The 126,834-nt window shown below is 37.4% G+C and overlaps 6 protein-coding genes and 2 long non-coding RNA genes across 11 annotated transcripts; 6 read left to right on the top strand and 2 right to left on the bottom strand.

The window, feature by feature from the left end:
- The first annotated feature begins 284 nt into the window (after positions 1-284).
- sap130a (Sin3A-associated protein a) lies at positions 285-21,377 on the top strand. The gene is made up of 21 exons (XM_073870151.1): positions 285-333; positions 994-1,108; positions 1,206-1,462; positions 3,059-3,223; positions 3,321-3,444; positions 4,897-5,018; positions 7,852-7,973; positions 8,058-8,199; positions 8,503-8,593; positions 8,696-8,800; positions 11,314-11,455; positions 12,058-12,176; positions 12,263-12,547; positions 12,937-13,114; positions 13,313-13,411; positions 13,514-13,869; positions 14,791-15,038; positions 15,182-15,308; positions 16,459-16,562; positions 16,729-16,842; positions 20,369-21,377. Exons 2-21 carry the CDS (start codon positions 1,012-1,014, stop codon positions 20,525-20,527), a joined length of 3,156 nt encoding a protein of 1,051 aa, XP_073726252.1. The 5' UTR covers positions 285-333; positions 994-1,011; the 3' UTR covers positions 20,528-21,377.
- A 4,497-nt stretch (positions 21,378-25,874) lies between these two features.
- On the top strand, positions 25,875-49,209 carry myo7ba (myosin VIIBa). The gene is made up of 48 exons (XM_073870152.1): positions 25,875-26,006; positions 26,463-26,504; positions 26,619-26,720; positions 26,805-26,951; positions 27,996-28,180; positions 28,567-28,688; positions 28,791-28,933; positions 29,057-29,170; positions 30,592-30,745; positions 31,070-31,146; positions 31,229-31,348; positions 31,428-31,570; positions 31,788-31,998; positions 32,162-32,297; positions 32,383-32,546; positions 33,813-33,950; positions 34,033-34,191; positions 34,515-34,604; positions 34,685-34,779; positions 34,858-34,942; positions 35,225-35,443; positions 35,531-35,740; positions 35,825-36,034; positions 36,151-36,318; positions 37,116-37,409; positions 37,499-37,656; positions 37,740-37,866; positions 37,946-38,065; positions 38,145-38,318; positions 38,434-38,661; positions 38,961-39,128; positions 39,217-39,330; positions 39,416-39,546; positions 39,649-39,803; positions 39,901-40,082; positions 40,190-40,308; positions 40,435-40,589; positions 40,902-41,055; positions 43,160-43,315; positions 44,038-44,143; positions 45,932-46,045; positions 46,394-46,481; positions 46,582-46,688; positions 46,779-46,964; positions 47,095-47,211; positions 47,297-47,380; positions 47,542-47,661; positions 47,926-49,209. Exons 2-48 carry the CDS (start codon positions 26,487-26,489, stop codon positions 48,016-48,018), a joined length of 6,660 nt encoding a protein of 2,219 aa, XP_073726253.1. The 5' UTR covers positions 25,875-26,006; positions 26,463-26,486; the 3' UTR covers positions 48,019-49,209.
- Positions 49,210-50,348: 1,139 nt separating this feature from the next.
- gpr17 (G protein-coupled receptor 17) lies at positions 50,349-56,327 on the top strand. Its single transcript, XM_055213982.2, has 2 exons — positions 50,349-51,143; positions 53,517-56,327. The coding sequence occupies exon 2, from the start codon at positions 53,525-53,527 to the stop codon at positions 54,542-54,544; it is 1,020 nt and encodes a 339-aa protein (XP_055069957.2). The 5' UTR covers positions 50,349-51,143; positions 53,517-53,524; the 3' UTR covers positions 54,545-56,327.
- A 6,037-nt stretch (positions 56,328-62,364) lies between these two features.
- inpp5d (inositol polyphosphate-5-phosphatase D) lies at positions 62,365-87,657 on the top strand. The gene is made up of 27 exons (XM_073870153.1): positions 62,365-62,691; positions 63,522-63,585; positions 66,112-66,247; positions 67,589-67,749; positions 69,634-69,782; positions 69,893-69,983; positions 70,107-70,184; positions 70,291-70,368; positions 70,786-70,909; positions 70,995-71,101; positions 71,421-71,523; positions 75,344-75,544; positions 75,658-75,771; positions 75,869-75,965; positions 76,070-76,208; positions 81,459-81,567; positions 82,608-82,696; positions 82,842-82,923; positions 83,272-83,361; positions 83,624-83,734; positions 84,340-84,419; positions 84,534-84,621; positions 85,058-85,204; positions 85,321-85,378; positions 85,530-85,748; positions 85,825-86,264; positions 86,663-87,657. The coding sequence occupies exons 1-27, from the start codon at positions 62,552-62,554 to the stop codon at positions 86,710-86,712; spliced, it is 3,345 nt and encodes a 1,114-aa protein (XP_073726254.1). The 5' UTR covers positions 62,365-62,551; the 3' UTR covers positions 86,713-87,657.
- On the bottom strand, positions 69,634-75,393 carry LOC129450586 (uncharacterized). Its single transcript, XR_012370704.1, has 3 exons — positions 75,253-75,393; positions 69,910-69,963; positions 69,634-69,774 (listed from the first exon to the last, which is right to left on the bottom strand). It is a non-coding gene; the product is annotated as an uncharacterized lncRNA (long non-coding RNA).
- A 682-nt stretch (positions 87,658-88,339) lies between the features above and the next one.
- Positions 88,340-91,436, top strand: smx5. Of its 2 annotated transcripts, XM_055213458.2 has the most exons (8): positions 88,340-88,431; positions 88,937-89,004; positions 89,116-89,146; positions 89,250-89,309; positions 89,417-90,714; positions 90,982-91,035; positions 91,124-91,180; positions 91,259-91,436. In XM_055213458.2, the coding sequence occupies exons 1-5, from the start codon at positions 88,429-88,431 to the stop codon at positions 89,540-89,542; spliced, it is 288 nt and encodes a 95-aa protein (XP_055069433.1). In that variant the 5' UTR covers positions 88,340-88,428; the 3' UTR covers positions 89,543-90,714; positions 90,982-91,035; positions 91,124-91,180; positions 91,259-91,436. The 2 variants fall into 2 exon arrangements, with proteins under 2 accessions (XP_055069433.1, XP_055069434.2); XM_055213459.2 differs by lacking the exons at positions 88,340-88,431; positions 88,937-89,004; positions 89,116-89,146; positions 89,250-89,309 and having other exon boundaries at positions 90,706-90,843.
- A 1,465-nt stretch (positions 91,437-92,901) lies between these two features.
- bcl6aa (BCL6A transcription repressor a) lies at positions 92,902-100,178 on the bottom strand. Of its 3 annotated transcripts, none has more exons than XM_055213453.2 (9): positions 100,022-100,178; positions 97,244-97,415; positions 96,892-97,113; positions 95,826-96,794; positions 95,334-95,515; positions 95,083-95,250; positions 94,870-95,000; positions 94,647-94,784; positions 92,902-94,323 (listed from the first exon to the last, which is right to left on the bottom strand). In XM_055213453.2, the coding sequence occupies exons 1-9, from the start codon at positions 100,050-100,052 to the stop codon at positions 94,180-94,182; spliced, it is 2,157 nt and encodes a 718-aa protein (XP_055069428.2). In that variant the 5' UTR covers positions 100,053-100,178; the 3' UTR covers positions 92,902-94,179. The 3 variants fall into 3 exon arrangements, with proteins under 3 accessions (XP_055069428.2, XP_055069427.2, XP_055069429.2); XM_055213452.2 differs by having other exon boundaries at positions 95,334-95,518; XM_055213454.2 differs by lacking the exon at positions 100,022-100,178 and adding an exon at positions 97,708-99,376 and having other exon boundaries at positions 95,334-95,518.
- Positions 100,050-104,343, top strand: LOC129450585 (uncharacterized). The gene is made up of 4 exons (XR_012370705.1): positions 100,050-102,832; positions 102,931-103,050; positions 103,142-103,215; positions 103,449-104,343. It is a non-coding gene; the product is annotated as an uncharacterized lncRNA (long non-coding RNA).
- The last annotated feature ends 22,491 nt before the right edge of the window (positions 104,344-126,834 follow it).

The raw sequence follows: 126,834 nt of genomic DNA on the forward strand, positions 1-126,834 counted from the left end.
AAATTATACAAATGCATTATTATTATTATTATAATTTTTTTAATCAAAAAAGTTAAACTAGTAACGGTATGCATACTAATATTACATTATTTGTCTTAATAGGCTCACCTTCATACAGTCAGTGTAAAGCACGTTTTCGGATTTGAAGTATCTTTAACGCAAGAAATTATCGACTATGTAGTTACCGTGGTACATTTTGTATATGTTGCTACAACAATGCAACTTCTTGTCCTTTCAACTAAATCGGCTTTTATTTTGAAATCTCTGGGTCCGCTCTTCCATTTTGTTTTTTGTTGCGGTGTTCACACTATGGAGTGGAAATAGCTGCAGAAACACGGTAGTATTATCAATGTTTGTTACATTGTTATATATTTAAATTTTATTTGTAGTACATTTTCATAACACTGTCACGCAGTAACACTGATATTTCATGTACGCAATATTCGCTTTAAAGACAAATTTGCATTAATTTTAATCATTGAGCACTAGGAAATAACGCCTGACTAACCCGCTCTTTTCATCTAATAACATAAACTCTATTATGATGTCCTTTTGACTTGCTGTATGATTTTAACCTTTGTGTAAGGCGTAAACCTGATCTAATCAGACGATGAGGCTTTTTGCTTGATACAGAGAAGTAAATAGTAAAGCACTCGAACTGACACAAGTAGCGCTACGCTTTCTTCATCATACAGTTTTCGGTTTAACGTTACCTTTAAACAACCCCTTTTATATTTTCCTTGGTTAGATTAGGTAGAGCAGACTTAAATGAAAATGTTATATTTGCTGTATTCTTCATCGATCGAGAGTTTAGTAACACTTTTTGTTTATTTTGACGCGTGCCTTGTTTGCGAAAAATAAATGTGGTCTTTGCCTATATGGCACCTTTATATAATAATTAAGGTTGAAACCTAATAGGGACCTACAATGTCCTGTCCCTTTCTTACATTTTAAGGCAGTGAAATAATAAGCATGTTCAACTTAATTTTCTCCCACGGTTATAGACAGAAGATGAGTTCTCAGCAGTTTCCCAGAGCTGCGTTGCCTCCCTCTTTGTCTGGACAGAGTCAAACATCTACTGGCACTTCTGGTCTAGGGATGCAAGCAGGTACATTTTTTGCCTAAAACCAGTCCAGTTTAGCCCCATCTAAAGCATGCCATCACTGGAGGGATCACAAAATGTGATAAATTCTTTGTTATAATAGGTGGTGATGAAAGCAGTCGTGAAGTAGATCACTCTCAAGATACTCCTGGCAGTAGCGCTGGTGCAGCAGGACCGTTTCGTGATGATAAGCAGGAGACTGTGGTGGTTAGACCGTATCCACAGATCCAAACCCTCAGCCAGCCCCCTGCTCTGCCCCAACATGTGCCTATTCAACCCAACCCTCCTATCACTGTGTCTGCCCCTTCAGTTCACCTGCCACAGGGACAGCAGCCAGGCATCAGTGATGGCTCACTGAAGGTAATCCCATTTTACTTTCTTATTCACAAGTTAAAGAGCTGAGACAACTCATAGCATACAACCTGCAGTCAATGGACAGTCAATTCCTTATCCAGTTTTTGCGTTTAGTACAGTATGACACGACGGCCACACATATCCGCAAACACACAAAGCATCATATTTGACGCACTGTGTGCTATTCTTATAAATTACGCCATTGCAAACGGGACATCTAAAACCTTGTTTATCAGAATCGCCTTTGTTCATTACACCCACAGTCGCGTGTCTGTCCAGACACGTGTCATTCCTTTTTGCTTCTTTTAAACAACACAACGCAACAGATTAATTGCGTCTGTAAACAAACACAAAGTATTGATAAATTGACCACGCTAATCCCTTACTAAATTTACCATGATTTATTATAGTATTTGTAGCTAAACCACAGTTACCACAAATTTACCATTGTCTCATTACAGAAACCAGATTAATCATGATATTTCTATGAAACATATGGTAATACAAATTGCATTTAGCCAAGAACATGGTTCCTATACTTTTTCTGTAGTAAAACAGAAAATGTAGTTTCTTGTAGTTCCCTCTAGTGTTGGGCGATATGCCCCATTGCGAGATTGTCATATTTATTTATTTATTTATTTGTTAATTTTTTACTGATTTATGACAAGCCATATATCTGACTCGTCAATACATGACCCTTTACATAGCGGTGATCCATGATCACCATCCCTCCCCTCGTAGGGCTTGCAAAATTTCAAAATCCCTGGTACCCCTTCGGGCAGGTACTCTTAAATTTTTGGTAGCCCGAAATGAATATAAGTAGCCCGAATAAAAAATACATTGTTTAATGTAGAATATTGATAAATCCTGGATTTCCATTAGGGATGCTCCGATCGATCGGTATCGGCCGATAATGGCATTAAATGACTCCATCAGTGCTCGCTAAATCTGCCGATCTCATGAACTAATCTTTCTGTTTACTTTTGTCATCATAGGGATCCTGAATGCGGCTGCAATTGGAGAATTTTTTTTACGTAGCGCAAGCATTTTTACAACCTGTTGCTCGTGCGATGTGCAGATTTGGATTTCTCTCTCTGCCTTTACAGAGAGATTTGCATTTTCTATGAGGACGCGCTCCGGTCAACAGCGCAACGCGTCTTTCGCATCCCCATCAAACAGCGTATACAACAATTATTAAGGAGGGACATTTGCATCATCATGCCAAAAGTTTATTATTTGCATGCGTTTTAAAGTTTTGACTGCTTAAACTTTCTTTTTCCTCACAGCTGCTCTTGTCTGCGTATACCCACCGCGCACGCACACAGCAGCCTGTCATCAGTGCACGTGAACAGACCAATCTCTCTAATGTCTTAAAGCTACAGTAACATAATTCATCTCTTAATAAAACCACTCTCTGCTCTTATACACCAGTTTGAAACAACATGATAGTGAGTAAATGATGACAAGTTTTTATTTTGGGGTGAACTATCCCTTTAATATTTAACGTATAAGACTTAAGCGGGGTTTTCACAGACTGGGTCACATTTTTCAGTCTTTATTCTTAACCCAAAGACTATTCCACATTTCTGTTTTTTTCTCCAGGCTGCTTTGAAGTCACCTATGCCCAGTCGTCTGATAGCACCTGCTCCTGCAGTTACCCAAGGCCATATTCCTGTCCCTGCCAAGGTGTCTGGACACATTACCGTTCCACTGGAAAGCAGCATCACTTCAGCTTCTATACCAGTGGCAACCATCAGTGGTCAACAGGTAGAGCACTTATTCAACAGCTGAACTACTTGAAACTTTACTTAAGATATACCACACCGTGTGTTTCATAACAAAATCAAAATGATTGTTTCTCCAGGGGCAGAGTAATTTGCATCACCTAATGCCGACTAACGTGCAGATCATAAGGAGCAGTGCACCTGCACTACAGATTGGTTCTCCTGCTCCTCCTCCTCACACTTTCCCCTCCCACCTACCTAGAGGTTAGTGCATTTCATTCACACATAATTACTGTTGACATCACTAGGGCTGTCGCCTTCGGATTGAGAAACGGCCACTCTCTCTCTCTTGGTCACTCAAAGTTGCGAAAAAGTGTCAATCTGCGCTACCGGTATACCACCAGAACGCGTTTTCAGCGCAGCTGGAAACATTATAACCCCAAAAAGGTTTCTCACTTGTTTTTTCACGGATGGAAGTGCTATAATAAACACTCAGATAGGCGCCAATCCCGTGGGTACTCCGGCCGAGCACCCATCGAAATGGCCAAGCACATATGCACAGTTGCTTCACATTTACTTCACATCGCATCTAAAACCACACGGAAACGTAACCGTGCCGCTTTCCTCATCTTCAAAGCACATGGGTGCTTCAGAGCGTCTTTCGTTGCTAAGTAACCTAAGCATTGCTTGACGCTGTGACGAGCACCCACCAGTGGAAAAAGAATTTGGTGTCTATGAACACACACATTTGTTAAGAAATATATATCTTATACTCGTTTACATTTTTATATTTCAAAATATATGTTTGCATTATATATTAGACGTATATGCCTCAATGTGCAAGTACGCATGAATTTATATAAATTCATAACTTTAAATTCCTAGATAGTATAGTGTAATATTATAAAGTATATTTTATATATAAATTCATAACTTTATATTTAAACTTATACATTACATTTTTAAACTGTTTAATTTAGTAGTAATATACAACTTGCCGAGATGATGCTGCCCTCTGTGGTTTACATGCTGCTGACCACCCGCTGATCACCTGGAACTCACATATCCAAAAGAATTTTAATATAGACGCTATCTTTACTAACTGACCACATATTTGAAGTATATCTATCTATATTCTCGCCTAAACAGCTTTTAAAACAAAATTTTATACCACAGAAAGAGCAATATATAAGAGTGGGTTTTAAGCTCCATTGCCGTTGAGGCGAAATGCATTATGGGAAACTTGGCTGGCATAAGTCCACAAAGTCACCTCCTGATGCATCTTCAATAAAATTGGATCAAGAACACATCTGGGGATGTTATGTGAACTTGGTTTGATGTGAACTTGGCTTGGATTTGGAACAAAACTTGGGCCACGACTGATGACGTTTTACAAGAATACAAGTACAGACAAGAATGCATTTTGAGAAACGGCCAGTCACGCATGCAGTGCGCGTATGATAGGGTGCGTCAGTAATAATGTTTTGTGGGGAAACAAAGTGCTCGGGCTGTAATTAAATGGACTAATCGAAGCCTAATAATTTGCCTCAATGATTTTTTTTGTATTCAAATTACTCGAGTTACTTGAGGAATCGTTACAGCCCTAGAAATTATATAATTGCATCACTTTGTGTGTGTTTGAGTACATGCACATGCATAAGGTATATACGGCATACTGTAACAATCTGACAACTGTCTTTGTTTTTATGTGTTTAGGTGCAGTCGCTGCAGCTGTCATATCCACTAAAGGCCCTACTGTTCTCAGACCAGCCGGAGGAGGAAACACGGGCGCTGGCCAACCTACAGCTGTGCAGCACATTATACATCAGTCTATTCAGGTGCAGATACTAATCACCTAGTTACACGCAACAGGTCGGCTTCTGGGTCCAGACACAGTCACTTGACTCAGTTTAGAAATGTGGAGATTCTGTAACATACGCCCCAACATTAAATTGCACATTAAATGAATTACAATATTGTTACAATGCTAAAAACAAAGTTGTGACTGTTGAGTTAGCGTTACATGCTAGTTAATGCTGTATGCTAGCTTTTAGGCTGAAGTTCTACTATTGACGTTACACTTACATTTTTGCAAATCCATATTGAAAATACACAAACTTACCACTCAGAAATGTCCATTTACAATCTCTGAATAATTGATTATTCCTCAAAATCTGTATCTTCTTCTGATACAGGCTCAAACATATAAGGTCTGCTGTTTGCACACAGACAGAGCTACTGAAATGAGCCGCTCTGAGAAACAGCCAATCAGTGCAGAGCTCAACATTATATTTCATGACCCGTTCAAATAAGGTAGTAATAGACCATTTCATTCTGGAGACAAATCCTAGGGTTGTAAATGGACATGTAAAACCATATCTGGATTATTAAACTTAATGGAGTCACATACAGTGGTGTGAAAAAGTGTTGGCCCCCTTCCTGAATTTTTGTTTTTGCATGTTTGTCACACTTTAAAGTTTAGATCATGAAACAAATTATATTAATTAAAGATAACACAAGTAAACACAACATGCAGTTTTTAAATGAAGGTTTTTATTATGAAGGTAAAACAAAATCCTAACCCACATGGCCCTGTGTGAAAAACTGCTTGCCCCCCCACCTAGGTTTAGTTTCTCTAGCCACACCCAGGCCTGATTACTGCCACACCTGTTTGCAATCAGGAAATCAATTAAAGGGACATTCCACTTTTTTGAAAATATGCTCATTTTCCAGCTCCCCTAGAGTTAAACATTTGATTCTTACCATTTTGGAATCCATTATCATCGCGCAAAAAAAAAAAACTAAAGAGTTTGGATATTTTTCCTATTTAAAACTTGACTATTCTGTAGTTACATCGTGTACTAAGACGGACGTAAAATTTAAAGCTTAAAATATCGTAACTCTTAGGTAGTGCTGCACAATTAATCGCATCGCAATCGCGATGTCAGCCTGTGCGATTATATGACAGCAAAATGTTGCAATTATATTAAATAAATAAATGTGTGGACTTGTTAACACAAACTTTCTGATAAAAGTTTGATGATTTTCCTTGCTGTTTAAAAAAAGAAAGAAAAACGAACAAAAAAGGCAGTGCACGTGTGGCATGCACGTGTGTGGTGTGCGTCGTCACTTATACCAGAGCGAAGATGGATGCAGAGGAGGTTGACAGTGACCTGGTAGCTAAAAAAAATTGTTTCACTCATCAAATGTTTCACTCTAGGGGAGCTGGAAAATGAGCATATTTTCAAAAAAAAGTGGAATATCCCTTTAAATAGGACCTGCCTGACTAAGTGAAGTAGACCAAAAGATCCTCAAAAGCTACACATCATGTTGAGGTCCAAAGAAATTCTGGAACAAATGAGAGAAAATAAATGACATTCATCAGTATGGAAAAAGTTATAAAGCTATTTCTAAAGTTTGGGACTCCAGCGCAGGCCTCACTTGCCACAGTTAAGGTCTGTGTTAATGACTTCACTATAGGAAAGAGACTGAGCAAAAATGGTCTGCATGGCAGAGTTCCAAGACAAAATCCGCTGCTGAGCAAAAAGAACATAAAGAACTGCTTCAGGACCTGGAAGATTTGCTCTGATAAATAGAACCATGAATGCTGTCTACCAAAAATCCTGAAGGACAATGTCCGGCCATCTGTTAGTGACCTCAAGCTGAAGCGAACTTGGGTTCTGCAGCAGGACAATGATCCAAAACACACCACCACGTCCACCTCTGAATGGCTGAAGATAAACGAAATGAAGACTTTGGAGTGGCCTAGTCAAAGTCCTGACCTCAATCCTTTTGAGATGCTGTGGCATGACCTTAAAAAGGTGGATCATGTTCAAACCCTCCAATGTGGCAAAATTACAACAATTCTGCAAAGATCAGTGGGCCAAAAGTCCTCCACAGCGTTTTAACCAACTCATTGCAAGTTATTGCAAATGCTTGATTGCAGTTGTTGCTGTTAAAGGAACACTTCACCCATTTGCATTAAGCTTTGTATAGTTAGAACCCCAGTCATGTTTTTGAATGGTCGTGCATCATTTACTCAGTTTCCGCTGAGACAGGAGAAATACAGCTTTTAGTGTTGCACTTCCTTCTTTCAATGATGTAAAAATCATCATTTTGCATCATTGAAAGCAGGCAGTCCAATATCTTTGTTCAGGGGATGAGACTACAAACACCCCTTTTCTCGGTCAAATAGGCACCAAATTTGAAATGTATGTTACATTTCCACTACAAATATGACGCACTTTCAATAAAGATTAATGTTTCTACGGGTGAAATGCTCCTTTAATGGTGGCCCAACCAGTTATTAGGTTTAGGGGGCAAGCGCTTTTTTTGCACAGGGCCATGTGGATTTGGATTTAGTTTTCCCTTCATAATAAAGATCTTCATTTAAAAAGTGTGTGTTGTGTTTACTTGTGTTATCTTTGATTAATATTTTAATTAGTTTGATCTGAAACATTAAAGTGTGACAAACATGCAAAAACATAAAAATCAGGAAGGGAGCCAACACTTTTTCCCACTGTATCTTCTGTGTAGATATCAGAGAACAATGTAACATTTTATTAATGCATTCTTTGGCACCTTTAGGAAAACACAAAGTGAAGCTGTTCAGCCCATAGTTTAATTTAAAACAGGCTTCTTGATGTTTACCTGCTCCAAATGTGTTCACAGTCTCGACCCTTGGTGACCACATCTACGACTGTTTTACCCACCATGGTGGCTCCTATCACAGCTGCCAGAACCCAGTCTCCGGTCATCAGTACCCCTGTGACACACACGGCAGAGATTCATGGGTAAATGATTGTATCTGTTTGCCAAGTTTGTATGTCATGATAGGGTTGTGTGGTGTTGCTTTTCTAACTGTCTTGCATTTTTAGGCGACCGGTAACTATTCACCCTCCAACCACCATTAACATCCAGCGTCCACCAGCCCCACGGGACACTGCTGCTCGCATCACGCTACCGTCCCACCCAGCTATTGGAGCACAGAAGGCCCAGTCCTCTCATCCAGTCGCACAAGTCAGTGACATAACACACCTGTTGTTTAACTTATCTATAGAATTTGTTTTGTTTATTTAGATTTCTTTGTGTCCTGGCAGAATTTTTACATTGATGTGTTTATTTCGTTGATGCTTTCATGCAAAGTGAATTTATAGGTTAGAGGTAGACATTTTACGAGTTTGTTTTTCCTTGGAAATGTGACCCTTAAAAACCAGATGAAATATATATATATGAAATTGGGGGGTACTTTCTGGAACTTAATGGGACAAATATCTTTCATTTATAAATTGAGTGTTTTCTCAATTGAGTTTTGTTCCACAGAAGCCGATCTTCAACACTGTGACCCCTGTTGCTGCTGCTACAGTAGCTCCTATCTTAGCTACTAACACTGCTCCATCAGCCACCACTACAGGTATCTTATTTAAGCTTATTTTTCCCCCCTAGGTTTCTGGCAGAGATGAGCTGATTTCATATTGTTTATAACATTACCTTAACATTGTCTGCCCTCAAACAGGCTCTGCATCACACACCCAAATGACCAGTAGCACCATTGTCACCATGACAATGGCCTCTCACTCGTCTCATGCTACAGCAGTGACCACCTCTGCTATACCCGTTGGTGAGCCTAACCTTTTCTATAGATGTATTTATCATGAGAGACCAAAGGAGGAGCTTTTATAAGAAGTGGCAGTTGTTAAAAACAAAGACTTTCTGGAATGGTTGATTCTGATTAACCAGTGACTGACATTTCAAGGTTTGTTATTCCCAGATAACCACAACAAACTAATAAAACAGCTTCATCTGGGTACTGTGAGTCATTTTGACTGATGCAATTTCATAGTTATAAAAATAATGTACATGTGTATAATTAATAACATGCATAATTTTTTATTTACAAATTAATTAACCAAAAGCATGTTTGTCTGAACTTTAAAGAAAAACACGACCGTTTTTTTTTTAATTATGTTTTTACCTCAGCCTAGATAAATCAATACATGCCCATCCTCCCTCAACGCGCGCAGTTTCAATCCCTGCACAGCGCTTCTTAACCTCTCGACGCGCACTAGCTCGGGGGCGGAAAGACGTCAGTTTTTTTACAATATCTATATACCCTACTGTATACAAACACGAATAATATTAACATTACTATACAGTAGGGTGACCACACGCGCCACTCCTCCCGGACGCATCCCGCCCAGGACCCCGTGTTCGTCCCCCGGAAGTCGCACCCGTCGACCGCATACGTCATAGAGGATTATTATTATTATCACAGAAAAGCAACCGTTACATTTTAAGGTAAGAATGAAACTACGATTGTATATCTTATGTTTTTAACTGAATGGCGTATGCGGTCAACAAATATGACTTCCAGAAGTCCAGATGACAACATGCTAAATATAAACGTGACTCCTTACCTTTGTGTTGGTATAACGATCGCGAATTGAATCCAGTCTGTTTCAGATGTGGGAATAACCAGTAAAAACTCTCCAATAAAATACATCCAATGACCATTTTTGTCCACAAATGCGTATAATCCGTGAAATATAGATATATTGTCCATTTGTTTACATCAGATTTCACATAACCATCTAGTAATAGAATATAATATACAATCTGAGGACTATTTACATCGTAACACTTGTGTATGAGATTACACTCGCGTTCAAAACTGCGGTCAAACTTTATTTCTAAAAGTAGGCGGGAGTATAATACATATATATAAATATCCAAATAGCGCGGTCAAATATCGCAATGTCATCTGACTCGCTCATTCCTCCAATGACTTCATGGAAAATATTAATAGACAGAACATGTAGCCAATTAGATAACGAATCCCACGATCTTTGTGTGACGTTTTATTTCCTGGTGTGGAAACGGCATTTTATACGCTTACATAAGGATAAATAAGAACAAACGTGTATGCATGTAAACAAAAGACTTTTATTTTGGGGCTAACTGGCACTTAGAAAAGGCACTAGTCTTACAAAAATGTTTGTAATCATTTTTGGGCCTATTGACTTCAAACGTGAAATATAACTTCTTTAGACTTGTGGCTTTGGCATCATTGCATTTCTAGGTTTCACACACACATTTATCATTAAGATTTTTAGTATTAAAAAGATGTTATGCAAAAAAAGAAATTTATTACAATGTACTTCATCCTCTCTAACTTTTTTAATTTTAATCTTAGAATAATTTTAAAACCTGGAAAATGAAGCTCAAAGTGTCTTCTATCTAATGATACCATTAGATACAGTTAGCCAATTAAGGCTACTAGGCATAGTAGAAACTTTTAGGCAGGTGTGCTGAGGCAAGTTGGAGCTAAACTCTGCAGTACACCGGCCCTCCAGGACCGAAGTTGCCCATCCCTACTCTAAATGGTTTAGTTAAAACAGCCCTTTTAGTGAAAGTAGGTCTTTTCATGGTTTGGGCCAGAGTGGGGGTGATTTTCAAGAGGTTAAAATGTGTTAGCATTTAGCCTAGCCCCATTCATTCCTATGGCTCCAAACAAAAGTTTTATTTTGTGCCTCGTGTAACTACTCATTTAAAAGTCTTTAAATATGGAAAACATGGAAGTGTTTGGTGGCTTCTAAATTCATCCCTGTTTGGAGCCATAGGAATGATTGGGGCTAGGCTAAATGCTAACACATTCACGAGGCGCTGTACAAAGATTAAAAGTGCACGCATTGAAAAAAGATAGGTAGGTATTAATTCATCTAAGTTGAGGTAAGAACATAGTAAAATATTAAAAAACAGTTATGTTTTCCTTTAAGCTTGTTTAAATGCATCTTGTCTTAAAAAATTCCTTGCACAAGGTTTGCATTTCTCACAAATATGTCAACAACATATATTAAACATATTTTTTGTAACATTTATTTTTTCATGTGATAAGAAGCTGTGTAATAAGCAGGATAACCTACAACCAGCTGGTTTTATCACAGAATAAATACAAAGAGGGTGATTAGGGAGATCTTGTACCAAAGGGATTTATTAATAATGTAAGGGATATTAACCAGCTGAGTGCCACCTCTCATGTCGGAGTATTCATTAAAATTCCTTTTTTATAGTCATACCCATCTTACAAAGTTAAAATTAACTTAATCTCATAACATTCATACTTTCTCTTTTCAGCTAAAGTTGTTCCACAGCCAATTGCCCACACGTCTCCACGTATGCAGCAAGAATATCCTGGAGAGAGGACTAACCTGATTCCCATCTCAGGTCATCGCTCCTCTCCAAACCCAGTCACTATGGAGGCCCGCAGCGATAACAGGTAAAACGACAACAGAAACTTTAGATTTGATGGTTAAGATCTAGAATCACATGTGAGATTTTAGGACAGCCTGGAAGGCTAATTCACTGTAGTTTCCTTGGGTGTTCAGAATAGAGCCTGACTGATTTATCGATTCACCAGTTTTATTGGCCGTTGTATATGTCGCCAATAATATTTTTTTCTACAGAACACATACCGCATATATACGTGCTTGTACATTGTGCAATTACTTCGTCTGTCCAGCAGAGCGTGCTCAATTGTTTACTGCTGGCCATCCAGGTCACTATAGTGACACAAGCCATTACCAAAAGAGGTCTCAATTTCAGGCATTGGCAGAAAATTACTATATAGAGTAGTGTCTGTGAATAATAAACTACTAAAATACTATTTAATTACAAATCCTTATGTCCTGCATGTTCATTTGATTACCATAAAAAACAGAATTTGTAAAATCATATTTAGAGGCATTCTAATAAGAGGCTTTTTCATTTTGTGCTGTGATATAAATTAGAGTTTACAGGGTTTTGAAGTCCAGTTTTGAATTAATATGTAGCGCATAATTTAAAACTAATAATTTGTTCATTTCTTATGTTCTTCTTTAGACCATCTGTGCCAGTACAGTTTCAGTACTTCTTACCCACATACCCCACATCATCATATCCTCTGACCCACACCTACACCCCCATCACTAGCTCTGTCTCTACCATCCGCCCCTACCCAGGTAAACACAACACACACCCTATAAGAAACCAGCTGTTTCAGAACAGTTCTTATACATGTGATACTGACTCTGTTGATGTCCCTCAGTCACGGCTCAGGCTCAAAGCTCAGCTCTTCCAGGTCAAGCTGGTGTGGGTGTGGCTACCACTGTACACTTGAACCCCATGCAGTTGATGGCAGTGGATCGCATTGGCCTGCAGTCTGCCCAGATCAGCACACAGAACATCCAGCCAGCCTCTATGACCGCTCAGGGCATCCAGCCTGCACCAATAGGAGTACAGGGACTGCATGCCACTGCACCAATCAACACGCAGAGCGTACAGCAGGCTCCAGTTGCCACACAGCAGCCACAGTCAGAAACAAAGCCGTCAGGTGTAGTAAGGGCAGGGTCATGCGTAGTTGAAAAATTAAGTGTTTTTATGTTTGTTTTAATTTGCAGTTTAAGGTAGCTAATGGCCATTGTTACCACAATCTAATCAGAAACATGATGATAACAATGTGTGAATTTCCTCAGAAATGATCAAATAATGGAAATAAATGTAGTTGCCATAATGGTTTTCTGTATGTTATGGAGGGCTACATCCAAAAAAAACCTGTCACAAGATTTTTTTTATAAAATAGCATTTTAAATATTTATTTTTATTTTTAGCCCATATTATCCAATTAAAATCAGCAAATCATTTGAAAATATAAATGTTTTTTTATTAGGTTATTTGTCTTGATTTTTCTTTTAGTTTTTTTTTAAATTTGTGTGTTTACAGGTGTAGTTCTGGCTGATAGCACTGCTTTTGTCACCAATCCGGTCGGGAGCACTTTCAGTGGAACTCAGCCTGTCACTACGGTGGGCCAGACACACCCTCAGGGGGCGGGCACTGGTCCACCGACCCTTCTCTCCTCCCCCCGACCCAGCATCCTTCGCAAAAAACCTGTGACTGAAGGGTGAGTTTATACCTTACAGTAAACATTGCGTTGCTATTTTGCTTTGACAGTTATTAGATAGCTACTACTAAGGGGATGGACTAGTCATCCTATATGTCAAGTCTTAGGAAGTAACCGTCTTTTGTATTATTATGTTAATGGAAAGAAATACAGAAGTGGATGAAATAGTATGAGACCAGTTTTGGGATGTATTTCTAGGGCGGTGCGTAAAAATCTGATCCCAGCACAGCCAAGCGAGCCTAACACTGGCCGGATGGATAGTGGGATGCGGCTATCAGGATCCCCTCGCCCAGCAGGGTAAGCCCTGCCCAAAGATCCTTTAATAATTTAGGGAATATAGGACGACAAATAGTGTGCTTTACAGATTTTATTTTCTAAATCTTCTGTTTCATTTATTAGGATGAAGCCCAAATCCGACGTTCATGTTACTATGGCGCCCCCAGTCATGGCTGCTGTGGAAGCTCTTTCCAGTCACGGAGGAGAGCAGCAGACTCTTTCCACTCCTGTCCATCATCATTCCCAGGCCATTCCCACTCTTCTAGCCCCACCAGCACCCACACCCCCCTCTCAACCCACAGCAGTTCTCTCTGCCCTGCCTGCAGCTATGGCCGTCACTCCCCCTGTTTCTGCCACCATGGCCAATGCCGTGGCATCTCCCACCCAGCCGGCAGCCAGCAGCACTGCAGCTCTGAGCTCCACCCTTACGGAAGTTAAAGTCAAACAGGAAATGGAGCCAATAGACACCTCACAGCCAGGTACAAGTGCTTCTCCAAGTAGCTGCCCCGTTCACAAACCTGTAAGCTATAGAGTACTATAGATGATTATTATAGCGTTATTGCAATTTCACTTTGGGTTTTTAGGTGTTGTAACTTAAGACATCAGAGTTCATTGGCTGTTGTCCATCCATTAAAGGGACATTCCCCTTTTTTTAAAAATATACTCATTTTCCAGCTCCCCTAGAGTTAAATATTTGATTTTTACCGTTTTGGAATCCATTCAGCCGATCACCGGGTCTGGCAGTACCATTTTTAGCATAGCTTAGCATAATCCATTGAATCTGATTAGACCATTAGCATCGCGCTCTGCAGGAGGCGCATTGATATTACCCAGCGTCTGAAATAGTCCCCTTGGTAACATTCAATAGCAGAGGATTATTTTTTGGGCACTGGGTAATATCATTGCGCCTCCTGCAGACATGATACGGCAGCAAAGTCCTTGATTATTATTATTACGCCAGAATGAGAGTATAGTTCCTAGCCATATCGGCCTAGAAAACTTTTAATTTTCCGTCATTCTTAGTACACGATGTAACTACAAATCTAGTCAAGTTTTAAATAGGTAAAATATCGAAACTCTTTGGTTATTTTTGAGCGCAATGCCAATACTCCAATCAGATTCAATGGACCGCGCCAAGCCACGCCAAAAGTGGCACCGCCAGACCCGGAGATTGGCTGAATGGATTTCAAACCGGTAAAAATCAAATGTTTAATTGCAGGGGGGCTGGAAAACTAACACACCTTCAAAAAAAGTGGAGTGTCCCTGTAAAAAAAGAATTCAATACTGATCAAATGTTTTCTTTTTAATGGCTTTGATTGGATTCATTGAATCAGATTTTAGAGAGTAGTCTAGTACCCCATGTATTTATGAGTTCAAACTTTGAATTCTTTTGTTTATAGGGGCCTTGGCTCCTTCCTCGACAGGTCCAGCTTCAGCACTCTCCTCCCAGGCCTCCTCTTTGTCTGCCCAACCTGGAGACCTCCTGCCCGGTGCTTCCCCAAGGAAGAAACCCCGCAAACAGCAGCACGTCATCTCCACTGAGGAGACGGAGATGATGGAGACCAACAGCACAGATGAGGAGAGAGCCAGCAGCAGGGCTTCAGGAAACAGACCAGACAGACACGAGTCTCCACCTAGGGAATATGTTGATGAGTTTAACAACCTGAATAGTCTTTCTTTTATTTCTAGAGCTTTTGAGGGGTGTTTTGTTCTCCTCTGACCAAATCTTTTGACTATTTTTGTAAATAATAAGTGGTGTGGATTTGAAAGAAGATTAATTGTATTGATGCAGATGAGGAGGGTGTTCGTTACGTCCCAGTCCGTCCTAGACCTCCACTTACTCTTCTGCGGCAATACCGTAACCCGTGGAAAGCTGCCTATCACCACTTTCAGAGATACAGCGACATCAGAGTCAAAGGTAGGTGTCTTTTAAACATCCTGTCAGCTTTCTCTATTTGTTCTTTGAATTATTTTTGTTATTAATGAATACTGAATGAGAATATTGTTTCCAGCAGAATATTTTTTTATTTTTTTTACCAAAACAAGTTCATGTAGAGTTTTTAAGAAAGTTATGTTTTGTGGTAAAGTAGGTGAGTCAGATTTTATTCAATATCTGCACATAAGAGTCTTGGACTACCTTGGCCAACGGGTGTAGATGTTTTCTTGCTGTGGTACACATGTATTTTCACATTTGTTTATTGGTCAGTGATAAAATGGTTTGGCAAGATGACAAATTAAAAATGTTTTAAAAGCATGCATCAGATATATTTCAATGCAAATAGTGTATTTATGTTTATTTTATGCAAAAAAAATTACATTTGCACCATTTTTATGAAAGTTAAGACTGAATGGACCTGAAAATGTCAAATGGCCGCAAATTGCACCAAAGAATGAGAAATACGAAATATTTTATCCACCTTGATGGCATGTAAGCTTAATCATAAAAAATCATTTTAAAAATCACACAATTTTAATGCGTTTTTGTAACATTTGTATAGACATATGCTGAAAACAGCTCTGTTTTCTAAATAATTTTTGACAAATGATGTAAAAATGTATGTAAAATAAAATTATATTACACTTAACTTATGATTATATTTTATTTACTACATTTTTTATGAATATATTTATATTTTCATTTAAAAAATACTGGTAACACCACATTGACATTTTTGCAATTATCCCCCAGATAATCTTTCAAAATGAAATAAAACCAGAAATTTTAGACTTGTTCCTCAAAAAATAAAAGGAATGTATGCAGGTAATCTGCAAATTTATTTTGAAATTTTAACCCTTTTACATTTAATTGAACCATACAGACACAAAATAATTAACGTCACGTCATTGACCCTTATACTGCAAACTTAAAAGGGGTAACTATAATGTATTTTAAGTGCACGCACTAAGATGATAGAGGTATGTATCAACTCTTCTTAGTTAAGGTAATAACATTGTTTAATATGACAAAACGATGGAGTATCTCTTTAAAACAAACTAGAAACTCTGGATTATATTGTATGCATGTAACATGAGTTTAAATCATGATCTTGCTACTGTCTTCTTTGCAGAAGAGAAGAAAGGAAGCCTTCAGGACATGGCCAATCAGAGGGGAGTTGCATGTCGTGCTCAGGGCTGGAAAGTGCACCTGTGTGCTGCACAGCTGCTGCAGCTGGTGAGTTCTGCAGCTGGTGTTGTCCTTTTGGCATGTCTCTACTGTGCGACTTAAACCAGTTGCACAGTATTATGTAAAAGATCTTGTCGTATCAGACAGGTTTTGATGGAGTTAATGCTGCATACCATGTATAGGTGATGGTATCTCTTCTCTTGATTGCTCACAGACTAACTTAGAGCATGACGTGTACAGTCGGCTGACCACCTTGCAGGAGGGGCTTATTCCAAAGAAGAGAGCTGGAGCTGATGATGACCTGCACCGCATCAATGAGCTCATACAGGTTAATGTCTCAGCATTCTCAAAACTACAGTGTACTGTGCAGAGCGATCGGTTTTTGACATTAAATGACCTTGAGAGAGATTTAAAAGCATATTAGGAGCAGTCTGATTTTCAATCGCTCTCATGTTTTTTTAATGTCATAAGCCAATCAATAGCCGTAGCGTGCATGATTTCACGATGAACTTCATCGCACATACAGTACTGTGCAGAAGGTCACCACCACCAGACTTGTTTTTGAAGTTTAAATGTCTAATCATATTTATTTTCCAATCTATTTTATTAAGATACAAACCGAAAATACAGGAAATATGTACAAAAAATAAATAATAATAATTTTCAAGAATACATGTCTTCTTTAGGCATTGTCTGTGTTTAGCGTGACTTCTCTTGGCACTAAACACATCTTGAGTGTTTTTGAGCAGAACGAAGTAAAAAGTAAAAAAAAATATATTTCAAATTAGAAATTAGGATTTTTATTTTATTTATGTTTAAGAGATCCTACAGTTTCTTGCTGTTGCTCAAGTGGAATGGGAATTTACCCTAAAAACTTGACACATCAGTTTACATTTTTATACAGTTTTAATACTATATACACATTTCCTGTATTTTCTGTATGTATTCTATTAAAGAGACTGAGAAACAATTTTATATGATTACTATAACATTGCAAAAACAACAAATCTAATTCTGGCATGGTGGCCTAAGACTTTTGCACAGTAGCGTATCTACCAGTTTTCTTTAAAAAAAATTACAATTTTAATGCTGTAAGCGTACTCCGGTACAGATCATAAAGTGTAATGTGAATGCAGACAATCATTTTTGGGTACGGTTAGCTGGACTCCAGACTGTGCCAAAAATATTAATATGCAAGCACTTAAAAAAAGATAATAATTTGGTTACTGTTTTTTTCGTCATGAGCCAGTGGCTCCTTGGTTGATTTTTTTTGTCTTGAGGCCTGGTTCGGTATGCTTAATGTGAGTGCGCACTAATAGACATCCTTAGTTATTTACATGTTATGCATTTGGCACTTTATCTAAAGTTCATTCAAGGTACATTTTATCAGTACATTTATTGTGTGTCCCCATGACCTTTGTGCTGCTAATGCAATTCTCTACCATTGGAGATACAGGAACAAATTTGCCCTTTCTAAATTACAGTAACTAAAGTCTTCCTGTATAGTTGTTAAAGAAAGCTACTTAATGCCTAGTTAGGGTTAAAGCATTTTTTGCCAGTTGGAACATATCTCATAAACGAAACCTGAACCTAATGTGATGGGTAATACGGGGTTCCCACTGGTCCTTGAAATCCTTGAAAGTTTGTGAATCTGGAGGGGGGGATTTAGGGCCCTGGGAAGTTTTGAAAATATACATACATAGATACAGGTCATTGAAAGTGCTTGAATCGATTTTATGCAACAAGTTTTCTGAAAAAAATAAATCCATATAATTCCCTGTGTATTGTAGGATAATCTCATAAAATTGTAGACTTTTTAAGCACACGTGCTAAACTGTTCACTTCAAATGCTTATATCTTCTGTATGCGAATGTTGATTCATAACAAAATGCTTTTTGGCATAGTTGTGTTTGACACATGAAAACATCTCGGGTTACGTATGTAACTGGTGTTCCCTGAGAAGGGAACGAGACGCTGCGTCTCCCTTGCCATACTTTCTGCATCCCTTTAACGCCGTCTTTGGCAATATTTCAGATAGCGATATACTTCCTGGCTCCTGCGTCACCCTGTCTTTGTCGTTAAGCATAACCATTGGTTGAATTTGATATACACATTCAGACGCACTTACCCCTGGAGGCGCCCCCAAAGTGTCACTGCAGTGACGCAGCGCGAGTTCCCTAGAAAGGGAACTGTAACAGTGTATCTTAAAAGGTAACACGAAGTAATCTTGCTCTCACTTGAAATGGGTCTCCACGTTTAGTCCTTGAATTTGAGGGTATTAGACCTGGAAAGTCCTTGAATGGTCCTTGAATTTGAAGTTAACTAAGATGTGGGAACCCTGATAATATGACTTTACTTAGGGTGCTTTCTCACCTGCCTTATTTAGTTTGGTAGAATTGTACCAGAGTTTGATAGCTTATTTGGTGCGGTTCATTTGGGCAGGTGAGAATACAACAATCGAACTTGGGTGGGCCCCAAAAGTGTACCAAACAAGGGGGCCGAGATCTCCTTGAAGAGGTGGTCTCGGTATGCTTTCAAACAAACTCTTCGTTTGTGGTGAACCAGGGGCAACCTTCCGATCTTTCTGATGAAGTCAATACAGAAGTGATTAAACTGCAATTCATCGACTGGCGCTAGAGGCTGGCACCAAAAGGGAGTCAAGTCCCATTGACCCCCATGTAAAAAACAACAACTTGACAGTAGAAAATAATGTTTACAGCCTTGTACAAAAATAGTTTTCATTCTGTATAGCTAATTTTGCCCTTCATGAAAACTGTGAAGGGCGTGCCCTTTTTTGTCCGCAAATTCATTTAAACTCACCCGTTGAAATTTTATTAAACCTTAAAGTTCTGCACAATTAAGGGCGTGGGCGCTGGAGTGACGGTTGAACAGCCACTGCTGTCACTAGAGTCAAGCTAGGGGGACGTGGTTTCAGCAACCAGCCACCTCAGCTTCAGCCATGTCCCACCTCTTTACCCATTTTCGGATACGGGCGAGTGATGCGCAGTAACGTGCGGGCAGGATGGAGATGGCAGGCAACGCCTACTTTAAGCTTCAGAAAGCTATGGGTGACGTCACTGACACTACATCCATCTTTTTTACAGTCTATGGTGGTAAGAACGCGATAGAGACAGAGCGCGGTTATGCAAACAATCCAACCGTCTCCATTGACTTTGTATTTTGAGAGGCCGCCTCCTTGTCATTTCTGGCTTATAATAAAAAACAGAATAATGCATAAAACCTGCTGTGTGTCAAGGTGTACAGCTAAAAACCCAGAAATAAGTTTTTATAAGCTGTCAAGCTGTAAAACTCAGCCTTTAAGGAGAAAAAAGTGGATCGCTGACTACGTTTCCTTTAGTGGACGCAGTTCCACTAACAGGAGTACTATAAAAAGTTGCCTGTTTCCACTTTTGTGTCTTTAAACGCTCGTTTTTTGGGGTCGACAGCTTATAAAAACTTATTTCTGGGTTTTTTTGGGGGGCTTGTTAGCTGTACACATTGTCACACAGCAGCTTAAATTTGGGCTTACTTCAATTTTTTGTTATAGCCAGAAATGACAAGGAGGCAGCCTCTCGCAATACAAAGTCAATGGAGACGGATGGATTGTTCCCCCCCAGTGGGCGTGGTTTTTAGGTTATGACGCGCAGCGCTCTGTCTCTAACCGACCTCGAACTGACATAACTGCAAAAAGTGCTGCACATTTTTTAACTAATCGAGCTGCTGTAGTTAGCTGCGCTGTAAAATAGCTACAATGTATAATTTTTGCCTTTTGGTCTGGACCAAATGAACTGAACTACAGATGTGAAAGTACCCTCACAGACTTGTTCTTGACCATTTTACCTTTCTTTGTCCAGGGTAACATGCAGCGCTGCAAGCTTGTAATGGATCAGGTGAATGAAGCTCGGGACACCATGATGAAAGTGCTGGACCACAAGGAGAGAGTCCTCAAACTGCTAAACAAGAACGGAACTCCCAAGAAGAGCTCCAAGTTAAAGCGCAAGGAACGGGCATAGACGCTATATGGTCTTATTCTTTTCTCTTCAGCCGAGTCAAATACTCGAATGCTCTTCATAAGGACCTGTCATGGTTAATCAGGTTGCTTTGCACAATCATCTACTTTCTTTTACAGTCTCAATAACACAGAGTGACAGTCGTAAACCATTAAAGCATTTTTACAACAGCCGCTGCTTACTGTGGACTATAGACTGTCCAGTGGATTTAATGCAGCAGGGTTAATTGATGTTTTTTGTATTTCCCCAAAAAGAAATGACTACATTTTTAAAGAACATGGTTGCATTTTTGTTTAGTTATAGAGGCAAATAATTTGTTGTAGTGAGAAGATTGGAAAGGTCAACTTTTTTGATAGATGTTACTCTTGTATTTAATTTGATACATACTGCACACGTACCCAGGAAAGAGTGTGAGCTTTCCATGTTTTGGTGCCTTGTAAGATGGGTGAAACTGTGGGATGGAAAAATATCCCAGATTAGTCAACAAATTTAGTCCGCTATGAAAATACATGGTAGCAGCCTAGATGGTGACAGTCCAGTTATTAACCAGTTGTTTATTCAACTCAACATTCAAGCGTTAAAGAATGACTGATGATAGTACTGAGCGGTGAAATGTGTACTTAAAAGTCAGTATAATTATGTAATAAGAAAGTGTTTATTGTTGTTTAAAAACATTATTGTTAATGGATGTGGTTTTCACTAGAGTCTTTTGTGCTGTTTTACAGACTGTAAGTGAATGTTGTTCTAAGTTTGAATAATAATCTGGCTTTTTTTGTACATTTTTGTTACTTTGTTCAATTTTGTTTGTACACTATTATGTGATATTACAGTAAAACTGGATACATTTACAAAGCATCTTGTTTAGTGCATAGATTTTGTAATGGGTGGGCTCTTACACCCCGCGCAATGCAACGCCATGTGCGACAAAATAATTTTTTGCAGCCTGATCTCACAAGAATTTTTAAATAAATAATAATAATATAATAATAATAATTATAAATATTATTATTTATTTATTTATAATAATATAAATAAATAATAAACAAAAGTAAATTGTACAAAAACTAGGACTGTCAAAAGATTAATCGCCATTAATCGCATCCAAAATAAAAGTTTGTGTTTGCATAACATATGTATGTGTACGGCGTATAATTATTATTTATATATAAAAACAAACCCAATTATGTATATATTTAAGAGAAATTGGTTATATTTATATATAAAATATTTATATTCGTATATATTATAAATTATATAAATGTATATAAAGTATTTAAATGCAAACATTTCTAAAATATATACCTGAATGCATGTATTTATATATACATAATATTTACACACAGTACACACGTTATGTAAACACAAACTTTTATTTTGGATGCAATTAATCGCGATTAATCTTTTGACAGCCCTAACAAAGACATACAATTATATCATAAAAATAAACAATAACTAAACCCTAACTTCACAGGCAAAAGCAAATCGTAGAAAAATGTATAAATTAATAGGAATTAGCCACCTCTAAAAAAACCTTTTTGCTAGTTTTAGCTCGATGTAGTTCATTTTCACGTTCAGCACTATATAGCAAATGCACTTGCACCCATCTGTTTGCCAATGGGCGTGCTAGTCTGAAAACTGTGTTTTCAGGCACATCGCTGGCACATTGCTATTTTAAGGCACCTGAAAATGGTAGCGCCATTGACCAACTAAAACCTGGTCTAAAGTTTTTTTATTTATATTTAAAGGCGGGGTGCATGATTTTTGAAAAATGCTTTGGAAAAGGGAGTCGAGGCGAGTACCAAAAGACACTTGTAGCCAATCAGCAGTAAGGGTCATGTCTGGGTTGCGTATGTGTGGGGCTGGGTCTATCAAAAGAAGGTCCAGACTCTATTGCGTTAGGGGCGTGTCTGTTTAGGTGATTTCAAATGTCAACATTGGCTTTCAGAGATCGTGCACCCTGCCTTTAAAGTCGTCATGAAACGGAAGTATCGATTGCCTAATTTTTCTTGTGGCGACATATATCCAAATATACGGCTTCTGAAATCAAATAAGGCAGGGCTATATTAGAATTTGTCCATCGTGATTGGATTGTTTGAAGTTGGGTCGTGTTGCTAATTGCTAATCGTTGCAATCTTTTTCCGGGCCCTGCCCACCTGCCATACCATATGACCAGAAGTAAAGAGAATTTTTTAAAAACAATTAAGCTCACAGATTTTTAATTTGTAAAAATAACCCACAATATTACAAAACAAATTACAGTTTTTTTATTTTATTTTCATGCCGACTTTAAAGGGTTCGTATAAGTAATAAAGGCAGGTGCACAACAAGTGTATACTCTGCTTAATACACACACAGGGATGCACAAACATGCAAAATATAAAAAAATAAAGGATTACAATGTAAAAGATTATTATTGTGTACATAAAGATAAAAATGGCTACATGACGTAATCAAGTGTTTACCAAAGTGCTATACATACAGTCGAATCAAAGATCATATAACTAAAATACAGTAATAAACAATAAAAAACACTTCATAAAAAATAAAAAGTCATAAATGTAGCACTCATACTGAGTTACCGGTATATGCCATGCTGTACAAAAATGGTTTAATTATGATTTAAAAACAGAAAATGTTTGTGTCTGCCTAATAAACAATGGCAAATCACTCCAAAGTGTTGTGGTCACCACTGCAAAGGCACGGTCACCCCTGCTCTCTACCCTAGCATGAGAGGGGACTAAAAGGACACTGTAAAACAATAAAAAAAATTCTGTAGAAATTAGTGTTACTGGCAGCTGGTTGTAACTTACTGTAGATTTATGTTATTTACTGGCAACAGTTTGTTTAAAGTTAAATGAACATTAAACTTTAACAAGTCTTTATCTTACAGAATAAAACTAAAATAACAGTCTCAAGCAAAGCATTCTGGGAAACAAAATCTGAAGGAAAAAAATGAAAAGGGATTTCTGGTTCCAACAATGCTTTGCTGTTATTTTATAGTTTTATTCTGTATAGACAAAGACTTGTTAATGTTTAATGTTCATTTAACTTTGAACAAACTGTTGCCAGCAAACAACACAAATGTACATCTACAGTAAGTTACTGGGAACCAGCTGCCAGTAACTCTGTAATCTCTACAGAATTTCTTTACAGTGTAGTTGCTCAGTAGACCTAAGTGCTCTGGATGGAGCATATGCTGTACTAGATCTGATAGTGCTATTTATGCTTTTATATTCTGGAAATTTTTGCTTACACCTACAAAGTGGCAATTTTAACATGCTATAATAAATGATCTATATGGCATTTTGAGCTAGAACTTAGAATAATTATAGACAGCAAATAATTATTTAACATATTAGAAAAGTCTTGTGAAATGTCCCCTTTAAATGATATTGCACCTAGATATTTGTCAAAGTCTATGATGGACAAGAAAGACTTAACTTTAGCGAGGCAGTTTCTATGCTGTAAAGTGATTTAAAGCCAGACTGGACGATTTCTTGCAAGGCATGCATATCAAAAAAGGACTGCAATTGAATAAGTACAACTTTTTCCAATATTTTGGAAAGAAATGGAAGTTTTGAGAAGATATAAAATTAGCATGAACCAAAGATTTAAGGTTAGGTTTTTAATCAATGGTTCCACTGTTAGTCATTGCAAGTATCAGAATTACCTATTTGAAGTAATGACGAATGCAAATCCATTTCCTCTCTGGAGAAGCGTTCAGTCTTTGCTCTTGCAAATTCTGCCATCTAAATAGCCATGGCGCAACCTTTTTTTCAAGGGAATGCGAGATGAGGCTTGGATTTGTTTATTGCACTTTAAGCCCAACATACACATGAATCGTTAAGAGAATAGGTACAACCCTTTTAGACCACGCACCAGGCGTGCCGACTGTTTTTTTCCATAGTTAAACTAGTAAAAGTTGATGAGTAAATGATGACAGAATAAAAATGTTGGGGTGAACTATCCATTTAAGTGTCTTTTGGGTGTCAGCATGTACAAAAATAACTAGTAACCTATTTAAAAAGTAAGGTAAGCTATGTTACCCAAATACAATTACTAAACTAAACATGTATATTTTTATTTAAAAATGTATCAAGGACATTCAAAAGTGCCATCCTTTTGCTATGGTAACTGGCTAAATGCTGCTACACAACAACAATAACAACGCAACCTAATTTGGTGAAGTTCAAAGGTCACAATAATGTGCTCTGTATAGCTCACTGATAGAGCATGAGTTTGAACTCAGAGAGCACACAAACTACTAGAAAAATGTTACCTTGTAATGTCAATACCTTGTAAGGCACTGTAAGGCACTGTAAGTCAGTTTGGGTGAAAGCGTCCGCCAAATGCATAAAATGTAAATAATAATCAGCCTAAAGGATGAATCAGTTACAAATGCACCGATAGCTAATTGTCATGGATCAAAACAAAAAATAAAATAAACAGGGATAATTTGGAATTCCTCCAACAGAGTTCCATACTGCTACTATAATTTCTAAATCAATATATTGTTTTATGTGAATGAGTAGGCAGAATGATTTTCACATCATTTTAAAGAAAAAACTTTAGACTACTAGATTCTGTTTAGAAAAGTCTTGTGAAAACATGTTTAGTATGGGTTTTGTGGACCACACATAAACATTTTTCTTTCAAACTCAAATACAAACATGTACATACATGTAGCTCATATAATATTGTAGCCCAGTTTGTGCTGAACGCAGTGTTATGAGACACTTGCCATTAATATGTTTTAAAGCAACTGAAAAAAGACCAAATGTAAGAGCATGTCACAACCTCTGCCAGTGTCCCAAAATGGTCCAGAGGGTTAAAATATGACTGTAAATAATGGGTGGAGTCATGGTGGTAACTATGACATTTCTATGATATTTATGGCAACTGTGAAATTTACAACTTGATTGCACCTTTATGATCAGAACTCAGCCCTCTGCTCACTAACACAGGTCCAAAGGTTCGGCGTTTAATCTGCATGGAAAAAACATTATGTAAAACAGAAAACCATTTTAGAAAACAATTTAGTCTTTTCATTATTATTATTTTTTTTTTTGTACTATTGGCCTCATTGAATTCATTTCAGACATCATCAGGGGGTGTTTGTGTGGGTACATGCTACTTGCTTATATATTTCATTTACAATGCACATTTAAAAATATGAAAGTGAAGCTTTATTCCTTTATCAGAGTTCTTAAGCATGATTAGTCGAATTAGTAATGATGATCCTTATAACTGCTCTTTTCTTTTTGTTTAGGTTTTATGATGTGAAGGGCAGAACTTCTATCATAATGTGATTATGAATATATTGATCAGGGAGCAAAGTCAAAGTATCATAAACTACCGTCATCCACAGGCAGTCGCTTAAGGCCATTTCTTTGAACTGAACACTTGCGGAAACTGACGTGAAAGAAAAGCACAGAAAATCTGGTTGTGTTTCTTAAAAGGCGTACCAATTTGCAACCCACAGGTAAAGATTTTATATTATTTTGGGTATTATAATGCCTTGGCAAATATTTGGCTGTACATTTTATGTTTGTTAAAAAAAGTGTCAAAATTATTTTGGCTTTCTGAAACTGGAAAAAGAAGCTCCTCGCAAAAGTAATTTCTTCTGTAAATGCCATCCCTTTATAGCATACATCAATATATATATATATATTCTTTTTTTCTTCCCCTTTATTATTGTTATTTGATTTCGTTGTTATTTATTAACTTCCCTCTTTCTAGTTGTTTTTTCTTTGGTTTTGTCTTAATGTAAAAAAAGAAAACATGTCTGCAATTTGTAAAATCTGCTGTTGTGTAACAACATTTTGTTTAATAAAAGAGTTTGAACATAAATTATTTTGGCTTAGTCACAGCTCTTAGAAAGTCTTTTCTCTGTATGATATTAATTCATAATTACTTTTTCTTTTGTTCAAATGTTCAGACTGGGTAAGGGAAGAACTCAGTCATGGTGGTTTTAAGAAATGTAAGTAGTTATATATAGTTTGTGACATTTGATCATGTTTATAATAATTCAGTTTTCATTAAAATAATTATTTAATTTGACAAAAAATGTATTTATTCATGTTACGTCATTTAGGGAGATTATGTTTGGGTGGAATGCAGTGATGGAGTCCCAATCGGAGCTGAAGTCCGGCTCACAGATAATGGACAACTTCAGGTCATTGATGATGAAGGAAAGGTAACAGAATCTATTTCATATATATATTTTTTTTGTGTTGCTGATATCATTGAGTGTTGTTGATGTCTATGGTGTAATTTTCAGGAGTACAAAATTAAGAATGACAGTCCTCTGAAGCCCATGCACCCCACCTCGGTGAAGGGTGTGGATGATATGATTCGTCTGGGTGACCTCAATGAGGCTGGGCTGTTACGGAACCTTCTAGTGCGCTACAAAGAGGGAGCTATATATGTGAGTCCTTAAACACCACATTATAAGAACCAGTTTTTATTGAAAATATGTCTTTATCTAAAAGCAGAAAACAAATTGTATGCAATTGCAAAATCCATAAAGGAGTTGAGTAGAACGCTTTCAGGATCAAATTGATTTGTTCACTTTAGTGAGTTGATTCAGCAGATGTTCTTTGCCCTTCCTGTTTAATAGCAAGATTGTTTCCATAGAGACAAACAACAGCTAGTTTGAAGTCTAATGAGAGGATTGTATGTTTTGTGAGAGAAATGTCTCTCTGCCTATTATTGTAGTATTACATCTTCCCTTTAAAGCCCAGCTATTAACTCATAGTTTATTACATTGAGCAACTGCATACTTTAAATCTCATTGTAAATGTGTTATTCTGTCACCTAAAAATACTTTAAGAGGCTAGCATTAAATATATGGCAACATCATAAGGAAGCTTACCTTTTAAACCCTGATGTATGATCTCCATTAAAATAAACAGATCTAAAACATTTGTAACCATGCATTTAGGGTGTTTCCTTTATCCAAACCACATTTGACCCTTACCCATGATTCCACATGACTTACCTGCATTAGATATGTGTAAAATCATAAGGACGCTTAACTTTTTAAACCTTGGTGTACAGTCTTATGTACATTAAAATTAACAGATCTAACGCATTTGTAACCATGCATAGGGTGTTACCTTCCATCCAAACCACCTTTGACCTTTACCCATGATTCCACATGAGTCATGACTGACCTGTTTATGTGTCATTCTGTTTATTATTATGGTTGTTTATTTATGCAGTCATTTATTTAGTTATTAACATGCTGATGCATTGGAATATTAACTATTATCTTCTTTGTGTAACTTAAAATGTAAAAGATAAGATAAGTTAATGTCTTACTGCCAAATAAAAATATCTGTTAATTAAAATAAAAGTAAAAAAAAATTCTCCACTATTGTCTCAAAGCATTTTATGCCTGTCAAACCTCTTGGTTTTGTACCAACGGTTGCTAGTTAATCCTCACTTATTCAATCGCTTTTGTTGTCAGACATTCACAGGGTCCATTCTGGTGGCGGTGAATCCTTACCAGTTGCTGCCTATCTACACTCCAGAGCAGGTGCAGCTGTACACAGACCGCCGGTTGGGTGATCTCCCCCCGCACGTTTTTGCCATTGCAGACAGCTGTTTCTTCAACATGCGCCGGAACCGCAAGGACCAATGCTGCATCATAAGGTTTAACAGTCATTCATACATACGTACATGGCTGAACCTGATCTTAGTCCATGTCAGGATTTAAACTCATTCTTTACCTTTTGAATAACATCTCTGTTCATTTTACTGTAAGTGGCATTATAGTACAAATTACAGTACCTCCACCTAAAGGACAGATTTAAAAATGATCAAACAACACTTGAAAGACCACCGTAATACTGGAAATAACATGAGGTTTATGCTTTTGGCAAATATCCAGTCCAAACCGAGTACAGTATGGTTCAAACTGGGCTTGTATATTTACTAAAAGTCAAACTAGCTCTGTAATGTCAAACATCTGCCATATGTTCTGTTAGTCTTATCTGTTTGACATGATATAAAATGTGTCTGGGTGTTGTGTTTACTAGTGGGGAGTCTGGAGCAGGAAAAACAGAGAGCACCAAACTCATGCTGCAGTTTTTGGCAGCTATAAGTGGTCAGCGCTCATGGATCGAACAGCAGATTCTAGAGGCCAACCCTGTTTTAGAAGGTACAACCCTGTTTTGTTTGTGTGGGCATTTGAAGAAATAAATTGTGTACATACAGAAACTGATAGTAGCGTTTGAGTATTTATGTTGATTCTTATTTGTAGCTTTTGGAAATGCCAAAACCATCCGCAACGACAACTCGAGCCGTTTTGGAAAATACATCGAGATACACTTTACCAAAAATGGAGCGATAGAGGGCGCCCGCATCGAAGAGTACCTGCTTGAGAAATCACGTGTTTGTCGACAGGTAAACTGCTTTGACGTGATCAGAGATTTTGATTTAAAACGACTGGAATATTTTTTATGGGTTTGGTTTTTGATGAAGTGATGTAGACCTGCCTGAACTCCAATAATATAATGTTTGGCACAGGCCCTAGATGAGAGAAACTACCACATCTTTTACTGCATGCTGATGGGGATGCCAGCTGACCAAAAGAAGATCCTGTCTCTGGGAAGTGCTGCAGAATATAACTATCTCACCATGGTATTGATCAATATTGACTATTTCATTTATACATGCACATTTGTTTTGTTAGTCATTTTAGGAGCATATGACCCAAGGTTGGGCATTACCCCAGCATCATTCCAATTCCAGTGTTTGAAAAGAATTAACTGGAAGAGGATTTTACTTCTGCATCTAGTTTACTACCTTCAACTTTTTTTTATTTAAAATTTAAATCAAGGGTGTGTCTCAATCAGCTCCCTTGTTCAGTAGTCAGGGCACTAATCAGGGAGTCGGCCATTTTAAGGGCTGTCTCAATCGCAAAATCCTTCGAGTGCACTGGAACATTCGTTCCCTAAAAATTCCCACAATGCAACGCAAAAACCAGTGAGCATCGATGGTCCTTATGTTCTCTTACCGGAAATCACGTGACAGAACTTTTATGAAGACAAACGTTTGTTTTAGTTTTAAATATAAACACACATTGCTACACAATAAGGGACCACAATTTACTCAATATTTAAAATAATAATATTTATTTAAAATGGTAAAAATATATATATTTAAAATCGAATTAAATTCGTCCAATTGTATGCACTGATATAATGACAGCGTTTTTCACAATGTACTGTTTAAAATTAAGTCAGAGAGATGTTGGTTTTGCCGGTTGTTGATGAGTAAAGCTGTGAATGATCACAACGTGCTTAAGCAGCCACGTGACAGAAAAATAAGTGAACAGTGTCCCAATGTCAAGTGAGCTAGGGTCCTTGCTACACAGTCTCACATAGATGCGTATAAATAGCACGAAGTGTAAAAATCATGCAATACATACGCCAAATTCCACTTTGACGAACATATGATACGCAAATCCTTCCCATTCACTTAAATCTTTTTTTGTCGTTTAATTTATTGGTTTATCAATTTTTGAGATTTCAAAGATTTCAGATTTGCTTAATGAGGTTATTTAATGGTTTCTCCATGTTTTTGTCCATATTTAAGCCATGGTCGCTTGGAGTTGGGGTTAGAGTTGGGGTTTGGGTTAGGATGTCATTTTTATATAACAAAAAGTTGTTCTAACCCTAAACTCAAGCGAAAATGGTAAAAAAAGCAAAAAATATGAGAAACCAATAAATAAAACGACAAAAAAAGATGCACCGTTTAAGTGAATGGGAAGGACTTGTGTATCATATGCACGCCAAAGTGGAATTTGGCATATGTATTGCACGATTTTTACACTTCGTGCTATTTATATGCAACTCCGTGAGACTGGGCTGGTCCTTACCAGTGCCCAAACCTGTGTACACGATATACTGATTCACGAATTCAGGAGCTAGGGAACGAATTGAGACACATTGATAGTCATTCTTAATTTCTTAACAGTCTGAATTGCCCACAGATGGCCTTAAAAAATGTGAACATCATTTTGTGTAACCGTTTCATTAAACGTAGTTATGTTGGATTAGGGTAATTGCACTACTTGTGATGGGCGGGATGACATAAAGGAGTATGCTAACTTCCGTTCAGCAATGAAAATCCTGACATTCACAGAAAATGAAACCTGGGAAATTAACAAGTTGTTGGCGTCTATCCTCCACATGGGAAACGTAGACTTTGAAGGTAAGGAAAAATCATCAGCTAAATACACAGAAACATAAACAAAATGTGGTCACACTTTATTTTACGGCATCACTGTTACAGTGTAATTATACATTTAAATACTAAGTAATAATCATTAACAACATGTACTTACTATAGGGTTGGGGCTAGGATTAGGGTTTGGATTAGGGTTAGTTGCATGTAACTATGCATAATTAACTGTTATTACTAAATAATTACATGTAGCATGTGTAACAAAGACACCTTAAAATAAAGTGTTACCCAAAATGTCTATATAGAGATAAAATGCTTGTTTGAGATTAATTTTTATTTTACGTTTCTAAGAAACCATCACGAACAACACGGAGGCCTGTGATATACTCACCTCTTCTCATTTCAACATTGCTGCACAGTTATTAGAGGTCAAACTTTATGATATTTTTCTTATGAACGAAATATTTTTTAACAAACAAACACAATTAAGCCCATAGGCTTTTTTTGCAGGTAGCCCCAAATGTCCTGGAAACGAGTTTAACGCAGCGTTCTTTGATGACTAACAGAGAGAGTGTGTCTAAGCCTCTTACCTCAGGACAAGCCATGGATGGAAGAGATGCCTTTTTAAAGGTTGTACGATGTAATGTCTGTACGATTGAATGATCTACTATTCACTAACTTAGCATTTCCAAATTCTGTCTATGTGCAGGCCATTTATGGAAGGCTTTTTGTGTGGATTGTGGAGAAAATCAACAGTGCCATTTACAAGCCACCTCCCGATGATCCCAAACATGTTCGACTTTCAATCGGTTTGTTGGACATTTTCGGATTTGAAAACTTTCAAAACAACAGGTTTGTAATTTAAACATCTCAGATTTATCTCACACCTTTCCCTTGAATAAATTACTTTTTTGCATTTACTTACTTTCACATTGTCCTATACTGATTTGACTTACCTTTTAAATGTAGAATGCAAAAGGTGATATTTCGAAAAATGTTAAGTTTAGGTTAAAGAAATGAAGCCGGTTTAGAAGAACGTAACGTGTTCTTTCATCTCTGGTTTTTGCAGTTTTGAACAGCTCTGCATCAACTTTGCCAATGAACAGCTTCAGCAGTTCTTTGTGAAACATGTCTTCAAACTTGAACAGCAGGAATACACCCGTGAAGACATAGTCTGGAAGGTCATTGATTTCAAGGACAACCAACGTACACTTGAAGTGCTGGCCTTGAAGTCTCTCAACGTTCTTTCCCTTATTGATGAAGAGAGTCGCTTCCCCAAGGTTATAAAATGTTTTACAATATAGACTTGCCTTTATAATTTTTATTATAATGAGTATGTGATTATAAATGTCTCTAAACTGCCATCTGTGCAGTTATTCCAATATTCATGTACCATATCTTTAGCTGCTTAAGTGTTTTTACCAGTGTGTGATGTTTGTTTAGGGCACAGACAGCACCATGCTTAACAAGATGAACCAGGTTCATGGGAGAGGTGATATTTATATGTCGCCCAAAAATAATCATGACACAAAATTTGGAATCCTGCATTTCGCTGGAGTTGTCTACTATGATTCCAAAGGTATGAATGAGCTATCAAAATTCACATTTGTCTTGTTTTAAATGGATCTAATGGAAATGTGTCTTTACTTTTGCTACACATGTAGGTTTTCTTGAGAAGAACAGAGATGCTCTGAGTAATGATGTCATCCAGTTGGTGCGCACATCAACAAATAAGCTCCTAAAGCAAATATTCCGCAAAGAGCTCAGCACCGTAGCTGATGAAAAACCGAGTAACGGCCATGTTATCCTAAATCGAAACTCAGTCCGGGTAAGTTAACACTAAATAACTACAAAAATAATTTAAACATAAATCATACATCAGCATTTAGCAGCCGATCATGCCAAACTCGTTTTTTAAACACGTGAGAACGCGAGGCGGACAGCACTATTTGACTGACTTCAGAAAAGAGCATTGTGCGGCATTTTTTTATATTGCAGCTGTCCTGTCAATCAAATATTGCAAACGTGCAGTTCACCTGTGCATTGTGTGAAACCAATCTTGGCCAAACATGTCTGAACCTGTAGCATCTATTTACATATATATCTATGGTCCGAGATGGTGCGAAAGAGTGGAGGTGGGAACTAATTGGCATAGTTATATCTATGTTCCGAGCGTTGCGAGTAAAGCGGGTCGCACACCGGCCGCGCAGCTCAGCGTCGCGCCGCATCTAGGACAACTCAGAGGTATCGTAAAACGGAAGTGCACATTAAAAAGCGCGAGCTTCGTCAGATAGCGTCTACTTCAAAATGCAAAATATACGTTAGCAGCCAATGGTAATTGTTAATGATTTGGGACAAATATGATGTTATTTAATGTTAAACTATGTGAGTGGAGCTCTGTGGCGCGACAGGGATTTGAGCAACTTCCTGAGTCGTAGCTGGGCGGCGCGGACAGGCGCCACCTGTCGGCGCCGGTGTTCGTATACTCATCGAAAGCAATGTGTTCGAGTTTTTTAGAACAACGCTGAGCTGCGCGTCCTGTATGCGGCCCCCTTAAGTAGAAGTGGGGACTAATTTGCATATTCATAAATCTGCATATACTAAATAAGGCAATGGTAGAGTAGTTACATTCAAGCTTTTTTAAAGCATGAAGAAATGTCTGTGACAGGTTAAATGTTTATAAATGCCATTATGATGCTTAAAGATGAGTTTTAACTGAGATTTTTTACTACAGGGAGACTTTAACATGCATAAGTAATACAAAATCAAAATCTGAAATTTCAAAACACGATGTGATGTAAATAAACTTGAAATGTTAAGTTTTTTCCTTGTGTGTCTTAGCATACTCTGCGATTAAAAACATTCATTCATTAATTATCCAGGTTTGCCATGTAGTTATGAGATAATTTGTGACATGAAGTAATAAAAAATGGTTCATGGTGTGGGTTTTGTGAAGGCCTGTCAAGATCTTTCATGCCTTGCACTTCTATCACATGTGTACGGACATTTTGCTGTGTGGTGGATGTAATTAGCCTATTAAAATTATTGTTTTTTTTTTATTGTTGTCCTGCCATCTTGTTTGCCCCGCTCTCAGAAAACTGAAACAAAGAAGCAAGTTCCCACATTAGCTGGTCAGTTTCGACAGTCATTGGACTCATTAATGAAGACCCTAACTGCCTGTCAGCCATTCTTCATTCGCTGTATTAAACCCAATGACTTCAAGAAGCCTATGGTAGGTTTCATAAAATATGTGTTTTCAAATTCTTCTTTACTGAGAGGATTTTAGTTTGTACATGAACATCTTTCTGTCTTAGCTCTTTGACAGGGAGCTGTGCATTCGCCAGCTTCGTTACTCCGGCATGATGGAGACTATCCGCATAAGGAAAGCTGGCTATCCCATCCGCCACACTTTTGAAGAGTTTCTGGATCGCTACCGTGTACTACTGAGGACGAGTGTTTGTGACCCGAAAAATGTGAGAATGCTTTTGAATTATGATTCTTTACTCAGTCTCATGTCTGTCAAAGACTTTTGTTCTTCCCAAAGGACTTGTTTATTTCAAAAACTACTTAAATTTCAACCATTTTCTTACACAAAGTTTGGATACGGTATCAGAAAACTTTTGGGGTCTCCATCCAACTATAATGTATAGAACAATATGAGGTTTAAGTAAAATATGACAGAATTTTCATTTTTAGGTGACTTATCCCCATGTTATGTTACCTAGTTACACTTATATTATACAAATTACCTAGTTATGTAGTTGTATGTGTTGAAAATTCCTTTCATTGGTTAAAGGAAAGCATCAAGAAATGCTGTGAAAACATCTGTGAGAATGCACTGATCGAAGATGACTGGAAGATCGGCAAGACCAAAGTGTTTCTGAAGGTACTGAGGTGAATTTACAGGTAATGCTACAGAATTGTCAAAGAACACCCATTTTAAAATATTCTATGTATTGGTGTCAGGATTACCACGATACATTTTTGGAAATGGCACGGGACAATGCTTTGAACAGGAAGGCACTTCTTATTCAAAAAGTCCTGAGAGGATACAAATACAGGTAAAAGACAAGATGATCTCTGGCACTCTTCTAGAAAATTCATAACACTGGTTTAACCGCCATTTTGTTATGCTGCAGAAAAGGGTTCGTGAAGAGGAGAAGAGCAGCTATGGTCATACAGAAAAACTGGCGTGGATTTCAAGTCAAAAGGCTTTACAGAGTGGTGAGCAGATTGAAGTCATTTCCTGTTAGTCTGAAGAAAAGAGGCCTAACTTTCTTATGATGACTGTACATGTATTGCCTGTCCCAAATTATGCACTTGCTGTAGTCTTGTGGTCTCATGGCTTTTACCTGCATGCACCCGTGAAGTACATAAGACAATAGGGTGTCCCATTTGCAATGCTTTTATTCAAATGGGTGCTTATATGTATAGATTTACAAACATCATTGCTTAAGATTTTGTTTGGAACGGAGCACATCTAGAGTTTCATTTTTCATTCTGCAGGTCCAGTTGGGTTTTGCCCGTCTGCAGGCTCAAGTGCGATCTCGCCAGATGGCCTGGCAGTATAAGCAAAAGAGAAAGGCATCTTTGCTGCTTCAGGCTCAGACCCGTGGCTATCTGAAGAGAAAGGAGTGGAAACGAAAGCGAGAGGCAGTAATCCTACTGCAGGCTTACACGAGGGGAACTTTAGCAAGAAAGGCCGTAAAAAAGTTGCAAAGAGATGTAGGTGTTTGGTTGACCAAATATCATTTAAAATATAATACAACCCTCTTGTTGCTGTATCTTAATCATATATCTTGTTTTGTGCAGGCTTTCCTTTCGCTTCAGGAACGCAGGGCAGAAGAGCTTGCTGTTCTAGACAGACAAAGGAAGTTAGAGGAAGTCCTGCGGCAGAAAAGAGAAAGAGAGGCAGCTGAGAAGTTGGGGGCCATCAATGACCAGGAAATGGTGGATGATATCTTTGGCTTCTTGCCTAGCATGGTTGGAGGACAGGAGGGCCAGGCACCTGTCGGCTTTGAGGTCAGAGATCAAGATTCTCAAAATGTTAACAGTCATTAAAAAAATACTGGTGGTAGCTAGAAACAATGTTGTGTGTTTGCTTAGGATTTGGAGGGAAAACGGACAGTCCTTGAGGAGGTGGACCTGGATGATGCTCCACTGATGGAGATTCCAGAAGAAGACTATGATGATCTGGATGAGTACTCCTTCTCCAAGTTTGCTTCCATGTACTTCCAGGGTGCGGCCACATCTACACATATTCGCCAAAGAATGCGGCAGCCCCTGCTTTACCATGAGGACGAGAATGATGTAGTGGTAAAGCTACTTATTTACTTATTTTTTGCCTTTTATGCACAGAACGGTTTAGGCATTATTATGCTTGCATTCTACGAGGACTGATCAAAACCTATTTCTACGGTTCTTCTCTACAGGCTTCACTAACAGTTTGGTGGATGATTCTGAGATTTATGGGTGATCTTCCTGAACCAAAGATTCAGCAGATTTCTAGAAGTGACCAAGGCTTTGCTGATCGCTCCCTGCAGAAAGATGTGGCCTCCAGACAGGGTAGACGTCTCAGCCATATGGTGGGCGTGGACCAGGTGAGTGGACCTCTGTTTATTATGAAAATACCGCATGATTTACTCACCCGCAAGTAATCCGAGATACATATGTCCATCATCTTTCAGACAAACACATTTCGAGTTATTTTAGTAAATTCTCCAAGCTTATAACGGTAAAAAACAGGGATCAGGGAACAACTTCCAACTTTGAAGTGCATCCATCCTTCATAAAAGTTATCCAAATGGCTCCAATGGGTTTATTAAGGTTTTTGTGGGTAATTGATGTGATTTTGTAAGAAAAATATCCTTATTTTAGAAACTATAATTCTAGCTTCCAGTAACGACAACATGTTGCGATTGCGCAACATACCTATGGCAACCAACACTCAGTACACTAAAACTCTCTCCAATATGGCGCCGTTACTGGAAGCTAGTTATCACAGTTTATAAAGTTTGAAATATTAATATATTTATTACAAAATCACATTGATTACCCACAGTAGACCTTTATTAACCCATTGGAGCCATGTGGATTACCTTTGTTAAGGATGAATACACTTTTTTGGGGTTTAAAGTCAGAAGTTGTTCCCTGATACCTGTTTTCTACCATTATAAAGCCATTAAGGACATTTACTAAAATAAGTCCAAATGTGCTTGTCTGAAAGATGATGGACATATATATCTCGGATTGCTTGAGGGCTATAGTGAATCATGGGGTCATTTTGATATTTGACTGGCGTATCCCTTTAACCTACATTTTTTCTGTCATTGAAAGAAATCTTTTGTATAAATATGCACTGTATATGTTTTGAAAGTTTTGGTCTCATTATTTTCAGAGGATAAGAAATTCAAGAAAAACACAGAACAGCAATGCATCTACTATCCCAGAAGAAGCTATGCGCAGCAGAAGACCTTCAACTTTTGCAGACATTCTGTCTCGAAATAGAAGAGCATCAAATGTTTCAGAAGACCCTGTTAAAAACCGCAAACTCTCTGCTATACCGGAGCAGAAAAACAGAAAAGGCTCGACTTTCACTGATTTAACGTCCCGAACCAGAAGATCCTCCATACCTGCGAAGAATCCACCAATCAGAAGGTCTAGCAGAAAACCATCACTCATTGAAGAAGAGGTGAGATTGGCTTGAAAATTACAAATCTGTAACAGTGTTGTATACATTCATGCTTATTAATTTGTTAAATTAATACATTTTTTTTGAAGTCAGAGGATGGGCCTGAAGTTTTCAAACCAGTGACCGTGCAAACTATTAGCGAAGAAGATGAAATGAATGCAGATGGACTTACTCTGGACCGGCCAATGACATCTCTTGAAAAGCTGCATATCATTGTTGGATATGCTATTGTCAGACGTGACCTCAGGTTGTTATATATTTAAAATTGGGAAATCTTTTTATGAAATCAAATGTTTTTTCTTCCAAGTCCTTACCGCCTCTCATTGTTAGGGATGAAATCTACTGCCAGATCTGTAAGCAGCTCCAGGAGAACCCTAGTCGTGGTAGCTTCTTCCGTGGCTGGATCCTTCTATCCATCTGCTTGGGCATCTTCCCTCCTACTGATCGCTTTATTAAGGTGAACTGTGATGGATTATTCAATTCTTTATCTGGACTCTCCATTGTGTTGTTTTTAATGTCTGCTCTTTTCCTTACAGTACCTGCAAAGTTTTCTTCGATTTGGGCCTGTAGGATATGCCCCATACTGCGCAGAGAGACTGAGGCGAACTGTTGCGAATGGAGTTCGCGGAGAGCCTCCCAGCTGGTTAGAACTCCAGGTGAAGATGCTTAAACTTTACCAATGTGCCAAAGGACCATTAGAAGTCGTCTAATTCATGCTTTTGCTTTCAATAACAGGCCACCAAGTCCAAGAAACACATGGCCATCTCAGTCACTCTAATGGATGGGAGAACCATCAGTCTACCTGTAGATTCTGCATCCACTTCCAAGGAAGTCTGCCAAATTCTTTCACAGAAGATCAACCTTCAGGACATGTTTGGATTCTCACTTTACATGGCTTTATATGACAAAGTATGTGACTTGCCCCAAGATAACAATTATTGCATATTTTAAAGATTTTTGATTCAATTGAAGATCATTGTTGAGCCCTGTATAGGACAGTTTGCTGCTGTCTCTCTCTCTCTAGGTGTGGTCTCTGGGTAGTGGTCGTGAGCATGTGATGGATGCTATCTCTCAGTGTGAACAGGAAGTAAAGAGAAAGGGTGGGCAAGAGCAACATGCCCCCTGGCGTCTCTACTTCCGTAAAGAGATCTTCACACCATGGCATGATTGCAGCAAGGACGTTGTCAGCACAGACCTTATATACAGACAGATCATCAGAGGCCTCCGATATGGAGAGTACCTGTGTGAGAAGGTATATTTGAGACAATTTATGTTGGAAATGTAATTATTAAGATTATGAGGTAACGAGAATTAGTATTACAGCAAATTTGCAGAGCCATAAACATGAATTTATACTATTATACTTTAATTTAAAGATAAAGAATTCACAGTAATCTTTTTGTCTTTTTTAAATATTTTGTATATTTGGTTATGTTTAGATTGAAGCTTTCTCAACATTAAAGTGGAAGAAATCCAAATAAGTTCATATTAATTGTTAGGTCTACATAAGTGCATGTACATAACTGAGAAAAATAAATGTCATTCTGTCAGGAGGAAGACTATGTTGCGCTTGCAGCAAAGCACTTTTATGTGGAGTATGGCTCAAACAGCAGTATGGAGAAAGCTGAGTCTGTTGTTCGGGAGTGCATTAACTCCAAACTACTGGAGGCAAAGTCAGAAGACAAGTGGGTCCAAATGGTCAGCACAGCACATGCCCAGGTAGAGATGCGTCTGTTAGTGCTTATGTTTATTCAAATTAAAAGTCAAAACTTGGCTGAAAGTTAAAACGTTCATTTTTTTCAACAAGGGTCCATATATAAACTCCCGTACCAAGACTGCCAACGTCAAGGCAGAGGTGGTTGACTATTCTCGTCAAAAGTGGCCTATGTTCTTCTCCAAGTTTTTCGAGGCGGTCAGGTTATCTGGTATGAAATTCTAAGCTGATTATTAATCACATTGATGCTAATTCCGGGATTACAATAACCAAAGTGATATTCATTTAACATTCTGGTCCTGCCCTACCCAAGAACAAGTTCATCATCGCTATAAACTCAACGGGAATTACATTCTTAGATGAACGGGAGAAAAATCTTCTCGTGCTGTCCTACCCTGAGATCACTGGGGTCAACACTGTTAGGTTTGTTAGTGAGCTTGTATCGTGTTGTCTACTTTAATAGTTAAATATTCTCAGATTTTATATTAGTTTAACCAACCTATCTGAGTTCTGTCTGTCTTCCAGAGACAGGAAGTCTTTGTGTTTTCTAACCCTGAAAGGAGACTTCACCCTAAATGCAATCATGGCTGTTGACATCTCTGAGCTGGTAGCCATGCTCCTAACAGGCCTCATAGAACGTTCACATTATGCCGTGACCCTACAGGAGGTTAACAGACCAGGTCAGTGAAAACAAAATAAGCTTTTATACAAGCAAATAAAGCATATTTTTAACCTTAATGTTAGGTCTAATGAAAATTGGTTTGGATTTTCTTCAAGATGATCGAACATTTCTCAGCTTTAAGAAGGCAGAGCTCATTCTTCTTATTAAAGATGATGAGTTTTCTGCTGAGCGTGGCTGGTTGAAGGGTAAGAATGAACGAACCGGAGAAATTGGTGCAGTTCCTGTGGACGCCGTTTTGATTCTTCCCACTCTAACAAAGCCGACCAATGAAGTCCTGGTGAGAAGTTTGATATGTGTTACACCTTGCTTATTGTACTGCTTTAAAAAGTAGACCTGTGAAGATCACCATTGTTCACTTGTTCATTGTTCATTTTTTCTTTTTAGAGCCTGATCAGCTTGTCCCCTGATCAAAGAAAGACCATCATAGATAACAGTTTTAAGGGAACCTTAACTGAGAGAGTGGCTCCTGCAACCCTTAAAGAGTTCGCCTTTGAATATTTCAGGTGCCTTTCTATAACTATACTAGTCATTTTGCTTCTACATGGTAGTGGACTAAGATGATACAACATATCACACTAACTAAATACTTTTTAAAAGAAAAACATGAATGACCTGCATGATGTTTCCAGGCAACCCGCCAAAGATGTGAATAGACAGGTGATGACTAAAAATGCAGGCCCTGAGAGGCTATGGGCAAACTCCAGAGAGCCCATCAGACAACCCCTGCTAAAGAGACTGGTGGGAAATCCAGACTTAAGCCCTCAAGCCTGCCAGGCCTTCACTGCTATCCTTTACCACATTTTTATATACTTTTATAAACTACATTAAAATACTAGTAAATGTTTACATTGTAATCATTTACTAGAAAAGCTAAAATATTTATAATATCTGTTATGTATGTTATACAGTACATTGTCACATTAAATACATTATGTATTGTACTGAAAATATGTCTAAAAATCATCCAAAGACCCTATAAATATTTATATCGCTTTTTTTAACCGTTGCATTGTTTCAAATCAGCTTTACATGAAATATGACTATGCAGCTATACAATTCTGGAAAACAGTGCTTCCTTGACTGATATGGCGTGCACCTATTCTCAAATATATGGGTGACTACCCCACCAGACAGATCCAGACCCCTCTGGAACTCACAGATCAGATCTTTGGCCCACCTACACAGAATGAAGCACTCAGAGATGAGATCTACTGCCAGATCATGAAACAAATGACAAGCAATAACAACCGGTTAGTAGTATTGTTCGAATGCAGGGGATACAAAAGTCTGACACCACTAGGGATAAAACTACAATTATTTCATTTTCACAAGCGTGAACGCATAACTCAAGCTTTTCTCGAGTGATAAGTTAACGCTCTTTAACATTAATGAGAGCATACAATCAAGCCAGCAGAGCATAACAAAGCTTGATCCCAGGGTTGCCAGATTTGCATAAAAATCTGCCAAATGGCCATTCAAAGCTAAACGGAAAACCGTGAGAAAACTCAAATACTTGGCAATAACGAAAGGTCCTGGCAGATCGCAAGCCAGAAAAAATGCGCACACAGGAAAACCCACTACATAAAAATTACTTTATACTTTGTGACCTTTTTATAAATGTAAGTTATTTCACATTTTACAGTGTAGTGAAGTAAAGAGCATGATATTTGTCTTTCAAATATAGTGAAGTTAAAGTCACAAGAAAATTATATTAAAGTACAGATACTCAAAAAGTGTACTTAAGCAATTCGAGTTAATTTACTTTTTTCCACCTCTGTTTTTAAAGTGCACCTATGTCATTGCTAAAATAGCATTATTTTGTTTATTTGGTATATTATACAATGTGTTTGCGTGGTTTGTGGTTAAAAAAACACATTATTTTCCACATACCGTACATTTTTGTAGCTTCAGATATCCTGCCTTCTTCAAACGCATTGATTTTGTACAAAACTCATCAATTTGAAAAGCGCTGTGTCCCTGATTGGCCAGCTAATCCAACGCTGTCTAACGAGAATTCGTACATATATGTTAGGGATAGTCCACGGCTAGCCATGCATTGAAGGATTTTAATGCTCGATGTAGAGGCGAAGAACCACCCAACACAAGCAGTTTCCTCTACGTCGTGCATTAAAATAATTTAATGCATGGCTAGCCATGGATTATCCCGCTTATACCACAGTTATTTGCAAAGTTAAAGCTGTAACTGATGTTTAAAGTAATTTTTTAACAGACGGGTTAAAATTACGGTTATTTTCTTAAGTTACGGCTCGTTATTTCTAAGCACTCCGTCCCCTTTAAATAAAGTAGAGCCATCAGATTGCTTTTATTTGAATTAATTATAACATTTATTTAAATTCATTATTAGAGACAGAGAACTGAGAGAGAGAGAGAGAGAGAGAGAGAGAGTTTATAGTAGCGGATTAATTTCGAACTGTAATCAAACTGACTGGAACTACCTGTGCATTAAACAGTTTTAATGCACACCTTCCAGCCAATCAGAATCAAGTATTTAAACAGCCCGTGGTATAATACGAGTTGGCTAATTCATATTAATTAATACGACCACATTCGTAAGTTTTTGTACGATTTGCCGTGACCCCTGTGACATTGGGGTTAGGTGCGGGGTTGGGTTTCGTTGTTTGTTTCTTTCATGAGAATCGTACGTTTTTGCACGATTAATTTGGTATTTTATTAGCCAAATACCTCTGACTTTAGCTGGAAATATGACGCTCCATACCAATGCAATGCTAACAGGAGTTAACTTACAGGCTGTGAGTCAAAGCAGGAGGAATTATGATAATGTCGGTCTTGTCCACGTCAACAGGCCCAGGAAGTAAACAAAGTTACAAAAGGGCTAACATAATGTCACAAGTTGGGTTATGCAGTTTGAATTTTACAGTATTTAAAAAAAAATTATATCATAAGATTTTTTTATATACATTTTAAATCCTAAAATGCCCTTTATATTTAAAATAAAAGCGCTTGTACATTCAAACTAATTTATAAAGAGCCATTCATGCTGAGATGTGACCTTTGTATAAAGATATGTCAAAACAATTTCATAAGATTTCTGTATAGTCTTCCTTGTGGGATTTTAGTTGCGCCAAAGTCAGCTTGGCCTTTATAGCGTTGAGAGGGAACTTCATGACCTTTAGCTCCATTAATATTCATTTTTCTTTTTTTATCTTACCTTGACTATTCATTGTTTCTAAATTAAGTTTGAAGTATAGATTACAGTGGTGTTTTATAACGTAAATGGCATTTTATATTACCTAACCACATTTCCTGATGACGTGTAATCATTTTCAGCTTTGCCCTTTGATGGTACATTTTAAAATGTTTTTTCTTAATCAGGTACAGTGTAGAGCAAGGCTGGCAGCTGCTGTGGCTATGCTGTGGTCTCTTCCCGCCCAGTAACTCTCTGATGAAACATGCCCAACGGTTCATTGAGACGCGCAAAAGAGAGCCACTGGCCACTGACTGCCTCCAGAGAATGCAGGCGTCACGGAGGTACAATTGCCACTTATTGTGCATTAAGCCTTGTAGTAAACTATTGTGTTATCCAAAGTGCATTATTATTGGGTAGAAGAACAAGCTAAAAAGTTTTAAACAGATAAATATTACACTTCATATCATGTGAGTTTAGTAGAATCACTAAAGGTTTATGTTTACTGCACTACTGGGGCAATACCCTTTAAAAAAATCCTAATATGAACCAGCTACAGATACGTTGACATTTGGTGCTTATTTTTAGTACCAAAATGTACCTCTGATGTACTAAAATTACCTCTTTTGGTATACTTTTTAAAAGGGTACCGCCCCAGTGACAGCTAGGGACCATTTTCTTCTGACAGCGTATGCAAATCATCTCTCAGAAAATGTGTTATGTTCCTGAATGTACAAATTATGCTGTAAAGCCTGTGACAGCACGAACCTCTTATTAATGCGGTTCTACTGTACATCAGTTAATAGCACAGTAAAGGTTTATTGTTTTAGTTATTTCCTTCTTTAAAAAAAACACTATATGCCTATTAGCCCAGCATGCTAGCATTTCCAGACTCAAGCATACACCAGGAAAGTGTCAGGGGGGATTGGTGGACAGTACACAATTGAACTGTTCTGAGACATTTGGGAAACACTGCTATAGACGTCTTGTTGAGCTGATTTCAAGCGCTGGTCTTACAGATGAGCAAAACTAACTTCATTATAAATTGGCATGTTTTTTGCTTTAGAATGGATCCCAGGAAGCTTCCACCTCACCAAGTAGAGGTAGATGCTATTCAGCAGAACAGCACCCAGATCTTTCACAAAATCTTCTTCCCTAATGACACTCAAGAGGTAACACAACAAACATTAAAAACTAGTTGTCACCCTGTCTGTGAATTCTCAAAAAAGTCTCATAATCCAACTTAGAGATAAAGATCATCAAAGTTTGATTTTACTTACTGATTTTATTTAAATTTCAATCTTTGACTTGAACTTAGTCAATATTAAAGAAAGAAATTAAGGGTATTTTTCACAAAAGGGTTTTACCTGATGTAGGATGGTTTATGTAGAAAACAGTAACACACACAAAAACGAATTTAACTGAACTTTCACAGGCAGGGTCACACACATCAACACATCACTGAATCTTTAAAGGGGACATATCACAAAAAAACTGATTTTTTCCATGTTTAAGTGCTATAATTGGGTCCCCAGTGCTTCTATCAACCTAGAAAATGTGAAAAATCAACACAGTAACTTAGTTTTGGTAAACCATTCTCTGCAAGCATATGAAAAAATCGGTCATTGAAATTTGGTTCTCCCTGTGATGTCAGAAGGGGATAATCCCCATAATCTGCACTATCCAACCACTGCACTGCCATTTAGTGCAGAAATCAACTAATTTGCATTTTAAAGGACACACCCAAACATTTTTTATCAAACCTACAAAGGGGCTGTTTGCACTTGGCATTAAGATGTGTTTTTATCGATCGGATCACAAGTGGACGAGAGAAACAAATCACGTTTACACCTGGTATTTAAATCCGTCTCTTTTGTCCACTTTCGACCGCTTCTGTCCTGAATACTGTGAGGGCGTGGTCTGTGAAACTGGGCGAGTCTCTCCGCTGTCATTTTAACGCGAGCGGGAGTAATGAGTTTATATGGACGTGAACTAATATTATGTCGGAGTCCACTGCTTGTTTAGCAAGTAAACATGCTGCATAGTGTTTTCTACATGTATATGTTAGAGCTTTCTCTGAGTTTTCAGCGCATTTGATGAAATTTCACACGCTTTCAAAACAAAACTACGGAGATCAGCCACTTTATTTTTATCAATGAAAGGCTAAAAGTAGTGCTGTTCACCGTATGTTCGCGCCAGAAGTCAGAAAAGACGTAAACTTTGTTTTCAGTACCTCAGATTAAATAAATGGGCGGAGAGAAGGCGGTCGCGTGTGGCTGTTCGAACACATTCAACCACATGTGCATTTACAGTACAAAAGCAATCCGATCGAAAGGGTTTTCGACTACCTCTGAATGTGGTTAAAAGTGGTCGAAAGTGGACGCGTTCAAACGTTTTGAACACAGTTTACACCTGGCATTAACGTCGTCCATTTGTGATCCGATCGATGAAAACGCATGTTAATGCCAAGTGTAAACAGCCTCAAAGTGTCAACGGATCACGGATCACATCAGCAACGAGCAACTGAGAAAGACAAGCAAGATCAAGGATGCCGTCAATCAGGCCGAACAGGCCAAGAAGTGCTGGGCCGGACAAGTGACACGGGCGGTGACCGAATGGCTGCCACTCGACATCAAAAGAAGGCTCGGCCGCCCCGCAACCCGATGGCGGGACTCACTCAGCCAAGACATTGGCAGAGACTGGATGGGTCTGGCCAGAGACCGAAAAGCCTGGAGGAGTTGTTGTGGCCTGCGTCGAAAGACTGAAATATAGGCCGATTGAAAGATAATAAATGATCTATATGGTATTTTGAGCTAAAACTTCACATGCATACTCTGTGGACACCAAAGATTTATTTTACATCTTAAAGTCTTGTGAAATGTCCCCTTTAAACTTCATACAATACAATCTTCAAAACAAAATGTCACCAATGTTAGTCATGCATTATCCCATTTGGACAGATTTTTGAGGTAGCGACCAACACCAGGATAAAAGATCTGGTCCAGGCCATTGCCAAGAAACTTGTGTTGGTTTCAGCAGATGGTTTCAGCCTCTTTGTGAAAACTCCAGATAAGGTTTGTAACAACTCTACAGTTATGTTAAACCAACAGAAAAGTTAGTAACAAAATCTAAGTTATGGGTTATTTTCAACGTTTGGTCAAAAAGGGATGAGCCCAACCCCAGAATGCTGGGTTGTTTTAACCCATTGTTGGGTCAAAAATAAACATTTTCTGGATTAATTTAACCCAAAAGTTGAGTTGAAAATAACCCAGCACTTTTAGAGGGCTCATTCAAACTTCTTGGGTGGAACTAACAGTGAAAACCCCCTAAATGTTTTGGTTGCTTTGGCCCTGCCAGCAGGCTCATGTCATGTTTCATTGTTAATTAACTGCTGCATTGTTCTCAAAATTTCTTCATTTCAGGTTTTGGGTTTAAATGAAACTGACTACTTCTTTGACAGTCTGAGACAGATTACCGACTGGTCCAAAAAAGCAAAGAGAGTGAATCAAAGTGAGTGTACTCCAGTTTAGGTGCTACAATGTTTTAAAATAAAATCCAAAGTAGTGTTTGAGCAGATCACTGATTTCACTGATCCTCTTCTATTTGGTAGGTGGTCCAGTGAACATGTCTTACATGGTGTTCTTTATGAGAAAACTATGGTTAAATGTTGTTCCTGGACGAGATGTGGAGGCTGATCTCATCTTTCATTACCCACAGGTAATGTATGATTTGACTTCTTGGTATTTTTTTGCAAAACCTAGCCTTAACAGGTCTAAAATGTTGTGTTTACATTCTCAAATTATTTAGGAGTTGCCCAAGTACCTGAGAGGTTATCATCATTGCACTAAAGAAGACATGGTGCATCTTGGTGCTCTGCTTTTCAGAGCTAGGGTGGGCAATGATAAAACTCAATTTCCCATGATTCCAAAGATGCTGAAGGAACTGGTGCCCAATGACCAACTTAAAGCCATGTCATCCGACGAATGGAAGAAGGTCAGTTCTAAAAAAAAATGCTCTTTTAAGCCTTATTGTGTATTTCACTAAGAGTTTATACTTAATGCATAAATGTCTAAGCGATATTGCTCTCCTAAAGTGTTTCTCGTTTTCAAATGTCCATTAACAGAACATTATTGCTGAATACAACAAGCAAGCAGACATGACAGCGGAACAGGCCATGGTTGGCTTTTTAAAGATTATCTATAAATGGCCCACATTTGGCTGTGCCTTTTTTGAAGTTAAAGTAAGGACATATAACTCCGCTACAAACAGACATGTGCTGATATTACTTGAAAACCTGTGTGTAAAATATGGCATGAATTTTACAGCAAACATCGGAGCCTATTTTCCCTGACATTGTGAGGATTGCCATCAGCAAACAGGGTGTCACAATTATCCACCCTAAAACAAAGGTATTCGATAAATAATAATTCATTTTTTCTAAATTTTTGTCATGTCAGATTGTGAAATAAGCTTGATTACAAAATTACATTGTATCACGAATCATACCTTTGTCTGTAGTGATTTTGTTAGGATCTATTTTCTTACTATCTCATGTCCTTGACTTTTTAAGGACATTCTGGCAGTGCATCCATATAACAAGATAGCAAATTGGTGCAGTGGAAGCACATACTTCCACATGACTGTTGGAAACCTTGTCAAAGGGAACAAAATTTTGTGTGAAACATCTCTGGTAAGTTTTACAAATGCTGTAGATTAAATAATATTAGAATTAGATCTAATTTTTAAATCTAAATCTCTTTTTTCTGTCAGAAAAAAAGATACAAAAGCTTTCACTGCTTTTGTACCTTTATCTCAGAGTGTATTAGGACTATAAGTGATAAACATGCTTTTTGCTATATTTTCTGCAGCTCAGAATATTATATTCTCAACTTAAATGTTTATATATTAAATTCAGTGTACTGTACTTGCATTTATTTTTACTTTCATTTTTAAGGTCTATAAAATGGATGACCTGCTGACCTCCTATGTCAACATGTACATTTATACCGAGAGGAAAGAGACAAGAAGAAATCAATATTTTGACTAAACAAAGTCATTCTTTTAAAAAGAGCACACTAACACATATGATAAAAAACATTGCAGCCAAAATAGGAGATACCTATTAGAAAAAGTGTTAGAGGTACAAATATGGCTTTGAACTGCTATGAATCTTTTTCACTGTAATGTGTTTTGATCTGCAAGATATACTGACCAGTACACCTGCATTAGTACACTACACATATTGTCTCTTTAAGATGCATAAATATATATATATTGTTGCCAAAGACTAATTTCAGCTTGCTTGCTGGTTAAGGGATATTTGATGCTAATAATGAATCAGTCATCAGTCAAGATGTTTTCTTTTTTTGAGTTCTTAAGTAAAATTGTCAAATAAATAACTAGGCATAACTTGCAGCATTGTAAAATTAAATTATTACAGAATGCAGGTGTCTCGATGCTGTTTTTTTTTAAAAGTTTAAGTTATTACACTGCATAACAATGCACCCATCCTGGCATGAGGTGCTGGAAAACGGAGATACCACAAACTTGCAAAAAATAATACAAAATAAAAATAAATTACATTTACATTTATTTGTTAGACACTTTTATCGAAAGAGACTTACAAGGTACATTTTATCCGTATGTGTGCTCCCTACACTGTCAGAAAAAATATGTTAAAAAAGTGGTCCAAAGCTGTCACTGGGGCAGTTCCCTTTTAAAAAAGGCTAATAACTGGTTACAGATATATATACATTTGGTACCAATATGTACCTTTGAGGGACTATTATGCACTCATTGGTAGCAATTTGTACCTCTGAGGTACTAATATGAAGTCTGTAGGTGCAAAGGTACTTTTAGAAAGGGTACCAACCAGGGGTGCGTTCCACTCCAGTTTTAGACACGCACTCACAAACTTCCTTAAACACTTCCCCTCGGGGGAATCCCTGTCGCCATTTTGAAGTGCGTTCCACTTCGCCAAGTGGACGAGGGAAGTTTGTATGGACAGACCCTCGCTCCCTCGATTTTGACCGAGGGAGCGAGTCTGCTTCTTATGTACACTTCATGCAGCTCCATATCCCACAATGCACCATTGTGACGTGACTTCAGCAACTCTCGCTTTGCACAGTTCAAATGATGGAGTGGGTGGTCTCCACTTTCCATGTGATCAAGGGCTTAGGGCGATCCATTTGAAACTACTTCAAGTGTTTCAGCAGTAGTGGGCACTCGTACAACGTAAGCAATGACATATTAAAAAGTGAATTTGTTGGCTTTTTGATCGCACCCCATGTGGCTGGCTGCAGTAAAAGTCATAAACCCCACCCGCTCCATGCAAACTAACGGGACTCGACCCCAAAGAAAATTATTAACACTTCCAATAACATTTTCCGAAATATGGTTTTGGTCTTTTAAGGTAGTTGTTTTCACGCTGATATATGTTAAATTATTCATTTTTCTGATCAGTTTAATTTTAGCTAGTAATTTGATGCTATAGAAACAGGGCGTGTCGTTATGATTGGCGTGGTTGAATTGGGCGGCTCCGCCTCTGGTTCTACGGACGATTCCTTCTGCGCATGCCCTGGCTCCAAACTGACGTTTTTGCGTAACATGGCAGTGCTTTTTTGATATTTTTGGCTTCAATTCATTACAATGGAAGGAAGCAGCGTTGCGTCATCCATCTTTGTTTACAGTCTACCACCCCATTGACAGCTAGGGACTATATGTTGACCATTTTTTCTGACAGTGTATAAACCGAACCCATTACCTTTGCACTGCTACTGCAGTGCTTTATCAACTAAGCTACTGAAACAAAAGCACTGGATTAGGTTAAATGAAAAATACATACTGTATAATAATAATAATAATAAACAATATATGCACTTTAAACTTTTATGCTTTTATTTTCACAATACAGTATAAGTTGAAATATTTTAATTGATATGTATGAATAATTAAATGAATTCAAAACTTTCAAAGAAGTTCTTATTGACTGACATCTCAAGAGCTTAAGACTTAGGTTGTTTATGTCATGTTTAAACTGTTACGCCTCTTTGGGATGACAGAAGAACGGTTCTTCACTGGTGATTTGCCACAGGGCATAAGTGAGGGAGACAACAAAGACTTGGGGCACAGCAGATAATGAGGACTTGGAGACGTCCCAGTTAAGACTTGGCTCTGTGTTATCTAACCTAGTCTGGTAAAATATAAAGCACTGGACAGTAGCCTCATTCAGTAAAGTAAACTATATTAGCATCTCGTTTTGGACGGTCCCTGACTGAAGAAAAAGAGCCGATGTGTGTCCTACACAGCTGTGATCTACCAGAATGAAAGAAAGATTATTAGCCTCGCTTTTCTTTTGGGGCTCCTCTCCACATCTGTCTGAAATCACGTGATAGAATGATTTTTCCCACTATATTGATGCCCCACAGTCCACAGCAGGGTCCCAAAGAACAAGAACCCCAGTCTGTTATTCTCCGTCTCACCCGCCCCTTGTGTTTTACGCTGAAATTCTTCTCACTCATTCTCTGAGTTCCAAGGGGCCTCCACTGTGTGACTGTTAGGGGTCTACAATGGATAATCTCTCTCTCTCTTTATTCGTAAACTGGCCGCTAAATGCTACGTTCATCTTCTGTTTATTGATATAGTTGAGGGATGGGGGTTTTCAGACCTAAAGGCACGCAGTACAGCTTTAGGCCCTGTTGCCATGGCACCCCTCCCGGCTCCACGTTGCGACCAAGGCATGCCATTATTCTCCCCCTGTCGAAATGTGCCGCTTCTTCTGACTCAAGTTATTGTGGAGCACACAAGTGGCCCTCAGAAAAAATAGCATTGCAAAGAAAGGCTGAGGTCAGGGGTCACATTAGAGCCTTCCCATCAGTAACCACGTTTTTTGTGATCAAATTTGTTGGGAGACACGAAAAGAGCCAGAGCATCGTAGCTCAAACGCACTGAGGCGCAGAGACAGCAGAATACGCCTGCCACCATTACCGTAGCCCGGTTAAAAGAGTTACAACTTCATTAAACTCTGCCCTCTAAACAGAAGCTCCCGGTTAGCCTTTTGCTTTTCAACCAGCTGTAAGTAACTCACACCAGCAGCCAAACGCTCTCTCTTCTCTGATTTGCTCCTCTCTCCTCCTTCACTGCTGCATGGACTGCTGAGAGATTAACACTCTGGTAAGTCTCTCAAACATTTTATTACTTGACCCTTTTGTGTTTTTATAGTTTGCGTTAACCCCAGAATCATAAAAGAGTGTTTTGAGTGTATGTAAAGGTCTATACCAAATAAAAGCATTTGTAACCAATTTGAGTTTATTACTTAGGAGGGATAATGTATTTGGCTGCTTAGTTTCAAAATCAATAACTTTTAGCAGTTCATCTTGCTTTTTAACATTTGCTTCGCTTGGTTCTATAGATGAAAAATCTCCAATAGGAATTTTTACTTATTTGGTTTCATGTGTTCAAATTTTATTTGCTTGGCTTTGACTGTTTAAAAAATGAGAGTCTCTTTTGGCTTGGGCTCTGGAAGCACGTTCATAAACTTTGAGCTGCAGATCCTCTTAATCCGCTGAACCCCTCGCGCCTGCGATTACTTCTGTGCTCCTTTTGTGTGATGTAGTATGGGAGCATTAGTGTCACAGTGCAACCCCAAACTTGACCCCACAAATGTCTTTAATACAAAAGTGATTTTGTATAGTGCCATTCAACTTGCAAGGCTTTCTGTTTCAGACCATGCTTTCAGTGCTTAAAACCATGGGAAGACTACCGTAGAGCTCCTTTATGACTACAAATTGTTTTTTATTTATATTTCTAATATTTTGATGGACTGAATGTGTTGTTCCTGGATTAAGCAGTTACTTCATTTTTCATTTCGTACCACACACCCAAGGACCAGAGCCATCTATCAACATCTGGATTCCTTCTGGTCATTACGCCTTTGTTTTTCTCTCTAGTGAAGCAAAGTTCAGGACAGCTTTTATTTTATTTCGAAGCTTATCTGTTTAAATTATTGGAGGGTTTGACATGCTCTGGGATTTGAAGATTGTTCTCCCCCTCAGTTACAAATCTGTAGGCAAAACACAGAAGGACCTTGAGACACTCCTATATTTTGTTTCTCTGTAAGATTGGTAATGCGTCTTCACATTTTTCAAACACTAGTGGGATGTTATTATGATAGCTTGTGTTAGTAGATTTAAGTCTCAAAGAGACTTTTAATTAAATGCATACCACATTTAAGCATTTATACACTGAATTGTAAAGTCCACCATGCGTTTATTATACATGGGTGGACACATTTCTTAGGAAATATTGACATTTTTTTCCTCCACGTCAACATGATTTAATTTCATATTGATGGTTGCTCTGAGCACAACAAATATCAGATGAAGCGAGTCATACACTTAAAAAAATGATTTTTAAGAAAAAAAATCTTAGTATTTTTATCTTGTTTTTAGGAAGGTCATCTAGAGGTTCTTAAATTAAGATGCTTTTTCTTGATGAGCAAAATCCAAGAAAATAATTCTAGTTTTTAGACCGAAAATATCAAATTTAAGTGATTTTGTGCATAAAACAAGCCAAAAAGTCTGCCAATGTGGAATTTGTCTTGAATTTTGCGTTTTAAGAAAAATGTTCATTATTTTTTTGCTTACTTCATTGGGAGATTTTTTTGCTTGTTTTATGCACAAAATCACTTAAATTTGATATGTTTGGTCTAAAAACTAAACTTATTTCCTTGGGTAGTTTTGCTCATCAAGAAAAAGCATCTTAAATTAAGAATTTTTAAATATTTTTACTGAAAGCAAGACAAAAATACTAAGAATTTTCTTAAAAATCATTTTTTGCAGTGTAGGCTACTGTTTTTATCCACAAATGACAGCCCTAACCCATGATAAGTAAGCAATAAGCATAGTAAATGTCTCCACATAACTCTTCTTAAAATGGTCTTCATCTCATCCCTACGGATACGACTTCATCTGTTGGTTCTGATTATTAATAGACTTACTATTATTAAATGGTAGCATTGAATAAAGCCTCTTCCAACAGAGTATTTTAATAAATCTGAGGCACGCTGCGCTGTCCACCCGCCAATGATTTCACAAACAAGGATGGCATGAGGCAGCTGGGTCAGATTGTAAGCAGATAACAGGGAGTGGCTCTGGGGTTTCATGACAAAGGTGTGGCCCCGGATTCACTTCAACCTACATGCAGCTCTTCAGTAGTGCTGACAGCAAGTGTGGAGGCACATTGTGTAGTCAACTGCTCCACAGAGACATCTGCGCACTCCCCTGAGACACAGAAATATCTTATTTCTAAGAGAAGCTGAATTCATGCCAAACGCCCAGACAGCTAGCACGCTCCCTTTTTTACTCCTCAAAGCATACATGAAGACATTTTTATCACTGTCATGACAAAAAAGCTCTATTTCTGTAAACACTTTTTGAAAACAGGTCACTTATTTTCAGTCGAAGTTTTAAACCATGTTTTGTTTTTTTTCAATTTAATCCAGTTAATATATATGAATTATATTAATTTTCACCTTGTCTTTTGCAGTAACGAAGATGGACTCCCCCCTGACAGAAATTCCCAGATTGCTCTCCAACCAATCCACGGATAGCTGTCCATCTGTGGATAATACAGTGGAGAACATGGTCTTTGGACTCTACTACATCATAGTTTTCCTCTTGGCCCTAAACGGCAACAGTCTCGCCTTGTGGATCTTTTTGCGACAGAGAGGCACTTCTTCCCCCGCCAATGTGTTTTTGCTCCACCTTGCTGTGGCTGACCTGTCATACGTCTTTATTTTACCCCTCAGGGCCACTTATCACTTAACCGGGGGCCACTGGCCATTCGGCGAAGTCCCTTGTCGTCTCGCAGGCTTTCTTTTTTATGTAAACATGTACGCCAGTTTATACTTCCTGGCTTGTGTTGCAGGTGACAGATATCTTGCTGTAGTGCATGCCGTACGATCCCTCAAAGTCAGACACCCTCGATACGCTCACATAGCTAGCTTCGCGTTATGGGCTTTGGTGACTGTCTCTATGGCGCCCCTACTGGTCACTCAGCAGACTGCAGAGGTGAACGGCTCTACCGTGTGCTTACAGCTGTACAGAGAAAAGGCCTCACGTCGCGCTCTCGTCTCCCTCGCCGTGGCGTTCACCCCCCCTTTCATCGCCACCCTTTCCTGTTACCTGCTGATAGTGAACAGTCTGCGGAAAGGTTTAAGGCTGGAGCCTGCGCTAAAACTTCGAGCTCTTCGCACGATCGGCCTGGTCATGCTTATCTACATTGTGTGCTTTCTGCCTTATCACTTAAGCCGTGCGACGTTTATTCTGGGTTATGGACACCCAGACCTGTCCTGCCAAATGAAAAGAGGGCTCGCTTTGGCCAACCGTCTTACCTCCTCTCTAACCTGCCTGAATGGGGCTTTGGATCCTCTGGTGTACCTGTTTGCTGCTGAAAAGTTTAGGGGGAGCGTTCAAAGACTTCTCTGCAGGGATAAGTCAGGAGGGTCTGGCGCTAACAGTGGGGATCTGAAAGGTACACATGAGAGCTCCCTGAGTGCCAAGTCAGAGTTCTGATTAAAGTGTTTGTAAATTATATGAGTATTTCCCCATATTTCCTGACTATGTTGCATGCATGGTCAATTTAAGATCAGGAATAACTTTAAACAGCCTTATGTATCACCAAACATGTGACTTAGGTATGTTGAAGTGAAAGTAATTTGAGACAAGACTGTGAAAAACAAATGAATGGAATTTATTTCACTAGTAACATCTAAGTTAATGTTAATGTATGTTGCAAGCTGCAAAACAATAATGGCTAAAACCTCAAGAGGCTCAAAAAGGATAACTTATGTATAAGATTGAGTTCTGTCTTTTGGAATAGTGTGGTGTTTTTATAAGCATTTACCTGACTTAAGTTTTTGCTGTACTTTTGCTTTTACTTAAGTTTTGCTGTTAGCGGGTACAATAACATAATCAGTGTAAAACTCACTAATAACTGTACATATAAAAGATATGTATTATTGATGGCCAGGGGGGTACTGATATTATAGCACGGTCGGTTGTACAACTGTTGTAAGAACATGTGAAAGGTTAGCTGTGCTAATATTCCTTTATAAAATTCCTTGACAGCTTGATATTAAAGGGGACATATCATGAAAATCTGACTTTTTCCATGTTTAAGTGTTATTATTGGGTCCCAGTGCTTCTAATAACCTAGAAAATCTGAAAAAAATCAACTCAGTAACTTAGTTTCTCTGCAAGCATGTGAAATAATAGGTAATTGAAACTTGGATCCCCTTGTGATGTCAGAAGGGGATAATACCGCCCCGTAATCTGCACTATCCAACCACAGCACTGCCATTTAGTGCAGAGATCAGCTCATTTGCATTTAAAAGGACACACCCAAAAACAACACATTTTTGCTCCTACAAAGTGGCAATTTTAACAGGCTATAATAAATTATCTTTATGGTATTTTGAGCTAGAACTTCACATACGTACTCTGGGGACACCAAAGATTTATTTGACATCTTAAAATGGTCTTGTGAAATGTCCCCTTTAAAGGAAAAGTTTACCCAAAAATGAAAATGCTTTCATGGTGTATTTAGCCTTATGTCATTCTAAACCTGTATGACTATTTCAAGAAGACATTTTGACGAACGTTAGTAGACGAAAGTTTTTATACAGGTTTTGAACAACAAGAGGGTGAATATAAGTTAAAAATGAATGCATGTGCACTTCAATCAAAATGATAAAATTCATAAAGTTCCTGTAATAATTAAATATATTAGACCCTTCTTAAATCAATAAAATGTTGAATTTGTTGTCACTTGTTTAAGATGTCATACATGCTGATTTTTATGATGCTTTTTAATCATTGTATCAAGGGATGCACCGATATATTGGCCTGTAACCTGTATCAGCAGATTAAAGCACTTCTTCCCACTATTAAAAATAAACACACCATGAGTTCTGATCCATTTTTTATTGCCAGGAAATAATCTGCCCTGGTCATCAGCTGTTGACGACAACAAACAATTTCTTAATTGGGTCACAATGACAACAGAATTGCAGTTTGTATGCTCTTCACTTTTCAATACTTTGAAACAAGGAGTGAAGTGAAAGGCAAAACTATCAGTATAGCCCTATCGGTATTGTAGATGTTATTAAGTAATCGAATAAAATATCAACATTTTTGTATTGGTGCATCCCTAATTGTAACCCATTGAATGCTTTTTTGGGGGGTCTATCATTATCATTCTTATTTAATATTTGCTTTGTATCATTTAATCAGTATTCATATCAGTTTAATCTATTTGTAAATGCATTCACTAAATAAATATAACCTGAAATGGTTACCTATGGTGTTTTATGCTGTTGCGTCAGATGACTAGAATGCCTTTTGGCTTTTAGAGAACATATGTGACCCTGGACCACAAAACCAGTCATGAGTGTGGAGGACAGAACCCAAGTGCAGACAGCTCTCAAACAAAAAGACTTTTATTATATAACAAAAGCACCCTTGGGGCAAGAATACAAATGATTACATAAAACAAGACAGGACCCATGACGTTGTCAAACGTGACACATACACAAAATGATCTGACACAGGACATCGCACACAATGGCTTTAAATAGGGTAAAACTAAACTAGGGAACAAGGACACACAGGTGAAGGGAGTAAACTAATAATGAATAATTTACCAGGAAACGAGGGGGTGGGGTCAAGACTTAAAGAACAAGTTCGGTATTTTACACTTAAAGCCCTGTTTTTAGATTGTTTATGATGAAATAGAACGGTTTTGACTGAAATTTGGACATATGATGTTGGCCCGAGAATTTTCGGGTGTTTCTTGTATCACCTCCCACCTCTATAATGGCTCTATAGGTGCACAGGAACAATCCTTCCTTAAAGGCATTAAACTTTCATTTACAAATATGTGAAACTTACCGAGTGGTCAGGGGTGTTCACTGATATGCTCACACAAAAATCGCTGCACACACTGGAAATATGCATTCCAACAGGTTTTATCGTAGTTTTGTCCAACTCCATTGACTTGTATTAGATGTGCTGTGAGGTACAGTGTTACTCCGCGCCGGGAACTTTTTTTGTATTCTTGCAATTGGCAAAGGTGGATTATCGCCACCAACTGGGCTGGAGTGTCTATTATTCAAGCCCTCAACGGAAGAATATATGGGTGTGAGGCGTTTGGAAAAATAGGTCCACAAGTTCACAACGAATGCTAAAACACCTGTTGGAAAGCATCTTTTGCGGCGATTTTTGTGTGAGCGTATCGGCGAGCACCCCTGGCCACTCGGTGAGTTTCACGTCTTTGTGGGCGAAGGTTTAATGCATTTTAGGAAGGATTGTTCCTGTGCACCTATACACCCATTGTAGAGGTGGGACAACAAACACCCGGAAATTCTCGGGGCAGCCGCATATGTCGAAATTTCAGTCAAAACCGCTCCATTTCATCACAACCAATCCGAAAACAGGGCTCCAAGTGTAAAACACCGAACCTGTCCCCCAAGACAGGAGAGCACGAGGTTCACAAAACATAAACAGGCAACGTGACTCTTCACACAAAACAAGACAACAGTGAGGGCTGCCATGACCCCGTCACATGAAACACATAAAAATACACAGGGCGGACAGGATCATGACAATAAGTAGCCCAGTATGAGTTTGGTTCCAAATGCAATAAATCCATTTTGACTCATTTCGGTAAAAACGTGTTTTCTACCAAGAAAGTTTTCTGTTATAAACTTTCACTTCGCATCTTTAGGTTATAATAACATTAAAAATCCAAATCCATAATTTGATTTTCAAAGATTTATTCAAAAACTGATACATTTTTTCTGCAAAATGCAATAAATTTATTGAATATATAAATGTGCATTCATTTTTGCCATGTAATATTTAGTTGACTAGTGGTATACACCGCTTAAAAAATAAACATTAATGGCATTAATCAAAACACTTACTTTGTCATATTAAGAACACTGTCATTGCTGCTCAGGGGCGGAACCAGACATTGTAGACATTGGGGGCGTAGCCCAAATCAAGGGGTTTCAAAGCATGTTCCCCTGCTGATATTTTTCTCTATTTACAGCAGCTTTATAAACTATTTTTTGCAGCAGAGGAGGCAGACTAGAACAGAGCGCTAACAGTAGACGTTAGCCATGCAGATAATATATCAGTTGACGCTTACAGTATTTACATCACATAACTATAAAGATACACTTACAGTAATACACGAAGGCACTGTAATAATAAACATCTTGAAAAACGCATTTACTGTGAGGAGATTCAGCATCCTAAATTGCCTTAAACTCGCATCTCTCATTCGTTTTCACTGGAGTGGGGGGCCAGATAGTTTAAAGATGAATGCCACCACCTAGCCTACTGGATGAATTCATTTTACATATCTGAAAAGATTCGGGGCTTTTGACAAAACATTCGGGGCTTGAGCCCCAGAAGCCACCCTCTTGCCCCTGTTGCTGCTGTCATTCTTGGGACGTTGTCACTGATCTTTATTGACAGGGATCAGCTGTAAAATGTTTTGGTCCTTCTTAGTTTTCGTTGACTTTGAGTAAAAAATGGAACGTTTTTCATAAGATCCCCAGGGGTCAATGTGTTATCATGACGGAACCTTGATCGGCGGGGTTGCCACAGCGCAGGTGCGCATCAAGCGTGGGCACAAGCCCTGAAAAGTGAAGCCAAAACGTCTCGATCGCCCCCCAGTGACTGGACCCAGTATAGGTCATAAACCCCGCCTCCCCATGTTATTCAATGGGACTTGAGACCAACTAAAAAATTTAATTACACTTTAATTATCTTTTTTCCGAAGCTGGTTTCTGTCATTTACTGTAGTTTTTATCACGCAGATGTAAATTCAAATGTTTGTTTGTTAAAATAAGTTTGGTTTAGTTAGTTATTTAATGATATAAAAACGGTGGTGTCATGTCATGATTGACAGCTGTGATATCTTGTGATATGCTCATTCTGCGAGAGCGAGGGCGGGGTCTTGATTTTGCGGCTATACTTCCTGCTCACTACTGCGCAGGACTGGTCCCGAAATGGCACTGGCGGCTTCATTTTTTAACAATGGAAGAGAGCAAACACGCGTCGTCTATCATTTTTTACAGTCTGTGGTGCGCATAGGAAGTTTGCTTTTGAATGATGCGTGGTACTGTTGTCATACACCGGTGTGCGCAGATTACGTCGATGCACACAGTCTTTACTACCACAGGCGCTTGTAATGCTAACCAGATATCCAAAAGGCTATCATAACCACAAAAAATAAATAAACCCACACGATCATCGTTTCCGTGATCAATCATCGATGCAATCAATTACTCGTGCCCATCCCAAGTAATATGTGTTGCGGAGGATTCATTTGAAAATCGATTTTCTCAATATTTAGATTTTTTGCACCCTCAGATTTCAGATTTTCAAATAGTTGTATCTCTGCCAAATATTGTATATACAGTATTGTTTAAAATAATAGCAGTACAATGTGACTAACCAGAATAATCAAGGTTTTTAGAATATTTTTTATTGCTACGTGGCAAACAAGTTACCAGTAGGTTCAGTAGATTCTCAGAAAACAAACAAGACCCAGCATTCATGATATGCTCTTAAGGCTGTGCAATTGGGCAATTAGTTGAAAGGGGTGTGTTCAAAAAAATAGCAGTGTCTACCTTTGACTGTACAAACTCAAAACTATTTTGTACAAACATTTTTTTTTCTGGGATTTAGCAATCCTGTGAATCACTAAACTAATATTTAGTTGTATGACCACAGTTTTTTAAAACTGCTTGACATCTGTGTGTCATGGAGTCAACAATCTTGTGGCACCTCTCAGCTGTTATTCCACTCCATGATTCTTTAACAACATTCCACAATTCATTCACATTTCTTGGTTTGGCTTCAGAAACAGCATTTTTGATATCACCCCACAAGTTCTCAATTGGATTAAGGTCTGGAGATTGGGCTGGCCACTCCATAACATTAATTTTGTTGGTTTGGAACCAAGACTTTGCCCGTTTACTAGTGTGTTTTGGGTCATTGTCTTGTTGAAACAACCATTTCAAGGGCATGTCCTCTTCAGCATAGGGCAACATGACCTCTTCAAGTATTTTAACATATGCAAACTGATCCATGATCCCTGGTATGCGATAAATAGGCCCAACACCATAGTAGGAGAAACATGCCCATATCATGATGCTTGCACCTCCATGCTTCACTGTCTTCACTGTGTACTGTGGCTTGAATTCAGAGTTTGGGGGTCGTCTCACAAACTGCCTATGGCCCTTGGACCCAAAAAGAACAATTTTACTCTCATCAGTCCCCAAAATGTTTCTCCATTTCTCTTTAGGCCAGTTGATGTGTTCTTTGGCAAATTGTAACCTCTTCTGCACATGCCTTTTTTTTAACAGAGGGACTTTGCGGGGGATTCTTGAAAATAGATTAGCTTCACACAGACGTCTTCTAACTGTCACAGTACTTACAGGTAACTCCAGACTGTCTTTGATCATCCTGGAGGTGATCATTGGCTGAGCCTTTGCCATTCTGGTTATTCTTCTATCCATTTTGATGGTTGTCTTCCGTTTTCTTCCACGTCTCTCTGGTTTTGCTTTCCATTTTAAGGCATTGGAGATCATTTTAGCTGAACAGCCTATCATTTTTTGCACCTCTTTATAGGTTTCTCCAATCAACTTTTTAATCAAAGTACGCTGTTCTTCTGAACAATGTCTTGAACGACCCATTTTCCTCAGCTTTCAAATGCATGTTCAACAAGTGTTGGCTTCATCCTTAAATAGGGGCCACCTGATTCACACCTGTTTCTTCACAAAATGTATGACCTCAGTGATTGAATGCCACACTGCTATTTTTTTTTAACACACCCCTTTCAACTAATTCAACTAATTGCCCAATTGCACAGCCTTAAGAGCGTGCATATCATGAATGCTGGGTCTCACTCGTTTTTTTTTTTGAGAATCTACTGAACCTACTGGTAACTTGTTTGCCACGTAGCAATAAAAAAATATACTAAAAACCTTGATTATTCTGGTTAGTCACATTGTACTGCTATTATTTTGAACAATACTGTATCTTAATAAACTATGCAATGACGGAGAACTTATTTATTCAACTTTTAGATATTCAATTTCAAAAAACTGACCTTTGTGACTGGTTTTGTGGTCACATATGTTAACCATATCATCTCCTCCACATAACAGTAACACTTGACTTTTGAGTATCTTCTCATGTAACAGCTGCTAAAGACAATAGTCAAGGTCTGGTGAAAACACTTTATCATTACTCTATATCATTTCACACACGTTTTAGCCCTCTAAAGCGTCGCCAGCACTGCAAAGCTCTAATTGTCACAGAAACATAACCGCTCTCTTTATAGCAGTGTGAGAGAGAGAGAGACGCAAAGACGGAAACCACCAGGCTGAAGTGACTGTGGCAGCATTCAGGTTCTCTTTTCACATCATGTGACTCAAACTGTCGACTGTCAGCAGATTATTCTCTCTCACTCTCAATCTACCGCTTTCTGTCTTTGCTTCCTTAAGTTTGTGCAAGGCTTCCTGTCCATTAACGTAACAGGGCATCTTCGCAGAGAGAGGAAGAGACTGTGCATATTACTCAGAATTACTCAAGAGTTCCTAAAGATTGACGCCATCATTTAAAAAGAAAACAAAGCAATTATCAAATTCAAGTGTGCATGCTGTTGTTGCTAAAAAACCTGAAAATATCATAAAGTGGTTTGCAGGTCTCCAAGACTAGTCAAGTTGGTGCTCAGTTGGTATAACTGGACAGCCAGCTTGTCTCCAAGTCTTGACAGTGCTTGATATGTATATAAAATTCTCTTATTCTCTAAACACTTTCATACACTTTGATATAACTTTACCTAAACCATACTTTTTAATAGGTCCTCCAAGCTAATAAACATTCAGTGGTGATGCATAACTGCACAAGTGTGTTCCAAAAGTCACTTCCTTCTTGAGCTCACTGCTTTGATCAAAAAGATGAATCCATAATCTACGTCACAACAGATCCATTCACCCTGTAAAAGTTTATCTACCTTTCTCTGTTTTGCATAATGGATTTTTGTAAAACAGTTCTATGGGTTATCCTGCATGTAGTTTAGGTTGGCAGGGTTAATCATTTATATGTAATCAAAGATCTCTCTGATGAGAGTTCTTACAATACCACATACACCTTTCTCACCTCTTTTGTGGTAAAAAAAAGTTGCAGCTGTGTGAAAATGAACCAGCCTGCTACATGGCCTTCTCGCTTGCTCACGCTCTCAGAGTTTTTAAACTGTGTGTGCAGAATGAGGAAGTTCACCCCTGTGTTTGTGGTGGCTTCCTTTTTGTAGCTTTCGCCCTTCTAACAGGAAGAGAGAGAAACAGCAAGCCCAGAGCCAGACAGAGCAGGAACAGCTATCAATTCTAACAACGCCATGAAGCAGACTTCGGGACTCTGAAGCGAACCTCATGTTCATCACCTCTTGAAATCTGCCGGGGTCAAATTTACCTGGGAGTCGAGGAAAAGTCTTTGGAAAGGATGTTTTCCCAACAGCCATGGTACCATGGCAATATCACTCGCTCTACAGCTGAGGACCTCCTATCCAAAGCAGGCAAGGATGGAAGCTTCCTTCTGCGTGACAGTGAATCTATACAGGGAGCGTACGCTCTCTGTGTACTGTGAGTATTATTCAAGGTGGAAGTACACATATACTAGTATTACATTTAAGATGAAATGTTTGGATGTTTGACTGTTTTTGAGTCGCGCGAAAAGAAAACATTTACTCAGCAGGAGGATTTGCATATACAAACAAGCTGATATTATATACAGCATATGAAATATGCATCGTGGCTCTGATCCTGGAAACAACTTTGGGTTGGATACAAATAAGCACAGTTGTTTTCAATAGCCTATATAAGTTGTTTATAGCCTATATTACTGCCTTCCCCATTCTAGCTTTGTCAATTGTATTACTGGATAAAATGATTTAGCTGATTTCGCATAAATGTTTTGTTATCATCTTCTGTATCAATATACAAAACAGAGCCCTATTTGTTTGCAAACTGATCTCAGGTTCCGTGTTACTCTATATATGTAATGCTATAATGTTCTCATGTAGTGAGTTTTGAAGTTTTTCCTGTTAAAATTGTATGTTCAAGAAAAAGATTAAAATTCCTTTGTGATTCCTTGCTAATGTGAATTAGTAACAAGCATTATTGACTATGGGAATGAGACATTGGAGCAAATTGTGAGATTGTGATCACTATGCTGCCATGCACACATAATGCATGATATTCATTTTACTATGAGCTATTTATACGTACATGTACATACACTTTTAGAGGTTGCTTTTACGCCTCGTAAAAAAGCAGAGAACAACAAAGTGATTCATTAGAAGGAGGCAATAATATGAGAAGAGCTTCAACAGTTAGAAAAATATATCTACTTAAAGAGAATAGGATAGTAGTTTTAAACTACTAATGTAGTGTTTTCCATAACTCTTTTACAGCTACCAGAATTGTGTGTATACCTACAGAATATTACCGAATGAAGAGAAAAAGTTATCAGTCCAGGTAAGAAACTATTTGACCTTTGGTGAGAAGATTCTTCACAGGGTCCTTTGCACCGAAGACTGTCCTCCTCACACAGACAGGTGTTAGCGTGTGCTCGGGGACTATTTTCAGATGTGCATTGGGCCACTTCTGCTAGTGACGTCAATAAGCATTATAACGTCTGGAAGGTTGTTTCTAAATTCAGTAGCGCTGTGTTTGTGGTTTATTTGAACTAGAATTAAATATTTGATTTGCTAGCATGGTAGCAGTGAAAGTACTGTATAAAGTATATTATTAATCTTTTGAATATAATTAAAAACTTAAGGTTAAGGCAAACAGTCAATTTTCTGTTCTTTTGCATCGTGATCACTTGACAAAACACTCTCTTACAATGAATAGTTGCACAGAACATCTGGCATCTTACAAGCCATTTACTATCTCATGCTTGGTAATGAATGTGTGACCTTGTGACAGTTGGCTGCCCAGCTGCTATAGAGTCGCAGGACGCTTGTATGAGTGTGTTGTCTCTCAAGCTATTCTGTCTCTTTTCATTAAAGCAAGCATTGGTCTATCTACCAGCGTGACCGTGCAGCTGCAAAACCAATTGGTGTATTTATTCGAGCTACAAAAGACTGCTACACTCGTGACAAAACCAAACAATGAAAGTGTGCATATGACCCGCCGCGGCGAAAAGCAAAATGGGTGACCTTTAACTATAATTTGCATTGTTGTTTTCTCGGTTGGGTGGTGCGTTTAGAAGTAACCTGTGCTCAAGGGACGTGGGTAAACTGTAGAGACTGTAGAGTCGAAGAATGTCCCTCAATGTCTCTACTACAGTTCTTCCTCTTTCAAGTGTACATTGCAGCACAAGCCTCAGTATTAAATTATCCATCAGCGTGGGTGTTAAGCAAGCCACAGGGTTCCTCTTGCAACCTGCCTTGAATGGAAAGTTTCAAAAAACTGTTCGTGTCATGTAATCAAATTAGATTTGATAAATTCAGTTAAATGACAGTTCGTGCTGGCCTTAAATCTTATGTTGATAAGCATGCGAGAGAGTGTGGGAGGTGTTTCTACGCTAAAATGATGTCTTTTGCCTATTGTCGGTCCGACATCTTGTGATTGGACCTTTAAAATGGGCGCCTGTGCTGCGCTGCTTAAAACGCTGACATTTTCTTTACATTGACTGCTCCATAACCAAATGCATAACTTGATGATCTTTAATTGGAATTTAACATTAGATAATATTTGTTGACCTATTTGTACTACATGTGCTACAGAATATATTTTATAGTAGATTGGGTGTGTGTGTGTAGTAGATCTATGTGCTTGCTCAGAGTATTTTATATTACTTATAACAACCTCCCCCCCAAAAAAAATGGCTTGGTCATAATAAACCTAATAAAAAACTACGGACATGGTAAATCCGTCGTGTTTCGGCAAACAAGCCTTCGTCAGGGAGTTCTGTAGTTTTTTATTAGGTTTATTATGACCAAGCCATATCAATAAAGGCTTTTTTACTTTTTTAAGAGAGTGCCTTGAAGTTTTTTTTGTTTGTTTGTTTGTTTGGTTTGTTATACTACTATTCTCCTATTCAAAGAGCACCTCGACCTCAGCATATTTTTTAGTCCGGGAAGCGCTCCTTTTTGATATTTGAGATTTTATATTACTTGTTTGATAAATCAGCTTGAATCTCAAAATATTTGCTGCATATAAGCTGCATCAGAACCTACTGGAAGTCAGATCAGGTGATTTAGGGCGCAGTCACACCAAAAGCGCTTTAAACGCTTGCAAACGCAAGGCGCGACGCACTGCCTTTTTTAAAAAAGAGCAGTGCGGCGCGGCTTTTCATAATGCTAAGCAACCACCGAGTCAGCTTTCTTGTCAATCAAATATTGAAGCGTGAGCGCTCTTTTGCTGTTAACTGTCATATTAGCAGAAACTTTAAAAAGAGGACGCTTGCTCTGACCTTGTTTGAGGGTGAGAGGTGCACAAACACGCAGGAGAGAGTGAGCGAGTGGAGTCCGGTTCTTCAAAGCAACTGTAAACTTCCCTCACCACAACGTAAGGCCCGCCTCTCCCCTCATTCGATTGGACAATGGAAGACGCGAATGACGTCAGGCGCTTCTCCGCTCTCAGCGCTCCTTCAAAAACACGTGCGCGGCAGGCGGCAGAAAACCGCAAGGCGCTCGGCGCGCATAAACAGCGCGTAAACGCGCCCTGCCCATAGAATATCATTCAAAAAAGGCGCCTGCAACTGCCATAAACGCTTTTGGTGTGACTGGCCCCTTAGAGCTTAAAGTGACTACAAAGTCCACTGAAAACAGTGGCTTATAAAACTTACAAGCTGCACATTTTTCAAGCAAACTATGCAATATACCACTGTTGGTTTTTGACAAGCAAAAAAGATACTTACTAGTACTGTAGTAGTAAAGTTTTTGGAGGGTAAGGTTGTGCACGTTTATGTAAATCTCATAAAATGCTATACACGACAATACAATCGAGGGCACCTGAGACTTGTTCATCTTCTCTTGTTACTTCTCTTTGTAGGCATCTGAGGGTGTGCCTATTCGGTTCTTCTCTGCACTGCCAGACCTGGTGGATGCATATTACAAGGAAAACATGGGTCTGGTCACACACCTTCAGTTTGCTGTGCCAAAGGAGGAGGAGCAAGAGGAGGAACCAGGTAAGGAAACTACCCTACTATATGGATCTTAACTTCTTGTTGTTGGAAACTTACAGGGGACATATCATGAAAATATGACTTTTTCCATGTTTAAGTGCTATAATTGGGTCCCTAGTGATTCAACCTAGTAAATGTGAAAAAGAATACCTCAGTAACTTAGTTTGGGTAAACCATTCTCTGCAAACATAGGTCAGTAAAATTTGGCTCCCCTTGTGATGTCAGAAGGAAATAATACTGTTCCTTAAAGGTACAGTGTGTAGATTTTAGCTGCGTCTAGCGGTGAGACTGAACGGCACAGTCCAAAACTCACCCCTTCCTTTTGCAACGCATAGAGAAGCCACGGTAGCCACCACAGGACAAACATGTCATCGTCTGAGACAACGTAGTGGCGAAACGCGCTCTGCAGTTTGTCTGTTTAGGGCTATAAGGTGTACATGAGGGTGCAAAATGGCAACTTCCATGTAAGGCGACGCGCAGTGTATGTAGATAAAAAACAGCTCATTTTAAGGTAATAAAAACAATACAGTTTATTATATTTTCAACATTTGAAGTTATCAAAACTTCTGATAAAAGTTGTCTTAAAACCAATTCCCAATACACATTCTTGTCTTTGGTGAACTTTGATGAACTTTTCTGATCCACTTCAAATGTTGACCAGTGTATAAGGTCTTTATACACCACTAATAATAGAGTTATGTTTATTATATTTCATTTTTTTTCAAGAGATCCTTTTAAAAGTTACACATTGCACCTTTAATCTGCACTCATATCACAAACCACGGCATTGCCTTTTAGTGCAGAGATCAACTCATTTGCATTTTAAAGGACACACCCAAAAACAGCACATTTTTGATCACACCTACAAAGTGGCAATTTTAACATGTTATAATATTATCTACGGGGTATTTTGAACTAGAACTTCACATACATACACTGGGGACACCAAAGATTTATTTAACATCTTAAAAAAGTCTTGTAAAATGTCCCTTTTAAATGAACAATGGGCATGTGCATACAGTGTGTTTTAAGGTATGAGAGCACTAATACAATGCTTATTTGTCTACTGTTTTCTTATAATTCCTTATAAACTGTTTTGTGAAAATAAACATTTGAGTGAAAAATTAAGTATGCTTTGCCAGGCTGTAAGTTTGACTGTGTGGGTATGCTCACATACGTGTAAAAAAACAAAGTAATTAAATAAAATAGGAAAAGGATCTTACTGTACTTATGTGTAGTATATAACAGTGTAACTTATTAAGTAATACTGCATCTTTAAAATACACTCTTTGGTCAAAAGCTGTTGGTTGGGTTTAAATAGCTCTTTTGACATTTTATTCACAGAGCCGGTTAGTTTGCCTCCCCAGCTGCCACCCAGAAACTTCCCATGTAATGATGGAAAGGATAGTTATCCTTGTGACCCATGCAGAGGAACAGAGAGAGCAGTAGAGCCTGCCCACCTCTCCATTTCAGACACCTATATCCAGCGCCTGCAGCTAATCGACATATCAAAGTACAATGACATTCATCTGTCACACTCTAACATAACTTCTTGTTTATAATTGCAAAGAGATATTGTACTGATTTAATTAACTATAATTCTCTCTAAACATGCAAGCTGCTTTAAAACAATGTGCACTGTAAAGAGCACGATACAAATACATTTTAAAGGGGCAATGAATCTGTCGATTTTATTGTTTTATACTGTTGTCTGAGGTCTACTTATGATGTTCGCGTGGTTTTTACATTCAAAAACATCAAAAGCAATAAGCAATAGGCTATATTGTAACATGGATTAGTGACTCTCTGGAGAAATGGTTTGTTTAAAGGGGCGGGCCGCATTGAAGACCTGGAGGTAAACGCCCACTGCTATGATTGGATAGCTTCATTCCCCGTCATTACATGTGGGGAAATGTTTTAAAAAACATTAATGTGTAAAAATAGCAGCTGAACACATATATGTTTACGCCACAAAGGATTCTGGGTGCTAAAGCTGATACACATGAATGACAAAAACGAATAGTAAAGTAGAAACAAAACTTTAAACTCGACATGACTAAATTATCGTATGCAACACAGTAAAGACGCATTAGAATCTAAACCGCGGCTGAAAAGTCCTTATCAATAACTTTGTATATTTCAACTGTGCTTGTGAGGTTGCTCTTACATACACATAACGTTACATACCACAGTTATACGATAAAAAAGCTTTCTGGAGTTTTGGACCTTTCAAACGCAACTTGCCTTAATTATCGTATACAACACAGTAAGCGGGCATCAGAATATAAATTGCGGCTGGTAAGTCCTTCCTTATCATTAACTTTGTTTTTTTCTACCATTATATTACAGTCGTATTGTTAAAAGTTGCACCTTTATTAATCGTTTAATGTTTTTAGTAAATTAAAACAGTCAAACATACGTGTTTAGACACGTATGTTACGACAGGACATATCAAGCGATCTCTTAAGCAATAGTGAAACGCAGTAACGTTAGCTTAAAAAAGTAAAATGTTTTACTTACTCTGTATCCTGCTGTGTGATTTTTGTCAGATCCAATATTAGTGGTGCTTTTAATCACAAAAATCTCTGCAAATCCAGCATCGACTTGTGGCTTTTTTGAATGAATCCGCGATACACAAAGTAAAAAAACACTCTCCACGCGAGCTGGACCTTCTTTAAAAACAAACTTTAACCACGCATTCCTAATGTTATGTTCCGAGCCTCCGAGTTAAGGTATACAGCATCTGTGTTGTTCCCAGACGGTTCTTCCACAACCGAACACTCCATGGATACTCATAACAGATCACCGCGTCAAAATAAAAGTCTCTCTTTTAAAAATGTATTTAAAAGTCATTTTGGTTATATTTGGTAATCTTTAAAGACATGTTTACTGATTGTTGAGACACTGCATGGTTTGCTTTGCCCCTTGCCCACACGTGTCACGCAAAGCTGTGGGCGGGGCTACAAAAGTAGTCGTTATATTTTGAGTTTGGGGAGGTGTTTAAATTCTAATCTGATGTCATATTTCAGCACATTCGTGAATTGATTATTTTAATGGCTTGGTGCCAAAAACTCATATTTCAGTAAAGAGGACGTTTTCGTTTGCAGGATGCAGGATGTTCATTTAAGTATGACACCTCTTATATAACAGAATATCAAGTTAAAGTTCATTTTTTGGATCACTGCCCATTTAAATGAATGTTGTACATATATCAGTGCCATTAAAAGAATTTGAGGACACAGGACAAAATTATAAGGGTTGGCTTTTATAATGTGTAAAGATTTATTTAGACACTTGCTTCTGGTTGTTCCCCGACAATGACACTGACATTGCATATAACATTGTTTGTTATACATAGCATTGTTCTGGTAGGTTAATAATGGTGTTTTATATCAAATCTCCCTGAAGACCATCAGAAGTCCATCCAGGAATATTTCCGTACATCTGTGTGTCTGGATGCAGAGCAGGTGCAGAATGGAAACCCTACTCTGCCTCACTTTAAAAAGCTCACACTAAGTATCTGCAAAAACCTGAACAGGTCAGAAAAAGAACATGACTGGATGTATAATCAAAAAATGGATGTTATTGCTTTGGTATCACAATTTTAAGGATTGTACAAATACAAATGAATATTGATGCTTTTAATAGTGAAGTTTCCCGCATACTTCCGAGTATCGAGGCATTGCAGAAGCTTCTGGAACAGCCTTCATCTCCTGGATCTGGGAGACAAAGAAATCAAGTATGAATTACAACCAATTAAAGCAACTATGAGACGAATTGTGTGTGCCATGTTATGAAAACCTGCTGTTATGTCATTGTATATTTATCAAACTTATATCTGGTGTTTATTTATCTGTTACAGTTTTCTGGTGATGCAAATCAGTCTGTGGCTTTCAGACTTGAGCAGCTGACTAACCTTTTATATTCAGTAGAAGAAAAGGTATAACTCCTGTATTTATGCTTCATCACACCATGACACAAGGCAGAAAGAAACTTCCTATTGCAGATTGCAGTTTTTTTATAGACTAACCCCCTGTTATTCACAGACTAAGAATGCTGTGTTTGAATCTGTTGGATTTGATGGAGGACACAGAAAGTCACTAATACCTCCTGTGATGTTTGAAGTAAGAATTCAGTTCAACAGTAAATAAATGCAATGTGGGCGTTGCAAGATATTAATGATATTCATTATTTAACTATTGTTGTAGTAGCATATATTACTAAAACATATGCATGCGCAAAGTGGGTGCCAATTATCTTTCTGCTACAGTGTATGTTGCCTTTATCCAAATTTACTGTAATGAAAGCAAACATTTTTGCTGTTGCTCTTCTCTCCAAAACAAAATGCAAATTAGAGTGAGACATGTTTGCCTACATGTGAGAATTTTAATGCAATGACATTTAGGTGGTATGCAGTCTAGCTTGGCAAAGAGGATCTTTGTAACACATTCTATGCATAACAAAGCAATAAAGAAATGCAACAGAAAAACGAATGCAAAACATTTATTTGTTTGTTTTATTGGTATTTTCTGTGTTAACAGGTCAAATCTGAGTCCATCGGCATTTCAAATAAAATGTACCTCAAGGTAGATGTGGAAGGTGGGAAGCTTTACTTCAAAAAGTCCAAAGATGGACCCGAGGACAAATATTATGTGCACAATAAAAGTATGCCACCTTGTCAAAACATACCCATATATGGACCCATATTACACAATAGTTATCAATCAGTAATATACTTTTCAATCTCTAGTCTTGCAGTTGGTGAAGTCACAGAATATGCAAAACAGACTAGTATTGATGGTGGAAACAGACAAGGAAAAAGTCCAGCGCAAAGACTATGTCTTTGATGACACAAAGGTGAACATCCTATTTATATTGATCTTATTTTATATAGCATTCATCATGTTGCTTTACATGGAAAAAAATACAGGAAAAATATTACATGTATATTTATTTAGATGTATAAGCTATACCTAATGTTTTACAGAAATATACACATACATACAGTATATGAAAATAGACATATGTATAGCTCATTTAAGATTGCCCTGTCATATCACTAGTAGCAAGTTTCGCATTCTTGGGGTCATACATGGAAAAGCATGCACAATAATGTATTGTTTCCATGTTCTTCTATTTGTGTTAATGGTTTCTTGTGTAAATGTGTCGCATGTAGAAAAGAGAAGGCTTCTGTCAACTTCTGCAGCAGATGAAAAATAAACACTCTGATAAGCCGGAGCCGGATATGATCACAATCTTTGTTGGCACCTGGAACATGGGTATGACCATCTATAGCTGTTGGTTTTTAGGGTTTTAATCAGTTTAAATCAGGCTTTAGTTCTTTATTAACGCATATAATACAATATACAACTTACATGCGCACTGCATCGTTTTTGTTTATGTTTTGCTGGTGGACACAACAGTTGACTTGTAGATTGTCATCTATGGTCATCTGTGTCATCTAATATCCTACCCTAATGAAAAATGTACTTAAAAATCGTTATACAGTAACAGAATAGAGTAATATTCGCAAAATCATATGGTCTCAACATTAAAACCTTCACTTAGGAGCCGTCAACCATCTTTAATTCATGTAGTCCTTTAAAGGTGCCATAGAATGTAAAACTGCATTGGCATAGATCAGTGTTTCCCACACATTTAACACACCTGATTCAACTCATCAGCTTGTTAGGGAGATATGTAAATTCATTCTGGAAGGACGCTGATCTAAAACTTTCTGGTAGGGAGTACTCAAGGACTGGGAAGCACTGGCATAGATGAATAATAATAGTTCTTTACATGTTAATGACATATCGTGAGCTCCAAATACTATGGCCAATGTCAACATTACACCAACTGTGACCTTACAGTTAGGATGTATGCCCCCAACATTAAATTACAAACAAATGTGGCCTGTCGCAGCAGTGCATATATGGTTTTGTATACAGTGTATTTGAGCCATTTGTCAAAATGATAGCTAATCTCCTAATTACATATTCATTTATAACTCTTATGCCCTGGGAACATACATGGTATGTTTATTAATAGTTTGTTAATTTACAGCAGGTAGCCTACTTTTAACACAAAACGTTATCCCCTTCATATTAATCTTGTGACAAACTAAACTAACATAGATTCTATAAGAAGTGGTCTTGCAGGGTCAACATCAAAACATAAATTAAAACACACTTACAGTATGTGAATCAGAAGCGCCAAAATGTCCTAGTAAAGTTGAAAATGTATGCGTTTTAGGCAGGTCTGGATTTGCAATCTCTTTAGAATTGAGACCAAACTTTGTAACTACGCCGATACAAACAGCTAAGTAACTGACTATATAAAAAACAAACACTCAATTGTATTATTTGACCCTCTTAAACGTGTACTGAATGTGCTGGGGATCTGTGATTGGATAAAAGGTGTCGTGATCAGCACTGCTGCTGCTTGTGGCTCTGCAAGGACTGACAGTGGATGACATCAAAGAGCCGCGAGAGCATTTCGATAGTGGATCTAACACTCCCTGGTTAGATCAAGCGTAGCAGTCAAAAAACGGGACGCACGGGACAAATAAATTAGGCTTAAAATACGGGACGTCCCGGCTAAAAGTTTTTTTTTTTCGGCTAAAAGTTGAGTTTGCATTATACTGTATGCTAGTTAATGTTATATGCTAGCATTTCTAGTTTTACAGTTGACGTTACAGTTATGTTTTGCAGGTCCATATTGAAAAAACACAAACTTACCACTTAGAAACGTTAATTTCCAATCTCCGAATAATTGATTATTATAATTGATAAACAACCAATCACAGCAGAGCTCAACATTATTATTCATGACCCTTTCTAAAAAGGTAATATTAGACCATTTAATTCTAGGGACAAATTCTATGATCAATAAACATGTGGGTGATTTTCAGGAAATCCTGATTTAGAAGGTGTCCAGCATCAGAATTTTTTAAAAGCCCTTGAAGCCAATTTTTTTGCACATATAATATTAAGGTCTGAACTTACTATAAGCATTATTTTTAGAGGATTTAAAAAATATGATATTGTAATATGATATTACATAAAATATATGCATTTACAAACTCATGTTTTGGTAATGAAAATTAAAAAGTTGTCTAGGTACTATGACAAACAAAATTTCAACTTTTATCTGAAGAGAAAAAAAATAAGAACTGCTTAACTGGTAGCCATCTTCCAATATTTTTTTTTTAAATGTTAGTTCCTTGAGGGCTTAAACAATGATTGAAAATTGTTGCGGAGGATGAGAAAATTGGTTTGGACAAATTTATATTCCTTATTATTCTCTCTACATTTACCAATGATCACCAAATACCACATGTTTTGTTACTGTAAATGTTTATAGTATAACATGCACTGAAGCTTTTTATTTTTAGATTTTTTAATTATAAATTTTGGTAACGCTTTAGATTACAGCCCGGAAGTACTGCATAAGTACAGCGAATTTACAGCGTATGTTTCTGTAATTATAGTATAATTATGAAGTATGTACGTGTAATTATAAGGGAACATTTTATAATATTTGGGGAATAAAGGGGTAACAACCAGGAAAAATACAAATAATATATGCAGTAAAGTATTTTATAACTAAGGGCTAACTATTTTAATATTACATGGTATGTATGACTTATATGCTAAAAACGTGCGAAATTACAAATTATTTATACAGTAAGTAATTCATAACTTCGGAGTAACTATTCAAATATTAGGCCTACGTGATATGGCATAGGCTAAACATGCAAAACAATCTTATGTTTGAGAGTAATTTAGCGAGAACACACACATTCACTGAATTGGCTCGATCGCACTCCTCTCCACATATAGCTGGTGTGTGGTGATTGCACTGGTGTCATACATGGATTCTGCAAACTGTGGGTCTTCATTCAATCATAGTCATACACCACATATATTTTTGGAATAATATGGTAGGCTATTAAAATATATTTAGGCATAGGCTAAGTATTTTTTTAACCACGGGGGGTACATATTTTATCATTTCATGATGCACGATGAAGGAGATTACTAAACAACAAAACTTTTCAGTTAATGTGTTTATGCTATTTATTAGTACGATACAATTTATTTAGAATTTTCAATAAAGGTTACTTACCTTAAGAAAGAAAAAGAGTACAGGAATTTGTTGGGTCATCAAGCAAAATTAAAAAAAAGGCAAGGCAACTACGGTGAAAAAAAAGCAAGCAAAACTAGAACTATTTCCTGTAGTTACTGTGTAAAAATACCATTGTTTTGTGTTGTTACAGTCTAAGTCAAATTTTTTAACCCCTTGTTTCACGTAGTTACAGAGTAAGTACAGCATCTGCGGGCTGTAAATTAAAGTGGCACTTGTTACCCCCTTGTTTCACATAGTTACAGAGTAAATATAACATCTGTGGGCTGTAAATTAATGTGGCGCTTGTTACCACTTTGTTACCAAAATATTATAAATTGTTCCCTTAAAATGACACGTATGTACTTTATAAGTACACTATAACTACATAAATGTATGCTGTAAATTTGCTGTACTTACGCAGTACTTTACTGCATATATTATTTGTATTTTTCCTGGTTGATACCCCTTTATTCCCCAAATATTATAAATTGTTCCTTATAATTACACGTATGTACTTCATAAGTAAACTTAATTACATAATAATTACAGAAACATACGCTGTAAATTCGCTGTACTTACACAGTACTTTCCGGGCTGTAATCTAAAGCGTTACCTAAATTTTCCATGTCAAAGAACCCAAATCCATTCATGGACACATTGCGGTAAGTGTCCCCTTAAATGTGGAAAAAACAACAAAATTGGTTTGTACGATGTCATTTGAAATCATGTGCAAAATAGTACACGAAAAGATGTTTGTAACTGTATGCTTCTTATTTTGATAACATTTACTTTTATTATCAAAATGTTTCATGACACCTCATAAGTCTAATTTTGCGAGAATAACCCATGTGAATTTTTTGGCACTTAATAAACCCACATACCTTTTGTGTAGATTTCGAAGAACAATGTGTGATGGATGACATTTACAGCACTTAGAGGTAAAATAAACCATTTCTGTCATGTTTAATGCAGGAAATGCAAGTCCACCACAAAACATCACTTCCTGGCTCCAGTCGAAGGGTCAGGGGAAAACCCGTGATGACACAGCCAATAAAATCCCACATGATATCTATGTAATTGGGACACAGGAGGACCCGCTGGGGGAGAAAGATTGGATAGACACAGTTAGAGGAGCCCTTAGAGATATAACCAACATTAGCTATAAACATGTAAGTCACTCATTATTCCATAAACTGCATGTAGAAATTGCATGTCTCTGTCAATGAATGTGTACAACCATATAAGCTTAATAATTACAAGCCATTTGCTTGCTTTTGAACATATAGCAAGTCAGACCCTGTGGAGTATTAGAATTGTGGTTTTAGCCAAGCCAGAACATGAGAACCGCATCTCGCACATCTTCTCTGACAGTGTTAAGACCGGCATAGCTAATGCTCTAGGTCTGTTTACCCATTTCCTTTTTAAAATACACAACGTCAATAGCTAAGGAAAAAATCACCTTTCTATGTAACATGCATATTGCTTGTGTGTTTATAGGGAACAAAGGTGCAGTGGGGGTCTCTTTCATGTTTAATAGAACCTCGTTTGGGTTTGTCAACAGTCACCTGACCTCAGGAAGTGAAAAGAAATTAAGGTAAACCGCAACCCCTATTCACTCATTTAAAAATGGGTCTATACACAAATAATAATAGTGCAGCTATTAACACATTCATTATTTAATGATTGTGCTTTTTCTAGACGAAACCAAAACTACATCAATATTCTGCGTTTTCTGAATCTGGGAGATAAGAAGCTTAATCGTTTTGACATTACGCATCGCTTCACACACCTCTTCTGGTTGGGGGATCTAAATTATAGGGTTGACTTTTCACCACAGGTAGGCTGACTTTGTGCATTAGTTATATATATATATTATTTTGCATGTAAAGATGGAATTTATTTCTAATATATAAAAAAATACTCTTTATACTGAAAACTCTGTGTAAAAAAACTGTGTAAGTCTGTATATAACTGTATAAATACACAGTCAGAACAAATTGTCCCAAGCAGTCACTGGGGCAGTACCCATTTACTAGGGATGCACCGATATGGAAATTTTGGCCAATACTGATAACTCTTTATATTTGGGGGCCTATAACCGATATATATATATAGGCCAATAAATATTCATATTAATTTCACAATGAAAAACTCCCAGACCGCGGACATCTTGTCTTTACGCTAGACTAGCATACTCTTCTTAAGCCCGCAACATGTGTCATCTTCGTGCTATGTCACAGAAAGCACCAATCAAAACTCCAAAACAAAACAAATCAAAACAAAAATAAGCAGTTATCGGCCGATAACGATATGTTGGCCGATATATCGTGCATCCCTACCATTTACACAGTGGCGAAGCCAAAAATGTTCAAGTGGGTGGGCCTTTATAAAACAGGGTGGGCAAAGCACAGAATATACATAAACTGGGGGCGTGCACAACAAAGTGTTTACGCCCGTGGCCGGCGTATGCTTTTTTCCCAATGGAAGCGCAGCTTTTTTTCAAAACAGCCAGCAGCTGTCCGTTTGTTCCGCGCTGTGGTTGAAAAATATTCAACTTTGGGTGAAACGCTAAGCTCGTCAATGTAAGTTCTCACACGGCCATCCAATCACAGTGGACGAAGGGTGGGACAAATATCACAACAACCAACCGGCTCGCAGCTCAAGTATCACAGCAACCAAAGCTCTTGGCTGAAAAAAATAGCTGGCATTCGGCGTCCTCCAGGCGTTTTCAGGCCGCGTTTTAAAGCTTTGGTGTGCACGCTACCTAAGCCAAGTTACCTTGATGACATGCAGGCAGCACAATGTTTCAAGGGGAAAATTATAAAACAACAAATAACCAACAGTAGCTTATCTACAGTATATGGGCAGGTGTGGCTGTGCCTGTTTTATACAGTCTATGGGCAGTTCCCCACCAAATTATTAATCCACTTGAAAACACAGAACTCACACTGAATTAGTAACGGAATTAGTTTTTACGTTATTTACGTTGCGTGAACGTAGATCCGCAAAATGCATGACGTGAAAGTGTCATAGGCTACGACAGATTCAACAGGTAGTGATTTTACTAAAGAACTCGTTTCAGAGATTGTTATTTAATGAGAAAATGGCCATCAAACAACATGGCGCAATACAAAATTGCATGTGTTGTCATTTAAGTGTAAATATTCCAACAACAGTAAATCATACAGCCTATGAAATGACACAAAGTCTGCCCCCCTAAATAGTTGACTGGAGTAATACTCCTGACTATAAACTGTAAATAATAATGACACCATTATAAACATTAAGAAAATGTCTAAACTCACCGTTACATGTCCTACTGTATTAGTCTGAGACGGCCGCTTCTGGTTAAAGATGGAGAAAGTCTCGATCATAATAAAAAAGTCCAATATCTTTGATCATAATATGTCCCTTCGCGCAAAGAAAAGCAGAAATACATTTCTCAGACGAGCATTTATCATCGATGAGCATAACGTTATATGTTTTTATACAATATGTGGTGAAGAACAGTCTTTCAACACAGGATGAAGTCATTATCAAAGTAATAAGTGCTCGTTTCATTTTGTTGACGTTTGAAAAGATGTTCTCAGTAATAGTCTCTGTCTTCAAAAGTAAACAGACGACAGCAGATGTCATCGTGGAAAGGCTGTTAAACTCGATGATTTGCGACTCGCTATTTTCAAATTCAGTTTAATCGCGCGTAGGCAGAACTAACAATGACTGACGAATCATATTCAACGTTTCATGTTGACAAGCGTGTGCACCTATAGGGTAAAAGAAAACTGCGAAACTGCCCGAACATGCAAACTTGCAATTTTATATTTTAATTATATTTATAATTTTATTACATATATGAAATTATAGTGTGATAAGACGTCTATTCGTAGTACTATTATTTATTTTTGTTAAATTATTTACAATTATTTATTTATTTATGGCCTTCTGATTGGGTGGGCCACAACTCAAAGTGGCCCACTCGTAGCTTCGCCACTGCATTTACAGGTTCCTAATATCGCATTTAGGTACAGATATGTATACAGTTAGTTCCAGTATGTACTTTTAAAGTACCATTGCACCATCTTTGGTACCACTATGTACTCTTTGGTACTAATATGAACCCCTTTGTTGCAAAGGTGTACTTTCTTAGAGGGTTCCACCCAGGGCCAGTTCTAGATATTTGGAGGCCCCAAAATTTACGTTGGAGGCCCCTCGCACCCCTCTTATCTAAGGGTCACAAAGTGTTAGAATAATTTAAGCACTACAGTTATCAACATTGTTTTTGTGCATTAATTTTCTTTTTTATCAAGTTAACAAATGGATTAAATTTATGTTCAAATTAAATTAGAAATTATGCAAAACCAAATGTGTTAAACATTTTAAGGCAGGTACAATTTGTTGTTGTTGTGGATGCAGTAATTTATTTAAAAACCCACCGTTTTTGGAATAACACAGGATAACAGTTTTGCTTTCTCCAAAGAATAAAATTAAAAAGACAACAGTACATTGCAAAAATAGCATCACAGGATTTCCCCTCTTACTGAACCAATATACAGAATACGGTTATCTATTATAGACTATTTATATTATGTATTGCAATACCTTATAAATACCTTAAATATCCATACAAATCAGCTGCTACTGGAAGTTCAACAGACAAACTCTAAGCAGAATAATTAAATTGTTGGATAATTTTTCAATAAATATGCATCATGTTTTCATGATCTGAAACTAAAATAAAGTGTAGAGGACTTACAAGATATACAGACAGTTTACTTTAGATACTTTAAAGGGGCCATGGCATGAAAATCTGACCTTTTTCATGTTTAAGTGCTATGATTGGGTCCCCAGTGCTTCTATCAACCTAGAAAATGTGAAAAAGATCAACTCAGTAACTTAGTTTTGGTAAACCATTCTCTACAAGCACATGAAAAAATAGGTTGTTGAAATGTGGCTCTCCTTATGATGTCATAAGGAGCTCTTATTATAATAATACCACCCCTTAATCTGCACTATCCAACCACAGCACTGCCAATTAGTGCAGAGAAAAGCAAAATTAAGTTTTAATTGCAACAAACCACCATCATTGTGATCAGTGTTTGAATTTCATCAGCCCATTTGCATTTTAGAAGACAAACCCAAAACGGCACATTTTTGCACACACCTACAAAGTGGCAATTTTAACATGCTATAATAAATTATTTATATGGTATTTTGAGCTAAAACTTCACATATGTGCTCTGGAGACACCAACGATTTATTTCACATCTTAAAAAAGTCTTGTGCCATGGCCCCTTTAATAACTCCAGTTGGGGCCCTGTTTACACGTACATGGTTATTTTTAAAAACTGAGAGATTTACCTTCGTTTGTGCCCCTCGTTTACACGAAAATGGAGAACTCGCCTCTGAAACCGATCGTTTCTAAAAACTCCGGCCAGAGTGGAGATCTTGAAAATCTTCGGTTGCACGGTTGCATGTAAACTGAGACAAACGGATGTTTAAGCAGGCAACGTCACAGAGTATGCGCCAGAGCTCGCACCTACGTCAAAAGTGTGACCTATGTTTATATGTGACTGCTACTCTGAACGCTTCCAAGATCACATTTATGTTCGTGCAAACTCGTTTCGTGTGTTCGTATTTGCAAATACAGCTGCTCGTCTCCATTATGTCGGAGGTCAGCAATTTTACTCGTGTTTGACTTCATGCGGCGCTGCAAGAACCGACAGACGGATGATGTCAAAGTACTGCGAGAGCGATTCGAAATTAGACCTCTACGTGTTATTCCTCAACTCGCTCTCCCGATACTTTGACGTCATCAATCACCTACTGCAACAACTCCTCCCTCCAACATGAAGAACCAGTTCGCGTCACCACCAGCGCTGCCGGTGATTGGCTTATGTGGGCTTGAGCTTCTCTTGATGGCATATATGCACGGGTACGTGTAAATAAACACTTTTCTGAAAACTGACATGTGTGCACGATATTATTTTTGAAACCGGAGAGGTTGAAATGTCCGTTTATGAAAATAGCTGCCCACGTGTAAACATAGCCTTAGTTTGCTGTTTGACTTTAAATACTAACTTTTTAGTCAGCACCCCATGCGATGCTATCATGCACACACATTCAAAGTATCTAAACAGAGTCAACAACAATGCTCAAGTGTGATCTGTCCTGAAATGACGTTGATACACAGAACAAAGCCAAGGTTATTTTTACAATACATTGCAATTATTTCAAAATACCTTACATAGTTTTCGCATGCTGTTTTCACTAAGCAGGATACAAAGAATGTGATAGCCGCTTTCAGCGTCACTTAAAGTCAGTCAGCTGCAGAGTTTTTAATGTTGTTCATTATTGGTTAGGCTTTTTCAACTTCATGCGGCGCTGCAAGAACCGACATCAAAGTGCAGCGAGAGGGATTTGAGAAATCATACAGAGGAGTCTGCTTATCAATCGTTCTCGCTGTACATTGATGTCATCCGCCTACGGTTATTGCGTAGCCGCATAAAGTCAAACTCAACTTATAACTTTGTCTATTGCTGTGGACTAGCGCACATGGATTTAGCGGTTGTGGAGGCCCCCCTCCTAGCCTGAGGCCCTAGGCATTTGCCTACTCTGCCTATAGGTAGTGCCGCCCCTGGTTCTGCCCCAGTGACTTCAAGGGTCACTTTTTGGACCCTATGTTCTGACAGTTTATGTGATCCTGTCTGTAAACATCACAGTTTGATTTCAGTTCAATTTCAGTCTTTGACATGGCCTTACTCAGTCAATATTAAATATTTTAAGGTTATTTTTATACAGACTGTTCTTTACAATATGTGGGATGATATTATGTATAAAACAGTAAATCACAAAAAAAAGTTATCTATAACTTTTGGGTTTGTCCAAATTTGACCCATTGGTTGAAACAACCCATAATTTTAAAGTGCAATTACAGGCTAAATCTATATACATTCGTATCAGTTCACCTAAACGTTTTATGTTGATCCAAAAGGCCAAAAACTGTCTTAACTTTGCCATTACTGAGAGATTTTAGATAAATCTTGAGAGGAAAAGACAGAACTTCTATGCAATTGTTTGCTTTTTGCAGGAAGCAGAGAACATTGTGATGAAGATTAAACAGCAGCAGTATCAGGAACTGCTTGCCAAAGACCAGCTAAGCATAGAGAAGAAAGAGGAAAAGGTCTTTATTGACTATGGTGAGAGCCCCCTCTCTTTCACTACATTTACACTGCAAAGACACAGAATAAGTTTACACAAATCATGAGGTAAATGTCTATTTCACCCACACTGGAATGGTTTGGTATTTTGGTATATACGTTTCTTTAGCAAAATGTATTCCAACCAGAATTCCATGACAACTACAATCTCCAAACATGTTTCCTTTGCTCAAAATGAGTAGAGCTTTAACTTGTCTCTGCACAGGAGGGATAGGAGATTTTAACATCAAAAACAAACTAACTAACAAACAACAACAACACAAAGATTACACATGTTGTTTAGACACTTATGATTTTTTGATAAAACATTTGTGTTAGCATTGCCTTTTCAATTGGGTTCTTCCATCCTACTTAACCTTAAACCCCGGCAATATAAGCAAGAATTGGCTAGAAACATTACTCAATGAACACTATATATAAGGTCAATTGACCCTTCGCTAAGCCGCAAGAGCCACGATCGGATTGGCCTACTCAGGGGTAGGTCGTCTATTAACAAAATGCTAAAATATTTTCAGTCAGCCACTGCCTTGCCTTTAATAATCTTATTTTACGTTTTAAAATATGCATTATGAACAAAGAACCATCATTATTTGCAAGCAATGATGTACTGAGTTAGCTAGCCTGCTAACATTAGCGTGCTCTTACATTGGAGCAAACGTATGTGTTTTTGTTAATCCTGTCGATATTTAATTGTGAATTTCACACTGCTTGATCCATGTCAGACATTTCTCCACTTTGGTTTAAGTTTCCACCACCCCGTCCAAACTCTTAGGATACCGGTTATCAGATTTACACAATCCATATTCAAAACGCTTCGGCATTTTAATCCTCGCTTGAAAGCTTGACAGACCCCCCATGCCTAGTTACAGTTGCGAAAACCACAATTGGCCTGTGGTGGTTTTCGGGTGTGGCTTGGCGAAGGGTCAATGACCCTCAAATACAAAGCGTTTCTCAGCAGGAAATAAAGGCAAATCAACTTTTTGAGGGCCTAAAATTATTATATTTGTTTTTGTTTACAGAGGAAGAGGAGATTACATTTGCTCCCACTTATCGTTTCGAGAGGGACACACGAGAGAAATATGCCTACACCAAGGCCAAGGCCACGGGGGTACACTGTGAATCTTTTTAACCTGCCAGCTTTTTTGGAGCAATTAAATGCCTAAACAATATCTCCTTCTGGACAGTTATGTGTTACATAAAGAAATATCTGTTTTATAAATAATGGAATATATGTATATATTTTTTTACAACAGACAAAATACAACCTACCTTCTTGGTGCGACCGTGTGCTTCGTAAATCGTATCCTATGGTGCACGTGGTTTGTAACTCATACGGTAAGTGCATTGACGCTATAAAAATATTTTTTATGTTATATTATATAAAATATTCTATTCTAACTTCAATTGGTTATTTTCTCTCACTTTAAGCGAAAAATTTAAGGTAAAAGAAACTTTAAAAGATTACTTCAGTTGGTAACACCTAAAGTATTTAATTATTTTAAACTTACATTTTTTACTTAAAGTTAAAGTTGAAAAAAACTTCACATTTTGAGGTTTTACCAACTGAAGTAAGTTGATCCAACTTTTTACAGTGCTATAAACTTTGAGGATTTAGCCAAATTTCATTGCAAGGATAATATTGCATTATGTAGCTTATTAACAGTGTAATTTATCTTTATTTAGGATGCTCCAATGATATCATGACAAGTGACCATTCCCCTGTATTCGCTACGTTTGATGTTGGTGTGACTTCACAGTTTGTTTCAAAGAATGGTATGACATCCCTTTGTCAATAAACTCTGACAATGAATGAACTCAGTGTTGCTTTACACAGGGATTGTTTGACTGTTTAACATATTGGACGCAGTAATTACATACTTTAACAGAATTAAATTGTTAAATGTTTAATGTGGTAAAAAATACTCAAAAGAATTAATTGATGTGTCTTTCAGCAAAACTGAAAAATGTAACAGACCAGCAGTCTTTTGCCTTGAGCTGTTACACTAACTGTATTGCTCTATTTTATTTCTTTCAGATCTGTCAAAGGAGCCTGAGGGTGCAATAAAATTCATGAATTGTGTGGCTGTTCTATATACTAAATCAAAGACCAAGTTCTTTATGGAGTTTCACTCAAGCTGCTTGGAGAGTAAGGAGTTATGTCTATTAAACTTTCATTTATAAATTATCCAAAATAACCCATTCACATAGATATATTTGTTTTCAGTTTTCTTTGGAAGGTGACATACATAATTTGAAAAGAGAACAGTGAAATGTGTTACTAATACCAGTCTTTTAAGGAAGTCTCGTCAATGCGCTGACATGTTTGCAATGCCTCCAGGTCTTATTTAAAGCAAGACTTGTCATATGCATGCGAGTTCGCTGTTTGAATGGTAACAGAGCCCCGGATAATGTCATTCTTTAACTGTTGACAATTCGCTATTTTTACTGGAAGATGGGATTTTCCGTCGAGACTTAATATAATTTTTAAGTTTAATCAACTCGGATTTACAAGTCATTTTAACTTACTATCCTTTATCTTCACTAGTGATGAGTTGCTACAACTTATTAAATGAAGTTGACTTATTTCAACTATTTTATAAGTTATAACAACTCATCTCTGGTCAAAATGGGTAATATTTAGTTAAAATGACTTGTAAATTTGAGTAGCAGTGACGCATCTTGTTCAAATGGAATATCTTTGCTAATGCAAAATAAAACATTAAATATTTCATCCAAATCCTTCAATTCTAGAGTTTGTAAAGAGTGCTGAAGGAGAAAATCAAGAGAGCACAGAAGGCTCAATAAAAGTACGCTTTGGAGCACAAGTTGAGGTAAAACATTATTTACTACCACATTATGAGGAAAACAGAATATAATAAGATTGTAAACACACTACAAGTGGGCATGTGTAGTTAAACTCCCCCTTTGTTAAACCTTTTTTACAGCTCACACCCATTATTGCTGACCCAGAATACCTTCTGGATCAGCACATCCTTATCTGCATTAAATCTACAGATTGTGATGAGTCATATGGTAAATTTTCTTCAAATTCACTGCTGTTTACTGCTGCCCTATTTGAAAATAGAAAATGACTGCTTTTGTGATTTTTACAAGAAACATAGTAAACAGATTTATTATCATTCCTAAAACTCATGCATTCTGTTGCAAAATATAGATCAAGATGCATTTATTAAAATGTTAGTTACCTTTTCTCTCTGAAAATGTGTCTATAAATGTTTCTAATAATAATAATCAACATTTCGATCTATATGTGCAAATAAAAATGTTCAGTTCCGATGGATTTTCCAATGTTGTTTAGATGATCTCATATCAGATTTCATGCTGATTTCTAAAAACCACAACATTGTCTTAATCTGGTTATAGTAATCAGTTTAATAAGGCTTACCTGGAATATGACAATATTCTGAATTAATATTCAGCATGTAAACTGTAACTCTTGAATCTTTAGGTGTGGGCTGCGTGGCACTGCGTTCTGCTGAAAGCTCTTACAATGAGTTTTGTATCAAACTCACACATCATGGTGAACGCACAGGCAGGCTAACAGGTGGCATCCAACTCCACACATCTGAAGGCAAACAGACAGAGAAGTTATATGGTGAGTGCACAAGGTTACTAATGTTACAGGGTTAAGTGTGCTACGAATTAACCAACTATTAAATGAGTTCATAAGTACAAAAAGCCTTTCCATAAGCCTGGTTTTCTTTCCTCCAGATTTTATTAAAGTTGGTGATGATCCAGCAGCCGGTAAAGGCAAACCAGGCGATTACAAGTAAATCCTTCACATCTTTACTCCTGTTATAATTTGTGTTCGTTTTTAAATCTGTGATAATATATTTGTATTACCTTTTGAATAAAAAGGTTCATGTTTTTCTATAATATATATACAAAGAAATAACTTGGGCTTCATCATTCTTTGACAGATCTTCTTCTGCAGTCCTCGCCACTGATATTAGTAACCCCAGTTATATGGGCGTAGGCTACAAGAGCAACAACCAGTCAGAGAGGAGCTCCGGCAATATTACATCCCAGAGAACAGTGGCATCTTCAGTCAAAGACATGACACTTGGAAATCTTTCCCCAAAAAAGACTGCTTATGACCATTCTACATCTAGTCCTACCGGAAAAACATCTGGGCCAGTGTAAGTAAACATATATGTGGTATATTTATGTAAACTACATGACTCTAGATTGACCTCCTAAATCTACTTTTTATAGAACTGAGGATGGGCAACCTCCAGAGATGTTTGACAATCCCCTTTATGGCTCGAGGAGTGGATCAAGAGCAAACAAAGAGCACCTCACACCCCCAGATGCACTGTTTGCCTTTCCCAAAACAGACCTTGATGCTGATAGGCAACCTGTTCCAGTTCCAGTTCCTCGGATCCGTTCCTTCACCTGCTCAGAAACCAAACAGTCTTCATCCACCACAAACACCGTCAGCAGCAGTGGTCTACATTCACAAATCATCAATAAAAAGCCAGTTGTGCCTTGTCGCTCTGAAGGAGGCATATCTGTACCTGGCAGACCTCCGGTGCCTATGAAGTCTCGATCCGGTCAGCCACAAGAGCCTCAAATAAAGCCCAGAGACTACAGAGACAGCTCGGAGCTCCCATCCAAGATACGACCACCTGCTAGATCAGGCCAAACAAAAGATGGTATGATATCAATATACTTGTCAGTATTCTTCATCTGAAATACAGTGACCCTGTCTGTGAAATCCAGACTAAAGTCTCACAATCTGATGACAAGGTGGTTTCCCAGAACGGGATTAGTTTAAGACAGGACTAGGCCTTTTAACAAACATGGCTTACTAAAAACATTACATTTTGAGGCAAAACAAAGGGCACCAATATATTTTAAGATATGTCAGTGCAAGTCGTTTTCAGTTTGGACAGCTCTTACATTTATTTTAGTCTAGGACTAGTCTAATCCCTGTCCGGGACCCCCTCCCCATAAGATTAGGAGCATCAAAGTTTGATTTCAATCTTTGACATTGTCTTAGTCAATATTATAATGATATTTCATTATTTTTTTATTTAATGTGTTTCCTCAGTGCATCATGAGACAGCACAACCTCCGAAGATAAGTCGTCCTTTAAAGTGACCTCCCATTGATGGGTTATGGTGGAGACCTTTCAGGACTGATGTGATTTTAATGTCTGAAATTTGAGAAAAGGCCCAGTATAAAAGACAATACTTTTTGTATCTCAGAGTGGAAAACATAATACGTGTGTTTAAATAATTTGTGTATTTGTCTTTTATTTCATATTCATTTTTTCAAATAAAAAAGGTTGATAAACATTATTTCATTTCTCTCACAAAATACAAAAAGTTGGACAACATTTTTTAAAAAGAATAACTGTTACACTGTTTCTATATTTTCTTACTCATTCTTGTTTCTCAGAGCTAAATTGTGAAAAGGAAATAATGAAAATCTTAAAAAGCTCTATTTTCAAACAAGTACTTTTTCTCATCAACATTTGCAAAGCGTCTTTACTTCCCCTATTTTTGCAAATGCTGAAAAAAAATTTCTCCTTAAAATAAAATAGAGCTTTTATAGATGTTCACTGTTTCCTCATCACAGTCTGGAATACATTTCAGAAGAACTAAAAATTATATGTAAGATTAATATAAAAATAATATAGGAAAAATGTAATTGATTGTTTTAAATAAAACAAAGTAAAAAATAAAAAAGGGATTTTTTGTTAGTTTGTATTGTGTTGTTTATTATTTGAAAACAAACATATAATGAACAGATTGTACATTTTACTTTAATTTAAATGATTTTACAATAACTAATACTAGCATGTATTGGATTATAACCTCAAACACTGTCAGATTATTTTCCCTCTGCACATATGCCTGTTTGTCTATTTTGTTTAATCAGACAAAACTCATCTTGATTTTTTATCAGTTAAAAATTATCATGAATGTTATACAGTTTGAATGTGGTCACTGCATTATATTGTCCTGAATTCAGAGTTTTATCCAAAGGCTTTTAAGTTAATTTTTCATTTTGTATTATTTTAAGATTTTGCTGTAATCTTAAAATAAAAACAAGTACTAGAGGAATGGGCAAACGTGAATAACAGTTTATTGAAAGTGCATTGTTGCATGTGGAATCATATTTATGAAGATGTTGTTTTTATTTATTATTATTCTAAAAAAGTTTAATGCATATTTTAAATACCCTTTCAATATTTAAATCTATAAAAATTATAGAAGTCTGCGAAAATGGCAACTTTCATAATCACTTTTTTACGTTAAGCATCATCTGGAAAGACCATCAAAAAAGTATTTTTTTATAAACCACATTTTTATTCTCATTCTCATTATTATCTAATCTGGATAATGAACGTATGAATCTCATGCTTAAATAAGCCATTTTAACAGCAAAACTAAAATATACTTATACTTATAAATGGCCATTTATACTATTACAGAATAGCACAAAAATGTGAAAATTATAAAAAATGAAATAGATGGTAGCCTCTATTATTTATTTTATGTTTCCATCTGCTGGTGAGAAGGTGTAATTACTTTTCCGCTAGCCAGCAAAATCTGGGAAGAACTGAGCAGACTCCCTGTTTCTAAAATAAAATGCAATTATAAATACATTAACATTAAAGAAAAACTCTATCGGATTATTTTGTACATTAAAGTTACTTTATGCTCGAGATATTTCCGAGATGCGTTCTGATGACGGAAGGCCCCTTTACCAATGGGAGCATCAAATCTTGATTCGTCTAGCCAATAGAAACACGAATACCTGGCAGCTGTTTGATGACGTATGTGATCTGAAGCACAAAACCGCGTGAAAATGGTAAGCGTTATTTAGTATGTTATTGTGGTTTCTTTAAATATATGCAACAGTCACAAAACTTATGTTACGCAATATATTTTACTGGTTGCTGGTTACCAGAGTTAGCAAATAATGAATAACGCTAGAATCCGGGTTCTAGCAATTCAGCTAGCTTTCCGGTTTAGCCGGTGTAGTCCCAAAGACATTACATTAGCAATATCATTATTAATCTCTTTATATAACCAGTTATATAACGCCAGACACTTTGTTTAATGGCCTCATTGTGTGATGCTTCTAAATAGCCGCTACTTGTTTTCTTGTTAATGTTACAAAACAGCATTTCATTGTTTACAATAGTTGTACAAATACAGTTAGTTTGCTTGTATGCTTTTGATATCCTAATGTTCACAGTAAAATGTTCACTGTAGGATTTTATTTATACAGGATATAATTTTCTTTAATATTATTTTTTTCTTCGTTGGTATACAATTATCAGGCTACAAATAACGTATTTTACTATTCACAGCTCTTCTATTCATTCTTCAAGTCTTTGGTCGGCAAGGATGTGGTGGTGGAGCTCAAGAATGACTTGAGGTGAGAACTTTCACATTTCAATCCATTACATATATCATATAGTTTAACATTTGCACTGCATATGGCAAGTCTACTGTTCATTATAACTCATTCAGTATGTGAACTTTACAGCATATGTGGAACATTGCATTCAGTCGATCAGGTATGGCAACAAGCTCTATTCATGCTTTTTTATTTCAGGAATAAAAGCAGTTTAGTAAATGGGTTTTGGTTTTGAAATGAATTGTTATGTTCTCTCTTTACAGTATCTGAACATCAAACTGACAGATATCAGCGTCACTGATCCAGAGAAATATCCTCACATGGTCAGCCCTTGTTTGGATTGTCATGAGACAATAGATAATCAGGATTACACTTTCCTGCCAAATGCATTTCACTGTCTAGAATTAATGTGATGTTTGTTTTCTCTCAGTTGTCTGTGAAAAACTGCTTCATCCGTGGCTCAGTGGTGCGGTATGTTCAGCTTCCTGCAGATGAGGTGGATACACAACTTCTTCAGGATGCTGCACGCAAAGAAGCCATGCAACAGAAGCAATAATATGCTTTGATTAGGAATAGTTTCTGTTCCTGTATGGACTGTTCACAAACATCGTCTGTGAAGTGATTTTCATTTTCTTACATAAAAATAATGTAAAGTTTTTAAGTTGATAGATTTGATTTTTTTTGTCATAGTTCTAATAAAGAGGGTGTTTTTGTCCCCAGTTAGAGATTTTGTCCTCATATTTTTTTAATTGTATGGAAGCATCTTGGGCTCCACCTAAATGACATGGTTGTGTTTTATTGCCGTTTAAATTCTTCAGTTGTACTGTAACACCAGAATAAAGTGTTTTCTGTTGTCCCCTGTTTGATGTCAAAAGTTCAGTGTATACTTAAGTTAATTTTCTAATAAAATGTACACAAACTATTTGTTGTATATTTAAAAATAATGTATCTAGTAAGGAAATGGCGTATGTGATGCATGTGGTTTTGTTTTTGAAATTCGTTTTCTATATCATGTTTTCTATATCATTACCAGACTTTGTCTAGAATATCAATAAGTTTACATTGCATGAAGCACTAGTAGAGAGTGAGTTTAGCTACATAAACGTGTCTAAATTTATCAAATTGATTAAAAGGTTCACGTAAAAATCTACATTTTGACCCTTAAATTCTGGCTATTTTAACGGCTCATCACTGCTAAGGTATTAAGCACTTTGCTGCATGCCTAACAATTTACCAATTATCCCATCAAATACCTTGTCCGTTTATGTTGATTTTGCTAACTCAAGGGCAAACCATACAATTAAGATAATTTGCTATTGTTTGTAGCTTAGTTTCATTGCTGCTTTTACTGGCACATTTGCATAATAGTTTTAGTTGACTGTGACAAAGTTTTATTGAAATGGTAGGTGTAATTTTTAATACTGGCATTTCAGTACTCGTATTTATGGAAGTGTTTAAAAACTTTTACGGAACCGACAGGCGGATGACGTCAAAGTTCAGCGAGAGAAATTTGAAAGCAGACTCCTCCGTATGATTTCGCGAATCGCTCTCGCGGTACTTTGACGTCATATGGCTGTCGATTCTTGCGGCGTCGCATAAAGTCGAACAAGCTTATCGTTGAATTAAGTGCTGAATGTGATTTCACGTGTTCCGGTAGCAATTTTCCTATTAACCAATCAGACTGTAGAATTAGCTTCAAGGTTATTGTTAGGATTAGTCATAAGGCTGGTAAGTGCTTGTGTGCTATTTTAAACCGATTATTTCCGTGTGATTTTAGTGTTTAAATTTGACTTTCTGTCACGAATGGTGTTGGAGAACCAACAAAAGACGATGAACCAGGAACACAACACAATCATGGTGACTGTATTTGTCTTGCTAAATTTTAATTTTGTCACCTGAAGTGTTGAGGTTGTCTATGCAAGCACTTTGGGGCACTTAAATGAACTCATTAATTGGGCATATTGTGTCTCATTAAAGCATGTGAATTTTTTTTAGGTTGAATGCATGGATGAAAGCATTGAGGCATACTCACCGCAGCAACAGAACAAAGTGAGTTTGGGGATGGATTTTTTTAGTTAACGAGTTAATGGGTGAACAAGAATTGTAATTAATTAGACTTATTGGCATTATCGTGCAGATGGAAGGTCACAGTCTAGCTCTGAACTCCCTACTCCGTGAGCTGTTAGATGAAAAGGTATGATGCCTTCACCAACCCTAGCAATATTTTGATTTTAAATTCAATTTTATGATATTTGTAATATGTACTATTAAGATTTCAACCCACAAGAAAACTCACTGGATACTTGGTCCTGAAGACCTCAATGATACTCTACCCTATGATATTAATTTGGAAGAAGCCGCATGAGTTGTGCTTCCACGTGCATGGCTGCTGGTGGACTTGTAGTGCTTTATTTTAACTTTTCATGTTATAAATAAAATCAAAAATATTTTCTTTCGTGTTTTGGTGTAACATGTAACAGTATTGGCGGTGACATGAATTGTGTATTGCAAAGTTTGCTGTTTAAGCTGTTGTGATGTTCATTTACATTGTTTCCAGATTATTGTGCAGAATGATCAGATGCATTATAACTACAAGCTTCATTGGCCAAACAAAATGAACTTTTCTCAAAAACCTAAATTATAAGTTTTTTGAGCCTGGCACAAAATGACCAGCAAACATCATATCACATGTGAAAGTAAGATGTGCATACTTTAAATGTGTTTGATAATTAGCTGGGAGGGCAATAATAATTTTGGCTTACATTTTTTTTATTAAGCATGTTAGAGTGGCATAATCCTGGTTCTTATGTTGTTATACAGAATGTTACTGGTGACCATGACAACCAAAGCTAGTGCAACAAAGTTTCCATTTAGCACAGATAAATGCTCTGTGTTTTCAAGCGTGACACTAGTGTGTGTGGTTCATTGTTTCATACCTTAGTCCTTAAAAAAATTGAAACCACAGAGGAGCTTCCAGTATTGTTTTATACTACCACAAATTTGTGGTGATTTGGTTCCCTGCTTTTACCTTTTACTCTCTCACAATTCTACTTTACTGCTGTTGTGGTATGCAAGCCTTCCCACAATTCTCAGTTTTGGTCCATTTGTATACATGCACAGTTTTCAGTATTAGATATTTATTGAGAGTAGTACACTCTTAGAAAGGATGTGTTAATATTTTACACATCTTTCTGCGTTTAGCTTTTAACACAGTGTGTAGTTTTAACACATTGTGTCATTTTGTGTTGATCTTGTGTTAAAATAAAGTGTTAAAAGTAACACAAAATGTGTTTTAATAATAACACAGAGATGGGTGGATTCTGGGACATCGCATTCAGTGTGTTGTCATAGAATCAACACTAATGTGTTGTTTTAACACATTCGTTCTAAGAGTGTATATTGTGATCTCAACCGTATTGGGTTTCTCTTTTAAAGCAACACTATGTAGTTTCCATGTAAAATTGACTTACGTCTCCCCCATGTGGTTGAAAAGTGCAACAGTGCCTGGTATCATACACTCTTCTGCAGACAGGGGGAGGGGTGGGGCTGTGTGCGCTCTACCCTCCACCTTGACTTTCAGAGTGTGCTTGTAGCAGCTAGGAGGCTGCTCAGGTTGCAGCAGCAGTAGAATTTGTCCAGTTAAAAGTTGTTCTATCGCTGAAATAATTTTAGAGACATTATTTAAAGGTTGAAAACTACATAGTGTTGCTTTGATGTGTAGTTTACTTAAATCTGGGAAATGCTCAAGTGGCTTTAAAAGAACTAGCCAAACATTTAACTGAACATTTAAATTGTGCATAAAATGAATAAATGGTTCATAGAGCTTTCTGCATGCAATTGGAACAGAAACCTTAAAGTGTCATTAAGCACAGTATCATTGTCTTCTATTTGGAATGAACAGACTGTACACAAGTCTGAGACATAGAAATCCAATACTTTTATTTTACATTCATACATCTATATTTTACAATAAGCTTAATGCATTTTTTTAAAAAAGCCCAACCCCAAAACAAGTCCTGAAGATAGCTCACGCAATGCGTCGCATTTTCTTTTCTTAAAGTGTGTCAGAAGCATTTATAAAGCACACATGCACAACACTCAGTCACACCGTCCTTCTGTCGTACAAACACAACCTCACACTACACACTCAAAAAGAGGGGGGAAAGGAGGACAAGCGTTGCCCTTCGGTTGTACCTTAGTAGAGCTGGGCTGAATGAAAAGAAATTCAGACACCGTTGAGAAAGGCACCTTGAGTACACAGTGTATACACAGACAAAAAGGAAATAAAGGACAACAATATAACCTTTAACTGTAGCTTCTAGAACAACGACAAAACTTGTAAACCTTCACTTGCCAAAAGAAATTAAAAGGTCACGTTTCTATACAAATACATCTGAAGCAAAATATCTCCTTGGTCATAACATAGCAGTACCTTCTTTTTTGATATAATTATTACTACTTTTGAATGCATATGTTAACATGTAATTCCAGATTGGCTCTGCCAGCAGAGAGCAATCTTGATGTATAGTAATTACACTTTGTCACATCATTTATGCAGTTGCCTACATAATTTAGTTTTATTAGCGGCAACCCATCTCATGCATGTTTTCCATTTGAGAGAGCAGCCATCATTCTCATAAGTACGTACACAATGAAACCAAGTAAAATATTCAATGCTATAGTCACAGTTCGGAGTTCCTCGTACACGACAGAGGTCATTCCAACATAGTGTAACCTGTACATTAATCTATATAAAAATCTATAGACATAATTCTTTGCTTTGCCAGAAATGTGTTTGATTTAAAATATTCCAACACTTGAATCAAAATCCCCAAATACCTTCAGAAAAGTTTTTTATGTTGTCGTTATAAAATACTGTATTTTCAAAAACCAGATTGAAATGTTTTACATTCCGTTCCTTCTTTCAACAAAATAAAGCTTTTTATAACTCAAAATGTAAAAACACTCCCAACATTAATATATATTTTTATGTTAATATAAACAATAAAGTGACTACAAGAAACCATCTGTGGTTCTATGTCCAAATGTAGAGGAAACCCGTTTAGAACGGCATTTCTGCCATGTTTTTTTCTTCTTTTGTCCGATTAACACAGTGTGGCACTAAAATTTTGAATGATTGTACAAGTCAGGGTCATATAATGCCATGGTCAGGTCTGCCCCATAAGTGCTAGCTTAGCATGCCTTCGTCAGGTCGGTCGGTAGGTCTGTAGAGGACATGCGATATTGGATCTTGGTGTTTGTGATCGCTCCGTGCTTCTGACGGAGGTGTAGCCGTAGCTGACTCTTGTGACGAAAATGTAAGTTGCATTTCTCGCACTAAAACAAAACAGCACAAAATAAAGTTTACAATCAAGGTAAGCTCTTTTTAGCATTCGTTTTAAGCTAGCCTGATCTCACAGGAATTTGTACACATTTTACTAATTCGTACGAAGTAAAACGTACAAAAACATCCGATTGTCATAAAAAACAATGAAACCCCGCCCCTAACCTCAGCGTCACAGGAGCGACAGCAAAATCGCACAAAAATGTAAGACTGTGGTCATATGGGTACAAATTGCCGTACGAGACGTGTTGAACCAGCATACACAATATTAGTTGTATTCACTTAAAAAGTGATAAACAAATTTATATATTCTTACATGATAGGGCTTTTCTCCTGTGTGTATTCGCAGGTGACTCTTCAACGTCTGCAGGTGGCGAAAACGAGTGCCGCAGATTTCACACGGATATGGCTTCTCTCCGGTATGAATCAGAACATGAGCACGAAGGTGAGCAACCTGTGAAACCATATTTATTATTTTCAATATTTTTTATATGTCTATATATATTAGTACATGCCTCCAAATAGTGACAATCACCCACCTGCACAAATCTAGCTCCGCACGTCTCGCACTTGTATGGCTTTTCTCCTGAGTGAATTCGTGTGTGGGTTTTGAGGTTAGCTGGTCTGTTGAACTGAGCCCCACAGATATTGCATCTATACGGTTTCTCTCCTGCGGTGCACATGAATAGAAATGAGTTCAGTGACAGTTACAGCCAAAAAGACATTTGTAGCAGTGGAAAAGTTTTTTTTACCGGTGTGAACTGTTTTGTGACTGGCGAGGTTGCCCTTGTAGCGGAATGCCGCCTGGCAGCGGTCACATTTGTATGGCTTGTCGCTGTGAACCTGTAACGTGTGTCGTTTCAAGGCTTCTTCCTCTGCAAACTTTGAGTCACATTCGTTACAGAAGTATGTTCCGTTTTCTGCAAAGCAAAGCAGAAGGTTTTAGGTTAATTTTGGAAGACGCAAACAGGTTCTTAGGAAACTATTTGGAAAAGTATCTCACCACAGCTGGAGTCGGAGTACTCGGAGTGTATCTCTGACATCTCCTCGGCCAGACGCGAGGCAGATGTGTTGGGACAGACATCAGAGTGCTGTGGAGACTGAGAACCGCAGGATGAACATTTTAAGTGGCTCATATACAGAGAGGAGTGGTTGTCGCCGTTCCTCTGTGATGCCTCCAGAGTTCTGCTGAGGAAAACGCATTTCAGTTTCAGTGCCACCTCTGGATTTCGCTCTCGTTTTCATAGGATATTTTAATGAATTTCACACATTCCGGCTAAGAGGTAAATCCTCTGTGTGCTTTAAGAGGATTGGAATGGATGAGAAAATTAAATCTGGCTTGGTGAGGTGGTGGGAGGGGAACTGTGCTTCAAAACACTCCTAAGCCAACAGTTTAGAAGTATATTAGAAAACTCGATCTTATAAACTGCATATTGTACACATACCACAGCATGACACCCACTTTTTTTTAAACTTGTCTATGTAAAAGTCTCACCTGTTAATGATGTTGTTAAGGCGACTGGCCTGAGGAACGGTAAATTCCTCGCCTTGCTCGCTGATCTTCGTTGTGGTCTTTGAGTCGGGATGCTCAGAATCGGTGTGGTGAAGGAAAGCAGACATGCCTGGCCTCTGTGGGGAGTCCATTCCAGCATCACGAGGACTAGTGTCGTCGTCCTTGGAGCTCTGATTGAGCACAATGAACTTGTATTTCTTCCAGTTGCGAGCTTTAGGGTCTTGCGTACCTGGGCAGGTCAAAGGTTGTGAGGCCTGTGCGAGGGCGGCGTTTTTGCTGCTGCTCGACTCGGTCGGAGAATTCGGTTGGCAGTCTGATTTTAGGGGGCTCTGGGGACTGCTCACCAGGGCTTTGCGCCCATTGGTAGATATGCCAATAGTGTAGTGCTGGTGGCTCAGATGTTCGTCTGCTAGGGAACTCTGTTCTTTTCCAGTCTCCCTTTGCTGCTCTCGGGCCAGGCTGGTAAAGCCATGCTTTCTGGAGCTCATCCCGATCGACTGGACCACTCCCTCCAACGTCTCCCTCTTCATTTCCTCATCTCTTCCCAGTTCCCTCGAGGAGAACGAGCTGGCGTGGCAAGCATTCGAACTCCCAATGGTGGTGCCGCGGGTGAAGTCGGGCAGCACAGGGTTGTTGGTGTCAGCTGGTGAGCAGTGTTTGTGATGGATCATGCTTCCTTTGGAAAAGTCTGAGAAAGTGTTTTTGGCGTCCGACAGCTTGCAAAGTGGAAAAGGGAAGCCTTGCATGGGAAACTGGCTATAAAGGTATGAGCTGTTAGGAGCGTTGACCCCATTAAACATGCAAACACCATAGGGTCTCCCATCTCTGAACGTTGCTCCCCGTCCTGGCATGTTATCCACCACCTCATGGGGTCTGTAACTGTGAACATCAGGAGGTAAAATCAGAGGGCTGACCAGAAAATCCTCTCTGGGCAGTTTGATGGAGGAGTCACTGCGTGGAAAATAAAGAAAATTAACATAGCACTTGGTCTCATATTCAGACATGTTTAAACATACGGGTTGTCATTTATAAAGAAATAAAATGATACCTTGACTTTATGAATCTGTGGCAGGTGTCGACAACATGATCCATCTGCAAATAGATGGCCGTGTTCATGATGGTCATAATCAGGCTCTCCTTCAGTGCAAGACGTGAAGTGTACATAAACTCCAGAAGAATTGCAAAACCTTCCGGGTCAACTTTTGGGTCCAGACTGATGGCGTTCAGATTACATTTGTGCGAGTCGGTAAAGATTGAGTAGAAGAGACCGCTGTGAAGATAAGATTAAATGAGCTTCTTGGAATACACACAGCTGAGTTTTCATCACACTTCTTTATGGGTTGTACAACATATGTCCACTATTAACAATGAAATAGCATTCCAATAACTTTAAAATGCACCTGCATGCCATAAGGACAGTTTTGTGTGCTCGAAACTGCTGTCTGTTGACCAGGATTGTGACATCTGTGAGGATATCTCTGCTTCGCAGTCGGTTTAAGTTGAGCAGAACATCACTTGCATGACGCGTGAATTGGATGCAGCTGTCGGCTGCACAAGCCATTTTTTCGAAATCTGTTTAAACCAAGAAAGAGAATTAAACGTTTTAAACAAGAAATACAGGTTAACAAATTGGTTAACAAATTTTAAAAAATCTGTATAATTAATACTTTTAAGAAAGGTATGTGAAATTAACTTTTACATTTTGAGATTTGAAATTGAATGATGTCTAATTATTCTTTAACTTTTCAACGTTTTTCTGCCAAGTCTGATTCACTGTTCGAAAGAAGAAAAATCTAAACCAATAAACAGATATTATCCACATAAACACTAAATACACATGAACTTGAAATCAAAGGTACGCCACCTCTTCTCTCCAGTAGATGGCGACAAACGATAAAAGTATATCGTTTGAAAACATTGAATCCACGTGCAGTTGATTTGTCAGGAAAAACGGCAACTTTTTTATCTTTTTCCAATTTTGCATGTTATCGGAACTTCTTTACATTTACAGTTAAAATTGACTTTAAGGTAGGTCAGTACGTCGTCTTATAGATGTGGGCATTTACACAGAACTTTTAACCTTAAAAATACGTATTACCCTGTGTATTCAACGTCCCATTTTTAAATTCTTATGATTCATGAGAAAATTAATTACTTTATTGCAGTATTGTGGACAGAGACATTTCACTTTTGAGGAATGACTGGAATAATAGACAAACTGGATTTTCAATAAACACAACAAAACCGTCGTTAAATTAAGTTTCATTTATAAATATTTTCGGGAAAATTTTCTTTTTTTCTTAAGTAAGATATCAGTATGTCACCTCAGAAAGTTCTCGACTCTGCTGTCACATAATGACACATATAGTTTCACACGGATGACTTTAAATAGTTATGCGAACATTTCTCACATGTTGAACATTCAGTATAGAGATTCGGTTACCATTTGAACTTACAACATACCCACGCCCTGCCAAAGCTAGCCAATGAATCTTTTGATGCTCTCGCGTGAGGTGACAAAACATCCAAATAACTGGACATCCAAATTTGTACTCATTGGGCCAACAGAAAATACATATAATACATAATTCCAATCATCTCAGCTCAACTACCAGAACACCAATATAAACTAGTAAAACGCTCGTTTATAACCTGTCTGAAAAATTGTCCCGATAAACCCCAGTAAACTCTGATTTCATATTTATTTCCTATTAAAACATTTAGTTTTGCGTCCACGAGATGTCACCCAGGGACTAAGTTCAGCTGTACAAATCGACAACACAACCACCTGCGACTTGCACACATTAAATCATATTTGACATTTTCACCAACATTACGTGATCCTAATTCACTTTGACCTCATAAACAGAACGTCAACTTATCACGAACTCCGAAAAGTGTTACTGTGACAGAAGGCACTCGCATGGGTGTACTTACTCTCCGTACTCTCCTTATTTAACTCTTCGTAATAAGTGTCAAATCTTATTTAATACGTTAAGGATATGTAACTGAACGCCTATAAATGTGCTTACTCCAGGAATAGAGACCGATCCATAACATGCAAACAGCGGACCGAGATTTATGAGCAGACACTCGCTTAATGCCAAACACCACTTTAAATATAGTCGATTTATTACTATTATTTTCAAATCAATTTTTATAAGCCTCTATTTTCTATGTAGGTGCCATGCAGAATTTTTTTCTTTTAGAAAAACATTGTTTTATAATAACACTTAAACTGGGTGACAAATAAAAGTACACCTAAATAAGCGAAATATACAGGCATGACTACAGAGAAACATGGACTGATACGCCCATGCTGTTACAAAGTGACAGCAACGGGAGAGGGCTGCAAACTTTCTTTCTTGCATATCTGCTGCCAAAACCCCCAAGTAATTCAATTAAAACTGAAACAGACTTTTAGAGTTCAATGAAATATAACCATTCAAAGCTCTAAACTAGTTTTTAAACATGTTCGTTTTTTGCCAAAACCATTAATAATAATAATAGTGACAGTATCAATGGAACGTCAGTCTCTTTGCTAAAGAAAACTAAATCGCAAACCTTGCAAATCTGCAAACTGTACGAATCGATTCATAAAAAAATCTCTAAACTTATGATGTAAGCGATACTAGAACACAATGTACAGGGCTTCCACAGGACAACAAGACCAAAATGCCAAAACAACGAGAGCGAGTGAGAATGCAGTTTCAATTTTAGGGCTAGTTTTAAATAATAAGCTGAATGACGGGTTGAAATGATAGCATGCGTATATTTGTATTAAACCATGTCAAGCGTCAGTGCACAAACGCAAGTTTTTATTCTCACTCCACATGTGCGATTTTGTCAACTTCGTGCGCTGTCTTGTTTGGTTTTGAAAAAAAATCGCTCCACGTCTGAATTTTTACCCCTCTGCTGCACGCACTATTTACGACCCCACGCTGAGAGAACTGACAGAGCTGTGGTTCAAGCAGAACGACATGAACTGTCAAAACTATTTTCACCAGGCAAACCAGGCTCTCTGAATAACAACTCAGCTATAGGCTCTGTCCATGAAGCACGTTAAAGATCGGCCGAGCTGTTGAACAATTAACAATAAAATCCAATAAAACAGGCAAATGAACATGCGTGGATACGAGCAACATCGCGCCAGAGGAAAAGAATGTAAAACAAATCACCTGGTAGTGCTTTCCTAGAAACTTCTTGCATCACCACTTCTAAGAACCCCAGTTCTAAGAATCAGTGGAGCTCAATTCTCGGAATTTGAGCTGGCGACCATACCATTTTCAGAGGACAGGGGAGTGTCGTATTTTGATGTAAGATTGTATTTCTTCAGTTATTCTCAAAAATTGAATTCCATACGATTAGAATGCTATAATAAACGGCTGTACTTCTATATATTATGATTAAAATGCAAAGTAAATGGTCATATTTTCGTTTTGAGATCGAGAAATACTTGCCTCAAATGTTTAATTCCTCCTTACTTTTGGACGCGTCCAGACAGAGACAGTCACGTGAGCAGAGAAAGTGGCTTACGTACGTTCTCTCTTTAGCCCAGCCTCAAAATACTCAGAACTAATTTGCTATTCCATGACATAAGCAAAGTGTCCATTCGTTGCCTTTCCCTGTATATTCAACCCACAGCCATAGTCTATACAGAACATATCTGGAGAGCTTATTCAAACGGACACATTTTTCTTATTGTTATTTTTACGTGACACCTTTTTTATTTCCTATGCTATTTCTTCAGTGCTGCGGACCTGCTGGCCAGTGGGCATAAGGGTTTGTTTGGACGGGATTATATATATATTTGAACACTAGACATTGTTCTTGAATATTGGCTTTATTCCACCGCTGTAATTTTATGTTTAACTTCAATTTCGATTAATTTGTTCTCGTTGTGATTTATATCGCTGCCTTAGGAAACAGTTGCGACCAGAAGTGTTGTTTAGACCGAAATGTAATGGTGCTTGTAAGAAATATAATTGTGAAAGTGCTGTTGAAAACCGTTACTTCGACTTCGTATTGTGTAATACAGTGTTTTAATTGTCAAGAAGGAAGCAGGGAATAGCCGTGTCTGCACTGGTGCAAGGGCGCAAAGTTTTGTGAAGATGCCAGTGACACGCAACATTTAATCTCACTGACGAAGTAATCTCATTCTTACGCGTAACCTTGCAACACTAAAACATTTGAGGACTTGCACGTTTTGTACGTAGGCTAGCTGCTACACGTCAGACTCTTTGCAAACGGAGAGCTACGTTTCTCTTTTTATTTGTTTCTCCAAAACCGGCACACAAAATAGTGTTAAATAGTTGTATTTTTTAGGCCCACAAAAATGTGTTATTTATGCTTAATACGTACGTATACGTAAGTAGCCTGATACGTCGTTGCTTTATTTTGCCTCAGCCTTAAACAATATTCTATTAATTTCTTTTCGTTATGTTTAATGTCCTAAGCAACAGTTTTATCCGTGATTCTTCCCCCGCACACCTTCAAAAGTGATACAACTTATGCACCCAAAATGTCATCAGCAACCTATAGATATTTTAGGCCTTTGTTTATTATAGGCCACACTTGGTTATTTTCATACATTTTAAACCTATTTTTATGCTCAACGTGCACAAGGATTTGTCTAAAAAGTGCGTCAAATTCTGACATAGTTCCAGCATGGTTACTTTATAATTAATCTCTATTAATATTATTGATTCTAATGCTAACATGGGCGTAAATTAGACTTTAAGTAGTTTAAAGTATTGAAGGAAAGTTTACAAAACTTTTTCCATCTTGTGGAAGCAGCTGTCAGAAAGTGCATAGAAAAGGCAGCGTGTCAGGTTGGTGCTTTTCTTTAGGATACTTTTGAACGCACACATGCTTGTGTCGTATCTTTCGTGTCTGCGCAGTGTAGTAAACGTGTACAGAGCCAATGCTTAAATACGTCGCCGCTTGTTATCCTTGTGCACAAACACCGCAACAGGCCAGAAGTTTTTAAGTTTCACATTTAGAGGCAGAAGTAGTTTCTGTGTTCCCTAAAACAGGATCTCGTCTCATTAGTCTCTGAGAGAAAATTGAGTTGAATTGATCCATCGAATGGGATGGACAAACACCGACAATCACATTTTAATTTCCTTAATATTCAAACCTCAAGTTCAGCCAACGCTGCCTTGGCAAGCATGCTGTTTTGGACACGCTACGTTTTTTGAGGCAAATAAAGACAACTTTAAAGTCTCATAAGAAGGAATATCTTTTAGCAGATCTCTTAGTTTTGTGATTAATTATTTGTGCGCATTTTGTAGCCTGTGGTGTTTAGGTAATTTATTATTGAATAATATGAGATCTGAGTAACGGTAATGAAAAACGTGCACTTAATGCGCATTTATGGAGTAGTTAGGTGTTGTAGGCTATAGGTCCAATTATATTTGTATATAAAATGGAAACTTGAAAAGTAATGAACTTTTCCATAGTCTTGCATGTTTCGAGAGCCTATGGTATTTTAAACTCGGCCTGTTTGCAGAGATATTTTGAGATTATGTCCTTGTATGCTGATATAGTGTTATATTATGCTTGTAAAATCTTACTGGGGGAAACTATCTAATTTTTTTTGCAACAATTTTTTTTTGGTGCAGTGTTTATGACCATGGTTTAGTTGTCATCCCTAATACCATAAGCAAATATTGTTACTTTGAGGATATTGTAATTTTTTTGTTTTTAAAATCATGTGTTTTGGAATATATTGTGTATGGCAAATGATAATAAATGTTTTGCCAAATTACAAATCTCAAGTCTTTGATTTTTGCATTTGCCAAGGCATATTGTGTGCGTACATTCAAGTGTCTTTTTTAGATGTTGTAAATCAGAAAATGAGCTGAATAGTGAGAGTAAAGGGACTAAAGTAAAATTAATCTGTATCATAATCACATTTGGTTTCACAGTTTTTCTCTCTAAGGCTTACTTTACCTGGACAGCTCTGACCCACATACATTGCTCTTTATGTAACTATCATTTGCAGTTTTTACCATGATCTCCACCACTCTGTAGTCACAAGGGAATCTCATGTACCCCTGTTTGTTTTTAAACTCCTTTGCTTTAGTAAAGTGCTTTTTCAAGATGTATATAAGATGTAAATGGAGTGGTTTCTGCCATAATAAAATACTTTAACAAGGAAGATTGGAACACACGCCATTCAGCGGAATCACCAACTGGACCTTTTGTATGTTGAGGATTTTTTTTACTCTGGCCAGGTTTGAAATCAATGTCACTTTCTAACATGCTTACCTGGGTAACTTCGTTTATGACTCCAGGTGGGGGGAGCTGGTCCATCCTCGCTTAAAATTCCCTGACACAGGAGAAGCATCTGATGGGCTGCAGAGGAAAGGTAAGAAATTCAGTGCACATGTAAAAAAAAGATTTTTATTAACTTGAATGTCATTAAATTAGCCTACTGATTTGGTGATAATGATTTTGATTTCTTGAAGACTAACATTCATTATCTCATGAATTACAGTGGCCCAAAAAGTGTTCAGACATAAAAGCCACAACTTACTTGCATACCAAATGGCATATTTCCTTATAATTAATCTTTTTTTTTTTTTGGCAAAAATTGTCCAGAAAAATAGGTTCCACACCTGGTGTTCTGGCTTTATTGATTCTGCAATTTGGCTGTCTGACAACTTGAGGGGCATTTGTATTTCTAAGCAACTAGTATGGTAATTAACAGAAGAAATTTTTGTACAATTTTTGTAATTTTTATTTCAAAGATGAAGGTCCATTTACAAAAAAGTAATCTTACAAACATACAGTATATTTAACAAACAACAAACATGTTATTACAAAAATATACAAACTTTTAAACTAGTATTTTCAAAAAAGTTTTCCATGTTTGTTTGTTTTTTTTGCTCCGCATGGGATGTAGGAATATTATTAAATCCAAACATTTGGCTTGCACGTATCCACCTTGGGAGCTTAGACAAGAACCTGAAGCTTTTTCATTTTAGCTTTACTGTATTTAAACCACAAGTATGCTGTATAAATTGAGGTAAAGAGAGTGCAAATTTTAGAGACCGCATATTTGCTTGTGCATACAACTTTGCACCGACGCAGCACATTATCATCATTTAAGACCCATAATTTTACCAATACTTCTAATGCATTTAATACTTGATCTTCATATAGAATTGAAATGTATTGCATTTTTTTCAGGAATACTGTGAATAATTTCTTTTTTGAGATCAGCATGGATAGCAAAAGTGTGAATGTTTCAACTGTTTGCAGACATAAAATGGTGGAACAGTCAAAAAAAGTCACGAATGCTGTTGAACTCTCGTGACCTTATGGTGTGACTCAAATGATAAATATCTTTCAGGGTAAGATGAAGATCAAATCGAGATATTGAAAAGTGACAGAACCTGATGTATGCTTTTCCTTTTCTGAATCTTAGTTTTGCTTCAAAACGTGACTGTATAAATTTGTTGCTGTATATAATTTATAATGGCTGACAAAATGATATGAGTTTTTGAGTTTCTTCCTATTCGAAATGCTCCCCTTACTTTAATGACGGCATGCATTTTTAGGCTGGATTGGCCTAAACACATTTGTGCAAAACCTGATGATCCATGTAATCCCAGCATGATTTAAAAATGATCCGAAAAGCATCTTGTGTGCTTTTAATGAAAGTGAGGAAATCTGACCTAATGTACAAAGCAGTTACATGGTCAATGTCCTGAATTTGTTTGTGTGATGATTATTGACACAGAAACATTGCACATTAAATATAGCTTCTGCAATGTTTATTTCTATAAACTCTTCTATAAATTAAACATTTAAAAATAACTTTATCCTTCATTTTTATTTCAAATAACACCAGTTTTCAAATGAAATTTGTATAAATCAATGCTTTTATGCTTGTGACATGATCAACAAGTTAGTTCCCCAAGTTACATGTTTTCTGTTTGGTTTAAAACACTGCAATGTAATACAAATTTATTTTGTATACCGTTATTCTTGTTGTCTCATTAAATGTTTGAAATAGTACCTTGCATTACTTTGTATAACAGTTAAAAAGACTTTATTTAAGACTTATTACACTGTAAATTGCCACACTTATAAAATAATATATTGAAATAAAACTTGCATATAAATGTTGGCAAAAATGTGTTTTGACTCCTAATATTTAAAATCTAAAATGTACTAAGCCTTTGGTAAATCTAGCATCATGTTATTACTAAAATAAAATGGTTGCCTTATTATTACTATGAAAGATATGTCACTATTGTCAAAACATATAAGACAGGATAACATGCTCCAAAAATAGTTTACCTCAGTTCTACCTTGGCTAGTAGTTGTGCCCCGTTTGTGTGGGCGGATATTTTAGAACAGAGGTGGAACAGACATGTGAAATGAAACGCCTCTTACTTTCTTGTGAAAATCTTAGTCAGTTATAATAGAAACATAACAAAACAGCGCGAGTATTTTTGACCTTCCGATGACAGCCCACGATGTAAAATTAAATTTCACATTAAATGCATTCGGTGTTGTGAAGAGGCAAAAGTCTTTTACTTTCCTCAGTTTAACACTGATTGACCTACTTTGTTATTTTGGCCTGAGGAGAAAATTGAATCAACGGAATAAATTGATTTCTCTGACCCACTAATACATTTTACCAGCTTTGATCCAAGTGTATTAGTTTAGAGAAAATTTAATTGTTGTAGATGGGAGAACACAGTATGTCCTAGGTCAAACTTGAGAAATTTCTTATTGACCCCAAGCTGTTTTTAGTATAGATTAACTGGAAAAAGCTATATTGGATGTCAATCAAGTAAGGGTACAGAACACCTGAGATTCATTTGCGTTGTGTGATGTGTATACACTGTCAAAAGAAATTTGTCCCACACTGTCACTGTAGCGCTACCTTTTAAAAAGGTCCTAATGGTGCGGTTTCCCGGACAGGGTTTAGGTTAATCTAGGACTAGGCCTTAGATATTAGTACATTTTAAAAAGTTTTTTACAAACATACCTTAAAACAATACTGGTGTGCATCTTGGACAAAACATTGACACAGAAATATGTTAAAATATGTCAGTGCAAGATGTTTATAAATTAAGGAAGCTCAAACATGCATTTTAGTCTGGGATGAGGATAAACCCTGTGGAAAACCGCCCCAAGTAATATAGATATTTATACGTTTGGTACCAATATGTCATTTGTGGTGCTAATATGCACCCTTTGGAACCATTATCTACCACTGAGGTACTAATATGAACTCTTCAGGTGCAAAGGTGTACTTTTTGAAAGGGTACAACCCCAGTGACAGCTATAGGGACGTTTTTTCTGACATTGTAGTGAAAAAGTACACTGTAAAAAGTGTTTCTGTGCCTTCGTAGATTTAACTAAATAAAATGAGTAAACTGTGTTACAGTTTTTTTTTAATTTTTAATCAAAATATGAGTTAAAATTACAGAATAATTTGAATAATTTGAGTAATTCTAAATGAACATATCATTGAGTAAATTCAATTTCATTTTATCATGTATAATCCACTTAAATTTGTAAGAAGGAAATTAACTTAATAATTTTATGTTGAAACTACATGATTTTATTATTAAACATAGCTAACTAGGCAGTGGACTCATACTCTCCAAATGCAATGTCGTGCAAAGCATGCTGGGAACTATAATTTGAATTTAAACTCTCTTTTATGTGTTTTTAACTAAAAAGAAAGACTTGTTAGTGTTTAATGTTCATTAATCTTCGAGTAAGAGTTTCTGTTTCTTCTGGTGCTTGTAAGTATGTTGCGCTTTAAAGCTGCCCAAACGAAACTGAGTGGGTGCGTTGATTGAATAAACGTTTCTGCCCTCATCTCACGGAATAAAAGAACAACAACAAACCATAAATAATATAATAATAAAATTAATTAATAAATCAGAAGACATTAACTAGTATTTTTTTTTTCATTTAAAATTTACCTTTAAGTCTGTGTATATAATATGCTGATATTTTTTACATTGGTTGTACTTAATTTATTTGCTTTGTTCTTAAAATGCTACTTGCAAAAATGAATGCAAAAATATTAAGTTGCCTTACTCAAAATATCAGTTACAAAAATTAGTTGGAAAATGTTGCCTTAATTTTATTGAGTTACAGTTTTTACACCGTTGATTTGCACTCAGTCAACACTCTTAAAAATAAAGGTGCTTAACAGCGATGCCATAGAAGAACCTTTTTTGGTTCCTCCAAAAACCATTTAGTTAAAGAACCATTTAGACAGAAAAGGTTCTTTTATGGCATCGTGAAGCACCTTTATTTTTAAGAGTGAAGGTGATTTAAGGTTTAAATGATGGTAATTATTTACAGCATCCCTTTGATGGACATCTTTTCTTAATCTTCACATAAAAATTCCTTTAGAGAATCACACGTATCCTTCCATCTGGATCCACTGCCCCACTAAAACACCCCAGGTGTTTGCTAACCAACAGGGAAAAGTCTCTTAAATAGTTAAAGCCCTCCTATACGGCAACCTCCGATTCAGCACTGCCAAACAAAGAGCACGTTGAGCTTCAAAACAAAAAAGCAGAATCAACTTTTTCAATTCACTCGAGGGTTGTTTAATGCGCTTCAATGAGGTTTTGCATAATACACGGCCATAAAAGCATCCAGTATTGTGTAGAGAAATGTGTAATTTACCGTAGCCCCCTGCAGTGCCCAAGCACGTGCGCGTGAGATAATTACTGCGAAACCTTGGCAAACTTTTAGCCAACGCATTCCACACGAATAAATGACCCACTTAGACAAGCTGGACGAGGTTTGGACATAAGGGAGCCTTGATCAATACTGCATGTGTTACATGAACAGTTAACAGCTTCTGAGCAACGGCATGATGACACAGGGTTAGTGACATCATTGGGTTGTCCCATAGCCACTTAATATCTGCTTCTTTTAGAAATGCAAACAAGCTAGCAATGACAAGATATTGCTTATTCTTCTTATTCGTTATACAACAGGACGCTCCGGTCCTTAGATCTGACTGAATAGGAGAGAGATGTTCCAAGAGTGCTGGTTACAACAAAAAGCAGTGACATGATGTTTTGTATTTCTAATAATCAGCACCATAACCATTTAAATGAGGCAAAAAATGTTTTACTGGACATGGTCATATAAGATGCATGTCAAGTTTCACTTAAACTCTTGTCACTGTTTTTCCTCACTTTAATTTGTTATGTAAAAGCAATTTCACCCTCACAATTGCGCCATGGCTGAATATCAGCATGGTTGTGTCGTGCTAATATACACTCACCTAAAGGATTATTAGGAACACCTGTTCAATTTCTCATTAATGCAATGGTGTGGGGGATGTTTTCTTGGCACACCCTTAGTGCCAATTGGGCATCGTTTCAATGCCACGGCCTACCTGAGTATTGTTTCAGACATGTCCATCCCTTTATGACCAACATGTACCCATCCTCTGATGGCTACTTCCAGCAGGATAATGCACCATGTCACAAAGCTCGAATCATTTCAAATTGGTTTCATGACAATGAGTTCACTGTACTAAAATTGCCCCCACAGTCGCCAGATCTCAACCCAATAGAGCATATTTGGGATGTGGTGGAACGGGAGCTTCGTGCTTTGGATGTGCATCCCACAAATTTACATCAACTGCAAGATGCTATCATATCAACATAGGCCAAAATTTCTAAATTTTGCTTTCAGCACCTTGTTGAATCAATGCCATGTAGAATTAAGTCAGTTCTGAAGGCGAAAGGGGGTCAAACACAGTATTAGTATGGTGTTCCTAATAATCCTTTAGGTGAGTGTACAGCCATAATGCACTCTTGGTATTGTTATATTTCTTGAAAGGGATAGTTGACCAAAAATGAAAAATCTGTCATCATTTACTTACACTCACACTGTTTTAACCTGTATGAATTTAAAAAAAAAACATTTGGTAATAAATTATGGTAATTACACAGTACTTATAGGAAAAAACAAATACTACGAATACGAATCATATTAAACTCATACAGGGTGAATAAATGATGACAGAATGTTTCTTTTTGGCAGAATTATCCCTTTAATGAGTCTGGAAATTTACTGTTACTAACTTAACTAACCTTTTTTGAAATTCCAGTTCAGTCATTAATCATCTATCCCTTGTGATAATGCCGGTGACCGTTCTGCACAACTCCATTTTAACTTGCAACTTGTAAAACAACTGTTTAATGCTAAACGGGCACAATTCGCCGCCCGCTAACATTAGCCGGAGTACCGGAAGCCACCCTACGATCTTTTCTACATGAGCGGCAATTTTTTAGCCCCATCTGAAAGCAACGTTTTAGTTTTTTATATTTTTTCCAGCTTCAGCCTTCATTGTCAGCGAAGTCCTGAGCCAAGCGTGTTCATCAGAGGAATGATGCAACGGAGCTGTAACATGCTACGGATCTGCTGTTAGCAAGTGCGCAGAAGTCCTTAGTACGTTAATAAAAAACTGCTTTTGCTGTTTCTAAAGGCCTATTTTATAATAAACGTTCACCGAGAATAGAAGACGTCATACGGATAATCACTTTTTATATCAGGGATTTCATGTTTTGTTCACCCCTGTATCATGCATTTATTAGTTCTGTACACCCTGGTGAGTTCTTTTTATCGTTTGCGAGTGTAAAGAAAATCCAGTATCTAAGTAACACAACTTTAAAGCGGTAGTTCGGTCTTCATTCTGTCAACTGTCCTCATATTAATTTCTTTGTTCTGCTGAACACAAAGGAAGATATTTTTAGCAATGTTTGTAACCAGTTTTGGGGCACTGCTAACTTCCATAGTATTTTTTTTCCACTATGGAAGTCAATGGTGCTCCTGCTTAATCACAAATATCTTCCTTTGTGTTCAGCAAAACAACAAAAATTATACAGGTTTAAAACAATGTGGGGGAAAACTTCAGAATTTTCATTTTTTTTTTGGTGAACTGTCCCTTTAAATGAAATACAGTCTGCCCTATCTACCACATTAAAATTAATACAAAATACTACAAAGTTGTGGTACATGCTGCAAAGAGATTAAAATTGTGATTTCTTTCTCTTTGTATGTAAAGCATGATTATTGTGTCTGTGTATGAATTTGATGGTACACAATCATTGAATTTCATCTATGCTCAAATGCAGGCAAATAGTCTTTGTATATTCTGTTTACTTAAATTACAAGTAGGCCTTCATCAGTAATGGAGATTTTTTATAATCCACCTTTTTAGGAAACCGAAACATAACAACCGATAACTATTGTTTCCGTGTTCAATATAATCTATTAACCCAACTCGGTACTCTGTGTACTGAGAGAAGATTGAAGAAGTGATGAAAGAAACCTTGAAGTGTCAGTACTGTTATCACTCACTTTTGTATCTGTTTTTCTCACACTGGCTGACTTCATGCTCGGCTTACTAAGCTATGAGAACCGCACTTGCCTCCATAAGATGTAAATATGGCCTAATTACAGATACAGATGTTATTTGATAACATTTATCACTAGCCACGATCACAGCTCGCAGTTACAAATATTGTTGATGTGACCTTATGGTCGCCCAATTTAGACATTTATTTTGACTAATTACAACAAAACAATGTGCAAGATGTAAAAGTTTGCCATATTATTCTAATGAATATGGATATCATCATATTGTATCATATATGATCCTTTGAAATAATTTTTGAAATGACTTTTTGTTAAACCCAACACACTCTCTCTTCTGAATTATTTCTCATATAGTTGTCCTTGAATGCATCAGTTATTATAAAGAACTTGTATAGCATACTCATATGGTGGGCATCTGAATTTAGCAGATAGAAAACATTGAGCTGTTTGCTATTCTAGAACACTTTAGCATTTTAAAGACCAGAAGAGACAAACCTGATATGTATTTAACGCCTACATCGCTTCATACTTTAACTCTTCAACTGTGGTGAGAAAACCAGTGTTTCGGTGGTCTGGTATGATGTATCACCATTTTCTTACATCCCACGTCAAATTAACCATTTGCATTCTCAAAGTTTCTAAGAAGTTGCCACCATGTCATTTATGTCATGTATAAAGGTATTCAATATAAGTTTTTACGGGACTGAAAGTTTAAGTTTGTTTCTGGCGCCACACACCTTAGGTTCACATATATGAAGTAGATTAAATTTAGGCTGAAGCGTGGGCCACGTCGTCTCGTCTCGAGGTTTTGCATGTGAGCTGATCAGCACAGGATGTCACAGCCCAAATAGCAGTAGGAGGGGTGGGGGTGCAGAGCGGTGAAAGCATTGCAGCTTTGTCTAACTCGGAGCTCGGTAACATTACAGATGTGTGGGTATGCTGTCTGCATGCAGGGCCTGGCATGGAGCAGGTGGGGGAGGGCACACAGCTGCCACACTGACACCATAAGTGCCGCATTACTTCCTTAACTAACTGGCTCAAAGTGCGTGTGTCATGCAATAAGGTGCTTTAACATTTATGTACTGTAAAACCTGTGGATTTTATATGTATGTGTTTTTCTCTATTTGTTGCTTTATTTCAGTAAATGCATGTACATTTTATTTTACAAAAAAAAATCTCTTTCAGGGAAAAAAAATGGTATCGTGCAGTGTTGCACTGCCACTGACAGTGGAGTTTGATTATGTAAACTGCACCTGCTTTCAGCATTTTTTTTTTTTTTACATAGACTTAGTAGACTTTATAAAGACAAGTTTTATCAGCAGAAGAAAGCACAACCAGCAGCAGTCCTAATGGAGATTAGCTCACATGAGGAAACATCTTTAGTGACGTAGACGGTGGCAGGAAACACGTTGCATTACACATTAGGAGTGTAATAAATTTTTGGGGCTATGAGACGAGCCTGCAAAAGCACATGTGAAAATGGTTCACATTAGTACAATAGCAAGTGTGGCTTTTAGCTTATGTTAGGCTGCTTATGAACATAATGTGTTATAGCACAGGATATCTGTGTGTGCTGAAAGTATCTTCAATCTACACACATTGTTCTTCAGGGTTTATGCATAGTGTAACCATCACCTGAGCTGTCAAAAGTGCCGTTTGACACACACTTTGTTTATTGGAACCCGCAAAAGTTACTTCTCATTGCAAATTGCTCTTTTCTATGCATCCTTACAGTATATAAACTTTTGTATACACTTCTTCTCAAGTCCTTTAAATGGATGTTTACTATAACTAAGATAAAGTTTGAGAAAGGTTGTGTTTAAAAGCTAAAGCAATAAGGAGAAGACTTCAAAACGTTAATGTCATGGAAATGTTTTGTGATCATCACCCAAAGGTGATCTAAGGTTTCTGAGGCTTGCGCCACCTGGTGGTATTAAAAAAAGAAAGTAGATTAAAACCGTGCCATTCTTCAGGGCATCTACGTACTGTACAGAAAATCACTTTTAACCTTTGAAGCAATACCAATGACTCATTGTTTTCTCATTTCGATTGTTGGGCTTTTGAGAATACAGAGAGTATTGAAACGCATGGCACCAAGAATGTGAAAATATGACTCCCTTTCTTGATCCCACCCCTTTAACACTCTCTGAACCTATCATAAGCAGGCTTTTGGAACAGCCCATTTTCTTGTTTTAAAGTGTCAAGAGGAACTGGCCGATCATTGTCATAGCAATGCTGCTGGCTTTTTCTCTTATAGTGCGGATAAAAGCTGTTATGCAAATGCAAGTGCAAATATGTACCAAATAGGTACAGATGTATACATTTGGCACAAATATGCACATTAGCTTAGTAATAAGATACACTTTTTGAAAAGGTACCGGCCCAGCGACAATATTTATTTCTGAGAGTGTAGAGCCCTTTCATTTTATTTAGTTTTTTTTCGAATGCACCTTGCCATAAATTGTTGTGCAAGGCTAATTTCATAATTGACCTAATCCCTTTGGGAATTCTACAACATAAAATGATGGGATCATAGATATCATAGAAATATTTGTTTTTAATAATCTATCTGAATTATTTAATATATTAATGATTTTTAATCTAATCTGTTTTTTAAATAATTGCTGTTTTCTTTGAGTTCTGCACTTGGCAAACATGAGCAACTAGATCTACTCTAAACTGTAGATCTAAAACTCTCTTAAAATCTTCTGGCATTGCCTGTCTGCAAATGAGCCAGATCTCTTTGTGCATCTGTAATTAAGGCATCTTTTCGGGGCATATTGGAGGTTAATCTAAAGAGTTGGTTTGCCCAAACATTCCTTATATCAGAGACGTCTGGATATCAGGGAATTCAATCTGGCTAAAATGCCTCAGTGGCATATCCATTAGGCCTGTGGAGGGGTGTGGTTCCGTGCTTCCTATTTTTGGCTCTCTCCCTCCATCAGAGGAAGCAAATGGAGTGTAATCCATGATAACATGGATGCAAGGGCTTTAGGCCTGGATGAAAGCAATTCCACCAAGTCCCCGAAATCACTCCGTCTAAACCTGATTTTATTTGGATGGTCTCCAAGTTTGACCAATTCTAAAAACCCAAGAGGTAGATAAACAACTATTTCCAGAATTTTTAATAACATATCATTTTACATGGGATTTTGGGATTTGCAGAAGTATATTTTGTAGGGTGGGTTACGAAATCCTTATGAAAATATATATTTTTTTGAAATAGTATGCTTTTGGCAAATCTAAACATCTAAACATTTTTGCATCATTTTGGAATCTTTAGAGAGTAAACTACTACTTAAACTGTAAAATGATCACTCCAATGTTGATTTTTTGCACACTTTGGTAATGATATTATTTTCCTAAGACGACATAAAGTTTTAAAACAGAAGGCAGGCATTGTCAGTTGCCAGGAAACTCTGGACACGTGTCTGCTGTAAGATGGAACACAAAACACTTTTTTTAAATTTCTTCTCAGTAAAGAATTTTGCCATTAGACCTGTTGACTAAAAAGTTTTAAATCAATTTGTGCAAAACTACTATTTTTAGGTAAATGTAAATTTAACAGTGTTTATCTGTGCTCATTTACTGATGTTAGATAAGGTCAGGGACATTTCAGTTCAGTTTAAGGCATCCATCTTCTTCTTTATTTCAGTTTGTATAATTTATCTCCTCTCTCTGTGCATAATCAGTAGCCTGGTGCAACCAGACTCTCGTACATTCATTTCATTTGTACAGAGAGTCTGGCCACGCTCCATTGCAAAGTGTTACTTCTGTTAAGGAGGGTCCTCTGTTGAAGTTTAAAACTACTGGGTCTGCCCAGAGTCACTCTGAATCTGCCAAAACCAATCGCTTTTGGTCGTGACGTATGTCACTCAGTCTCAACGTCTGCGTTCTTAGCCACTCCCCGCTGTTCGCTGATTGGACCTGCAGATTTTTGCCGGAGAAAACGAAACTCTACACAGCAGTCCCAGAAGTTGTTCTGAAGTGAAATGAAAATTAAGCGGATGAATGTAGGAGGGCGGAGCCAGGCTACATAATCAGTGCAATGCATTCAAATCTTATTAGTTAATGTTATCTGAATATAAGATTTTTTTAACATCTTGTTTTGAAAAGTCCTTATAGTGGACTGATTCAAAGTTTTAAATATTTTTCATACAAAATCACATCAATTGCACTCAGAAGGCCTTTATCAACCCCACTGATCCGTGTGAATTACTTCTGTAAATGATGGATGGACTTTTTTGGGCTTCAAAACAGAAGCACCATTAACTAACATTATAAAGCTTGGAACAACCACATTTTCTAATATACCTTTGATTGTGTTCATCTGAAAAAAGATCATGTACACCGATCATGGGTTAAGAGAGAGTAAATCATGGGGTAATATTTTTGGGTGAACTATCTCTTATCTAGTGGAGGTCCAGCAAGTGCAGGTTGCATATGGAACCGGCTACCGATCACTCACTTGCGCCGAAACACATGACTGCTAATGTTTACAGCTAACAGATCAACTAGAGTCAGCATCACTTCTCATTTGGCACAATGGTTGGTATGGAAAGAATCTTTTTTTAACAAAAAACATGATGAGGTGAATGTAATATGTGTATATATGCAAAAACACACAAAAAATATATATATATTGTGTGTGTTTTTGCATTTGTTTTACTTGATCATGCTATTGTCTTAACATCACACAAATGTCAGAATTTATTGAATTCAACTGGAGTTTTATCACAAATAGCCCACAGAGTTGCAGCGTGTGTAGTGTGTTGGGTTAGTTATTTCACAAAGGAATTCATTTAAACAAAAAGTGCTACAAATGTTCTTAGAAGAACCATTTGTTAAAGGTTAAACAGAAATGTTAAAGTTTATTTATGAAACCATTCAGCCAAAAAATGCTTCTTCTATCTGGGAAGCAGGCTTTATTACTAAAAAATCCATAAATAAAACTCAGGGTTTTTTTATCTATCAAGATTAACATTGCCTGTATCAATTTGTAAACATTACATCTTTAAGTAATTTTTAGTACAGTGTCTAATGCCTTTCCAGCTCATTTTAAAGCAAACTTGAATAAATTATGATTTCATATGTAATATTGTTTTATATTGAATTGTTGAAAAGATATGCTGGATATAATACAAAAAACAGTAATAAACTAATTTAATTATAAAAAGTAACTTTCATAAGTTTCATTAATTTAATTACAGTAATTAATAACTTAGTAATGCATTACACACAACACTATGTACTAGAGCATTTAAAATGCTATGTATGTCACTTTGGATAAAAGCAAATGTATTCTGTATCTTTTCAAAAGGACATAAATAAACATACAGTTAACCACATGTAAATGTTTTATTGTGGTTTTTGAAATGATATTACAAAGCATGGAAACATCATGTGATAAATCACAAATAGTCCTACACAAGAAGTCACATCAGTACTTATGCAACTATTAAAAGTCTCCCTGTTTTCTAAGTACATCTGAAGTGCATGATCAAGTTCAGAAGGTCTCTTCAGTCTTTTTAAATGAGCGTATAGCCGTATATACAGTGCTGCGTATGTTGGAGCAGTGTTTCTGATTTGAGCACACGAGTGGAAAATGAGCTTTAACTAAGCTTGTAAACATGGCCATCTCTTCCATGGCTTTTAATCAGCTTCATGACTATCCTACTCCAGAGAATTAGAGTAGATGTTTGTGGCTTGAGGCAATCCGGGCATACAGACATACTGTATTATATTGTATATCATAAGTGCATCTTCATAGCTGTAACATGTTTTGTATCTCTACATCTCAGATATGCTTCATTTGAGCATGATTCAGTATAATAATTCATAAAAAACATAAATATCCCATGCTTGCAACTACTGTATGCGTATAGTAAAACAGTAGTAAAACAGTTCTAACCATATATTGTTTTATATTTGTGATGCAAAGCACTATACGTAAAAAATATACATACACATTTCTGTACCAAATTATGGTTATGAAACGCTGTTATGTTGTACTAATCTGTACACATGTTTGTTATTTATCTTTGATTTATTAGATTAGCTCCACCGTTCAGCTTTAACATCATTTGCAAATTAACAAAGCTTTTGTCTACATTCTTGCATGTACAGAAAATCTATATTTCTGACTTCAAATATTTGTTCGACAACCAAAATAGAAACTCTTATTTTCCCTACTCCCACACCTACCTGTGCTTTTTACCGTGGTGTTATTGGAACATGAGACATCTCGACTCATCTTTCTTAATTTTATTGCAAAGTCAGATGTTGATGTTTTAATTTCTCAAACATTTATAATTGCTTTTTCTCTGTGAGTAAGGTTTATGCGTTTGGTATATATATATATACACACACACACACACACACACACACACACACACACACACACACACACACACACACACACACACACACACACACACACACACACACACACACATATATACATATACATATATAGGCACACAGGTCAAGTAGGATACATTTTGATTTGGTATTTTATCACACTTTACAACTGTTTTAAATGTGTGTAAGCCTATGTGAAATAAAGTACAGCTGGAAGAGATGTGTGAAAAAGAAGCCCCTTTATAAAACAATGTCAAATACTTGTGAATTACATCAACATGATTAAATTAAATGATATGAGTTTGATGCTAGAGAGCAGTTACTGTTACAACTGCGCAAGCGAATGCCAAGAAGAGCACACGCTCAATATAAGATTAAGAGAGAGGGATGAGTCCAAACAGCTTCAGGCATTGTCTTCTCTTCCTCTCTGGTGCCATTTCTACTCATTTTGCTCATACGCTTGCATTCTTTTTAAATTAAAAATTCATTTTATTTTAAGGAGTGATGCAGGCTACATGTAGCTCTGGCTTTTCTGTGGGTTTATACATTAAAGATTGTTTTGATTTATGTTGTATTGAGGTTAAGTTAGAAGTTGGGATCTCATTATAACGCATAAACAAAGTTGTATTTGTTACCAGTAACTCAGCCCTATAGTTTTGCTGTCAGATCGTTCTGAAATGTATACTAATACACTCTTAAAAATAAAGGTTCCTAAAATGTTGCATAAAGAATCTCCACAGAAGCGTTTTATTCAACAAAAGGTTATAAGTAAATTCTTTAGACTAAAAGAATAAAATTATTATTTTAAAACATTTGGTTAAACAATACTATGTGGATCTAAAATGGTTATTCTCAAGAGATGGCTGTAAATAAACTTTTCTACACTGTCAAAAAAAAGTTCATATTAGTAGGCCTACCGGAGAGCTACATATTGGGATCTTTTTTAAACAACACTGACCCGGTGACAACTTTTGACCATTTTTGACAGTGTAGTATCTTTATATGTAGTATGAAAAATTATAAAAAATGCACCTGTATTTATCTCACTGAATTTATCTCATAAATACATCACTGTATTTATGAACCAATAAAAAGGTCTAACACATAGGGAGTACTGTACATTCGGCCGTGCAAGTGTGAACCCTGACCTCTCAGTGTTTCAATGTCTTTTCCTACTTTACTATGTGTGTCAAATGATGAAATTGCTCTGCTGGCATCAGTTTTGCTCTTTCGTTTTCTTCCCAATTAAAGTGTTTACTTATTATTCATTTCACTTGGAACGCTTTACTGCAACCACAGCAAAGAAGCTCAGCACGTCTGGGAGTGTGGGGTCACAGAAGAGGGTAAGAGAGAAGGTAATAAAAAAGGAAATTCTCACCGTGTTTCTGCTGCACAGAGTGAGGCATGCTGGGAGATAAGATCTTGTTCGGTGGCAGAGAGGAACCCCAGCTTCAGACCCCAGACCAGGACCTGGTCAGCCTCCAAAAGTTGCCAGTGGGAGGCAGAAGTCCTTCTTTTTTTGACAGTGAGGGAATTCAGGTATTGGTGATGCCTTAGGGGAAGATAAGAACATCCAGAGTTCAAAATGAGAGAAAAAAGCAGTTTCTGACAGCTCGGCAAGCAAGGAGCGGCGGCAGCAGGCTCAGATTGGTGGGAATGCTGGAACGCGGCACAGGAGCTCAGAGCTGAGCATGCACGACGGCAGATGTTGAAGATGCCTGGTTTGCTGGATGCTTGGAGGTGGCTACGGTTAGTAGATGCTGATTCGCACTTTCTTCGTTTCTTTCTTCTTTTGTCTTATAGGGAGGCAGTGCCCACTGAAAAAATCCTGACAAGCGGGAGAGTTCCTGGTTGGATGCGGTTGCGAGTGAGGATGTGAAGGAGGATCGACGTAGAAGAGATCTGAAGCAAGTCAAGTCGACCGAGCGTGCTCAGTGTTAAAGAAGAGGTCCACAGGGCATCAATGGCACTTTAAGCTGATAGGCCGACTACGATCTAGCGAATATTGTTCTGTGTGTGCTTTCTTGGTCTGCTTTTTTTTAATGCTAAATTTATGGTGCGTGCTCCATTTTTAGTGGGGGGTGGGGTAGGGGGGAAAACCCTACAGATTAAGCTATCATGCTGTAATCCTAGGCCTTTTTTGCCTCTCTCTCTCTCTCTCTCTCTCTCTCTCTCTCTCTCTCTCTCTCTCTCTCTCTCTCTCTCTCTCTCTCTCTCTCTCTCTCTCTCTCTCTCTCTCTCTCTAGTTTATAATACAATTGAATGAGGTGCAAACTGAAATCTCATTGAGTCTAAATGGAGTGACAGGCCATCTGCCAGATTTCTTTTATGTACTGCCGTGACACATGTTTTATACATTGAGCTTTTATACAACAAACATTGCAGTGTGCTTCAACATTAATCTAGCTAAGCTCATCTTAATCCACAGAGATGGATATTGCTCTTTATAACTCATAATGAAACTTGTAACTAGCAATGGAAACTGATATTACATCACTCCAGATGTCACTTTTCTTCACTATGCAGCATCTTGACAGTTTGGGAATGTAAATTGGGCATAAAATTAAAGGAATAGTTTGCACAAAAATGAGATCATGTTGGTCATGATTTGCTCACTCTCATGTCTTTTGAAACACGTGTCTTTTCTTTTTGGAATACATAAAAAATGTCTTTATATGAGAATGTTTGCTGCTCTGTCTTATACAGCTCAATTGTGCTCTTGACTGTCACTACTAATGTCCCATTTAATACGCAATTGATTAATTTACATTAAAATAATTTTGACTTTGTTTCAGTCAACATTTTGTACTTTTAATGGCCTTAAATGTCTGTTTTTTTTTAATTAGGGAAGACGATAAAATGAATGGTGTAGGCATACAACATCACACGTTGACATTAGAAGATTATCCTAATCACAATTTGTGGTTTGTGTTCAAACTCTGTAAGTGCGTCCCTCCTTGCAATATTATCCAGATGTGCACACTGGCAGAGGCTCACGTTCATTTGAAGGGATAGTTCAGCCCCATTCACTTTCATAGTAGGAGAAAGCAATACTATGGAAGCCAATGGGGGTCATGAGCAGTTTGGTTACAAACATTCCTTTAAATATCTTCCTTCGTGTTCATCAGAACAAAGACATTTATACGAGTTTGTAACTACATGAGAGTGAGTAAATGATGACAGAATTTTCATTTTTGGGTGAACTTTCACTTTAACATTTGAAGTTGAAAGTTCACTGTTGATGTGAGAAGAATCCAACTGTGCTTAAGGCATGAAGAAACATGGCTTGTGTCAAAATGTGTTCTGACAGCTGCCTTTATGTTACTCATCTGATGTTTTTAGTGTACATATTTCTGTATTATGATTGATGTGTTATATAGCACGTAACTGAACTGTTTCTTTTTCAGAACCTTAAAACATGCTTTTAATTTCTGTCAAGTAAATTTTCAGTGGATATCACATTCATGACATTTGAATAATGAATGTGATAAGTTATTAATAATGACTTACAGTGAGGAAGATGGGTATTTGAGCGCCCTGTTGTTTTGCGGGTTCTCCCACTTGGAGATCATGGAGGGGTCTGGGATTGTCATCGTGGGTGCATGTCCACTGTGAGAGACATAATCTAAAAAAAATCCAGAAATCACAATATATGATTTTTTAACTATTTATTTGTATAATACATCTGCAAATAATTATTTGAACACCTGTCTATCAGCTCGAATTCTGACCCTCAAAGACCTGTAAGCTGAATAAAGACACCTGTCCACCCCATACAATCAGTAAAAATCCAACTACAAACATGGCCAAGACCAAAGAGCTGTCCAAAGACACTAGAGACAAAATTGTACACCTCCACAAGGCTCGAAAGGGCTACGGGGAAATTGCCAAGCAGTTTGGTGAAAAAAGGTCCACTGTTGGAGCAATCATTAGAAAATGGAAGAAGCTAAACATGACTGTCAATCTCCCTCAGACTGGGGCTCCATGCAAGATCTCACCTCGTGGGGTCTCAATGATCATAAGAAACGTGAGAAATCAGTTACTGTTTCCAAAAGTTACTGTTGGTAATACATGAAGACGTCATGGTTTGAAATCATGCAAGGCACAGAAGGTTCCCCTGCTTAAACTAGCACATGTCCAGTCCCGTCTTAAGTTTGTCAAAGACCATTTGGATGATCCAGAGGAGTCATGGGAGAAAGTCATGTGGTCAGATGAGACCAAAATAGAACTTTTTGGTCAAAATTCCACTAAATGTGTTTGGAGGAAGAAGAAAGATGAGTACCATCCCAAGAACACCATCCCTACTGTGAAGCATGGGGGTGGTAGCATCAGGCGTTGAGGGTTTTTTTCTGCACATGGGACAGGGCGACTGCACTGTATTAAGGAGAGGACGACCGAGGCCATGTATTGCGAGATTTTGGGGAAAACCTCCTTCCCTCAGTTAGAGCATTGAAGATGGATCGAGGTTGGGTTTTCCAACATGACAATGACCCGAAGCACACAGCCAGGATTACCAGGAGTGGCTCTGTAAGAAGCATAGCAAGGTTCTGGCGTGGCCTAGCCAGTCTCCGACCTAAGCCCAATAGAAAATCCTGTTTCTCAGGGACAGGCCAGAAACCTGACTGATCTAGAGAAGATCTGTGTGGAGGAGTGGGTCAAAATCCCTCCTGCAGTGTGTGCAAACCTGGTGAAAAACTACAGGAAACATTTGACGTCTGTAATTGCAAACAAAGGCTACTGTACCAAATATTAACATTGACTTTCTCAGGTGTTTAAATTCTTATTTGCAGCTGTATCATTCAAATAAATAGTTAAAAAAATCATACATTGTGATTTCTGTTATTTTTTTATTTTTTAGATTATGTCTCTCAGAGTGGACATGCACCTACGATGACAATTCCAGACCCCTTCATGATTTCTAAGTGGGAGAACTTGCAAAATAGCAGGGTGTTCAAATACTTATTTTCCTCACTGTATATTAATAATGATTGAGCATTTGACAATTAATGTTATATTATGTAATTATAATAAACACATAAACACAGTTCATGTGGGTGTTATGCAGTCTTTATGTCAGATGTAAAGAATAGGTCAAACACTGTAAAAAAAATCAGTAGAAATTGCAGCTGGGTTGCCGGTAATGTACCGTAGATTTAAATTTATGCTATTTACTGGCAACATTTAGTTTAAAGTTAAATGAACATTTAACATTTAAAAGTCTTTGTCTTTACAGAGTAAAACTAAAAAAACAGCATCAAGCAAAACATTCTGGGAAACAAATCTGAAGCAAAAAACAGAAAAAGGTTGTTGATGATTTCTGGTTCCCAGAATGCTTTGCATGAGGCTGTTATTATATAGTTTTATTCTGTAAAGATAAAGACCTGTTAATATTTAAAATTTATTTAAATTTGAACAAACTCTTGCAAGTAAATAACATAAATTTTAATCTACGGTAAATTACTGGCAACCCAGCTGCATTAACATTGTAATTTCTACAGAATTTTTTTACAGTGTAGATGTCTCTTACTCGTTGCTGAGAATGTTGCCATAGATGCCTAACACAGCTCATCCGTGATAGTTTTAGTTTAAAAAAATTTAAAAAGTTAATATATACCGATATATGGAGTCTTATATTGTACCATAATTTCAGATTTAATTACATCATGTGTAATGCTTCATGGGATGAGTAGTTTATTGCACCATAAAAGATGTTACACAGTCACAGTACACAGTTTTGTAACTTCTTTTTCATTTTAAACACTTTTTTTTACTTTAGATTACTTTAACAGTCATGATTTAACACAGAGTTTGTTGGTTTGGTTTTATAACTGCGAAGAAAAATGGCAAAAACACCTTGTGGTTCTCTTAGATCTGAGGCATGCCGCTGTCTTTTAATATGTTTATCTCTTTATATAGATATTGTGTGTTCATGTTGCACTTCTAGAGATACAAATGAGTGCTGTCATAAACACTCCCACATGCCTGAGTGTTTACTTCATATCACACAGGGTGAGGTAACTCTTGTTTTAAATGCAGGTCTCAGACATACGATTTGGCAGGCCGGGTTACCAGCGACCTTTATCAACACATTCAGTAATCATTTTGTCAGCTTATGGTAATTGGGCTTTGCATCAAAATTTTAGGTGACCTGCTATGTTAACACTGTGTAATTTAATTTGTTTTTAATGCTGTGTTTTGTGCCTGAGAAGCCACCATAGATCTTAGTGGGAGTGTAATCAGATTGAATACAAATTGAAAAGACATTAATATTAGGCTTTAATGTTAAACACCATAGATATACATTACAGACGTTTACACATACTCACCTATTGTTTATTACAGTATGACTTATTTTCAAAGTCATTAAAGTCATAAAATCTATAATAGCATGAATGGAAGTGTTAGGAATTATGCAATTACAAAACAAAGTGCTTTTTATACATTATTCAAGTATTGTTTGCTTGGGTCTTGTTTGTTTGTTTTTTAATCAAAAAACCATGCTCCATTAAGCCCAAAGTTTAGCCTGTTTTTTATGTGTACGCAAACATTGAATGCACAGCCTTGCAAAGAATAGTCTGCGTCAAAGCAGGAGAATGTGATTGGTCGAGCCTGATCGAGTCGAAAAAATAAAATGGCAGCCAAGAAAGCGGCTGTAGCACAAATTTGGTGTAAATAAGGTTATATTTTCATTTTTTACACCTTTTGATTGCATTTCTTGCAAGAAAGTAGTATTGCAGTTTTCAAATATGGGATTAGTTATTACATAGTTATCCCATACAAAGGCACTCTCTTCCCTTAAGCTGCTTATGAAGGCTGTCCGATTCAAGGGGCAACCTTCTGATCTCTCTGATGAAGCCAATAGGGAAGTGATTTAAATTGCAATTCATCGACTGGCCACTAGAGGCAGGCTCCAAAAGGGAGTTGTTTCAGCAACCAGTCACCTCAGCTTCACCCACGTCCCGAATCTTTACCCATTTTTCAGATATCCGCGAGTGATGCATGGGGAGGCACGGCCAAGATGACGACTACAGGCACCGCCTACTTTAAGCTTCAAAAACGATCTTCAGAAACCTATGGGTGACGTCACGGACACTACGTCCATCTTTTTTTACAGTCTATGGTCTGAATGCGTTCATGCCGCCGAAGTCATTGCCTCATTTGACACCGAGTTAACAAGTCAGCTGCCTAACCCCTCGTTCAGACAGCCAACGACAAGCAGTAGCAGAGCGACGCGATCTCATTCATTTCAATGGAAACCTGGCGACTTCTGGCGACACGAGCGAAAGTGACCGTTGGCAACCGTATGAGCGTGTCCAGCGACTCGAGAAAGTTAAGAAAAGTTTAACTTTATGCAAATGTCGAGCGACTTTCGGGAGCGACTACCAATGAGAACAAAGCAGTGGAGTTCACGTCATCCTTCTCTCGTCAGTTATTGGCGTGGATGGTACTCATTTGTTTATGACAAGCAGATTTAGAAACGCCTCATTGAAAGAGACAAAGCGACACACAGCGATAACGTCGCTGGCTGTCTGAACGAGGGGTTAGTTTTTGGACACACAGACATAGTTTATTTGACTCGTCTGTGTACACAGAGTTCTATGCATGCGCATTGCGACAAAATCCAATGCATCTCCTGAGCTACATACTACATTCTCCTGTAAGTGCATGCACAACACATGCGTACAATGTATGCCAAAAATCTTCCGGTGCACGTACATTTTGTATGCACTCTTCTGATACCGTAAAAAAATTGCGTCTCACACACACTGTATGCGAACCATACTTTGGTCTTTAGTTTAAAGGCGGGGTACATGATCTCTGAAAGCCTATATTGACATTGGAAATCACCTAAACAAACACGCCCCTACCCCAAAATAATCTGGACCTTCTTTTGATAGATCCGCCCCACACATACGCAACCCAGGCAACAATGTCGGTTAGTAGACATGCCCCTTACTGCTGATTGACTACAAGTGTGTTTTGGTACTTGACTCCCTTTTCCAAAGTGTTTTGCAAAAATCATGCACCCCGCCTTTAAATACATTTTAGAATCATGACACATGCATTTATTTAAATATGTCCAAACATTTGGCTGGCTTAAAATAAAACCTACATAACATGCATACATTTAAAAGGGGCCATGGCACAAGACTTTTTTAAGATGTCAAATAAATCTTTGGTGTCCCCAGAGCACATATGTGAAGTTTTAGCTCAAAATACCAGGCGCGGAGTAATACCGTATCACAGCACATCTAATACAAGTCAATGAAGTTGGCAAAAACTACGATAAAACCTGTTGAAAAGCATCTTTTGCAGCGTTTTTTGTGTGAGCATATCAGTGAACACCCCTGGCCACTCTGTGGGTTTCACGTCTTTGTAAACCAGAAGTTTGGTGCATTTTGGGAAGGATTGTTCCAGTGCACCTATGCAGGCATTGTGGAGGTGGGGGCTGATACAACAAACACCCACAAATTCTCGGGCCAGCCTCATATGTCCACATTTCAGTCAAAACCATTCTATTTCATCATAAATTAAACAGTCTGAAAACAGGGCTTTAAGTGTAAAATACCAAACTTGTCATTTAAAGAAAATATCGCCTGGCGGTGAACTTTGAGCTTTATCATTTTGCAGGTATTATTTGTGCTCTAACAGCAACATTTCACACTAACTAAAGTTTGAAAAATGGGATCAGGAAGAACATGACCTTTAAAAAATTTTTTTGTCAAAGTACAAACACATGCATTTATTTAAATATGTCCAAACATTTGACTGGCTTAATATAAAACCTACATAACAACATGTATACATTTTAAAGGGGCCATGCCACAAGACTTTTTTAAGATGTCAAATAAATCTTTGGTGTTCCCAGAGCACATATGTGAAGTTTTAGCTCAAAATACCATATAGATAATTTATTATAACATGTTAAAATTGACACTTCGTTGGTGTGCACAAAAATGTGCCGTTTTGGGTGTGTCCTTTAAAATGCAAATGAGCTGATGAAGGGCAAACACTGATCACAATGATGGTGGTTTGTTGCAACTGAAACTCTTCTTTTCTCTCTCTTTTTCTCTGCACTAAATGCCAGTGCTCTGATTGGATAGTGCAGATTAAGGGGGCTGTATTATTCTAATAAGATCTCTTTATGATATCATAAAGAGGGTCAAATTTCAACAACCTATTTTTGTATGTGCTTGTAGATAATGGTTTACCAAAACTAAGTTACTGGGTTGATCTTTATCACATTTTCTAGGTTGATATAAGCACTGGGGAACCAATTATGGAAAAAGTCTCATTTTCATGCCATGGCCCCTTTAATGAATCAATCTTCACATTATATGATTGGGTAGATTGTTCACGAAACAACAAAAGCTAGACTTTTTTGTACCATCCACTAAAACAAGTTCTGAAAAAAAACATGCAAAACCACCTCAAAAGCCATTCGAAACCAATATACAAATAACTGTCTGGCAACTGTCATTTATTTCCTCAAGTGGTTTAGATGGCTGTGCATGCACAAATGCATAGACTACCTCATCTCTTTTAATTGATGCCACAGATTTGTTTAAAAGGGCAGATGTCAACTGAAAGATCTCCAGTACGAAAGATGTACCAGCGTCGCTTCCTGACGCGGTGCTGTAGAGACTGTCTGATGAACTGAGTGATTTTAGACTTGCTCTTGGGTTCACTGAGCCAAGCACTTATCTCAGTCTGTGTTTCAGAGATAATACAGTATAGTATAGATGTTGCTGCCTCTTTGCATGGTACTGATGGAGGGAATACAGATAAAGAAGACCAGGAGATATTTTGATTGTTCGCTTTCTTAACCACATAATATTTTGTAGTGCATGAAAAGGTTCCCATCATTTTTTTTAGTTCCTCAATGCCAGAAACTCACTGAGTGTATTAAAATAGTTAGATTGCCTTTTGTTAGAAATATTCAGAAACTTTGCAGCAAGCACAACAAGTGCAGCCTGTAGAATACCTGCAATACTTTTTGCTGTCGAGTAAATTGAATCAGGCAGCGAAACAAATGGCCTTATCTCATCACCCAGAAGGCCATTTGCTCTGACCGCAGCCACTATACTGCAAAATTTAATGGCTTCACTTGTTTTACGTGCAGTATGCCATCCCTGTCTTGTTTTCCTCGGAATATCCAGGCCCTCTCACAGATTTGTGGGGTAAAATCACTCAGGTGAGAATGATGTAAAGGGAGTAATGTGCTGAAAGAAGGTGAGAA

Source organism: Misgurnus anguillicaudatus, chromosome 8, assembly GCF_027580225.2.
Source record: "Misgurnus anguillicaudatus chromosome 8, ASM2758022v2, whole genome shotgun sequence".
NCBI lineage: Eukaryota > Metazoa > Chordata > Actinopteri > Cypriniformes > Cobitidae > Misgurnus > Misgurnus anguillicaudatus.

Excerpts from the sequence above, each read along its gene's own strand:
- sap130a (XM_073870151.1), top strand. The coding sequence starts at position 1,012 with ATGAGTTCTCAGCAGTTTCCCAGAGCTGCGTTGCCTCCCTCTTTGTCT. Across the intron at positions 1,109-1,205 it reads TGGTCTAGGGATGCAAGCAG|GTGGTGATGAAAGCAGTCGT; the intron begins GTACATTTTTTG and ends TTGTTATAATAG. Across the intron at positions 15,309-16,458 it reads CAGCGACATCAGAGTCAAAG|AAGAGAAGAAAGGAAGCCTT; the intron begins GTAGGTGTCTTT and ends TCTTCTTTGCAG.
- myo7ba (XM_073870152.1), top strand. Across the intron at positions 28,181-28,566 it reads GACCAATGCTGCATCATAAG|TGGGGAGTCTGGAGCAGGAA; the intron begins GTTTAACAGTCA and ends TGTGTTTACTAG. Across the intron at positions 37,410-37,498 it reads CATCACTCATTGAAGAAGAG|TCAGAGGATGGGCCTGAAGT; the intron begins GTGAGATTGGCT and ends TTTTTTTTGAAG.
- gpr17 (XM_055213982.2), top strand. The coding sequence starts at position 53,525 with ATGGACTCCCCCCTGACAGAAATTCCCAGATTGCTCTCCAACCAATCC.
- inpp5d (XM_073870153.1), top strand. The coding sequence starts at position 62,552 with ATGTTTTCCCAACAGCCATGGTACCATGGCAATATCACTCGCTCTACA. Across the intron at positions 85,379-85,529 it reads GGCAAACCAGGCGATTACAA|ATCTTCTTCTGCAGTCCTCG; the intron begins GTAAATCCTTCA and ends ATTCTTTGACAG. Across the intron at positions 85,749-85,824 it reads GGAAAAACATCTGGGCCAGT|AACTGAGGATGGGCAACCTC; the intron begins GTAAGTAAACAT and ends TACTTTTTATAG.
- smx5 (XM_055213458.2), top strand. Across the intron at positions 89,005-89,115 it reads GAGCTCAAGAATGACTTGAG|CATATGTGGAACATTGCATT; the intron begins GTGAGAACTTTC and ends TGAACTTTACAG. Across the intron at positions 89,310-89,416 it reads CAGAGAAATATCCTCACATG|TTGTCTGTGAAAAACTGCTT; the intron begins GTCAGCCCTTGT and ends GTTTTCTCTCAG.
- bcl6aa (XM_055213452.2), bottom strand. The coding sequence starts at position 100,052 with ATGCAAGAAGTTTCTAGGAAAGCACTACCAG. Across the intron at positions 95,001-95,082 it reads TCACAAAACAGTTCACACCG|GAGAGAAACCGTATAGATGC; the intron begins GTAAAAAAAACT and ends TGTGCACCGCAG. Across the intron at positions 94,324-94,646 it reads CAGGAGAAAAGCCCTATCAT|TGCGAGAAATGCAACTTACA; the intron begins GTAAGAATATAT and ends GTTTTGTTTTAG.